General features: G+C 45.9%; 1 protein-coding gene across 1 annotated transcript; it reads right to left on the bottom strand.

Annotated features, from left to right (window-relative positions):
- Nucleotides 1-1,733: 1,733 nt before the first annotated feature.
- SYPL1 (synaptophysin like 1) lies at nucleotides 1,734-68,672 on the bottom strand. The gene is made up of 5 exons (XM_030215934.1): nucleotides 68,462-68,672; nucleotides 51,044-51,165; nucleotides 31,412-31,610; nucleotides 8,636-8,821; nucleotides 1,734-3,329 (listed from the first exon to the last, which is right to left on the bottom strand). Exons 1-5 carry the CDS (start codon nucleotides 68,528-68,530, stop codon nucleotides 3,198-3,200), a joined length of 708 nt encoding a protein of 235 aa, XP_030071794.1. The 5' UTR covers nucleotides 68,531-68,672; the 3' UTR covers nucleotides 1,734-3,197.
- Nucleotides 68,673-132,171: the final 63,499 nt, after the last annotated feature.

The raw sequence follows: 132,171 nt of genomic DNA on the forward strand, positions 1-132,171 counted from the left end.
AATACTGTGTTTAAAAACTTGATATAAAACAAAAGAAAAACTAAAACAGTGTGATATGAATAACTGATTAGCGTGTGTTGCTATACTCAATTGTACAATGGAGCAAAAAAGGTGAACACAAAGAAAATTAGTTGCTCAAATGTACATGTAATATCTAATGTCAAAATGGAGTATTCAAATTTAAAAGCAAGTGTTAACAGTATTATAATTGATAAAAGGCCAAAGCCTAGATCAACATCATGTTTAAAGAGACAATTATTTAGAAAAGAATCTAAGATCCAGAAGTGATCCTGTAATCAAACATTAAAAGATGACCCTGTAACCAAACTTCAAAAAGTGAACAGAACAATATGTAATGGATGCCGTGAGAAGCAATAATAAAGTAAGCACTGTATGAATCTGCAAATCATAACTAAAAGTGTGATGGTAAAAATGAACAAAGTGTACACTCAAAATTACCCAAACACCTCTCAGATGTTAGTGTTTCATATAACTCTGTATGTGCTTGGGACTAGATCAGCTCTAAAGTCTTCATTTGCCAATACTACATATATTCTATAAATCTTAAGGTAAAAGTTGCTACTATGTAATACTTTAAAAAAAAAACATGGGTTTGATTGTGGCATTACTAGCATGGGAACGTGCACGGTGATATAAAGAATACATGTAAAATAACCAATAATGTTTTTAAATATAACATTTAAAATCTGAGTAATTGAGGTTCACTAAAAATTCATATTAACCTGCTTTTAATAGTTACATGTTCGATGTCTAAACCTCTTGGCCAAGGCACTGTCCATTCTGGAGAAAGGAAAGAAAACACTGTTTAGGTTGAAACCTCAACTACTAGAAGCAAGAAGTGTGTATGAAGTGATTTGGGCAAACTGTTCACATCTCTGCCTACTAGTCCAGCTGTGCTACAGCAAGTCACTGTCACAGAAGATATATTTCTTTTATAGATATGATATTAGAACAAGTTTTACTAATATATAGCCACAAAAGGTAATAAAACATCATACAAAGAAGAATATATGTAAAAAAGCATTAGTATGGACACCAATAGAGAAAGTGTTAGCATTGGTGGACATATTAAAGCTTTTTATATATTTTTTTTGTATGATGTTTTCATCATCTTTTATGGATCTATGCATTCACAAGACCCTTTTACATTAATTTATTTAGTTTTTCCATTATATATATACTTTTTCTCTTTATTTGCTTTTACTCTCCTGCTGCAGCCTTGTAGACCAAAGCATGGCTCACGTTGAGTCTTGGATGCTAATAAATGCCTTTCACATCGTCTGGCTACTGTCTTTATTCACCTTTGCTGTGTTTGTGTTTATCTTGCAGACTGCGAGGGTTTGTTCTTCTATTTCTACACTGACACAAATCACAATAAACCAAGAAAGTTAAAAATAAAATACATATTTAAAAAAATGTTGTGTGATATGTGCTCAGAAAACAATGCATGACATATACCAATGTGAAAAACTTCACTTCCAGCCACTGTCATCTATCACTACACATCAGGCATCCAAATGTGTTGAAATACAGTGTCCATAAGTACTACAATCCACTTCTATTCACCAATACTGTATTCAAATAGTATTTACACTTATTTTATGAGATGCTTCCTTCTTCGAACTCATCCACCCACAATCAGAAGCCTTAACCTTTATGTGAAGTAGCTGCAGGGTTATAATTCAAATACAGAAAAATATACAAAGAACCAATAAAAACCAACCAATATATATTTTTAATAGTGTTCTCAAAGATACAGACACTTTAGAACTAATTCAAAAGCAATGCTTTAACAGTGTAGCAAAAAAATTAAGACAATCACAGAACCACAGGCAACTATTCAACAATGATGCTATACCCAATACAGACCTTGGGAAAAGCCTTCAGTGAATGAAGCCCCCGAGGTTTTATACCATCGAAAGCATTAAATTGTACCAGGAATCCTTAATTCCCCTTCCAGAAATATTTTTATACAACTATCACTATTGAACATTATGATAAAGAAAAATTACCTTTTCATTAAAAAAAAAAATTGTGTACATATCCTAGAGATGTCAATAAAATTTTGAATTTCAAGCATTATTTTTATTTTTGCTAAGTTGTAGTTGGTAATAAATCTAAAGCACTGGAAACAAAGGCACAAGTGGTATTGCATACTGTAACTTAAACAAAGCTCTTATTTAAAAGTTATACAAGATTCAATGGAAAAAGTGACAGTAGTATGGTAATCCAGAAATACAACCCCTTTAAACAAAAAGTACTTTACATGCAAAAGGCTGTAAAAAAAAAAAATTGCCCCAATACTTACAAGAATAGTATTTTCACTGCAAAGTATATTGTACATTTTTTGTATCAAATTTACAGATGAAAGTGTCACATTTTTGAATTTAAGGCACATTCTTACAAAGCAGTAGAACATTGTTTTATTCATCAGTAAAGAAACAGCCTCACCAACTGCTTAACATTTGCATTTTTTCAGGTTAGGTATCAAATATTGTGATTATATATATATATATATATATATATATATATATATATATATACACACACACCTTTTTGTTTTTTTAATTAAGTTAAAATCTAATATAGAAGATGGCCATCTTGGCTTCACTGAAGCCTAAACTCCCAGGATGCAGTGCAAATGACACTGCTGGCAGAGATACAAAAATGTCAGGCAAAACACACTGCTTTTATCAAGTGCTTAGGTGAGATAGAAAGGCTGAAATCTTGAACAGGTGTCTGATAAAAGAAATAGTCTGCATATATGAGGAAAGCTGCAATACAGAAGATTTTCTTCTGCTTTTTTTTTTTTTTTTTTTTTACAGACAGGAATGGCTTGGTATACATTCAAAAATAGTATCCCATCTATCTAAATACAACATCAAGCAGATTAAAATTACCACCCTCACACAGGGGTATAGGCAAGAGCTCTATTAATAAAGTCAAGTACAATTTAGGCGGTATCACTATACCAAAATGCAAAATGCAAACACCTAGGGTTTTGGGGAGAAGATATCAATTTCTGATCCCACTGAAGTAAAATACAAAACACAAAATGTGAGACCATCCCTTTGGCAAGTCATGGATGCTTTTATTAAATATATATATATATATAAACCAAGGTGATGCTAATCCGTTGGCAATAAGTTGCAACACAGATGGGCTTCATACATAATTCACTTTGCCATTTCTGGTGGAGATGGGCCTTGATCAGGAGATTCCCCTGGGGGTGGCGTGTGTAAATTGGTCTCCTTATATGCAAACCAAGCATTTCCTCCCCATAGAATCAGATTTAGGAATCCAAAAACCTACAATTCATAAAACACAAATTAGTTTTCATTAGAATTCAATAAATGTATGCATATTTAAAGATCACACACAAATGAGGGGCATAAAATATTCCAATGTAGGAGAAAAACTTCAAAGACTCAAAGCAAATACTCCCCAGCACAAAATTTTATCCCTTTCTTTTCAAATTATATATTCATATTATTCATATATTCAATTTATCTTCAAAAGGTAGAACTATTAGATGTCTAAAACCCAGTTACTTCACCGCATATCCTCAGTCTGTTTTAAACAAAATATTTCCATTTTCAGTGCCCAATTTATAACATTAACAAGACTTTAAAGGTCTGCAAAACTTAGCTGAAATAGTTGAAGATATTTATCAGGGGACCACTGCCAACATGAGCCATGTATCAAGCCTGCAAAAGGGAGAATGGCTTGTTGATACATGGCTCATGTCTGCAATGGTCCCCTGATAAACAGCTGAAATAGTTGAAGATAAGTTTTGCAGACCTTTAAAGTTCTGTTAATGTTACCAGTTGGGCACTGAAAATGGAAATATTTTGTTTACATCTGACTGGTATATGACAGTTACCAAAAAGAGTCCCACCTTCTGAAGGTTGATTAAATGTGACACATGAACAGGATGGGAAATTTTGTACTGAGTACTATTTGCTTAAGTATTTTCAAAATATATACATAATGGAGTCACAAAGTAATACAAAGCCCAGATAGGGCAAACAAACCATCCAACAAACACACCTTCCCCTAGTGAAAATTCTGAGTTGATGCCACAAAACGTATTAGCAATTTTGTCTGATTCAAGACCAACATTGTAGCTCTGGTGGACACCACAGCAGATGACTCCACAAAAGTACAGATTTCACACTCTACCAGAGAAACCACTATATCCAAGGCCCCCTCAATCCACATCTCAAACACACCAGAAACATTCATTTTATAATCATAGAAGAAACCTGGAGCAATTAATGAAAATATACTTGAAGTTAATTCATATGGACAGTAATCTTGTTTTTGGAAAGTGTTTTTGTTTTGTTTTTTTGTTAAAGAGTAGTTTTATCAGTCATATCTAGTTGACAGTGGATTATTCAATCGTCTGATAGCTACATGTCCACTCCCTCAGAAAAACACATGACGTTGATAACCCTGCCATTTGCTCTAACAAAACGCCCCCATAGCTTAAAACGTTTTACAGGCTGAATTTTGCAAGCAGCTGCTTTAATATGACCATACAGCTGAACCACTTCTGCTTCTAATGCAGGGCTTCCCAAATCCGTCCTGTGGACCCAGCAACCAGTTGGGTTTTCAGGATATCCAAATGAATATATATGCATAAGATAAGTTAGCTTCTGTTGAGTTCTGATGTATGCAAATTTCTCTCATGCATATTTGGCTATCCTAAAAACCCAACTGGCTGTAAGTCCTCTATAAGAGCACAAACAATACTGCTTTCTGTGCTCGTGAATGTTTGGAAACCCGCCTAACCAATGTCAGTAAAGGGCTAAGATGTACAGAGCATTTTCCAATCCTGTTACTCATCAGAATGACCAAACCCTTAAGCATGACAATGATTAATTAGCCTGCCTCCTTCCCTCCTCTGCCCATATATATGGTCGGTCTGGCATATTTCATTTTCCTCCCAACTGAGTTTACCTTTTCAGTTAAGTCTTCGCCAAGCAGTGCCAGCTGTATTGAAAGGCTACCTGCACCAGGCCTTTCCCTCTGACCCATCCTGCCCCCTTCTGAAAACAGTAAATTGCATCAGAAAGGAGTGGGTTGGGAGGAAAGGGAATTGAGAGAAACGCAGGCAGGACCAAAAAAGGAGAGGAGAGAACCTGGGGTGGAGAGGTTGGAAGAGAGGGAAGACAGCTGAACCTGGAAGCAGAAGAAAGTAAGATCCGGGAAAATTATGTTATCTGATAATTTTCTTTCCTTTAATCATACCTGACCAGTCCAATGGGTTGTTGTCCATCCACCAGCGCAAGAAGACCAGAGAAAATAGTTCCAAGTACTTCTCCTCTTAAGGGTATCATGTAGCATGGAATGCTCAGTATTTCGAATAGCCAAGCAATGGTGCTCAACTGCTACAAACAAGGAAAACCAGGCAACAGAGTTCACCAGCACTCCAAGAATGACCAGATGAGAAACCTTCCTGGCTCCTGCATGACCAACAGCAGCCAAACCACCTACTGAAATGGAAGGAGGGGCACAACACCGACTGTCTGTCATGCCGACGCTGTTTTATAGCAGGAAGAGCAACTCATCATAGAAAGATAATTAAGAGTTGTCCAGAGCTGGCATCACAAAATGGCATGGAGAATAAGGGTAAATACAGTCATCCTGAAAAGTCGCCAGTTTTCAGATGTCAAAAATGGACCCAATCACAGACACTGAAGAGCCGAGCCCTAGAAGAAGCCACAAGGAAGTGAAGCAAACCAAGAAAAATACCAACAGAGTGTGTGTCTGGACTGGTCTGGTATGATTAAGGAAAATTATCAGGTAAGAATATAATTTTCCCTCCTTGTCATCAATACCAGACCAGTCCAGACCAATGGGATGTAGCAAAGCAATCGTAGCATTAGGGCAGGAAAAGAACATCAAGAACAGAAAACACACCAATGCCTCAAAAAGACACTGGAAGCATCGACGAAGACGTCGAACAGCATCCGAAAAGGACCAGTCTCATATGTAGACACCCAGAAGTCCCCAATCTGCAGGGAGAAAACAGAACCCTCGAAATAAGCAAGAGGTAGAAAGATCACAAAGGAAACCAGTGCCCAGAGACTCAGAGGAACTCAAGGAAGTAGCTTAAAGAGTTCTAAAGGCCTAGTACACAGAAGAGGAACCGCAACAATTGACTGTAGGACCAAGAGAACTATGTCTCACAAACAAGAACGCAGGAAGGCAACACAAGCGAGAGGTCCCCGAAAGAAAGGAAATTGAACTCGTAGAGGAGGGAAAGGCACAGAAATAGGGCTATGCTCAAGATCTGCCAACTGACCAACAGCCAGGGCCAGCTCCACAGTCGGAGGAGCTATGGTCGAAGGACAGACAGAAATATGGTCCCTGACCAGAGAGAACAAGACCACCACCACTACCTCCATGAAGAGATACTTCATCACCGGAGAAGAAACCAAGAAAATAGTCCCAAAGGGGAACAAAAGGAAATGAAGCAGACGTGGATCCAACAGCCCACTGCGCGAGAACCATGCAAGCTTGAAGGGAAGGGGTTAGCCAGACAAGGAGAGAGGTAGCTAGACTCAAAATTCAGGAACAGTACCAGGTGCAACACCAGAGATGGTACTATACTCACCCGCCACATAGCGAAGCACGCCCCTTAGTTATGGGCCTGAAAAGGTGCTCGGTTCACCCCGCAGCGACGGCGCCAGGCTCAACCGCCAGTCAAGGATCAAAGCTCGCCCTCCAGAAAGGGAACGAGGCTCATTTTGTGGAGACGGAGGAAAGCTCGCCATCGAGAAATTAATCAAAGCTCACCTTCCAGAAATGGAGCCAGACTTGTTATCCAAGGATGAAGCAAGAGTCACCATTCAGAAATGAAGCGAAGACTAGACATGCCAAGCAGGATTTTTTTATTTTTGTAATTTCAAATGGAAGAAAGAAGAACAGCTTACCTCACATGAAGCTAAAGGTACACAGCTGTCACAGCTCACATTGGAAGCTGAAAGGAGCCTATATACTTGTCCAGAAGCAGGAGGGGAGGGATCCAGTAACATTAAATATCCCCTAGCTGAAAAATGAGGGACCCAAGACCGCTCATCTAAACAGAACCCAATCCAGTGTTACCAGCAGACACTACTACTACTACTATTTAGCATTTCTATAGCGCTACAAGGCGTAGGCAGCGCACCTTGCTCAACTGCCCCCAGCCAAGCTGGGACAGGAGTGAGTCAGACATCCACCATCCACTAGGAGAGAGAAAATACTCAGCATTCCAGTCTGCATGATACCCTTAAGGGGCGAAGTACCTGAACTGAACTATTTTTATATTTCCTTCTGCTGGTGGATGGGCATAACCCATTGGTCTTGACTGGTCTGGTACTGATGACAACGAACAGGACTTTAATTAGAGGCATAGCCACAGAGGAGGGAGAGGTCTTGAAGACCCGGGCCCCTTATGTTGGGCTTAGGCCCCTCCAAAAGCTACAGTACCTGGTTCAATGGCTGGTGAGGTAGCAGAAGTCCCGCCGGCCAAAGAAATCTGCTGCCTGAGTCACCCTTCCCTCTTCGTACTGCCTCAGGAGTGAAATCAGAAGGGTGCCTCCAGCCACCAACGTTTGTACTCCCCAAGCATACTCAGTTCGTGCTTGAACCGAGTATGCTCGGGGAGAGCAGACAGTGGTGGGAAGCACCCAAACTTCCTCAATACTAAGGCAGCACAAGGAGGAGGGGGGGCACTTTGGCAGTGGATTTCTTCACCTGGGGGGGCTATGGCATCCCTACTAGCAAAAAGGTATGATATCTAACACTGGGGGGGGAGGAGAGAGAGAGGAATTGCATGCCTCTGTCCATCCTTGTGCCTTCCAATGGACTGTTGATTGTGCCCCACAATCATGAGATTAACATTTTTAATTGAAATGCAGCCCTACAAATAACCTGAAACTCTAACTAGGGTTACCAAGTGGGAAACCTTTAGACTTGAGGGCTGCACAGGAAGACTACTGTCGGCAGAAGTAGGGGGAGGAGGTAGAAATAAGGGTGGAGCAAGGAAGACTACCTGGGGGAGGGCCTGGGGAGTAGGAAGGGTCCTTCAGACAAAGGAGTAAACTGGTAGAAGTAGCCCCCCTGAGGTCTGACAACAATGTTGTTTCTATTCCCCAGATTCCACTTCCAGTTGAAAACGGCTACATTTATCGGCTGGATATTGTTTTCTCACCTCCATGGGCTACAAGAAAGCCTCCCACAAAATGGATGTTGCCCATATTTTGCTTACTATGATTTACAATGTTTCTTAATATATTTAGTATGCATCATCTTGAAGAAAAAGCTATAACCCTAAAATCAAAATCGACAGAATCTTGAAGGGCTCTCTCTTTACATATTTTGGTAATAGGTCATTTAAACAAATTAAAAGCAGAAACATTTTAGGTAGCCCTGCACTTATAAATCATAGTTTACTGAGGTATGCTAACCCCTTAGTAAAAGGACCCTTAAGTAACAAACACAGCCTTATATGAGAGTATTCACAAAAATCTCTCATCATAAGCACATAGCATGCTCTATATCAGGTAACAAATTACAAGTAACAAGTAAAGCAAAGCAATGATAGGAAAGTGAAAATACTTACCACAGAAACATTCAGACTGCCCATGCTGGTTACATCACCAGGGGTACAAGTAAAAAATGTTTTACATTCATCAGTAGTACCATAGAAACTTGGGTCTACAGACTGTTTTACATCCGAAAGTCCTTTAGCCCAGGCTGAAGCGCTGACCAACCATAGAAAGGCAAAAATGATTGTAATAATGAAGTCCTAAAACAAAGGTACAACATATGTAACAAGCAGTGAATGTAAAATGCAATAGTTTAAAAGAAATTCTAAAACAAAAATAACCCTTACTGTAATCAGTACAGAAGAATGGTATATGTGTATCAACTTTGAAACTAGATTCTGTAATTCACTCACCTCATGCTCACTGTAGGGATCTGACCAGATAACAGTACAGGGAATACTAGCTCTCAGCATTTTAAAATGAGTTCACGGTGGGATTTCAAAATTAATATGAGAATGGAGTTTACCAAAGGTGGCGACAGCCTAGGAACAAGGGAACGGGAGGTTGGAGGTATGTGGAAAACCAGTTTATGTATTTCTCACTGCAGGTAAAGTGAATGATACATACCTGTAGCAGGTGTTCTCCGAGGACAGCAGGCTGATTGTTCTCACGACTGGGTGACGTCCGCGGCAGCCCCCACCAACCGGAAAAAAGCTTCGCGGGACGGTCGGCACGCAGGGCACGCCCACCGCGCATGCGCGGCCGTCTTCCCGCCCGTGCGCGACCGCTCCCGCCAGTTGAATGACTAGCAAAAGATGAAACACACAACTCCAAAGGGGAGGAGGGAGGGTAGGTGAGAACAATCAGCCTGCTGTCCTCGGAGAACACCTGCTACAGGTATGTATCATTCACTTTCTCCGAGGACAAGCAGGCTGCTTGTTCTCACGACTGGGGTATCCCTAGCTCTCAGGCTCACTCAAAACAAGAACCCAGGTCAATTGAACCTCGCAACGGCGAGGGTACAACAGAAATTGACCTACGAAGAACAACTAACAGAGTGCAGCCTGACCAGAATAAATTCGGGTCCTGGAGGGTGGAGTTGGATTTACACCCCAAACAGAGTCTGCAGCACCGACTGCCCGAACCGACTGTCGCGTCGGGTATCCTGCTGGAGGCAGTAATGAGATGTGAATGTGTGGACAGATGACCACGTCGCAGCCTTGCAGATCTCTTCAATAGTGGCTGACTTCAAGTGGGCCACCGACGCTGCCATGGCTCTGACACTATGAGCCGTGACATGACCCTCAAGAGTCAGCCCAGCCTGGGCGTAAGTGAAGGAAATGCAATCTGCTAGCCAATTGGAGATGGTGCGTTTCCCGACAGCGACCCCTAGCCTGTTAGGGTCGAAAGAAATAAACAATTGGGCGGACTGTCTGTTGGGCTGTGTCCGCTCCAAGTAGAAGGCCAATGCTCTCTTGCAGTCCAATGTGTGCAACTGACGTTCAGCAGGGCGGGTATGCGGCCTGGGAAAGAATGTTGGCAAGACAATTGACTGGTTAAGATGGAACTCCGACACCACCTTCGGCAGGAACTTTGGGTGGGTACGGAGCACTACTCTGTTGTGATGAAATTTGGTATATGGAGCATGAGCTACTAGGGCTTGAAGCTCACTGACCCTACGAGCGGAAGTAACTGCCACCAAGAAAATGACCTTCCAGGTCAAGTACTTCAGATGGCAGGTATTCAGTGGCTCAAAAGGAGGTTTCATCAGCTGGGTGAGGACGACGTTGAGATCCCATGACACAGTAGGAGGCTTGATAGGGGGCTTTGACAAAAGCAAGCCTCTCATGAATCGAACGACTAAAGGCTCTCCAGAGATGGCTTTACCTTCCACACGATAATGGTAAGCACTAATCGCACTAAGGTGATTCCTTACTGAGTTGGTCTTGAGGCCAGACTCTGATAAGTGCAGAAGGTATTCAAGCAGGTTCTGTGCAGGGCAAGAACGAGGTTCTAGGGCCTTGCTCTCACACCACACGACAAACCTCCTCCACTTGAAAAAGTAACTCTTTTTAGTGGAATCCTTCCTAGAGGCAAGCAAGACCCGGGAGACACCCTCAGACAGACCCAACGCAGTGAAGTCTACGCCCTCAACATCCAGGCCGTGAGAGCCAGGGACTGAAGGTTGGGGTGCAGCAACGCTCCGTCGTTCTGCGAGATGAGAGTCGGAAAACACTCCAATCTCCATGGTTCTTCTGAGGACAACTCCAGAAGAAGAGGGAACCAGATCTGACGGGGCCAAAAGGGCGCTATCAGAATCATGGTGCCGCGGTCTTGCTTGAGCTTCAGTAAGGTCTTCCCCACCAAAGGTATGGGAGGATAAGCATACAGGAGGCCGGTCCCCCAATGGAGGAGAAAAGCGTCCGACGCTAGCCTGCCGTGTGCCTGAAGTCTGGAACAGAACAGAGGCAGCTTGTGGTTGGTCTGAGAGGCGAAAAGGTCCACCGAGGGGGTGCCCCACTCTCGGAAGATCTTGCGTACCACTCTGGCGTGGAGCGACCACTCGTGCGGTTGCATGACTCTGCTCAGTCTGTCGGCCAGACTGTTGTTTACGCCTGCCAGGTACGTGGCTTGGAGGAGCATGCCGAACCGACACGCCCAACGCCACATCCCGACGGCCTCCTGACACAGGGGGCGAGATCCGGTGTCCCCCTGCTTGTTGACGTAATACATTGCAACCTGATTGTCTGTCCGAATTTGGATAATTTGGCAGGACAGCCGATCTCTGAAAGCCTTCAGTGCGTTCCAGATCGCTCGGAGCTCCAGGAGGTTGATCTGCAGATCCTTTTCCTGGAGGGACCACAGACCCTGGGTGTGAAGCCCATCGACATGAGCTCCCCACCCCAGGCGAGACGCATCCGTCGTCAACACTTTCGTGGGCTGTGGAATTTGAAATGGACGTCCCAGTGTCAAATTGGTCCGGATGGTCCACCAGAGCAGTGAAGTGCGGCAACTGGTGGAGAGGCGGATGACATCTTCTAGATTCCCGGTGGCTTGGAACCACTGGGAAGCTAGGGTCCATTGAACAGATCTCATGTGAAGACGAGCCATGGGAGTCACATGGACTGTGGAGGCCATATGACCCAGAAGTCTCAACATCTGCCGAGCTGTGATCTGCTGAGACGCTCTGGTCTGCGAAGCCAGGGCCAGGAGATTGGTGGCCCTCGCTTCGGGAAGGTAGGCCTGAGCCATCTGGGTATTCAGCAGAGCTCCTATGAATTCCAGAGACTGGGTTGGCTGGAGATGGGACTTTGGGTAATTTATCACAAACCCCAGCAGCTCCAAAAGCTGAATAGTGCACTGCATGGACCGGAGGGCTCCTGCCTCCGAGGTGTTCTTGACCAGCCAATCGTCGAGATATGGGAACACGTGCACTCCCAGCTTGCGTAGGTAGGCCGCTACCACCACGAGGCACTTGGTAAACACTCGTGGGGCAGAGGCGAGCCCAAAGGGCAGCACACAATACTGAAAGTGCCGTGCGCCCAGGCGGAATCTGAGATACTGTCTGTGAGCTGGCAGTATCGGTATGTGAGTATATGCGTCCTTTAAATCCAGGGAACATAGCCAATCGTTTTTCTGAACCATTGGCAGAAGGGTGCCCAAGGAAAGCATCCTGAACTTTTCTGTGACCAGGAATTTGTTCAGGCCTCTCAGGTCTAGGATGGGACGCATCCCCCCTGTTTTCTTTTCCACAAGGAAGTACCTGGAATAGAATCCCTGCCCTTCCTGCCCGGGTGGTACGGGCTCGACCGCATTGGCGCTGAGAAGGGCGGAGAGTTCCTCTGCAAGTACCTGCTTGTGATGGGAGCTGAAAGACTGAGCTCCCGGAGGACAATTTGGAGGCAGGGAGGCCAAATTCAGGGCGTATCCGCACCGCACTATTTGGAGAACCCACTGGTCGGAGGTTATGAGAGGCCACCTTTGGTGAAAAAATTTTAACCTCCCTCCGACCGGCAGATCGTCCGGTACGGACACTTGTAGGGCGGCTATGTTCCCGTGGATCCAGTCAAAAGCCCGTCCCCGGCTTTTGCTGTGGAGGCGCAGGGGGCTGCTTAGGCGCACGCTGTTGACGAGAACGAGCGCGCTGGGGCTGTCCCTGTGCCTGACGAGGCCTTCGGGCCGGCTGGTTGTACCTACGCTTCGCAAAAGAATAGGGTGCAGCCTGCCGGGCCCGGGAAAAACGTCCACCTGTGGAGGTGGATGCTGAAGGCGCCCGGTGGGAGAGCTTGTCGAGAGCGGTTTCCCGCTGATGCAGTTGGTCCACCATCTGCTCGACCTTCTCACCAAAAATGTTATCCCCCCGGCAAGGGACGTCGGCCAGTCTCTGCTGGGTGCGGTTGTCCAGGTCAGAGGCACGCAGCCATGAGAGCCTGCGCATCACTATACCTTGGGCCGCAGCACGAGATGCCACGTCACAGGTGTCATAGATACCCCTGGACAGGAACTTTCTGCACGCCTTCAGCTGCCTGACCACCTCCTGATAAGGCCTGGACTGCTCCGGCGGGAGCTTCTCGACCAGGTCCGCCAGTTGCTGCACATAGGTCCGCATGTGAATGCTCATATAGAGCAGGTATGATTGGATGCGGGTCACGAGCATGGAGGATTGGTAGGCCTTCCTCCCAAACGAGTCCAGAGTGCGAGACTCCCGCCCCGGGGGCGCCGAGGCGGTATCCCTCGAACTCCGTGCCCTCTTGAGAGCAGAATCCACGACCGCTGAGTCATGGGGCAATTGTGGCCGCATTAGCTCTGGGTCGGAGTGGATCCTGTACTGGGACTCTGCTTTCTTGGGAATGGTGGGGTTAGTTAATGGTCGCACCCAGTTCCGAAGCAGCGTCTCCTTAAGGACATTGTGCAGCGGCACCGTGGAGGACTCTCTAGGTGGTGATGGATAGTCGAGGACCTCGAGCATCTCGGCCCTCGGCTCTTCCACAGAGACCACGGGGAAGGGAATGCTAATAGACATATCCCGCACAAAGGAGGCAAAGGAGAGACTCTCGGGAGGTGAGAGTTTCCTCTCCGGTGAAGGCGTGGGGTCCGAGGGAAGGCCCGTAGACTCCTCTGAGGAGAAATATCTAGGGTCCTCCTCTTCCCCCCACGAGTCCTCATCCTCGGTGTCGGACATAAGCTCATGTAGCTGAGTCCTGAACCGGGCCCAGCTCGACGTCGAGGCACCAAGGTCTCGGTGTCGTCGAGCGGTGGACTCCCGCGCCGGCGGGGACGGAGCTCCATCGACGTCGACGGGGACTCCACCTGCGTGGCGGTCGAGACCGGCACCGCAAGCGGCGGCGGTGTCGACGGCCCCGGCGCCGGGCTAGAGCTCGCCGGCGCCACAGTCATCGGCGCCGAGGGGCACAGCCTGGCGCATCAGCCCTTCCAGGATCCCCGGAAGGATGGCTCTGAGGCACTCGTCCAGGCCCGCTGCCGGGAAAGGCGGTGGGGCCGGTAGGGGTGTCGGCGCCAGAAGCTGCTGGGGGCCAGGAGATGGCACCGAGGTGCCGGAACCCCGACGCGTCGGTACCTCCACAACCGACGGAGACCTCTCCTCTCGATGGTGACGCTTCGGCGTCTCCTCCTCTCCGATATCCGGATGCACCGAGGGCGACCGGTGACGACGCTTCTTATCTTTCTTACGATGCCCGTCACCGGCGCCGGAAGGCATGGAGGAGGAGGAGGAGGTCGATCCCCCTCGGTCTCGAGGTACCGGGTCAGACAGGGTTCGGTCCCGTGGCCCACGAGCTGAGGGAGTGACCGGGGCCGACTGCCCACACGGCCTCTCACCCCCACTCTCACCGGAGGACCGGCGGGCCGACGGGACCTGTTCTCCTGGGGTCGCTGCCATCGGTGCCGATGTCTCGGGCATCGATACCGGTACCGAAGGGCCAGGCGTCGATACCGATGCCTTCGAGGTCGACGTCGAGGGGCCGGCGCAAGTTCCAAAAAGACGGTCCCGCAGAACTTGCCTCGCAACCTGAGTCCGTTTCCGGAGACCGAGACACAGAGAACACGACTTGATATTGTGCTCCGGCCCGAGGCACTGGAGGCACCAAGCGTGGGTGTCCGTCTGCGAGATCGGCCGGCCGCAGCGACCACACTTTTTAAATCCACTCGGGACCTTCGAGGACATCGACGGAAAAATCACGTCAGCGAAGTCAAAGTCGTCAATGGTGGCTGAAATCACACCACGAAAAGGAAAACGACCGTGCGGCCACTAGGCCGCAACGCAGCGTCCCCGCTGGAAGCGAGGGAAAAAAGGGAGCGCGTGCTCCACACGCGCAGGGTTTCTTTTTTTTTTTTTTTTTTTTCAAAAAGAAACCGGACGGTAACTAAACCTAAATAAACAAAGAAAAAGCACGATCGGCGTAAACGCGATCGAAAATCCGGCGGCTGAATCAGAGAGAGCGGCGGGGCACGACTCTCTCCAGACGCGGAAAAAAAGGAACTGGCGGGAGCGGTCGCGCACGGGCGGGAAGACGGCCGCGCATGCGCGGTGGGCGTGCCCTGCGTGCCGACCGTCCCGCGAAGCTTTTTTCCGGTTGGTGGGGGCTGCCGCGGACGTCACCCAGTCGTGAGAACAAGCAGCCTGCTTGTCCTCGGAGAACTGAATTTTTAGTGTTTATGAAGACAGGCAATGGTCAGTAGCTAAGTTTGAAGCGTTCACGGTTGAACCTTGTGAGCAAATATGCCACACACCCTGTTTCAGTCATTTTTTACATGTTATTGTATGCCCTACTTCTGTGATTATACATCAATATTTAGTTTCAAAGTTCTAAGGAACTGTCAAGGGAAAAGAATGGGAGGGGGGGGGGTTCTTTCACTGGAAAGACAGCAAGATTTTGTACTCTGCTCTACAGTTTACCTGGGAATTCTATCAGCATCTGTAGCTCATGCTGCATGCATCAAATAGAGAACAACCTATACTTCCCAAAATGTATTAAGTTAGGCCAATTGGGGTGATTTGGGGAGGGGGGACGATTCACCTACAACATACGGCCCAGAATACAGCTGCCTGGCTCGTCTATGGGAAATCCAGATTTGAAAGCTTGAGACCATTGCATGAGCGGCTGCACTGGCTTCCTGTGAAGGACCGCATCGCATTCAAGACCTGTGCATTGGTGCACAAAATTATCTATGGAGATGCCCCTTCCTATATGGACCCTCTTGTTAACCTACCGCCCAGTAACGCCCGCAGATCGGCCCGCTCGTACCTCACTCTCCATTACCCTGCTTCCCGTGGCCTCAAATATAAGGCCATCTATGGCTCCTCTTTTCCTTATCTCAGCACTTAACTGTGGAACGGGCTGCCTCGTGAGATCAAAATCACTTCGGGTCACCCGACCTTTAAGAAGCGTCTCAAGACCTTCCTTTTTGGCAGAGAGTTTGCCACGAGTCCTGCAGGGGCCGCAGCCTTTTAGCCGACAGCTCACTCTGTGATACCCAATCACCCACCCTCTCTTCCTCTCCCCTCATCAGTCATCTCTTTCTCCCTCCTGTGACCCTGTCCACTGTACTTTGTGCTATTGTGTTATGGTTTGCTTATTAACTACTGTACGCCACACTGAGCCTGCCCATGGGCGGGAATATTGTGGGATATAAATGTTATAAATAAATAAATACTGGCTGACCTTGTTTTCTTTTGGGCTCCATTTGAAGCAACTTGATTGTATATTATCCTTTATCTTCAAAATATAACCAGTTATCTTTGGATAGATACTAGCCATACTTAGCTGGCTAATTGTGTGGCTGAATATCTGACTAGCCTACTTGATCAAAATTTAAGTATGTTGCTTTAAGCACATTTGTGCAGTACAGGTTACCAGGAGTACTGGAGGGGAACATCAACTCCCAAAGCAACTGGTTTTTCAATACTGAATCCTGAAATTCTAGTTCTAGAATGCACTCTAAGAATGTCATAAAAGTGACAGCAATTAAAACAATGGCTTTATTTGCATTCTTCACAAGGCAATTTTATTACAAGCAGGTCTCCAAACAGACAGCATTTGATAGTATAGGAATGAAACAGAAGAAAAGCCATGCTGAGTCAAACCAACGTCCACTCAGCCCAGCATCCTGTCTCTGGCAATGGCCATTCTGGGTCACAAGTACCCAAGCAGATCCCAAAGAGTAAATACAGCCACTAAGCACAGACTAGACTCCCAGCACCAATTTTACCACTGAAGGTGTAGAAATGGACAGTAAAGCATGCTGTAAAGAAAAGGTTCTACCAGGTATATAAGGTACATTGTAGATCCCATATGCTAGTGCGTGAGATATTTGACGTTTCATGGGGTCTACATGTATGTAATAATAAAACAGGGTGCAACTCTTGACCACACTATACACGATCCCATATTATACCCAACCATTTGGAATCTAGAACGTACCACTAATATTTCTAATACAGCTGACCTGGCTTGACTGAGGCATTTGAAGACAACTGATATTTTAGATTTGATTTGTTATCAGGAACAAACATGGTTCCTCCAAACAGGGGTGATTTAAATCAAACTGTCTTTACTGAAAAATATCTGCAATGAAACAGCTTAGAATCAGAGCAGGTCCAGATTCTAGATGATTTACAGGCTTAACTGAAATAAAGCCTGACAAAATTGATTTATATGAAGAAGAATATAGGCTTTTTTATCTATCATTTTAGGGTATGATACATACCTGTAGCAGTTGTTCTCCGAGGACAGCAGGCTGATTGTTCTCACGACTGGGTGACGTCCGCGGCAGCCCCCACCAACCGGAAATAAGCTTCGCGGGACGGTCGACACGCAGGGCACGCCCACCGCGCATGCGCGGCCGTCTTCCCGCCCGTGCGCGACCGCTCCCGCCAGTTGAATGACTAGCAAAAAATATGAAATACACAACTCCAAAGGGGAGGAGGGAGGGAAGGTGAGAACAATCAGCCTGCTGTCCTCGGAGAACAACTGCTACAGGTATGTATCATACCCTTTCTCCGAGGACAAGCAGGCTGCTTGTTCTCACGACTGGGGTATCCCTAGCTCTCAGGCTCACTCAAAACAAGAACCCAGGTCAATTGAACCTCGCAACGGCGAGGAAACAACAGAAATTGACCTACGAAGAACAACTAACTGAGAGTGCAGCCTGACCAGAATAAATTCGGGTCCTGGAGGGTGGAGTTGGATTTACACCCCAAACAGATTCTGCAGCACCGACTGCCCGAACCGACTGTCGCGTCGGGTATCCTGCTGGAGGCAGTAATGTGATGTGAATGTGTGGACAGATGACCACGTCGCAGCCTTGCAAATCTCTTCAATAGTGGCTGACTTCAAGTGGGCCACTGACGCTGCCATGGCTCTAACACTATGAGCCGTGACATGACCCTCAAGAGTCAGCCCAGCCTGGGCGTAAGTGAAGGAAATGCAATCTGCTAGCCAATTGGAGATGGTGCGTTTCCCGACAGCGACCCCTAGCCTGTTAGGGTCGAAAGAAACAAACAATTGGGCGGACTGTCTGTGGGGCTGTGTCCGCTCCAAGTAGAAGGCCAATGCTCTCTTGCAGTCCAATGTGTGCAACTGACGTTCAGCAGGGCGGGTATGCGGCCTGGGGAAGAATGTTGGCAAGACAATTGACTGGTTAAGATGGAACTCCGACACCACCTTCGGCAGGAACTTTGGGTGGGTGCGGAGCACTACTCTGTTGTGATGAAATTTGGTATATGGAGCATGAGCTACTAGGGCTTGAAGCTCACTGACCCTACGAGCTGAAGTAACTGCCACCAAGAAAATGACCTTCCAGGTCAAGTACTTCAGATGGCAGGTATTCAGTGGCTCAAAAGGAGGTTTCATCAGCTGGGTGAGGACGACGTTGAGATCCCATGACACAGTAGGAGGCTTGACAGGGGGCTTTGACAAAAGCAAGCCTCTCATGAATCGAACGACTAAAGGCTCTCCAGAGATGGCTTTTCCTTCCACACGATAATGGTAAGCACTAATCGCACTAAGGTGATTCCTTACAGAGTTGGTCTTGAGGCCAGACTCTGATAAGTGCAGAAGGTATTCAAGCAGGTTCTGTGCAGGGCAAGAACGAGGTTCTAGGGCCATGCTCTCACACCACACGACAAACCTCCTCCACTTGAAAAAGTAACTCTTTTTAGTGGAATCCTTCCTAGAGGCAAGCAAGACCCGGGAGACACCCTCAGACAGACCCAACGCAGTGAAGTCTACGCCCTCAACATCCAGGCCGTGAGAGCCAGAGACTGGAGGTTGGGGTGCAGCAACGCTCCGTCGTTCTGCGAAATGAGAGTCGGAAAACACTCCAATCTCCACGGTTCTTCGGAGGACAACTCCAGAAGAAGAGGGAACCAGATCTGACGGGGCCAAAAGGGCGCGATCAGAATCATGGTGCCGCGGTCTTGCTTGAGCTTCAGTAAGGTCTTCCCCACCAAAGGTATGGGAGGATAAGCATACAGGAGGCCGGTCCCCCAATGGAGGAGAAAGGCATCCGACGCTAGCCTGCCGTGTGCCTGAAGTCTGGAACAGAACAGAGGCAGCTTGTGGTTGGTCTGAGAGGCGAAAAGGTCCACCGAGGGGGTGCCCCACGCTCGGAAGATCTTGCGTACCACTCTGGCATGGAGCGACCACTCGTGCGGTTGCATGACTCTGCTCAGTCTGTCGGCCAGACTGTTGTTTACGCCTGCCAGGTACGTGGCTTGGAGGAGCATGCCGAACCGACACGCCCAACGCCACATCCCGACGGCCTCCTGGCACAGGGGGCGAGATCCGGTGCCCCCCTGCTTGTTGACGTAATACATTGCAACCTGATTGTCTGTCCGAATTTGGATAATTTGACAGGACAGCCGATCTCTGAAAGCCTTCAGTGCGTTCCAGATCGCTCGGAGCTCCAGGAGGTTGATCTGCAGATCCTTTTCCTGGAGGGACCACAGACCCTGAGTGTGGAGCCCATCGACATGGGCTCCCCACCCCAGGCGAGATGCATCCGTCGTCAGCACTTTCGTGGGCTGCGGAATTTGGAATGGACGTCCCAGGGTCAAATTGGTCCGGATGGTCCACCAGAGCAGTGAAGTGCGGCAACTGGTGGAGAGGCGGATGACATCTTCTAGATTCCCGGTGGCTTGAAACCACTGGGAAGCTAGGGTCCATTGAGCAGATCTCATGTGAAGACGAGCCATGGGAGTCACATGAACTATGGAGGCCATATGACCCAGAAGTCTCAACATCTGCCGAGCTGTGATCTGCTGAGACGCTCTGGTCTGCGAAGCCAGGGCCAAGAGATTGGTAGCCCTCGCTTCGGGAAGGTAGGCCTGAGCCGTCTGGGTATTCAGCAGCGCTCCTATGAATTCCAGAGACTGAGTAGGCTGGAGATGGGACTTTGGGTAATTTATCACAAACCCCAGCAGCTCCAGAAGTTGAATAGTGCACTGCATGGACCGGAGGGCTCCTGCCTCCGAGGTGCTCTTGACCAGCCAATCGTCGAGATATGGGAACACGTGCACTCCCAGCTTGCGGAGATACGCCGCCACCACCACGAGGCACTTTGTGAACACTCGTGGGGCAGAGGCGAGCCCAAAGGGCAGCACACAATACTGAAAGTGCCGTGCGCCCAGGCGGAATCTGAGATACTGTCTGTGAGCTGGCAGTATCGGGATGTGAGTGTATGCGTCCTTTAAATCCAGGGAACATAGCCAATCGTTTTTCTGAATCATTGGCAGAAGGGTGCCCAAGGAAAGCATCCTGAACTTTTCTTTGACCAGGAATTTGTTCAGGCCTCTCAGGTCTAGGATGGGACGCATCCCCCCTGTTTTCTTTTCCACAAGGAAGTACCTGGAATAGAATCCCTGCCCTTCCTGCCCGGGTGGTACGGGCTCGACCGCATTGGCGCTGAGAAGGGCGGAGAGTTCCTCTGCAAGTACCTGCTTGTGAAGGGAGCTGAAAGACTGAGCTCCCGAAGGACAATTTGGAGGCAGGGAGGCCAAATTCAGGGCGTATCCGCACCGCACTATTTGGAGAACCCACTGGTCGGAGGTTATGAGAGGCCACCTTTGGTGAAAAAATTTTAACCTCCCTCCGACCGGCAGATCGTCCGGTACGGACACTTGTAGGGCGGCTATGTTCCCGTGGATCCAGTCAAAAGCCCGTCCCCGGCTTTTGCTGTGGAGGCGCAGGGGGCTGCTTAGGCGCACGCTGTTGACGAGAACGAGCGCGCTGGGGCTGTCCCTGTGCCTGACGAGGCCTTCGGGCCGGCTGGTTGTACCTACGCTTCGCAAAAGAATAGGGTGCAGCCTGCCGTGCCCGGGAAAAACGCCCACCCGTGGGGGCGGGTGCTGAAGGCGCCCGGTGGGAGAGCTTGTCGAGAGCGGTTTCCCGCTGATGCAGTTGGTCCACCATCTGCTCGACCTTCTCACCGAAAATGTTATCCCCCCGGCAAGGGACGTCAGCCAGTCTCTGCTGGGTGCGGTTGTCCAGGTCAGAGGCACGCAGCCATGAGAGCCTGCGCATCACTATACCTTGGGCCGCAGCACGAGATGCCACGTCACAGGTGTCAAAAATCCCCCTGGACAGGAACTTTCTGCACGCCTTCAGCTGCCTGACCACCTCCTGATAAGGCCTGGACTGCTCCGGCGGGAGCTTATCGACCAGGTCCGCCAGCTGTTGCACATTGGTCCGCATGTGGATGCTCATATAGAGCAGGTAAGATTGGATGCGGGTCACGAGCATGGAGGATTGGTAGGCCTTCCTCCCAAATGAGTCCAGAGTGCGAGACTCCCGCCCCGGGGGCGCCGAGGCGGTATCCCTCGAACTCCGTGCCCTCTTGAGAGCAGAATCCACGACCGCTGAGTCATGGGGCAACTGGGGCCGCATGAGCTCTGGGTCAGAGTGGATCCTGTACTGGGACTCTGCTTTCTTGGGAATGGTGGGATTAGTTAGTGGTCGCACCCAGTTCCGGAGCAGCGTCTCCTTCAGGACATTGTGCAGCGGTACCGTGGAGGACTCTCTAGGTGGTGATGGATAGTCGAGGACCTCGAGCATCTCGGCCCTCGGCTCTTCCACAGAGACCACGGGAAAGGGAATGCTTATAGACATATCCCGCACAAAGGAGGCAAAGGAGAGACTCTCAGGAGGTGAGAGCTTCCTCTCCGGTGACGGCGTGGGGTCCGAGGGAAGGCCCGTAGACTCCTCTGAGGAGAAATATCTCGGGTCCTCCTCTTCCCCCCACGAGTCCTCATCCTCGGTATCGGACATTAGCTCATGTAGCTGCGTCCGGTACCGGGCCCGGCTCGACGTCGAGGCACCGAGGTCTCGGTGTCGTCGAGCGGTGGACTCCCGCGCCGGCGGGGACGGAGCTCCCTCCATCGACGTCGACGGGGACTCCACCTGCGTGGCTGTCGAGACCGGCACCGCAAGCGGCGGCGGTGTCGACTGCCCCGGCGCCGGGCTAGAGCTCGCCGGTGCCACAGTCATCGGCGCCGAGGGCGCAAGCACCCCCGGCGCCGGCACAGCCTGGCGCATCAGCCCTTCCAGGATCCCCGGAAGGATGGCTCTGAGGCACTCGTCCAGGCCCGCTGCCGGGAAAGGCGGTGGGGCCGGTAAGGGTGTCGGTGCCGGAAGCTGCTGGGGGCCAGGAGACGGCACCGAGGTGCCGGAACCCCGACGCGTCGGTACCTCCACCACCGACGGAGATCTCTCCTCTCTACGATGACGCTTCGGCGTCGACTCCCCTTCAGGGTGCACCGAGGGCTCCCGGTGACGGCGCTTCTTGTCCTTTTTCCGGTGCACGTCACCGGCGCCGGAGGGCATGGAGGAGGAGGAGGTCGATCCCCCTCGGTCTCGAGGTACCGGGTCCGACAGGGTTCGGTCCCGTGGCTCACGAGTTGAGGGAGTGACCGGGGCCGACTGCCCACGCGGTCTCTCTACCCCACTCTCGCCGGCGGACCGGCGGGCCGACGGGACCTGTTCTCCTGGGGTCGCTGCCATCGGTGCCGATGTCTCGGGCATCGATACCGGTACCGAAGAACCGGTCTTCGATACCGATGCCGTCGAGGTCGACGTCGAGGGGCCGGCGCAAGTTCCAAAAAGACGGTCCCGCAGAACTTGCCTCGCAACCTGAGTCCGTTTCCGGAGACCGAGACACAAAACGCACGACTTGAGATTGTGCTCCGGCCCGAGGCACTGGAGGCACCAAGCGTGGGTGTCGGTCTGCGAGATCGGCCGGCCGCAGCGACCACACTTTTTAAATCCACTCGGGACCTTCGAGGACATCGACGGAAAAATCGCGTCGGCGAAGTCAAAGTCGGCAATGGTGGCTAAAATCACACCACGAAAACTGAAACCGACCGAGCGGCCACTAGGCCGCAACGAGGCGTCCCCGCTAGAAAGCGAGGGAAAAGAAGGAGCGCGTGCTCCACACGCGCAAAATTCTCTCTTTTTTTTTTTTTTTTTTAATAAAAGAGAAAGAAGAAGAAGAAGAGGCCGAACAGGCCAAAAGCGACGATCCGCGTAAACGCGGTCGAAAAAATCCGGCGGCTGAAACGAGAGAGAGGGGAAAACACAACTCTCTCAGTCGCGGAAAAAAAGTAACTGGCGGGAGCGGTCGCGCACGGGCGGGAAGACGGCCGCGCATGCGCGGTGGGCGTGCCCTGCGTGTCGACCGTCCCGCGAAGCTTATTTCCGGTTGGTGGGGGCTGCCGCGGACGTCACCCAGTCGTGAGAACAAGCAGCCTGCTTGTCCTCGGAGAAACTTAATTACATTCACATTTATCACATAAATGTAAGGAAATACAGAAATTAATATAAAAAGAAAAACATTTTCTCTCAACAATATATATTTACATAATTGTCCACAATTGGAAGATCCAAGATCAGGAAAACAATCTTAAAGAAAATAAGAAAAGAATATAGGCTTTAAGCCGGTTTGCCCTCCTTCCCATTCTGGTTCTTAGTTGATCTGTGATAAGAGTGCTCAATAATGTGGCTCTTAAGATTTATCTATCACTAGTGAAAAAGGCCCGTTTCCGACAGAAATGAAACGGGACTAGCAAGGTTTTCCTCAGAGTGTGTATGTTTGAGAGAGAGTGTGTGAGATTGACTGTGTGAGAGAGAGTGAATGTGCGAGTGTGCGTGTGACAGAGAGAGAGAGAGTGAGACTGGGTGCGAGTGTGTCCATGAGAGTGTGTGTGTGTGAGAATCAGAGTGTGTGCCAGGGGCCCCTCCCTCCTCCATCCCAGTTCCAGGGTCCCCCCCTCCAAGTTCCAGGGTCATCCTCCCCTCCCTCCGAGTTCCAGGGTCCCTTCCAGTTTCAGGGTGCCCCCCACTCTGAGTTTCAGGGTCCCCACACTCCCTCCCAGTTCCATAGTACCCCTACCAGTTCAAGGGTCCCTCCCCTCCCTCCCAGTTCCACAGTCCTGTCCCCTACCTTCCTCCCTCCCTCCGAGGTGCTTGGTGGGGGGGGGAGGTTGCTATTTGCTGTCAACCTAAGGAGACACTGCTTCTGGCGGCCAGCAGCTAAGTCCTGTCCTGACCCACAGGCAGCTGGAGCTCCCTCATACTCTTTCAGTGACACACATTGACAGGCAACGGCGGGGCTGACGCAGCCACAGGCACCCTGGATAAACTTTGTATTGTTGACAAATGATGTGAAAATACAGAGTTTAAAATTGCTGTTTCTACCAGGTAGAATAATTTTTAAAGCTGTTTTAGTGATATTTAATTTAGATTTCATGATATTCATATGTACAGATGGGTAGCTTTCAAATAAATTAAAAAAGGTGTGAAGTAAGAAACCAAAAACAAAAACCTTTTGTCCTTTACCTGTTAAGGCACAGTTTATCCAGTAGAAACAGCTTTAGACGTGTTTCAGATGTAAGAAGAAAAAAAAATGACAATGTGGATCAGCAGCTCCTAGGTGTGCTTGGTTTTGAGTGTATGGGAATGACGGCTGTGTTGGGGAGTGGAAACAGAGATTAACCAATGGGCTTCCTTGATTCGTTGAGTGTCTGTGCTCCACCCTAACGTCATCACGTTTGACGAGAGGGCGGGGCAGACACTCATGGGATCTACACAACTACAAATTTAGAACGTTGAAATGTTGGAGGCTTCATTAGAACGTTGGGGTTGTGAATTATGTCTAGATGGGGCGTGGCTGAGGGCGGGTCTATGAGTGAGAGTGAGTGGTGCTGACAGCCTAGCCTACCAACAGTAAAGGGCTTCAGTGTTTCCCTGCCACAGAGTGAGCTTCAGAACGTTGGAGGTGAGAATTATTTATATAGATATCTGACTGAGGAAAAGAAAACAGTGGATAGTAAGCAACTCTGCAGTATACCACAAGTGAGCCAGTAAAGTAGAACCACTTGCTAGCCTATTTAACACGATGGACTTCTCCCTCTGAGGAAAAGATCTGAAGCATAGAGCAGCTCTTACTAATGCCAACCGTTCAAGTAACAGGTTATGATCCAAGGTATTGAAAAAGATATACAAGTCTAGTAATACCGGATAGTAACCCTTCCCTTGGCTGGCTGCCTTCAGATATGATCAGTCAGGGTTAGCAATATTTCATGGTCATAGGACTAGCGTACAAGATTCTTCCAAGTAGCTCATTAATTGGCAATGGATCACTATTTCTACTACCTTGAGGTATGGCAGTGGTTAGTAGACCCACAGCATTAAGACCCTCCCTTCCTCTATTTTAAATAAAGATCAGCCTAATAACTACTTCCTTTAGTTTTAAGGTGAACATTTACCCTGCAGGATGCTATGTACTGTGCTTACTAGCCCATTCATACTCAGCTACTTTAATCAAATCAGAAGGAAGTGTGTCAAGTCAACACCAAAAGGTGCATGAAAGTTTAAAAAGGCAAACAGTTTGACAGGCACAGTTTTGCAGTGATTTGCCACATAGGTGATAGAACACAGCAAGCGTGAATCAGCAAAGAATGTTTGACCCGGTGGTCACTAATGGGAGTTGAAGGTTCTGGTCTTTAAATATTTACAGCCACTGGATCTGCTCCTGTACATGCTTGGCAAGCCACTTCAATTTTATTGTTTAATTCAGAGCAATGGACTTACAGCACTGCAACAGATTTAGTCACAAATGAGTGAAGTGTGGGAAGTGGATCAACAACTATAGCCTTATTTTGAATACTGCAAAGACCAAGCTGCAGACACAAACATGAAGGCAGATAACCATATGGCCTATCCGGTCTGCCCATGCATGCCAATTAGGATCCCTTCTTCTCCCTTAGAGATCTATGTACTTGTTCCAAACTTTCTCGAATTCAGATAAAGTTCACCACCACCTCCAAAGGGAGGCTGTTCCACAAATTCACCACTCTTTCCATGCAGAGGTTATTTTCTCAGGTTATTTCTGAGTCTTACCCACTTTTACCTTCATCCTATGCCCTCTCACTGACCATTTTAGTAGCCACTTTCTGGATCGACTCGGTTTCTCTTTTTACAAGTGCCGTCTCCAGAACTGTACACAATATTCTAAATGAGGTCTCACCAGAACCTTATACAGGTGCCATCACCACCTCCTTTTACCTACAGGCCATTCTTCTCCCTATGCACCCAAGCACCCTTCTAGCTTTCCTACTTGTTTGGCCACCTTAAGATCATATACAATCATACTAAGTCCCCTCCTTTTCATGCACAAAACTTCTTCACCCCCTAACTCTATCATTCCCTTGGGATTTTGCAGCCCAAACGTATTTCAGAAAGGCAGAATACAAGTTTAAAACAAACAAAAAACCCTTACCAATAATGGATTGGTTTAATTCACTCAAAGCACTTCCACTACCTGCTCCCTTACTCCAGACCACTGTGAATTGTATTGTGTTGACCACGCTTAGAAGGATTGGTCTTGTGAAGGGCTACTGCTTGGTGGTGGGGGGCAATATGGACACTATTTTTACAAACAAGACCAGACCTTCTAGCCCAGGAGTTTTAGTCGAACCAGCTGATGAACCAGGAACAAACAGAAAGGACCCTTTTACGGAGAGCCATTTATCCAGCTCAGAGGCATCAGATGCATGTTTGAGCTAGGATCCTCAGTTTCTGCCACTTTTCCTCTCAAAGGATATAGAAGTGTTCTCCCCAGAACCTTTTAAATGGGCACAAAACACAGTTAATTTAAAAGTTTTATAATACTGCACAGTACTCCTTCCGCCCCACCCCCAAGTTACTTCATTTTACTCAGCTGTCAAAAAGACTGTATAGGGTTTGCTGAATGTTACCTACAGTTGGTAGGTTATTAGACCCGCCCTGATGGTGACAGCTTACAGGTTTCTGTAAATTCTGTTCAAATTATTCTGAAGACATTTAACAAAATAATGCCTGAAGTGAGACATTAAAATGGGATGCAGACAAAGTTTACTAACTGAAATAGGATTTTAAGGCAATTAATGCTAACCTGAGTTTCAGGAGACCTGGCTGAATACTGTTTTTCTGCTGGTTTACCCCCATTGTTTTAAGAGCAGGCACGATTTAATGTGGACAAATGCAAAGTGATGCACATTGGGAAGAATAATCCAAGTCATAGTTACTTGATGTTAAGATCCACCTTAAGAGCTTCTCCTCTTTCCCCCTAAACCTGCCTCTCCTCTCCCCCCATTCTCTATTTCGGTAGATAACACTCTCATCCTCCCTGTCCCGTCTGCGCGCAACCTTGGAGTCATCTTTGACTCCGCTCTCTCCTTCTCTGCTCATATTCAGCAGATTGCCAAAACCTGTCGTTTCTTTCTCTATAATATTAACAAAATTCGCCCTTTCCTCTCCGAGGACGCTACCAAAACCCTTACCCACACCCTTATCACCTCTCGCCTAGACTACTGCAATTTGCTTCTCGCTGGTCTCCCGCTCAGCCATCTATCTCCTCTTCAATCTGTCCAAAACTCTGCTGCACGTCTTATATTCCGCCAGAGTCGCTATACTCACGTTAGCCCTCTCAAGTCGCTTCACTGGCTCCCTATCCGCTTCCGCATACGGTTCAAACTTCTCCTTTTGACCTACAAGTGCATCCACTCCGCAGCTCCTCAGTACCTTTCCGCTCTCATCTCTGCCTACACTCCTCCCCGTGAACTCCGTTCGCTGGGTAAATGTCTCCTGTCGTCCCCCTTCTCCCCCACTGCTAACTCCCGGCTCCGTTCCTTCCATCTCGCTGCTCCCTATGCCTGGAATAGACTCCCTGAGCCAGTACATCAGGCTCAGTCTCTGGCTGTCTTCAAGTCTAGGCTTAAAGCCCACCCTCTTTGCTACTGCTTTCGACTCCTAACCCTGACTCTCTTACTCAACACCCTCACTTATCACCCCTACCACTGCAATTTCCCCACCCCTAGCTGTCTGTTCGTCTGTCCAATTTAGATTGTAAGCTCTGTTGAGCAGGGACTGTCTTTTCATGTTAATTTGTACAGCGCTGCATAAGTCTAGTAGCGCTATAGAAATGTTTAATAGCAGTAGTAGTAATAAACTGAAATCTTCCGCCCAGTGTGTGGTGGTGGCCAAAAAGCCAACAGGATGCTAGGAATTATTAGGAAAGGGATGGAAAATAAGACAAAGAATATTATGCCTCTATCACTCCATGTTGTGACCACACCTTGAGTAATGTGTGCAATTCTGGTCACTGTATCTTAAGGTATGGCAGAATTAGAAGGTTCAAACAAGGGCAACCAAAATGATTAAGAAGATGGAACTCCTCTCATATGAGGAAAGGCTTAAGAGATTAGGACTCTTCAGCCTGGAAAAAAAAAAAAAAAAAAACACAGCCAAGGGAGGACATGATAGAGGTCTACAAAATAAATACTTAGTGGTATAGAAAAGGTAAAAGTAAATCTATTTTCTACTCTTTCAAAAAGTACAATGACTAGGTGACACTCATGGAAATTACATGGTACTGGTTTAACAGGAGGAAATATTTTTCACTCAACCAATAGGAAGCTCTAGTACTCATTGCCAGAAGATGTAGTAAAAATGGTTAGTGTATCTGGGTTTTAAAAGGTTTGTTCCTGGAGGAAAAGTCCATAGACTGCTATTAAGATATACACGGGGAAAGCCACTGCTTGCCCCTGGGATCAGAAGCATGAATCTTGCTACTATTTGGAAATGTCATGTATTTGTGGCCTGAATTGACCACTGCTGGAAGCAGAATACTGGGCTAGATGGACCACTGGTTTGACCCAGTATGGTTGTTCTTATGTAAATGATTTCATCAATTAAATGTTAACTGGAAGAAATATGCTCCTAAAACCAAAGGACCCATGCAGAAGTGAAAACTCGGAACTGAAATTTCAGAATTGACAAAGAGACACTGCTGCCTAAAACTGTGGAACCCTCTTCAGAGGCTTCATACACCACATGCAGGAAGGCACACCCCAAAGCAGTATTTAAAAGATAGATTCACAGCCATGAGAAGTAACCCAGCACGCCACTAAAGTTGAGAAATATAATTGTTCGAGAGCTAAGTTAAAGGCTTCATTCACTTACTGCAAAAGAGAGAAACCTGAAGCCAGAAACCTTGACCTCAACTGGCAAAAAAGAGCCCCAGGCTAGAAACCCAACTCAACGAAGGAGGTTATGTGGACAGAGTATGAGAGAATGTTCAACATACACTACCTCTGGTGCTTGTGGAGGCTGATAGTTAGTTTTGCCTAGTGTTCTTGTTCCTAACTATACTTTGAGAATAAGCTACAGACTAGAGACTTAACACAAGGATCAAGTTTGTTCCCATCCCCACAACAGTAAAAAAACTCTCACTCATACAAAAAGCAAGCGATTGACTATCAAAAGTAATGAACTAGTGCAGTTGAATCCAAGTTTTTTGGGGACAGGGCCAAACTCCGTCCACCTCTCATTCCCTACTACACACTGAATTTCAAGAAAGTACAAAAATAACTGTTACGTTAACACACCTACTACTTAATGCCTTCATTTTGAAACTGCTTATGAACACAAATTCTTTGCCCCAGTAGTTTCTTCCTGCAGCTTTGTACTTTGTTTAGTAAGAACTAGAGCTAGGTAATGATTTATTACTAGTTTATTCAATTTGCTATACTGCTTAACCTTAAATAAGAACAAAAATAGTGTACAACAAACAGAAAATCATAAAATCATAGAAAAGAAGGATTCCAATACCATAAGACTTCATTCACAACTACCCAGAAATTATGTCCATCATTTTATATCCTCTCCTAGTTTATGTTTAACCAGTCAATGCTGCAACAGTTCTCACCTGGAGGCAACAGACCAAGGCTCTTTCTGGAACTTTACAATCATGGACTACGAATACAGCCATTAGGTGTCACTTTGAACTAATGACAATGGCTTCCTCCCTCTGCCATATCTTCAGCCTACCAGGAGAGTACTGACCTAACTCAGAGTCAAACAGGGGACTTTAGGCAAGGCAGTGCACAGCACTTTCAACAGCTCTCCACATACATTTATCCAGGTACCAGCCTGATATTCAAAATACATTTATGTAGCGCTGAACATTCTGAATATTAGGTTGTCTTCTGCAGGTTTAGAAGTACATAAATACATTCAGTTTTGCAAGCTACTGAGTATTTGCCTTCCCAACACATTAACTGCTGCTTCTCATGTGGGCCAGGCACTACACTTGCATTATACTACAGTTATCTTTCAATTGAAGTGAGCAATGTCAAAGTATCCTTTCAAAAACTGACTGTAGTGTCAGACTTTCTTCTCTATTCTCTTCCAACTAGACTCAGCATATTTCCTAGATCAAAAATCTAGTACATGCATGAGTCAATTCAATTTAAACATATATAAACATGCTAACAGTAACTATTTCACTTCTGGTACATAAAGTAAATCTGAAAATACATGTTTTTGTCTGTGTATGTAATCATCCATTCTCACATACTAGCAATAAGTAATTTAATTAAAATTACATACTAGCATATTATAACATGAATAACAAAAATCAAGTAGCTGCTTCACACTTACCACTACAATTTACTTGCTTAAAATCCATGCAGCCAATTAAAGGGGGGAAAAAAACATGCTGTTGAAAACTTTGCACATCATTCTTGTTATAAAACGTCTTCCTTTGCAATCACTTTTTCTGCAATCAGATAGTTCTTTTGAAGCATTGCCCTATATATTATTCCACCTCTTCCACTTCTTTAACACCACACAGGCCTCACTCCCTGCAGCCTCTGTTTATCATATATTTGTAAACTAAATATAATTAATACTAGGACAAGCCTTGAATGCTCTCAAGACTTGCAGAGTTTGAACACACCACAAGAGGGCTGTCACTACTCTAGTAAGCCCTACTAACCATGAGATGGCACAGAGGCACATCTCTGATCAGCAAGGTTTTCCTAAAACCATCTCTCAGTGTGCTTTCTGGAAGGAAACGTTCAAAGAGGGTGAAAGAGGGCAGGAGAGGAAAAGATGAAAATATAACCCTTATATGCTATTTTTTTTAAATTACCTGAAATTTCCTCTTCTAGAAGCTACCAGAAAGTCCCAGGGGGAACCAGACAAGTCTAGATCAGTCAGCTGGACCCGACTTTCTTGGTCAAAAGTCTATTTCCTCTACTATCAGTGATGGGAAGAGACATGAAATACACATCCTATGTTGCAGCTGTTTTGTGATATGAAACTTTAGCTAACTTGAGATGGATCATATAGCATCAATTGCTGTTCTCATTAAAATAGATAGATAGAAGTCATTATCTGCCAGCATGCTATTCATATACTGCATTGCATCAGAACCAGTTTATTATACAGCTGATTTAACCAAGATTATTAAAAATAACTTTAAAAAGGAAATCTTGCATGAACAGAACTTACAATCATTGGTAGTTTTCGAGATTCCCGGTACATGTGCATGTAGCCAATATACATAACAAGTGCCCCAATGCAGTAAAGAAATGCAAAGACTGCGACACAGACAAAGAATTGGGATGAAGAAGAGTAATCCCCTCGCAAATGCCATGGCGTCCATTCCTGCACACAAAATGCACTGGGTCCAAAAGTCTGATCATTCAACCTGAAATGCGAGGGAGAGAAAACTAAAATGTGTTTCCCGTACAGACAACCCCTACTTAAATTGCTTTTCTATAAATTAGAACTACAAGGCTATTTACTATACTGAACACTGAGCTGCATGCAGACAAATCACCACTGCCAAGTTCAGTCATAAACATGGTGTTAGTACATTGGTTCTGAAATCCAAACATAAAATACCAAAACAGGTTCAATTATGAGGGTAACCAAATAATGCGAACTTAGATGAGATGCTGGATTCACTAAGGCTGAGTCTGTAAAGTATTGATAAATCTGTCCCTAAACATATGCAACTCTCTCTCTCTCAGCTGAACTCTTTGCCATTTGTTCTCCAGAAGACAATTTTACCTTGCAGTTTTCATATTTGTGAACCCCCAACTGGAAGAATTAGCAATTCTGCAGTGAATTTTTCTTTCAGTGGACACAGTCTCAATGTGGGACGATCCTCTATTCAAAGGTCCAGGGTAACAAGCTCTGGATCTCCTGCTCTGAGTTCCAGCTCTAGTTTTGTCTCCCCAAATGTTGAACTTCGTTCAATGTGATCTCCACTTTAGTACCATGCTGTTTGAGCTACTTGCTCTGTTTATGAAGTCTCCCCAAGTTTATTATTAATTATTTGAAACCGAGTAGACAGTGGCGTAGCCACAGGTGGGCCTGGGCCCACCCACTTAGGGCTCAGGCCCACCCAACAGTAGCACATGTTTAGCAGTAGCTGATGGGGATTCCAAGCTCTACCAGCTGAAGACTTCCCCCTGATGGTAATGAAAATGGTGTGCTCCACGTTACTGGCATCTGTGTATGCTCAGTTTTCAGCGCATGTCTGCTGCAGACTGCCAAGGTAGAGCGAAGCATTGGTGCCCACCCACTTCTTGCCTAGGCCCACCCAAAATCTGCTGTCTGGCTACGCCCCTGCGAGTCGAGAGAGTTCCAAAAGTGACAAACCCTCCCAGATTGTCTCAAAAGTAAATGAAGTAGGTCTTACTAGGGTGGTCTTTGCCTCTGTATCCAAAGAAGTTGAGGGTGTTAAGAAATCCTCTGTATATCAGCGTCAGCAATTGAAAGGAATAAAAACTTTCTGCAACCTCAGGATTCCAAGCTTCCCCCCCCCCCCCCCCCCCCAAACAACTCAGATTTTTTTTAAACCCCTCTAAGCACATGCAATAGATGCCCCTACTGGGCGAGTCTGGGTGACCCCACTTCCTGCCTCAGTCCATCCCTAGCTAGGGACGGATCCTCCAAGGGGAGGTGCATGGGTTGTGTGGCTGGTTTATCCTGCTGTCCACAGAGAACTTCCATTACAGGTAAGCAACTTCGTTGCACATATAGGTGCCTGCCGAGCTAAGAGGCGCAAAGAGGGTTAGGTGTCACCAGTGAATTTTTGGTCCTAACGGCCCTTGACGTGCTGAGGTAGGAGGGTCTGACCCAATCCAGAGATGTAGGAAGTGAAACTGAGTTAGAAGAGACTAAGTTTCTTGGCCGTGAAGGGTCAATAGGATCGCTGTACAAAACACTTGTATGTGCCCTGACAAGCCTATGGATCCGTGATCACTAGAACTCAGTATGAGTATGGTTACTGTTGGTGTAACATGCCAATAATAGAAAACACAGCCAAAGTACAGGCTCCAAGTCTGTATAGTGCCCCCAGGTACAGGCAACACTCCAGTTCCTTCCCCTGCAGGGTAATGGGACCAGAGTCTGTACATCTTCTGGATCCAGCAAAAAGATTTCTGCATCTTGACCTCACAACCCTCTGGGCTCAAAGTGAGCTCCAGATCTGGCAGGGGCAGTAAGCCTCCTTGCACTCCCAAACCCTATAGTAGAGTGTTTTCTATCTTTTAATCAGGTCTTCATCCACAATAGGACATTGCCTCCTATCCCATGAATTTTTAAAATTTCCTCAGGCACCTCATGAGGCATTTTGACGAAGTGATTGGAATTCACACTATAAAAAGAGTTTGCTTATCAAAGGGGTTAAGAGGGTGAGGGCTGATATTTGTATGGTGGAGGAGACTCTCTTTGAGAGAAGAGATGACTGTCTTCTGCATAGTATGGATTACCCCCAAGTGGCATTAGCTCAAATGGAAAGGGTAGAAAACAGGGAGGGGTGGGTATAATGTTTTCTAGGTAACTGCAGGTTCACATGGAGTGAGTTATTAGGATGAAGAGAAATTTGATTGTGAACACCATTATCAATAGGAAGGGGTATATGTTCATAGACTTGTATGCTCCTAATACAGGGCAGGGGGAGATTTTCTGCAGTTGTTGGGGGGAAATATCAAGTTAAAGAAGGGTATTTGGTGGTAGTGGAGCACTAATATGAAGGAGAAACCAAAGGAAGATAATTTTTTTTTTTTTTGGGGGGGGGGGGGGGAGAAGTAGGACAGGAGGAAATGTAAGGAGTTTTAGGGAGATCTTAAAAACTTAGTGGATGAGTAGAGATGGGAAAATTAGGTTCTTACCTTGGTAATTTTCTTTCCTTTAGTCTTAGCAGATGAATCCATTACGAATGGGTTGTGTCCATCAACCAGCAGGGGGAGACAGAGAGCACTGAAAAACCATAGTTCCTCATGGCCAGCTAGCTCCATCTGCCTCTTCAGTATTTGAAGCTTCCAAAGCAATGTTACACCGCAAAGCATAACATGAACTTTCCTCACAGCAGATGAACACCCCAAAACTGGAGCTATAATTCAAAGGAGGGAATGAACTCATCCTCCTGGAGGGAATGAACTCATCCTCTTGTAACTGAACAGAAATCCTGAAGACTATTTTCCAACTTCTCCCAATGAGGGAACATATCTACAGGAAAAACTGAACATAACAGTAACATAAATCACATAATGAACCACTGAGGGAGGACTCATGGATTCATCTGCTATGACCAAAAGAAAGAAAATTACCAAAGTAAGAACCTAATTTTCCCATCCTTGTCATCAAGCAGATGAATCCATTACGAGTGGGATGTATCAAAGCAATCCCTAGATAGGGTGGGAACAAGCCACACCACGCGCCAGCACTTGTGCTCCAAAATACGCCTCTCTCCTGGCAGCCACATCCAGCCTGTAATGTCGGGCAAACGAGAGCTTAGAAGCCCAAGTAGCTGCACTACATATCTCTTGAAGAAAGACTGCTCCAGTTTCAGCCCAAGAAGAGGAAATCGCTCTTGTGGAATGTGCCTTAAAGGCTTCAGGCGGAGGCTGGCCAGATAGCAGATATGCTGAAAAGATAGCTTCTTTGAGCCAACGGGCTATAGTGGCCTTAGACACTGGAGACCCTCTGCGCGGACCTGACAAAAAGAACAAAAAGATGGTCAGAGGTCCTGAAGGCATTTGACATGCGCAGATATTGCAACAGAGCCCTTCACACATTCAGAAGGTGCAACTGCCCATAGGCTTCTGGAAACTCCTCTTTAGAAAAGGAGGGCAGGAAAATAGGCTGGTTTAGGTGAAACGCTGAAACCACCTTAGGCATGAAGGAAGGCACCGTACGTACCATTACTCCGGACTGTGAAAATTGCAGAAATGGCTCTCGACAGGACAGCGCCTGGAGCTCAGATATCCGTCTCGCCGATGTCACGGCCACCAAAAAGGCCGTCTTTAAGGTCACATCCTTCTCCAAAGCTCGCCTAAGCGGCTCGAAGGGCGAACACTGAAGGGCCTTTAAAACTAACCCCAGGTTCCAGGCCGGACACGGAGACCGCACGGGAGGACGGAACCGAAGCACCCCTCTAAGAAATCGTGTCGCATCCAGGCAAGCAGCCAGAGGCCAGCGACATTCCCTCGAAAACATGCTAAGGCTGCCACTTGAACACGCAGGAAATTATAGGCCAAGCCTTTTTGTAAACCATCCTGCAAAAGTCAAGTATCGGCACGACAGAAGCCCGCATGGGTGTAATCGCTTTAGAAGCACACCAAGCCTCAAATTGGCGCCAAACCCTGGCATAAGCCACAGAAGTGGAACGCTTGCGGGCCTGTAGGAGAGTGGAAATGACCTTACTGGAATATCCCTTGTCTCTCAATTGTGCCCTCTCAATAGCCATGCCGTAAGACCAAAGCGGCAGGTGTCCTCCATGGTCACCGGGCCCTGTGACAACAGGTTCGGTACCAGAGGTAACGGCAGGGGATCTTCTACCAGCATCCTCCGGAGGTCCGCATACCACGGCCTCCTGGGCCAATCCAGGGCAATGAGAACAACCTCTCCTTGGAGGAGCCGAATCTGCAGGAGTACTCGCCCTATCAAGGGCCACGGAGGGAACACATACAGGAGGCCCTGAGGCCAGGGTTGAGCCAAGGCATCCAACCCTGCCGAGCGAGGATCTCTCCGTCTGCTGTAGAAGCACGGGACTTTGGCATTTGTGCTCGACGCCATAAGATCCATTACGGGCTTTCCCCATTTGGCACATATCTGCAGGAATACTTCGTCTGCAAGTTCCCACTCCGCTGGGTCAATCTGATTCCTGCTCAGATAATTGGCTTGCACGTTGCTCTGACCTGCAATATGAGCTGCTGACAGAAACTGCAGATGAAGCTCGGCCCAGTGGTAAATCTGCGCGGTCTGCGTTGCTAGTGCTATGTACTGAGTGCCTCCTTGGCGATTTATGTAGGCCATTGCTGTCGTGTTGTCCGACAGAACTCTGACAGCCAATCCTTCCAGGGTCAATTGAAAGGCCAGAAGCGCCTGGAAAATCGCTTTCAACTCCAAGCGATTCATGGACCACTCCGACTCCTCGGGTGTCCAAAGACCCTGGGCATGCCTTCCCCAGCAATGTGCACCCCAGCCCTTCAGGCTGGCATCTGTTACCACCAGGCACCAATCGGGGAGTGCTAGCGGCATTCTTCGCTGCAGCATGCTGTCTGAGAGCCACCACTCCATACTGAGCCGGGCCCGCAGGGAGCCACACGAGTCTGCATTGATAATCCTGAGATATTGGAGACCACCATTGAAGCAGGGAACACTGCAGAGGTCTCAGGTGCGCTCTCGCCCAAGGCACCACTTCCAAAGAGGCCGTCATCGACCCCAACAGCTGGACTATGTCCCAAGCTCCCGAGCGAGGCATCCTCAAGAGCAAACAGACCTGGTTCTGAAGCTTGCACCGCCTTTGCTCGGGTAGGAAGACCATCTCAGAGGCTGTCTCGAACCGGACCCCCAAATATTCTAGAGATTGAGAGGGGGTCAGGTGACTTTTGGCTATATTGACGACCCAGCCCAGAGATTGCAGTACTGAGATCACTCTGGCTGTAACCTGATGACTCTCTTCTACAGAGTCTGCTCTGATGAGCCAGTCGTCTAGGTACGGGTGAACCCGGATACCCTCTCGCCTGAGAAAAGCAGCTACTACCACCATTACCTTGGAAAAGGTTCGGGGAGCTGTGGCGAGGCCAAAAGGCAAGGCCCGAATCTGGAAATGTTTTCCCATCACCGCAAAACGCAGAAACCTCTGGTGCGGGGGCCAAATTGGTACGTGCAAGTAAGCTTCTTTCAGGTCCAGAGACGTGAGAAACTCTCCTGGCTGTACCGCCACTATGACGGAGCACAGGGTTTCTATGTGAAAATGTCGCACGTTCAGAGACTTGTTGACTTCTTTTAAAGTCTAGGATAGGCTGAAAAGACCCTCCTTTTCGCGGCACCACGAAGTAAATGGAGTAACGGCCAGAGCCACGTTCGGCGGGAGGCACGGGGGAAACCATCCCTATATAAATCAAGCCTTGAAAGGTCTCCTCTACCGCTGCCCGTTTGGCGGCAGAACCGCATCGGGACTCCACAAACACGTCTCTTATCGGGGCACTGAATTCTATTCTGTAGCCTTCTCTGATCAGATCCAAGACCCACTGATCTGAAGTAATCTTGGCCCACTCCTCAAGAGGGAAAGTCACCCTCCTATTACAGGAATCGAGGAGGGGGCCGGCGCACCATCATTGAGAGGGTCGCCCTTGAACTCCAGGTCTTGAGCCTGCTGCTGCGGAACGTTTGTCTGAGCGAAAGGAGTTCCTCTGCTGAAAACGGGCACGCGAAGTGAATCCAGCAGAACGCCCCGGGTGGTACCTTCTAGCTTCACGGAAGAGAGGTCTGTAAGAGGAGGGAACCACCTGACCCTTGGAAGAAGGCCACGGCCTATCCTCAGGTAAGCGCTGGGGTTTGGCATCCCACAGACCTTTCACAATATTCTCCAACTCCTCACCAAACAGGAGAAGGCCTTGAAAGGGCAACTTCACCAACCTTTGCTTAGAGGCCATGTCAGCTGCCCAATGCCGTAGCCACAGAAGACGGCGAGCCGCCACCACTACAGCCATCTGTTTAGCCGAAGCTCTGACCAGATCATAAAGGGAGTCAGCCAAAACTGACAAGGCCGACTCCATCCGCGGTGCCACCTCCGAAAGGGGCTCCGCTGCATCTCCAGGCTGTTCCACTGCCTTTTGTAACCAAGCGAGGCAGGCTCAGGCAGCGTAGCAGCTGCATGCAGACACCCATAAGGATAGGCCTGAAATTTCAAAGGACCGTTTCATAGCTGCCTCCAGGCGACAGTCCTGCATGTCCTTCAGGGCAACTCCTCCTTCCACTGGGAGGGTAGTTTTCTTGGCATCCACTTTAGGCACTGCTAGGCGCGTCAAATGCTCCTCACTTAGAGGGTATAATTGCCCGTTAGTCCTGGCGACTTTCAAAGGCCCCTCGGATGGAGTCATGCAAAGGAAAGGCTCGAGCAGGCTTCTTAGTACTTGCCATCCTCGGATTACCGGAGGAGGTCTCAGTACTCCCAGGGTCTTCTATAGAGAGGACCTGTAAGGCATCAGTAATAAGCGCTTGGCAGCTCATCGCAGTGGAAAATCCTCACCACGGAAGGATCATCTGTATCCGGTGGCAATCCTGCACCTTCTTCTGGCTCTCCAGACTCCTCACATCCCGACCATGGGGGGTGGGGGGGGGTGGAGGGGTGCGCCACCCTTCTGCGCTTGTCTTTCGGCCATCTGTCAGGGGAAAACACGCCTGACGGTAATCCAAGGCCAGACTCCACTGGAGGGGATACAGAAAGCAGGGCCGCAGAGGACCCCTGTGGAAGAGCTCTTTAACAGGTATGCATTATGCAGCAATAAAACAAATTCAGGGGAAAATGGCTCACCCTGGCCTCCCGGTTCCAGACCGGGGGAAACAGCTCTTATCAGCCTCCACACGAGGCGCCGCTCCAGGCTCAAACCCCTCCGCCTCAGCGGGGGTCGCGCCATGCTTTTCCAAAATGGCGCCCGCTGCCAGCTCCATGGCGCGGGAAGGAACATCGCTCGCCATGCTCGGGCTGGCTCTACCGTCTGAAAAGCACGCCTTACAGAGCCCCGCTGCAGATTTGCGTTTGCCACAAACGGAACAGCTCTTAACTTTCTCAGCAGCCATCGCCAAAAGCGGCGGAAATTCAAAATGGCGGATTTGCGCCAAAATCGTCCCAAACGCGGGCCATCCCCGGAGGAGCTATAAAATGCTCTTACCTCACCAGACCGAGTCTCCGAGCTCCAGTCACGCTGCACAATCAGAAGAAAACCTCTTTTCTGGGATCGCAGCACCAAAGTGCGACACGACTATTTTTTTTTTTTTAATGCTGCGAGGAAAGTTTGAGGCAACAGCGAAAGAGGCAAATTTCCAATTCCGGAGGATCAGTAGCGTGGGAAAGGCAGGGAAAGGGCAAACTTATGTGCCTGCATCCACAGCATGGGCAAAGACAGGAACAGAGCTTGCCTATTTGCCTTTAAAGTGGGCACCATCGGCCACAACACCCCTGCTACAACTGGCAAAAGCACAGGAGCCACCCCAGGCAGATTTTCTGAAGGAGCTTGAACAAGCTGCAACCAACCTGCTGGGGAGATACAGAATACTAAGAGGCAGATGGAGCTAGCTGGCCACGAGGCACTATGGTTTTTCAGTGCTCTCTATCTCCCCCTACTGGTTGATGGACACAACCCACTCGTAATGGATTCATCTGCTTGATGACAAGGAATAAATCTCTCTCTGGATGATTAATACGTTCTACTCACAAGTGCACAGTTCTTCTGTACATGCTCAAGAACAGAATCTAGTTGGAGAAAGGGTTGATAAGGAGATTATGGAGGAGTGAACAGAAGCAATTACATATTTGGACCATGCACCAATGTGGGTTAAACAAGGGACACGGGCCTTATGCTCCAGTATCCAATACTGGATGTTGAATGTCCCTCTTCCTGACCAGGGGTGGTAAAGCAGATTAAGAGACACAGGATAATGTGTACCTCAAGCATTCTGGGAAATTTACAACTTTGGCTATTCACAGGACAAGGGGGAAATTTAAAAAAAAAACCCTGGAGAAAAAGCTCTGGTGTCTTATAGCAAAAGCTGAAGCAACTTCATAAAAAAAAGAGGGACAAAATGCAATCAACAGCTCCTCTAGGCTAGAAAAGGCTTAGCAAGAACCTCAACTGAGCAGCTCCATTTTAACCTACGTAGGCTTGAACAAAATATTTTGAATTTAATAATATAGTCAATAACTATTGGTACAAAGGTTGTGAGTACAGGAAACCCATAATACTATCCTACAAATCTAGGATCTATTGGTGGAGGGGAGGGGAGGGGAGGGCTGGAAGCCCTAGCTAAGAATAAGTTTACTAGGGCTTGATTTATGGAGTACTAAGAGTTGTACACATTTGGAAGATTTGGGAGAGGAGATGCTGGGAATACTTAGGGGGTGTGAACATATATAACCTCAGTGTGAATAGGCCAGCAAGTGTGAATGAAGCAGAGGAGGTCATAGCCCATATGAAAACTAGGTTAATGAGAGTTTTGACTTATGAGGTAGATATCAGAAGTAGTTTAAGGAACAATTGGGTTTTGTAATGGTAGACACGCCAGCCTCAGATAAGGTAAGGAGGGTGTTTTATGTGATATGGTGGAGCACAGATGGACAAGTGTTGTTGAGAAGGTGAGTTGAGGCCTTAGTTTATTGACTATCACCCAAATCCAATCAGCCTCTTGCAAATGTGAAGATCCAACGGTGAGTACTCTATAGAGCTTTCGAGTAGTGGCACCCAGCAGGGGATGCTTGTCGTCTCTATTATTGGCCTAAAGGATAAAAAGATAGCAATCAGATAAGGGACCTCAATGTATGGGGTAGTTAATTCAAAATCTCACTGTGGATGATCATCTGCTTACAATAACCAACCCTATGTGTACATTGCCAGGGCTGGGTAGCGATTTTAAAACTGCGTGCAATATGAGATTAAGATCAGTATGATAAAATTTGAAATTTTAAACATAAGTGTATGGAGAAAAGTGGAGAAGCTGAAACAGCACTTCTCATAAGTGGATAATGCCAGCAAAGAAGTACCTATGAGGTGCACTTAACAGGGGAAAGGAGCAGACTGGTAGATTTAAATTATATAGTTTTGATGCACAGTAACACTCTGGAGCTGAAGCAGTGGATGGTACTGGGTCTGTCATGGATAGGTAGAATTCAAATATTAGGATGATGGCCCTCCCAATACTTTTGTATCTGTTTCAGACATTACCAGTGGAAGAGCTCTTTGCAAGCTCTTGAGATAGCGATTTGCTAACAATACTGTTCCAGACATCAATTCAAGCTCTTATACTATGTCCGTGATAGTGCTTTACAAATGACTTAATAAAGGACCCCCAATGAAGGCTGAACTGCCAAAAACACAGTCTGTCTTGGTTCAACATGTCAATTTGCTTCTGCTTGTTTGGACAAATTTTCACACTGCTCCAGAGGACATCGTATGTGGCTTCTCCCACTTGTGTTGTTGCTTTGTTTTGTGGAAGATTTTTTCCTTCCTTCTTTAGGACTACTTTGTTCTGGGCCAAAAAGAAAGGGGAATTTCAGTACTGAATCTTGAGTGATACTTTTAGGCTGCATGGTTGTGGGCTATATGTGATTAGCAGGTAGGGGGCCAGAAACGATGGGTTGACCTGGAGCAACTGATAAGCAGATACCACTGATCCAATCTGCCCTACGTGGTCAAGGGAGAAGTGTGCTCATGAAGACCACCCTATATGAAGTTTAACACTACAAGTATGGCTGCACTTTAAGGAGGAAATATTCCTTGTTTACCCCAATCAGATATAACTGGAATTTAACCTGGGAGAACATGAAGATCTTCTAGAGATGGAGGAATTTAGCTTTAGATGTACTGACAGATGTAGGTGGAACAAGATTATGAATTTGGACAGCTATAAGTAAAGATATCAGTTGAGGGTAGGCAATATACTCCTACTTACAACATAAAACATTGTTATGGGGAGTGAGATTTGTAAAGACCTGCTGGCAGAGCAATCACTCTGAATTGTTGATTGAGGGCAAAGTCTAGAAGGCAGTGGTGACAACTTATGCACTACTCAAGTATAAGGTGTTGAGGGCAGGATTCAGTAAGAGAACTTGAAGATAAGCAGTAGTGGGCAATAGCTATAGTCCTCCCACTTTTATTTCATTTCTTCTTGTTGTCCGTGGGGCGTCTAGAGTTCTCCGCCTTCTGGCGGATATTTTTTCTCAATAGCTATAGTAACCCAGGTGGTGGGACAATGGTTTCAAAATGTTGAGGTGGTATTATACTCCAGGATGTTTAAACAGAACACTATCCCCACTGCAGTGCAGATTGTTGAGGCAGTGTGGTGGGTAAGGGACATTTAAAACACAAAATATTTTGTCCAAGCCTATGTAGGTTAAACACAACCGTGTTGGCAAGCAGTCTTCTGACTTATGGGGAAGGCCTTGCATAAAAGAATTAAAGGTGGATGTGGCTACCACTCTACTAAATCTTAGTGGTAGGTTTGGAGAAGGTAGGAGATCAGCTGCAGGTATTCGACATGACCACAGCAAGGACACTTAGTAGAGCACTGGAAACAAAGTCACAGGTGTCTCTGATATCTGCAGTAGAGGAGAAGCTGGCTTACATGTGTGAAATATATAAGCTGACAGTGCTGTGGACTAAGATGACAGCAATTTGAAGAAAGGTGGACATTTTATTTGCAGTGAATAGCAAAGGGCGCATACTTGAGTGAGAAGGGTAGTGAGCATAGGTTTCAGGAGCTAACATCAGCAAGCAGTTTATTTACTGGTGTGTCTATTTAAGTATGTGTTTGTCAAAGCTGTTAATATTTAAATGAGAGTAGTTTTGCTGTATGAGAATCAGTGGGATTATACAGCAAGGATGACAGAAGGAATTAAGGAAGGATAGGGCTTATGGAAGGGGAATAGACATGGGAACTTTGAAAAGTGTATTATTCAATTTTTGATGCTAAAGCACTGAAGGGACCACTATACCACAGACCTGTTATGCAAATAAAAAAAAAGACCTATGCATTATTTATAGAGAGATACAAAGACATTTATACTAGTTCAACAACCTATTTCATTCAAACAAGGGTTGATGTCAACAGATCTTAAGGAGTCACCACATCTATTTAAAAGTTTTGTTTTAGTTTGTTTTAATTGTAATGGTGCATTCAAATTACGAGTTTCATTTTTAGGCAAGGCCCTACAGACTGCTTACTTTTGATTATAACTCCCTCTATCTTTTTAGATACTTTTACTTGAAATAAATCAAAATTAGAATATTTGGCACTATAGAAGTAGTTATAAAGAGATTTTTTTTCAGGCTTATTTGCATGTGTACACTGCTGACAAGGTCTTGCACATTACCTCATGCACAAATATATATGATGCAATTAGACACACACTTGTATGTGACTTTAAAGTAGGCATGTTCAAAGGAGGAGTTTAGGCAGCCTGAAGGCGAAGCTGCAATTTACATATGCATTTTATAAGAATCACATGCATGTGCATACTTTGAAACCTGTTTACTAAAGTGAGCTGAGCATTTAGAACAGCATAGCCCAACCAACCATTAAAAACATAGGCCCACAGTAACAGCTACTGCATGTTAACAGCCAACGAACTAAAAATTCCATGCTAGCAGCAAGAAACTGGGCAGCTTATTGGGGGGTGGGGGATGAGTATGGAATGCCCACTGCAGTTAGCACACAGTACTTACTGTGGGCTATATCACTTCTGCAGTTAGCAAGGCACATTCTCCACACAGTTAGTGCACAGTCTCTGGCGCTTACTGCACTTTTAATATCAAAAACTAATGCATAGTAAGGTGACAAAAAAAATAATAATAATCTTACAGAACTTTAGCAAACAGATCTTTATGCATTAAACATTTATGCCTGCTCTTGGAGCAGACAAATGCCCATGGTCTATCTAGCTTTCTGAATAATCTGTATATTTTATAAAAACATATAGGCACTTATGAGTCTTTACAATGTAGCCTTAAAACAGGCACTCAAGCTCACACACACAGGTGATCTGCTAAAATATAATTAACTTCTACACTGGGACTATCCACACAAGATTTTTTCTTTTATTTGAAGCAGACAAGATGAACATGGCTTTATAGCGTTACCACCTTTGTGTATATGTAGCAATACATGCATGCAAAATGGCTCTTATAAAACAGCTATAACTCAAGTGCAAATGTGTTGACAAGCAAAACAAAACCTTCAAGCAAAAGCTCTTTTGGTTTTTATTTTTAGAGGACAAAAGACCTCAGAGATATTTGCCAAGTTAGGCTGCATGCACAAGCTCCTGTTTTTACTTATTTCGATTAAATGACGTTCCATCTTATTTAAAAGAATGCTGGAACGGGGCCATCGTTTCACTCCCATTCTGAACTTCATCAGGGGCTGTACCGATTGCTGTAACATCCTTACATACTACAGGTACTCCCCTCCCATCCTGTAGTAAATGGAGAAATTAGGCCTTACCTACTAATTTGCTTTCCTTTCTTTTAGTCCCTCCGGACCAGCCCAGATTGAGGCTGATGGGCTGTGCTCGCCATCCAGCAGGTGGAGACTGAGAACTGTGACTCTTCAGTGAGAGGCAATAAGAGCCCTTGCCTGACAGAGAAAGCTCCAGTAAACTGTAACAAAACAGAGCAGAAAAAACCCAGTCTGTGCATCTGGAACCTGAGCACCCATGTGCACCAAACCTACGTGCAACTTGCCCTCTGTGCCTTCTGGCATAGGCACACCAAAACCGCAAGAATGCGAGAGGACTGAAATTGAAATAAATGTTTTGGGGGGTTTTTAAACCACAAAATTTCAAAACTGAGAACACAGTTTTCTTAACAAAGAACACCACCACACTCTGTAGAAGTCACAGGAGGGTTCTGGGCCAGTACGGAGGGACTAAAGGAAAGCAAATTAGCAGGTAAGGCATGTCGTCTCCTTCCTTAGCGTCCCTCCGGACCGGCCCAGATGAGAAGTAACAAAACAGTAACTTTAGGGGCAGGACCCCAACAAACTCTGTGAGGACACGCGCTCCGAAAATTGCATCCTGCCGACACTGCACATCCAATCTGTAATGTTTCGAAAAGGAATGCAAAGAAGACCAAGTGGCCGCCTTACAAATCTCTAAAGGCGGAACCAAAAAACGCTCAGCCCAAGAAGCAGCCTGAGTTCTGGTAGAATGAGCCTTCACTCCCTCCAGAATGGGCTTGCCCACCAGAAGCGGAAGCTATCATTTCCTTCAACCATCTACACAGAGTGGGCTTGGAAGCCGCCAAACCTTCCTGAGATCCCCCAATCAAAGCAGACGATCCATCTCACTGAAGTCTTCCTAACCTGCAGGTAATGCCTGAGCGTCGCTTAACATTCAAACACTTGAGACAACGCTGTTCCTACGACCCAGAAGAAACCAGAACCGGTAAAATGACAGACTGAGAAATATGAAAACGGGACAAAACCTTGGGGATGAACGAAGGCACAGGATGCAACATGACTCGATCCTTAGCAAATTCCAAAAAATGGAGACAGGACAGGGCCTGTAATTCAGACACTCTTCTAGCTGAGGCAACAGCCACTAGGAAAGCCGCCTTAAGCGTCAAATCCTTCAAAGTACAGGATGTCAAAGGTTCAAAGGGAGGCTGTGACAGAGAAGAGAACACCAGATTAAGGTCCCACAAAGGAAAAATTGCCCGAACGGGAGGCCGCTCCTCGCAAAAAATGGACACCCAAATGTACTGCCAAAGACTTTCCCTGCACTTGCCCTCAACAAGAGAGAGCTGCCACCTGAACCTTAAGATAGGGATAGACCCTTCTCCAGGCCCTGCTGTAAAAACTCTAAGACATGGGCCACCGAAGCTCTAAAGTAAGAGACACCGGATTCCTCACACCGCGCCTCAAACACTCGTCACGTTCTCACATAATTAAGAGAAGTAGAGCAACACCAGGAACGAAGCATAGTGGAAACTACATTCGCCAAATAACCTCTCCTACTTAACCGCACCCACTCAATAGCCAGGCTGTAAGACAAAATCGAGCCGGATCCGGATGAAACACTGGCCCCTGAACCAGCAATCTGGGTTGCCTCGGAAACCTGAGAGGTGGCCCAACTAGGAGATGCAGGTCGGCGTACCAAGGTCTGCGGGGCCAATCTGGTACTAGTAAGATCACTCGTCCCTGATGTTCCTCTATCCTGTGAGAGGCCACGGCAGAAAGGCATAGAGAAGGCCCACTGGCCAGGGCTGCACAAGCGCATCTACCTCCTGCGCTGTCGGTTCCTTCCTGTGACTGAAGAAGCTCGGGACTTTTGCGTTGCATGCCGAGGTGAGGAGATCCATGACAGGAAGCCCCCAGCAATCCACTACAATCCAAAAAATGTGCCTTCGCTGAGAGACCACTCTCCTGGATCCAGAGTGGTGCAGCTGAGGAAGTCCACCTGGACATTCTCTACTCCAGCTACATAAGCCGCTGAGATGGCCAACCCATGAGACTCTGCCCAGGCCATGAGAAGTGCCGCCTCCCGTTCCAACTGGAAACTTCTTGTTCCTCCTTGACAACTGACATAGGCCACCACCATGGCGTTGTCCGACATGACGCGACACGCCTTGCAGTAGAGGGCTAAACGCCTAGAGCGCCAAACAGATTGCCCTCAACTACAAGAAGTTTATCAGAAAGGAGGACTCCTCCAGTAACCAAAGTCCCTGAGTATACTGCTCCTGACAGTGGGCTCCCCAATCCTGCAGACTGGCATCCATCATGAGTACTACCCACTGAGAAGATTCCAGTGGCATCCCTCTGGACAGATTGGACACCCGGAGCCACCAACGAAGGTTGCCCCTCACGTGCGCAGGCAGTGGCAATTTCTGGAACAGGAAGCCCATTTGCAGTGACCACCTGGAGAGAAGTGACCTCTGTAGGGACCTCATGTGTGCTCAGGCCCATGGCACCGCCTCTATTATAGCAGCCATGGACCCCAGTACTTGAAGGTAGTCAGTCCCTCGCATAGGGGGAAATCGTGTGCAGAAATTCAAGAAGCAGGGACTGCAGCTTTAGAATTCGGGCTTTTGTCAGAAACACCTGACCTCTAAGTGTCGAGACACACTCCCAGATAGTCCAGGGACTGAGATGGCTGAAGACGACTCTTCTGCGAGTTGACCACCCATCCCAACGACTGCAAGAACTGAATCACTCAGTCCGTGACCTGGAGGCTCTCCTAGTACGATTTCGCTCGATGAGCCAGTCATCGAGGAAAGGATGAACCAAAATCCCTTCTCTCCTGAGAGCCGCAGCTACAACCACCATTACTTTGGTAAAGGTGCAAGGGGCCATCGCTAGACCAAAGGGCAACGCTCGAAACTGGTAATGCTTGCCTAGAATTGCAAAGCACAAAAAACACTGTTGAAGCAGCCGAATAGGAATGTGAAGATAGGCTTCAGTAAAGTCAAGGGCCATTAGAAATTTCCCCGGTCCTAACCGCTACTATAACTGAGCGAAGGGTCTCCATGCGACAAGAGACTTTGCGAGACCTGTTGACAGTCTTCAGATCCAGAATCAATCTGAAGGAGCCCTCCTTCTTGTTAACTACGAAGTAGATAGAGTAGCGACCCTGCCGGAGTTCCTCTGCAGGTACCGGGCAAACAGCTTGGAAGAGGATAACATGCTCCAGTGTCCCCGATGATGATCGCCTTGCCCTGAGATCAACAAGGAGACTCCAGGAATGCGTTGGAAAGAGGACGCATGAATTCTAAGGCGTACCTGATCTGGGCCCACCTCTGGTAAAAATGTGCCACACCCCAACCGGAACCAGAAGCTGGGCCCGGGCACCTTCATTGCGACGGACTAGCAAGAGACTGAAAGGAGGCTCCTGAAAGGACCGATTCCTCTGGAAAAATCTGGGACGTTGAGCCGGAGTCACCTTACCTGACCAAAAACGCCGAAAGTCATGGAAGACATATCACACCCAGTGGTCTTAGGTCTATCCTCGGGAAGCCGCAGAACCTTAAGACTCCCCTAAACTGCAGACCAGCTTGTCCAATTCGTCATCAAACAACAAGGATCCCCTGAAAGGAATCTTACTGAGCTTAGACTTAGAAGCCGCATCTGCCGACCATCCTCTAAGCCAACAGGAACACCTAGCCGCTACACTCAAAGCCATAGACTTGGCCAATGCTCGCAGCAAGTCATACAAAGCGTCTGCCAAAAAGGCTGAACCCATTTCTAGCTTGGACACCTCCAAATCTATAATAGAAAAATCATCTGAAGACCTATCCAACACCCTCTGACCACCGATAACAAGCTCTGACTACTAAGGACCCACAGACAGCCACCTGTACCGCCAATGCCGACACATCGAAGCTACTCTTCAAAAGGGACTCCATTCAGCGGTCCTGAACATCCTTGAGGGCAGTGCCCCAACCTACTGGCACCGTATTCCGTTTAGTGACTGCAGAGACTACTGTGTCCATTACAGGGGGCTTTAACAGAGATTTGTCTACCTCAGGGACTGGATAAAGAAGAACCATAGCCTTAGCAGGCTGAAAAACGGAATCAGGAACATCCCACTGAGCCCGGATGACGTCCCCGATATCCTATGCATAGGGAACGTCTTACCTGGTTTGCGGACCCCTTTAATAAGAAGATCCACCTTGCGCGACAGTCTCAGAAGATTCCTCCTCCTCAAAATGGAGAGTGAAGGAAACCAAGGAAATCAGATCCTGCAGATCCTCTTTGTGAAAAATCCTTCAGTACTGAAGAGTCCTCCCCAGGAATGAAGGGCTCCACTTCTGAATCACCCAGACCAGAGCCCTCCTCCTCATTGTCCCCTTGAGAAAAGACCTGTTCCTCTAGGGAGGGCATTTCTAGATCTGGATCAAGCTCAGGTTCCTCTAACATATTAAAGGACTCTCTGGGCCGCTTGGCAGACCCCAGTTGCCCTTCAGAGATTCTTTTCCCTGAAGCCATCTGGAGAGGATGAGATTGCTGCAGCAAAAACACCTTATACATCTGGACAACAAATTCTGGAGGGAACCCCCTCGTAGCGCCTGAGGAGGAAGTGGATGCCTGCTCTGTAGAAGCCTGCTGAGAAAAGGGCAGGGCAACAGATCTCTCCCCCGAATCGGCCAAGACATCCAAAATGGTGGTGGTTGCCACCAAAACCAGGACCGCCAATTTCCCTGAACTGGGCGCTAAATCTTTATCCCCCCCCCCCCAAGCAGGAACCAGCGCTGACGAAGTCGAGGGACTCCACCCTTGGAGGAACCCTCCACAGCGGTGCAATATTTGCAAGCACCGCTAGCACCCATGCCGCGACACTGACACACTGTACAGCGTCTGAGTTTCTCTGCCATGCTGCCTACTGTAAACAGCGCCACTTTATTTTCACAAAAACCGCCTGTTAGTCTCCTGAACACACAGAGGAAAGAGAGAGGACAGCAGTCAACAAGTCACTACAGATCACTCCAAGAACAGTGCTGAAAGCTGTGCAAACTGGGGGGTTTTTTTTTTGGTTACATTTGTACCCCGCGCTTTCCCACTCATGGCAGGCTCAATACGGCTTACATGGGGCAATGGAGGGTTAAGTGACTTGCCCAGAGTCACAAGGAGCTCCCTGTGGCTGGTGGGACTCTAACTCAGTTCCTTAGTTCCCCAGGACCAAAGTCCACCACCCTAACTAAAGGCTGCCTCTCCCAGCCTAGCTGCTCTTCCTCTGAAGAGTCCTAGGCCTAGCAACTCAGCAAAAAACACCGGAACTGGGAGGATGGGGGGGGGGGGGGGAGGACCCGGACACCCGGGTGTAGCACCCCCAAGGCTGCAAACAGACCCCCATGGACCTTAGCCTCTAACAAGCAGGATAAAAACCAGATGCAGAGGGAAGAAATACCTGAAATTCCACAAAATGGTAAGCAAGAAGGAAAGACTAAGTAAAGAGACTGAAGGGCTCACCACCTTCCACCTGCTGGAGACAGATTACTGGAGCTTTCTCTCTCAGGCAAGGGCTCTTATTGGCTCTCACTGTTCTCAGTCTCCACCTGATGGGAGGCGAGCACAACCCATCAGTCTCAATCTGGGCCGGTCCGGAGGGACACTAAGGAAAAGGGACTTTACAGCAATCAGTACAGCCCCTGACAAAGCTCAGAACGGGAGTGAAACGGTGGCCCCATCGGGCTTTTTCTTTTTTTAAAGATAAGTGCTGTATAGTCCCAGCATCCTTTAACGTAAGACGGAATGTCATTCAACTGAAATAAGTAAAAACAGGAGATTTTGCAGCCAATGATTAAAAGGTAGCTGCATAAGAGAACGCAACCGTGCTGCCAATGTGCAAGAAACCTAACTTGGCAAATATCTGAGGCCTTTTCTCCTCTAAAAAAAAAAACCACAAAGAAAATAAGAAGTTGAGCATTTGCTTAAATGTTCTGTTTTCCTTGGCAACACATTTGCGCTTAAGAGTTATAGTTGTTACTAGTATTGAAGCACTTGGTTTAGCTGCATACTGATTTTGGTGGTTCTTAAAAAAAACACCACCAAGCTTAAATGTGCAATGGCACGAACATGTGTAATTTACTGGAGGCACCACCAGGGGCATGGTTTGACAGCACATGGGTGCAGTTCGTTAAAGTACAAACATTTATTATACACTGGATGTGCATACTTGCCAACTTTATACACAAGTATTAACACCCGCTCTCAAGTAGGTATAATCAGCTCCTGCATTCAAGTGCAATTTCTGTCACACGGGTATTGGTGCCTATGTGTCTTTGTAAACCAGCACCGAAACTGGCACCTACTTAGCCTCTCATCTGGGCACCCCAGTGCCACTGCTCAATGGAAACAGTGGCAAAGACTGCCGCGGGAAGTTTCGGTCGCCATTTCCATTGAGCAGCGGCGCGGGAGCAAAATGAGTGAGCCACTAGACCACAAGTGCATGTTAAGGTAGGGCCTATGGGTGGTCAGGTAGCACGGGGGAAGGCCGGGGCAGCAGCGGCAACCCAGAGAGACCCATTTTCCGCAGGCAGGCATGACATTTTCATATCAAACTCCATTTCTGACCATTTCAGTCAGCCTCTGCTAGAAACTCACATACATACATTATAAAAGGCAGAAAACACTCACCTGAATGGGTATTTAAAGGACGCTGTAACATTGATTTTTGAACTTGTATTTGAGCATTCAAGCTGCACCGTAGTTTGGCCACTATAACCTCCACAAGTGGCAAATGCAAATATGGAAAAAATCTATGTAAAAAAAAAACAAAAAACCCTTTTATAATAAGATGTTGAACTTAGCCTTATAAAATCAGTGACAGATCCAATCTATTTTTGATGGCTAAACAGGCATGCATCTCCTATCCTCTGTTCCAGTTAGTTTTAATTTCTTTTTAATCATGGTACAACTATATCCACTGGATATTATGAAGTTTCTGAAAAGGTCTGCTGTGCAAGAGCCACACACGCCTTGTAAACCTCAGACTTAGTACTACTAACCTATATTATATAGGCAAAGATGTGCACTCAAAGCATGCATTCAATTATTTTAGATCATTAAAACATTTAATTCAGCCTTATCAAACCTGTAACTTTTAATACACAGCTTTACCCTCAGGAAAAAGAATGTGAATGTTTCTTCCCATTATTTGACATTTCTGCTAATCCCCAAAGTTTGGACAAATTCTGCTTAACCTACTGAATACCCTAAATATAAGACCATACACACATCATAAATCAAAACTCTGCTGCTGAAAGATCAATCCTCACACTAACAAGCGAGATCCATCCCAGACATATGTTGGCTTTGCACAAAAACTTGCTCTTTCCATGCAGAGAACAGATCACCATCAACACTGAAGATTGCTATCACTCTTTGGTATTTTCTTTTTTTTTTAAAGCTTGAAAAAGTACATAAGAACATAAAGAGTAGCCATACTGGGTCAGACCAATGGTCCATCTAGCCCAGTATCCTGTTTTCCAAACAGTGGCCAAGCCATGTCACACGTACCTGGCAGAAACCCAAAATCATGGCAACACTCCATACTCCCAGGGCAAGCAGTTGCTTCCTATGTCTGTCTCAATAGCAGACTATGGACTTTTCCTCCAGAATTCATCCAAACCTTTTTTTAAACCCAGATAAGCTAACCGCAGTTACCACATCCTCTGGCAAAAAGTTCAAGAGCTTAACTATTCATTGAATGAAAAAATACTTCCTCCTATTTGTTTTAAAAGTATTTCCATGTAACTTCCTCGAGTGTCCCTTAGTCTGTACTTTTGGAACAAGGGGAAAAAAAAAAAAGAGAAAAAAATCGATTTACTTCTACACCACTCAGGATTTTGAACACCTCAATCATATCTCCCCTCATCCGTCTCTTTCCCAAGCTGAAGAGCCTTAACCTCTTTAGCCTTTCCTCATATGAGAGAAGTTCCATCCCCTTCATCATTTTGGTCACTCTTCTTTGAACCTTTTCTAATTCCGCTATATCTTTTTTGAGATATGGCAAACAGAACTGAAAACAATACTCAAGATACAGTCGCACCATGGAGTGTGTACTTTCGGTCTTATTCACCAACTCTTTCCTAATAATTCCTAGCATCCTGTTTGCATTTTTGGCCACCACCACACACTAAACAGAAGATTTCAGCGTATTATCTACACCACCTAGTTCTTTTTCTACCATGTTTCAACACTGACATTCTAGGGCATCTTTGTATGAATCCCACATTAAGTCTTACATCAAGATTTCGTTATGTTTTTATTAGGTTGGGACTTTCATCTGGCTCATCCTAAATACAAAATCTCTTTCAGTTACACTCTAGCCAGTTTAACGCTTGTATTATTATAGAACCTATTAAGGAAAAATTGTCTCTTACTTGCTAATTTTAGTCTCAGATCAGTCTAGAACTTGTGGGTGTTGTGTCCACCCAATGCAGATGGAGCCAGAAATCAATATAGTTCCATGTAATTCACCCCTTATAGGCACTGTACAGGCAGATAAATTCAGTATTTCAGTGCATCATTACTTCCAGTTGAGTCGTTAAACACTGTAAAAGCTAATGCTTTACAGTTCAAGAACTGCAGAAAGCCCACCTATTGCCTAATAATGTAGCAAAGTCAACATATTTGAATTAAAGGATTATAGAATACTAGTATAAAAAGCCCGTTTCGGTAGGCAATGAAACGGGCGCTAGCAATGTAATCCCCCCCCCCCCCCCCCGCAGCGTCCTTCCTGTCTCCCCTGCAGCCACCCATCTGGTCTCAGGACCCCCTCCCCACCAACCCTCCTCTGCCCCTGCAGCCACGCATGTGCAGTGGCCCTCCTCTCTCCCCTGCAGCCACCCATGTCCAGCGACCCTCCACTCCCCTGCCTCCCTGCAGCCACCCATGTCCAACGACCCTCCTCTCCTTTCCCCTTGCCCCCCTGCAGCCACCCATGTCCAGCAACCCTCCTCTCCCCCTGCCCTCCCTGCAGCATCCCTTCTGTCTCCCCTGCAGCCACCCATCTGGTCTCAGGACCTCCCCTCCCCTCCCTCTTCCCTGCCGCCATCCATGTCCTGTGACCCTCCTCACCCCCTGCAGCCACCCATGTCCAGCGACCCTCCCCTCCCCCCTCGGCGCATCACCCAAACCCCTACCCCCCCAGCGCATCACCCAAGCCCCTACCCCCCCCCCCCTCGGGCACATCAACCTCCTCGCCACCCGCAGCCGCCAATACTAACGCTGTCCGGCCGGTACAAAAAGAAAAAAGCCAAAAAAAGATTTTAAACCTGAAACACGGCTCCGTAGACAGCCATCTGGCATTGGTTGTCATCTCTGCAGCCGCTCCTCCTCTCCCCTCTGACGTCGCTGCGCTCCTCCGAGGTCTTCCTGCAGGGGCAGTGACGTGGAGGGGAGAGGAGGAGCGGCTGCAGGGACGACAGCCAATGCCAGATGGCTGTCTACAGAGCCGCGTTTCAGGTTAAAAATCTTTTTTTGGCTTTTTTCTTTTTGTACTGGCCGCTGCTGCTCCACAGAAGCAGCAGCGGCCGGACAGCGTTAGTATTGGCGGCTGCAGGTGGCGAGGGAGTTGATGTGCCCGAAAGGGGGGGGGGGTACTGAGAGCTGATTGGTAGGCAGGTTTCCCTACTCCTCCCCCTGCCTGGCTCGCGGTTTTGCAGGGTAGGGGCTTGGGTGTTGCGCCAAGGGGGGGGGGGCACTGACAGCTGTTTCCCAGGCAGGGGACTCCTCCCCTTGCCTTGGAATCAGCTGTCAGTGACATCACTGACGTCAGTGCATTCTAAACTACCTAGCAGACCACCTCCAAGGGAGCCACAGTCCCAGGCACATTAGAATGTTGGCGGTGAGAATTATTATATAGGATCAACCTAACCAGCTGAAAAAAAACTAATATTTTAAGATGAAAACTATAACGAGGTCAAGGTGCTGGCTGAAAACCATGTAGGAAGTTTGAATATTATGATGAAATATGGAGGAGGAAAACATGTATTTGCTGACAAAAAATATGTAGCAAAGCTGGCATGCAACAGTGAAATCAATGAAGATCAACATGTTGACTGAAAATAATGTAGCAAAGCCAATATTCTACAAACAAATGAATAAAGATAAACCTGACAGATAAAAGTTTGTACCTACCCAAAATAATCAAAGAACATAGCAACAGAAGGAAAGGGAAAGAGGAAAGGCTAGAAGTTAAGAATAGCTAAATAACTGGAGAAGTGCCAGGGTAGGTTTCTGAACTGGTCTGATGAGACCAGGGCTTTTTTTTTTTTTGTGCCGGTACAGCATATCAGCACCTTTTTTTCCCCCCCAGAGAGTTGCTGGCCTGCACCCTTCCTCTCGCTCCCCTCTTCCCCACGACCCTCCTTACCCTCGGCAGTGCGGTGCAGCGATTGAGAAGCTGCCGGCATCAGGGCCTTCCCTTTGCATATCCCGCCTACTTTGTTTCAACTTCCTGTTTCTGAATAGGCAGGACTCGCAGGGGGAAAGCCCTGACGTCGGCAGCCTCTTTTAATCGCTGTACTGGCTGATGCTGGGGGCCTGGACTCTCAAGCAGGCAGCAGGAGGAGGATGGGCAGGGAGAGGGAGAATTGCTGGACACGGATGAAAGGGGAGGACCGGGGGGAGGGGGAGAATCACTGGACAAGGATGGCAGGGGAGAGGGGAGACATGCTGGACATGGATGGGAGGGGAGAGTAGGGAAGAGAGGAGAAATGCTGGAAATGGATGGACAGGAGAGCAGGAAAAGAATTGCTGGACATGGATAGATGGAGGGGTGGACAGGGGTCAGGAGAAATACTGGACTTGGAGGAGAGGAAATAGAGAATTATTGGTGGATATGGATACAGAGGAGGGAAGAGGAGAAATGCTGGACATGAATGGATGGGTGGAGAAAGGAGAAATGCTGGGCATGGATGGAGGGGAGCAAAGAGAAAAGAAGAAGATGCACATGGATGGAGATGAGGGAAATGGAAGAGGAGAAAAAAAACTGCACATGGCTAGAGAAAATAGGCTACAGCTGGATCCACATTATACCTCCTCCAATCAATTCAATGGAGGACCCAGCTTTTACTTATGGATGTAGAGCAAGAAATGAAGAAGAAAGAAGGAAAGTAAAGAAATAAATGGAAAGGAAGCCCTGGAAACAGAGTTAAAAGAACAGAGAGAGCGGCAGAATCAGAGACTGGGACCAACATGATCAGAAAAACGTCACCAGACAACAAAGGTAGAAAATTTTCATTTTAGTGTTTGGAATATGTCCAATTTGAGTTATTTTTTTTCTCCTACACTGGTATATTTTCAATGATGCCTGTTTATATGCACCATGGCTGGTATAAGGGGTGTGGCTATCACAGGGGCAGAGCCATAGGTGGTGACCCCACCCATAATGAGTACCGGTACCTTTTTTTTCCTACCCAAAAAAAAAAAAAAAAAAAGCACTGGATGAGACTAAAGATAATTTTTCCTACTTTTCCCAAACCAGTCCAGAACTTGTGGGATGTAGAAAACACTTTAGAACAAGGGAATGACCATGAAAGGTCTGCCAGAAATATATTGTTCCAAGAACTGACATAGAAAGTAGCAGAAAACAGGAGAATCATGTGTTTTTCATGAAAAAAAAAAAAAAAAAAACATGCTACATGGCTGGTCCACTCTTCTGAGGGATAGCTAAGACTCAGCCTCCAACCCAGTCTATAATCTTCCAGAGGAAGCCAATGTAATTCTTCTAGTCAGAATAACTAGAGGTATCAGCTACTTAGCCAAGTCAGCAAAAGCAGCACAAGGAGCCTTCAAGATAGGGAAGGAGGGCAAGCGTCAAATGAAAGTTTTATTAAAGACTTGACAGTCCATGTGTCAGCCTGCGCCAGGGGTCTTGTGCAAAAACAAACAATCTTCAGGTGTATAGCAGTCAATCAATGGAGAAAAACAATTTTGCTAAGGTGAACAGAACGCCTTCAAATGCAAGGAGTAAATTGCCAAATAGTAATGCTGTTAAAAAAAAAAAAAAAAAAAAAAAACACGCTGCTGCGCAGCCCTTATTCCTTCCGGCAACTAACCCAGAAAATTAAGATAAAGTAGTAAGGAAATAAGATGCCTTTTAAAGTTAAAGAACCTTAAGCAGAAAGGAACAGCTCAATAACTCTTACCAAAAAAAAAAAAAAAAAAAAAGACCAGAAGCTCTGAAGATCCAGTCTTTCAAAAGAAAAGTCTGCTGTCTGTGGAGAATCAGAACTTAATCCATGAACATGGAAAAAAATCAGACTGCAGACTTGCTGCAGTTATAGAATGTACTAGAGCCAGAAAAAATACTGAAGAACTGAAAAGGTGAACAAAGTCTCCCCACAGTCCAGATGAGTACATACTGGAAGCAAGCAAATTGACAATTTCCAGACGACTTCAGCAACAGATGAGAAGATTGCTGCATATCATCATAAAAGCAGCTTGCCTAGGCAAGGGATTTAAGGACATAAAAGAAACTAGATTGATGTCTGCAAGGAGGAAGGAAATGGGATATCTACCCCTGATATCTCACCTTGCATCCAAACCAAAGTATCAGCGTGCTTATCTGACATTGCTGTCTGGATGTCTCACCACCACCTGAAATTAAACATGACCAAAACCAAGCTTCTCATTTTTCCCCCCAAACCCACCTCCCCGCTCCCCCCATTTTCTATTTCTGTTGATGGCTCTCTCATTCTCCCTGTCTCTTCAGCTCATCTTTGACTCCTCTCTCTCCTTCTCTACTCATATCCAGCAGATTGCCAAGACCTGTCGTTTCTTTCTTTATAACATCCGTAAAATCCGCCCCTTTCTTTCTGACCACTCTACCAGAACCCTTGTCTACACCATTGTCACCTCCCGTTAAGACTACTGCAATCTGCTTCTTGCTGGCCTCCCACTTAGTCACCTCTCCCCTCTCCAGTCGGTTCAAAACTCTGCTGCCCGTCTCGTCTTACGCCAGGGTCGCTTTACTCATACTACCCCTCTCCTCAGGTCGCTTCACTGGCTCCCTATCCGTTTTCGCATCCTGTTTAAACTTCTTCTACTAACCTATAAATGGAGTGGCCTAGTGGTTAGGGTGGTAGACTTTGGTCCTGGGGAACTGAGTTCAATTCCCACTTCAGGCACAGGCAGCTCCTTGTGACTCTGGGCAAGTCACTTAACCCTCCATTGCCCCATGTAAGCCGCATTGAACCTGCCATGAGTGGGAAAGCGCGGGGTACAAATGTAACAAAAACAAACAAAACATTCACTCTGCTGCTCCCCACACTCGTCCTTCCCTACTCCCCTTCCCGTGCACTCCGATCCATGGATAAATCTTATCTGTTCCCTTCTCCACTACTGCCAACTCCAGACTTTGCGCCTTCTGTCTCGCTGCACCCTACGCCTGGAATAAACTTCCTGAGCCCCTACGTCTTGCCCCATCCTTGACCACCTTTAAATCTAGACTGAAAGCCCACCTCTTTAACATTGCTTTTGACTTGTAACCTCTCGTTTCCACCTACCCTCCTCTCCTCTTTCCTCTACTCATTAATTGATTTGCTTGCTTTATTTTTTGTCTATTACATTGTAAGCTCTTTGAGCTGGGACTGTCTTTCTTCTATGTTTGTGCAGCGCTGCGTACGCTTTGTAGCGCTATAGAAATGCTAAATAGTAGTAGTAGTAGGGATACTTTAATTACATTGATATTACTGAACGTTTCATATTGCCCTTGTTCTTATATACCTGTTGTGAATTATTTACTTCTAATTAACTTGATATTTTATCTTTAACATCTAATTCTTCTATACCTTAATTGTAATTCTTTTCTATATTATCATTCCGTTAACGGTCATCGCCATTGTGGCAAAATGTAAGCCACATTGAGCCTGCCAATGTGTGGGAAAATGTGGGATACAAATGCAACAAGTAAATAAATAGTAAGGAATATAATCACAAAAAATGGCAACTATCTTGTATGAGAACATGAGCAGGCCACTGCTAGTGTGAAGGATTTCATAGAGAAGAACTAGATCAAAAAGGCTGGAAGGGTGTGACTGGCAATGACTAAATACTCATTGGTTACCAATAAATCAGGTTTTGCTTTTTTTTTTTTTATTCCAGTACTAAAAGATAACAGGCACATGCCAGTCAAACGTGTGGAAGGCAGCTGTCTCCTAGCCCAAGGGTCATGCTACCTCTTACAAGAAATAGAGAAATCTGCAGACAGGGTGCAATCTTTGGATGCAGTTCCAGTAGGAACAGAATGGGCAAGTTCTTTGCAGGAGCTGCAACCCAAATAGCATCCATAAGGAGATAATAGAAGTGTAACCAGTACTGGGGACTTTTAATCAAGAGTAGCAAACAGATTATGTGAAATGGAATCATCATTGGAAATAAAGAGTTAGGTTTTAAGAGCCAGGCTACTATGCAACAGACGCTAGAGGGGATGGACCTGCTGCAACTGCCCCCACTGTTGGGTGTCCTACATGCAGGAAAAAATGCAGTGAGGTGAGAGCTCTCTTGGTGGACAGACACAAAGATATGGTGGTTGAATGAAACTAAACAAAAGTGGCTGAACTCTCAGGCTGAAGCCTTCTCCCAAGCCTTAAACAGGCTTGCTAACCAAAGTTTCTAACCTCAGGGGACCAGAGCAAGAGATGGCAAAAGAGAACTCTCCTGCTGTAGTAGTACTGTGTTTACATGGTCCTCATTTAGTCTCCTCTCTCATTTCCCTGGATAAACTTATTACTTACTTCTGCAACTAAGACCACATTCCTTCTTGACCCAATTTCTTCACCCTGGCTGAAGATTCTCACCCATGGAGGCATATTTTCAAAGCACTTAGCCTTCCAAAGTTCCATAGAAACCTATGGAACTTTGGAAGGCTAAGTGCTTTGAAAATGGTCTTCTCCCTCTGATTCTGGGGATGATATACAGTTTTAATCAGGGTTTGCTCCCCATTGAATGGAAACCTGCTATTGAAACCATTCTTAAAAAGCATTCCTTAATCCCAATGATCTAGCCAGTTACTGACCAGTACCTTTACTCAATGATTTACAACTCTGCCTTTAAGCAAGGCAAGGCAACACTTCTTATTTCCTTTGACTTAACAGTCACATTTGATCTAGTCAGCCACAGTTTCCTACTCTGCCTCCAATGCTGGTGTATCCAACATAGTCCATACTTGGTTCACTTCTTTCTTGTTGATCCCTCAAAGTGTCCCTCCCTTCCGCCTTTCCTGCGGTGTTCCTCAGGGTTCCGTGTTGTCATCCCTCCTTTTCAACATATTTGAGCCCTTAGGCAGAGGATATTCTTCTGGTCTTGATCCAGGACCCCTTTAAACCAGATCTGGTCCCAGTTCAGTCTACTCCGGATGCTACTGATGACTGGCCTTCTTCTCACCACTTGCTATTGGTGAGAAATATACCTGGAACCTTTTATGTGAGGTTCACTGCAATGCTCCAAGGGTGCCCCAATGTTCTGCTGATATGTCTGTGTCGCTTGTCTACTATGAATGCTGGCCCCACATACATCCCAATGGCTTGTTTTTGTGCTTTTTTCCTTTGGACTTTTTTTTTTTCAGAAAGGGTCCTAAAAGATAGACTCACTGAGCACCAAAACAAAGGCCATTTTTGAAACAAAATGTTGGATGTTTTTCTGGTTTGAAAATGGCCACATTCATTACTGAATTTTTGGTCATTTTTTGCAATACATCCAAAATTGGGTTTAGATGTTATATTGAAAATTGCCTCAATTAATATTTTGAGCATTATTACAAAATTTTAAAAAGCAGTAGTAATGACTCAACTGAAGGGTGTCCAAACTGTTCTTTATTATAGAAGCTGTCCAAATCCGTTTGTTAGACAGTTGTCCATCATATCTAATGGCAGATCCTCCAAATCAGATAATAGAATGGCTTACTTTTTTCAGAATGCCTTTTTATAAGCTGGTCACTTTCCATTTACATTAGGTGGTATTATTTTAACACCACTTCTTAAGAATACAAATTTGGATGCCAGTCAACCGGCAAGTATTCCTTTACTCACCTAGATACTTATGGTGCTGAATTATCAATCCATCAGTGAGTGTATGGTACAATTCCTCAATATTTTAATGATCATGTATCGACCAAATTAAGCTCTTGTTCAGAAATGGCAAACCTTTTCTGGAGATGGGAAGATGGTAGAATGAGAGGACATGAAATGAGATTGAAGGGGGGCAGACTCAAGAAAAATGTCAGGAAGTATTTTTTCACGGAGAGAGTAGTGGATGCTTGGAATGCCCTCCCGCAGGAGGTGGTGGAAATGAAAACGGTAACGGAATTCAAACATGCGTGGGATAAGCATAAAGGAATCCTGTGCCGAAGGAATGGATCCTCAGCTTAGTCAAGATCGGGAGGCGGGGCTGGTGGTTGGGAGGCGGGGATAGTGCTGGGCAGACTTATACAGTCTGTGCCATAGCCGATGGTGGGAAGTGGGACTGGTGGTTGGGAGGCGGGGATTGTGCTGGACAGACTTGTACGGTCTGTGCCAGAGCCGGTGGTTGGGAGGAGGGGCTGGTGGTTGGGAGGCGGGGATAGTGCTGGCCAGACTTATAAGGTCTGTGCCCTGAAGAGCACAGGTACTGTTAATATGCGACTACTACCTGGCAATCCAGACACTCAATTGCCGGACCAATACTCAGTATATTGGGATATCTTACAGACTATTGTAAGTTCTCTGTCCTCAATTCCACAGGCTATTTCGGACAGAAGAGGGGATAGTGATGCCGATAGATCCCTCCCTTACAAAGTGGGTGATCTGGTGCACCGGCGTTATTATACGCACAAGACCTGGCGAGATCCCATCTACATTGGGCCCTTCAAGATAGAGGCTTTGTCAGCTACAGCTGCCAAGCTAGAGGACCACACATCCTGGGTCCATCTAAAAGATATAAGAGCCTATCCAAATACCGAATCAGGCCTCCTTGATGTTTCCAGTTCAGCAGCCACTGGAGATACCTGCCCCACCGCGGACCCCATCTCCACCGCCACTGAGCCCAAGACCACCGACACCGCACCCAGCATCACTGTGTAATCACTTGGATCAACTAGACCAGAGACTTAATCAACTAGTCACACAAGACCAACCATCTCCCGAATCGCACCTATTAGATCTTGCTGATATCACCATCCAAACGATTGCTGAGTCACCTGAGTCACCACCTGAACAACCACCAGTACTTGAACCTGCCTTTGAGTGGCCATCCTCACCGCCACCTTCCTGTGTCCCTGAATTTCCACTTCCCTACGTTGATCTTCGTATCCGTCTCATCCGAATCCGCAACTTTGCAGGAGATTTGGATCTGGGTGAACCAGAATCTGAGCACTTTTTAACTCTGCAGAATTTGTACAGCAACATCAGTGAGCTGCTCGACATTTTACACTTGTATTTCCCGAATCAGGCCAGATAAATGCCACGCCAAGTCCGGTCACAGTCCACTCCAGAAGAAACCATCCCCTTACAGACTATTCCCCTACAGAAAGTTCCAATCCCCTTACCACCTTCTTCAGCCACTCCAGTTGCTATACTACTCCGCAGGGAATCAACCCTCCGCAGGGAACCAACCTCAGAGAACCTTTCTGCCCTTGACGACATCAAAGAACCAGATCCACAAAAAACTGAACTTTACCCTGTTGACAAGTGTGACTCTGAGCAGTTATCTGAAACCAATACCCATTGGTCCAACGACTTTGACGACACTTATCCGGAAGACGACACCATTCCAGACGACACGGACGCAAACAGCACCGTGGCAAGTGTTTCAGCAGCAGTTACGGTGTTACATCAGTACACCCTCTTCTTCTGCTTTCCATCTGCTCGATTGTTTGCTGTTGGACTTGTGTGCTTGATCCTACTTTGTATAGGTTTGGTGTTGTTTCTCACTACCCTGTTTACCTATACTGCTGACAGAAACCTCTTTGATCTTTGGATCACACTCACTGCCTTTCCCACTGGCAACGTTACTTTGCCCGTTGGAAACGCCACGGTACTTGCAACTACTTCTGTACTTGCAACTACCCCTGCAGTACTTGCAACTACTTCTGTATTTGCAACTACTCCGGTTCCACCACCTACTACAGCAGCCTATTCAGAGCCCCAACAGTACACCACATTCACACGCTTGTTTGGACACACATCCCTCCAAACGATCAAAAAGATCAGTCCCCTTGCCACCAGTTATCCCACCTCCTGGGCAGACACATCTGCCACAACAGACTTTTCAACTGGCAATCCTACAGTGCCTATTGAAAACGCTGCGACTACTCCTGTCCTTACTGATACTCCTGTTTTGCATTCTACAAGTGTTTCCGATACTAACAGTAGCTCGGACAATATTGTCCCCACTATTACAAATACTTTTGAGGATAATATTACCTTGTCTGAATTGCGAACCACCCCTCCTCCTTATCCTTTGGTGCCTAATACTGACGTTCCTCCTCCCACGAATACTTCCTTAACTACTCCAAATATCAGAGTCCCAGCTACACGCCCTCCCAGATAGCCCAACACCCCCATTAACTGTTACACCCGTTACATAATATATGTCCCATAGCAGACTAAACAATCAGCCTTCACCGCCGCAAACAGTTCCTTCCCTTGAATCTCCACTACCGTCGCCTCATTTAGATGATCAAGTAATCCCAGAGTACCTTTTAGATCCTCGAGAATTAAGATTTCCCCATTGGGACCCAGCTCCAGAAGACGATCCCAATTGGGATCCCCTCACTCGATATCAGACACTGTGTGAACCCTTACTTGAGAGTTGGACACTCGGTCCCAGTCGAACAGTTACTCATACTCTGGCATTATTTGGAGGAAGCTTGGGTTTACAGGTTGAACAGACTGATGAGCTCCTAATAAGACCAGAAACTGGTGACGTGGTGGATTTTTGGTTATTCACATACGCCATACTTGGCACTGACTGGATACCTTTTTTGTTTCTCATAGAGGTTGGATTGGGACCTTTGGAAATATATAGTCTTTTCGAAGTACCCGATCCCACTGAGAAAGGGGCTATCAGAGTTTACCCCCCTTACCCAAGTCATACCTAAATGATATATCAAGTCTTGGTATATTTTGGGATATTGATTATTGTCATTGCAGCTCTTGCTAAAACCCTAGGGGTGATTCTGTTACTCACTTTTATTCTTAGTCGCCAATTGCCTTTTGTACAGTCCAGATCTAACATCTAATCATGAAAACTACCAACATGAAGTGCCTGGCCCTTTTCTTATGTGTGCTCACTATGCCCATTGTACATGGAGCACAGGACTTAGAAAAATTTCTGCAAAAATTCACGACCACTTACGAAATAACATTACCCACTACTAAAGACACAACCACAATAACCCTTGATGTGTGTGCTTACACAATGTGTGGGGAACATCCTGTGCAGCAATATTTGTCAGCTTTTGAAATATACCTGTGTCCCTTCTCCAATTGCGGAAGTTGGGCGCAAGTATGGTGGTACACAGGTTCATGGGTTCCCTACTCAGGTAGCGAAATTCCAGATCTCAAAAAGAGCATTTCCATTATGAAATTGCGAGTGACTGGCTTTTGTTCAATGACCAAATGTAATCAAGTGGCTATCACTTTCAGAGGAGTAACGGCTGTTACATACAGAACTTATTCCTTAGGAATTGATGCCACAGGTAGAGACCCCATTGGCAAATTTAAGATTGTTCCACCCCCAGCACAACCAGAAAAGAATCCTTTGATGCCAACAAAGATCCCAGAAGTAAAGATTCCTTACCAGATCGTGCCAATTAATAATTCCAAAGATTTAATGGCACTAGAAACAGGATTTGGAGAGACCAACTTGTGGCTCGAATGGGCGCATTATACTACAAAGAGTTTGAATGTCTCTAATTGTTATTTTTGTTCCCATGCAAGAGCAGAACCAACAGTAGTCCCCTTTCCTTTGGATCTCCACAATGACCCAGATGGTTTTTGGTGTATGCTAGAGTTACTTCAGGTAACAACTGAAGTGAATCAGTCTTGTCAACATCTTGACGAACACCACCCCTACTTACCTCCTCGGATGAGGGTCCCACCTGCATTCAGGATTCCAGATCCTGCTACCAGATATCATACATGTCTGGAACGATATGGGGTGAAAAATACATGGTTTCTGGGAAATTTGACCAATTGTAACACAACCCTAGAAAAAGGGACTCTGCAAAATCTGAATCTCACAGAGTTTTCACAGGCTAGAGCAGACATATGGTGGTACTGTGGAACCCATACTATCCACCATACACTTCACAAAAGTTGGACAGGAAGATGTGCCCTGGTCAAATTGGTAATTCCAGTCATTATAGCATCCTTGCTCCCTCCTCATAGCAGCTCTTCCTCACGAGTGAAGAGAGATGCTATGCCTGGATCCTTTGATGATCGGGTCTATATAGATGCAATTGGAGTTCTAAGAGGGGTTCCTGATGAGTTCAAAGCCAGAAACCAGATAGCCGCAGGGTTCGAATCAGTTTTCTTTTGGTGGGCTACTATAAATAAAAATTTAGACTGGATCAACTATATATATTACAACCAGCAGAGATTTGTGAACTACACTAGAGATGCGGTTCAAGGAATTGCAACACAATTAGATGCCACCAGCAGAATGACGTTAGAAAATAGATTAGTGCTTGATCAGATTTTGGCAGCGGATGGCGGAGTGTGCCGTAAGATAGGTACACAGTGTTGCACTTTTATCCCCAACAATACTGCTCCAGATGGATCGATCACCAGAGCTTTACAAGGCTTAACCTCACTGTCACAAGAATTGGCAGAGAACTCTGGTGTTGACACATCTTGGACTGGTTGGATGGATAAAGTTTTTGGTAAATGGAAGACATTTATCATTTCTGCAGCCACTACCATAATCATAGTGGTAGCAATTTTTGTACTAGTAGGATGTTGCATAATCCCTTGTTCTAGAGGCTTAGTAGAACGCTTGATTGAAATTGCAATAACAAAAAAGACAACAGCAGGACAATATGTCCTGTATGAAAATCTCCTTCCCAACACCACTGGAGATAACACATTGGACTATCTCCCTTTGAGACGGACCAATCGCTATGCGAATGCTAGAGACACTATAGAAATGTCTGCAACTGTATAATCATGTAATAGCACACGGGGATGCAATATAATAGTGTTAAGCCTGAAGAAATGATGTAATCAATAATCAGCTCTATGTAATCTATGCGAATGTATACTCAAGATATAATCAGTATATAACCAAAGAATTTATGATTGTGAACCATATATACAATATATACACATATAGGTAAGAGTAAGATAGAACTTGCATATTAATGGGTAAAGAAAAATATTTTATAATTATAGTATGTTGCCTAACTGTAAAAATGGATAAGAAGGATTGAAATAATAGAAGTGGTGCCAACATGGTAATCTCAAACCAAACAAATCTGACAGTACCAGGTTAGTTACATTTAGACTCTCAAAAATCGAAAGCTTTATAGAATACCTTCTGGAATGGATGGTACCATGGTACGTTAACCCTGGTGTCACCCTATGGGATAGGGTGAAGAGGAGAATGTTAATATGTGTTGTAGCTTGAGGCCTATCCACTGGAATGGTGGCGGGCCAAGTTACTGGGCTTTGGCCAGCTGAGCAGCCCTGACTAGGCCTGATAACCCACTGATGGCCTTATAGTTGAGAACCTGCAAAAGCAGGATTGCAGGAGGAGTCTTAATGAAACCTGGTACAATTTACAAATTGAATGTAGCACATATGATGATTGAATAATGGACTAAAATGGATAAAATCTGGTTTTTAAAATGAAGTTTGTGGTACTCAGATCATAAGAGCATATGAAAGTAGATATGAAACTGAGATGTCAATAATAGGATATTTTTGTATCAAGAAGAGAAAAATAAGATGTTTACAAAAGCGGAAATGTCACAAACAGGTGCAGATATTTTTGTAACAGGAAAAAACATGTTATTGACAATAGCGGAAATCTTGCAATAGCTAAAACGGAAAGAAGAGGGTACAGATGGACATCTGCCGGAAAAGGAAAAAAAATGATTCAGAGGTTGTGAAATATTAAGAAAAAAAAAGGCCCTTGCCATTGACTTGTATTAAGACCTGTGCCTATAAAAGAGAGAAGATTTTGCCAGATAGTTGGAACATTTCTCCAACTCTTCTTGGAAGGCACAACTCTGTGCAATTGAACCCAGAATCTGTCTGATGATGAATGTACCAAGTTGAAGATTTAATCTTGGTAAGAATAAATTGAACCTTCTTTCTGAAAACCAACTGTGTCTTTATTTCTACTTATTCTTTATCTGTCATTTATTCTACAAAGAAAACCATACACAAGAGATTCTCACTCCCTGAATTAACTAGGATAGATCTTTATATGTGGGAACATAAATGGCCAAAGATCTCCTTAGACCCTATTAGACAGAAAGCTGTGGTCATGGGAATAAGGTGTGAACTCCGCCTTCTGATGGCTCCCCAGAACAGACCCCCATGGGACTGGGTAACCCTGGAGGTCAGGAAAACAATTCAAACCCTTTTGGATGAACTAACGTTGTTTATCCCTCCGTGTAGAGGGGTCAAGAAGGGGTCTAAAAGGGGGGGCATTTAAAACAGTACAAATCAAAGTAGGGTATACACAAAAAGCAGCAAATATGAGTTATCTTGTTGGGCAGACTGGATGGACCGTGCAGGTCTTTTTCTGCCGTCATCTACTATGTTACTATTAAAGGGGATAGTAACATACATAGTAGATGACGGCAGAAAAAGACCTGCACGGTCCATCTAGTCTGCCCAACAAGATAAACTCATATGTGCTACTTCTTGTGTATACCTTACCTGGGATAAGAGGATGAAATTATGCCCAAGAGACCTGGAGGAAGAAAGGGGAATCTTGAGTGTGACCCGGGGGGGGGGGGGGGGGGGGGGGGGGTTGGGCTCCTGAAGCAGCAACCAAAGTGTGAGAGCTACAGGTAGGCAGAGAAGAGACCCAACCCAGGAGCAGGAGATTAGAGCAGGTGAGAGATTGGTCTCAAGATCGGGGGGGGGGGGGTCACACCTGAGAAGCGTCTGAGCCTGCAGGAAATTGAGCCAGTACTGGGAGAAGGAGAAACAGCCAATAAGAACAACAGTATATACATACATATTCCATAACTGAAGCCTACCCAATGTAAATGAAGTGGTACAAGAGCTCTCCTGAGGAACAGCAGAAGGACTGAAATCCAAGTCTGTAGCTGGAGGGCTGAAACTGTTTGAACGTTGCTACCGTGCTTTTTTGAAAAAAAAGGGGGGGGGGGGTCGAGAGAACTGATTCCCCAGAAAGTGAGTGTTTCCCAAAACCTCAATTCTGGAGCTCTAACCCACTCCCAGCTCGTCACGAGTGTGGTCTACTACTAAGGGCAGAGTGGAGCGACTATAAGTGGTGGGAATTGTCCCTGTGAGCCCGTGTCGGGGAACGGAAAGTAGTCCGGGGGCCCGAGGCCTAGGCTACACGTCAACAGCAACTTAAAAGAGAAAAACACTCTAAATATTAAATTTAAAAAAAAAACTTCAGTAAGCTAAACAAATGCGGACAGAAGTAGATAGATTAATGCCCCTTCCCAACGCATCCACAAATCGGCCGAGGCTACAACACCACACAAGTGAAGTAACAGACAGCAGCAGCAGCGCGTAGAGAAACCTGTTCTATGATCCCACTCGGGGCGCTGCTCACGGAGGAGGGAGTGGCAGGGGCCGAGCCGCTCCCTCCCTCCTCCCGCCAGGGCTCGTGATCCAGTAGGCCCCAGTCTCAGACCTAACCTCCTGCTTCAGCTCACGGCCCCCTCCCCCGGAAATCTCTGCAGCCTCGGCCTCTCCTTACCGAGTCCCTCCCTCTGCATATACTGTAATCCCCGAGTGCTCGTGCCGTCCAGGTCTACTCCCCTCTCCTCCACCAGACCAGGACACGGCACGCCGAGGCGGATGAGGGCGCCTGTCTCGGCCTTGCCAATGCCTTCCCCTCCCTCACTCACTCACTCACCCACTGAAGCACTTTGATGAAACCCAGCGGCTCCTTGAGCGGAGTGAAGTTCAGCTGCAGGCCGGTCATTCTGTACACGGAAGGGAGACACAACAACAAAAAAAAGGCCGAAGGGCAGCTAACAGAACACGACAGGCGAGGCGACGTCCAGGTGCTCCTCCCTCCTTCCCGCCGTACCTGCTCGTGCGCGCACAAGGCAAGCCTAGGACATTCCGCCCGCGGGGCTGGGGATAGGCTGTGGCGCTCCTGAAAACTCCGCCCCCTGGCTCTATAGCTCCTCCCCCTCCCGGACTGCCTCGGCCAAACCCCGCCTCTAATTCTGGAAATGAGAGGTCACGCCCCGGGAGCAGGACGGGTGGGCTCCAGCAGGATCTGCGGCGCGCGGTTACGCTTCCGTTAACTTCTCTCTTTTTCGCGCTCTGTCTGTCACAGTCCGGCAGTTTCTTCCTCCCTTCGAGTGCTTTGCTGTCACATTTCCAACTAATTCCTCCTTCCACTGCACAGTACTGCTGTCACACTTCAGGTAAGTCTTCCCTTCTTTCCGGCAGGTTCCTGCTTCTTCCACTCGAGGGCTGAGCTGTCATCACACCTCGGGTAACTGCTCTGAGACTGTGCTGTGATTCTAATTCCTCCCTCCACTGAAGATGAAGAACTGGCCTCCCTGTCACTATCAAGGTAACGCCCCTCGGCTGTCACATTTCGGGTAACTTCTCCCTCGTGCTCTGAGGTTCTGCTCTTACGTGCCAAAGTTCCTACTACTTACTCTCTCCACTGCAAAGCATGGCTGTCACACTCAAAGTAATGCCTGCCTTTGCTGTCACATTTCGGGTAACACCTACCTCTGCTTTCACTTTTCACTTCTGTCTGTCTCGGAGCCGGACTACATGCCAGGTTACACTTCCCTCTGCTCTGAGGCTCAGCTGTCACGTTTCACTTAACTGTTCTGGCCAGCAGGGATATTTTTGTTAACGAGAATAATAAGAAAGAAAATTTTAGGTCTTTACTTTATGGTTATTTAGGGGCTTAATATGCCTCCATTCAAAATATATCAAAGAGGTTTACAGAATTAGAAAGGAAATGAAAATGAACTGCAAAACCATCATAGGAAAGAGGACAAAGGGCAGGTATGAAAGCAGTCAAGAATAGAGCGGAAGCCTGCATCGCTATACCATCATAAGCCCACTAGGTCCCTCCAAGGACAGGCCAGGGAGAAAAATGGGCCTTCACCCAAGCCCGGAGAGAAGGCTAGCAAAGCTCCACAGATATCTTCTGGCAAAGCATTCCAGGCCAGCAGGGTTGCATAGAAGAAAACTGATTGGCCTGTAGATTCCAATCTGGAGCACAAAACAAGGGAAATAGAGAGACTGTGTTCTGACTTGGAGTGTAAGGTGCACAATAAAAGTGAGATCATGGAAGAAATATAAGGCGGTAACCCATGGTGAAGAGACTTAAAGGTGAGGACTTTATGAAGGACATGGTACCTAATAGGGAGCCAGTGGTAAAATCTCAACAACAGAAGGGTGACATGGTTATAGCAATGAGCCTGTGAAAGTAGACGAACAGAAGCATTTTGAATTGTTTGGAATTTTTTCAACAGGGTGTTAGTAAGACCTGTGTAAGCTACATTACAGTAGTCTAATTTTGAGGCCACTAAGGCTTAAAGAAGATCGACATAAGAGTCAAAGTCAAGACAGTGGCATATTGAGTGGATAGTTCTTGAGAACTATAATGAAAAATATAATTCTTTGTCAGAATGAAAATTGAATAAGAATAAACAATTTACAGACCTGAACAGAACAAGAACTAAAATTATTAATTTCCCTTAATGAAAATTCCTTACAGTAAAACGAAAATTATCAGGGTGCTATGCTATCCAGAGCTGCCTGCTGATGCTGAAAATCAATGCTCATTAGCTCTGCAGTCAGCTGCATCTCCCTGAGACCGCCAACGCCTGCAACCACACACACGCTCCATTAATGGTGTTGGTGTATGTCTTGGAAACACAGCAGAGCTGATGAGCAGCTAACAAGTATTGCCGTGCCAGTCAGGGACCTTAACCCCAAGTGCATGTGTCCTACCCGGGCCCACCAAAGGCTATGTCAAGCTGAAGAAGAATTGAAAGAACAGCCTTTTTTCCAGTGCTTGCAGCTTGAGCGACTTGAGAATAGATCCCCCTGCGTCAACATTTGGCTACACCAAATTGTGATCTGACTGCATACCTGCTGACCCACCCAATCTGCCGACTGTGTGTCTGCCAGTCCTGAGCTGTAGAAGAGCAGTGTTTCAGTGCCAGATCACAAGGCAAGTGTTTTTCAGTGATAGCTTGAGATCCCTGACCCCGTTGACTGCGTGCCTGCTGGCCTATCCAGATCTACACAGTCTGCGAAAACTGAGTTTGTGAACTGAATATGAACTAAAGTTTTTGGGAGAGAAATTATTTGCCATGAGATTCTGAGCTAAATAATAACTAAAATTTTGGGGAGAGGACTGAATAAAAACTAAAATTATCATTGTTTGACAGAACTAGAATAAAATAAGAATAAAAGTTACTTGTTTTGCACATGAATAAAAACTAGAACTAAAAACTTTTTCCGGACTAAAAAATATTCACACCATGCAGAGATTTCAAAGTTGTGTGTTTTGGGTAGGCTTGGGCAGGACTAAAATCTATGAGATAGATGTTCAACTGACAGCGGTGAGCGTTTTTTTTTAGCCACCACCAGCATTATTCCTGGATAGTCAATGTTGGGCCATGTCTGGGCATCAGCATTGAATATCCGAGTTTATACAGCCGGCTATCTCTTACGTGGTTAAGTGATATTCAGCTAAATTTAGGTGGTTAAGTGCTGAATATTGGCACTTACCTGCATAAGTGCTGACTTCACCACCCCCCTTCAACCCGGGTCACCCACAAAATAGCCAGCTTTGAGTTTAACAGTCTGTGGTGATATTCATACATAGTAACTGAGTGATGGCAGAAAAAGGCCTGAATGGTCCATTCGGTCTGCCCAACAGTCACATTCATTATCAGTTCAGGATTAAATCAACAATGAACATGATATTATATACTTGATCATGGTCTTTCTTTGTTATTTCTGGGACATAGACCGTGGAAGTTTGCCCGACTCTATCCTTATGTTCAAACTACTGGAGTTGCCGTCAAAGCCCAATCCAGCCTATCTGAATCCGTCTTGTCATTTGCAGGACACAGACAGTAAAAGTCTGCCCGGCACTGTCCTCAAGTTCCAGTTTACTGGAGTTTCCGTCAATGCCCTAAACCGGATTGCTATATGCAGGACTCATACCTTACAAGCCAGCTCAGAACCTGCCTTAGTTGATGCAGCCAGTCGCCATCTAAGCACCACATGACATGCAAAGACATATGCAACCCTTTAAGTTCATCCCATGCCATCTTGAATTCAGCCACATGTTTTTTTTCTCCACCACCTCCCTTAGGAGGGCATTCCAGACATCAACCACCCTCTCCTTGAAAAAGAATTTTCTGACATTACTCCTACATCTACCACCCCACAACCTCAATTCATGTCTTCTAGTTTTACCATTTTCCCTTCACTGGAAAGTATTTGTTTCTATATTAATACCTTTCAAGTATTTAAACATCTGTATAATATCTCTCCTGTTCCTTCTGTCCTCTAGGGTATACGTATTCAGGTCTTCCAGTCTCTTCTCAATGGCTTTGGCACTGCTGAATATCAGTAGATGGCCCCAAACAAAAGATTTATCTGACCAGAAGCAGTTTCTGGCCGATTAAATCATTTTGAATATCGACCTCTACGTGTTTATGGGGAAAAATTTCCACGTCAGGTTTTACACCAGTTAAAGACATGCATAAGTTTTTAAAAAGTGCTCGTTTTGGCTCAGTTTTTTTTACATAAGGGATTAAGGTTCTGATGGTTTCATTTTGGAGGTGGAAATGAACTAAATTAAAACTGCGGCCTTACAACTTAATTTGCAGTATTTATATGTGTAGGATTGTAAATTGAGGCAGCTAGAAGTGGAAGTGACACCACGTACACATGGAAGTTGTGACATTGTCCACTCCCCTGTGTAAGTGCCGAGTATGTTTCTGTTTTCCAAGCCTTCCAGGTCCCTGCTTCATATCTGTAGCATTCGTGGCAGCAGAGGTAGACTGTGGATTTTGATTGATGAAAGAGATTTGTTTTTATCCTACTGAATTCAGCCTAAAACTGAGTAATCTCTACTTTCAACTGAATTATTAAGAAAAGGATAGAAAATAAGAAAGAATATTATAATGGCTCTGTATCGCTCCATGGTGCGACCACACTTTGAGTATTGTGTGCAATTCTGGTCATCGTATCTTAAAATAAATATATAGCAGAATTAGAAAAGGTTCAAAGAAGGGTGACCAAAATGATTAAGGGGATGGAACTCCCCTTATACAAGAAGGATTAAGAGGTTAGGACTCTTCCGCTTGGAAAAGAGATTACTGAGGGGGGATATGAGAGAGGTCTACAAAATACTGAGTGGTGCAGAATGGGTACATATAAATCGATTTTTCACTCTTTCAAAAAGTACAAAGACTAGGGGACACTCAAGGAAGTTATTCAGGTGTTCAGCGCTGCGTGCGTCTGGTAGCGCTATACAAATGCTAATAATAATATAGTACAATACAGTCTTGGGGTGCCATTGATAAAAGTCACCAGAATTACTGTTTTCTCTAGGCCCCCCGCAGTCCAGCATCTTCCCTTCCTGCCCTCACCCTGCTTTTCAGTCTGGCATCCCCCCTTTCTCAACCTCCTTCCCTTCCCAGTGTCTCTAAACTTGTCTTTACTCCTAGAGGTCGCTGACAGCGGCAGTGATTCACACATGCTGCTGCTTGCAACTGGCCCAGATCCTTTCCTCTGCTGCACCTGCATCCTGCTTCTGTGATACAACTTCCTGTTTCTGGGGGGGGGGGGGGGGGGGCTATACACAGCAGATGACAGGCTCTGGGGCTGGTCACAAGCAGCATGTGTAAATTGCTACTGCTGTCAACAACTTCTAGGAGAAAAGAGAAGTTTGAAGACAGACCAAAGTGTGTTTGTGTATGTGTGTGGGGGGGGGGGGGGTTGATAGAGAAGGGGAGATACTGGATCCTGGGTGAAGGGAGTGGGGGGAAACGTATTGGACTACAGACGGGCAGAGTGGGGGGCACCGATGCATAAGTTGGCTCAAGGTGCCATTGGCCCTTGAGCCAGGCCTGGCTGTAGATAAAGTTGGCTCAAGTTGTAGGTTGACATTCTATTGATTAGCCTTTTCAATTCAGGGGGACTCTGATGAATGTGTGGGCATTTAAATCTTCAGTTCTTTCAAAGTTCTTGAATACAAATTCAAATTCAAAAACAGCCATGAAGCAATTGGAAAATAAAAATTTTAAAAACATGAAAACTGGGCTTCACAGTGAATGGCAATTCCAGTGTACCCATAGTTCCTCGATTTACTTGTTGATGTAGAATTGTTTACTCAGTGACCGAGCAGAAGAATTTAAGCACTTCGCAATGAGCAAGAAACCGAGAAGCTCTCAGAATGGCCAAATAAGGAATCCACAGTAGCTAGCTAAGCTGTTCAAGTGTAAAAAGCAAGTTTATATTTTTCAGCATCTTCTGACCTGCCTCCTGTTCCCGACTGGAGATTTATTTATGTTCTGCTGGCTTAACAATGCTGACCCTCCAGTAGCTGACACATCAGCTCCAGCTGGTAGTTTGTAAAGAAATTCACTAGCTGGGAGAAAGGTAGAGGGGGCCACTTTAAAGAGAAGAGCACTGGAAGTCGTGAGGACTAAGGAAAGTAATTGCACACTATTTTGAGCATTTGGACAGTAATTTTATAACAGGACATCTAGGTTAATACTGCAGAAAGGCACCTACTTTATAAAAACACACCCCTATGAGGCATATTTTCAAAGTACATTTAGACTTACAAAGTTCCATAGTTTACTATTGTAACTTTGTAAGTCTAAGTGCTTTAAAAATACGTCTCTATGTAACTTTGTAAGTCTAAGCGCTTTGAAAACGAGCCCCTATTGGGCTCATTTTCGAAAGAGAAGGGCGCCCATCTTTCAAAACAAATCGGGAGATGGTCGTCCTTCTCCCAGGGTCGCCCAAATCGGCATAATCGAAAACCAATTTTGGGCGCCCTCAACTGCTTTCCGTCACGGGGACGACCAAAGTTCCCAGGGGCATAGCAAAGGCGGGACTTGGGCGTGCTTAACACATGGGTGTCCTTGGCCGATAATGGAAAAAGAAGAGCGTCCCTGACGAACACTTGGCTGACTTTACTGGGTCCTTTTATTTTTATAACCAAGCCACAAAAATGTGCCCTAAATGACCAGATGACCAATGGAGGGAATCGGGGATGACCTCCCCCTACTCCCCCAGTGGTCACTAACCCCCTCCCACCCTAAAAAAAAATGTTAAAATATTTTTCCAGCCTCTATGCCAGCCTCAAATATCATACCCAGCTCCATGACAGTGGTATGCAGGTCCCTGGTGCAGTTTTAGTGGGTACTGCAGTGCACTTCAGGCAGGCGGACCCAGGCCATCCCCCCTACCTGCTAAACGTGGTGGTAAATGTGAGCCCTCCAAAACCCACCACAAACCCACTGTACCCACATCTAGGTGCCCCCCTTCATCCCTAAGGGCTATGGTAATGGTGTACAGTTGTGGGGAGTGGGTTTTGGGGGCTCAGCACACAAGGTAAGGGAGCTATGCACCTGGGAGCTTTTTCTGAAGTCCACTGCAGTGCCCCCTAGGGTGCCCGGTTGGTGTCCTGGCATGTGAGGGGGACCAGTGCACTACGAATGCTGGCTCCTCCCATGACTGAAGGGCTTGGATTTAGTCATTTCTGAGATGGACATCCTCGGGTTCCATTATCGCCGAAAATCGGGGACGACCATCTCTAGGGACGACCATCTCTAAGGTCGATCTAAATGTGGAGATTTGGGTGTCCCCGACCATATTATCGAAACGAAAGATGGCCGTCCATCTTGTTTCGATAATACGGGTTTTCTCGCCCCTTAGCGCGGACGCCCTGCGAGGACGCCCTCAGGAAAACTTGGGTGCCCTATTCGATTATGCCCCTCCACGCTTCTTTAAAAACAATCCTAGCATAGATCCTGCAAAAATACTGCCTAGATTGTGGGCAAATGTCATTCAAACCTCTTAAGAGCAGGTGTAAATATTAGTATGTAACGTATATGCATTTTGCATAAATATTTTCTATACATCTTATAAATTATGCACATAAATTGCAACTCCACCCAACCCCCTGCCCTGAACACATTTACCCTACAAATAGACTCCTACTTGAACCATGTATTTTTACACATATCATAAAAATCCGATCAGTTTGCAACCCTCATGGGCTTGCATACCAGTGCACTAGGGGTCAGGGAAGGGTTGCACACAGTGGGCTGCCAGAAAAGATTAAACTGAAGGGTGTGGTCCCTTGCACAGAGCTTGAAAACTGAGCTTTCTTAATTTAAGGAATGCAGGGTGAGTATCAGAAGTAGCCCCTGGCTGGAATGCATATTGAAAGCCCTACAGAGGAGAAAGGTATTTCTGTGTGTTTAAATTGTCTTTAAAACAGTTACAGATCCAGTCTCAGGTGATCTTGACAAAAATTCTATTTTTCAAATCAATTCTGATATTTAGGCCAGTGTTTCCCCAAGTCGGTCCTTGAGTACCCCCTTGCCAGTCAGGATTTCAGGATATCCACAATGAATACGCATGTAAGATTTGCATACAATGGAGGCAGTGTATGCAAATCAATCTCATGCATATTCATTGCAGATATCCAAAAGACCTGACTGGGAAGGGGGTCCTCCAGGACCAACTTGGGAAACAGTTATTTAGGCCAACTCATTTGCAAGGACACTCCAGGCAGCCGTGGAAAAACTAATTAATCTGTGTAAGGGATGTGTATTCATTTGAAATGTCAACATTGCCTATGTCATTTAATGTCTTTTTATTTTTTTTTGCCTGGAATGACTCACAATGAATGGAGTGGAACGGGTAGACGTGAATCGCTTGTTTATTCTTTCCAAAAATACTAGGACTAGGGGGCTCGCAATGAAGCTACAAAGTAGTAAATTTAAAAGAAATTGGAGAAAATATTTCTTTACTCGACGTGTAATTAAACTCTGCAATTCGTTGCCAGAGAATGTGGTAAAAGCAGTTAGCGGGGTTTAAAAAAGGTTTGGATATCTTCCTAAAAGAAAAGTCCATAAGCCATTATTAAGATGAACTTAGAAAAATCCACTGCTTATTTCTAAGATAAGCAGCATAAAATGTATTATACTGTTTTGGGATCTTGCCAGGAACTTGTGACCTGGATTGGCCACTGTTGGAAACAGGATACCGGGCTTGATGGACCTTCGGTCTGTCCCAGTATGGCACCGCTTATGTTATTAGTTCTATTCTTAGTGCTGGGCCATGTCTAAGCACCAGAATATCTGAGTATGTGTGGCTGGCCGGCTGTTATCCAGTTAAGCCCAATCTTCAGTCTTAATAGGATAAGTGAAACTGGACAAAGGTCACGATCACCGCCATCTCTGGACTCACCTCCCGTGGCAGAGAAGACCACGGCCCAGTCTCAGAGCCGACCAAAGCTGAAGCCTTTGTTCAGGGCCTGCAAGGTGGCACAGGAACAAACGCCCTCTGGCGCACCCTTGTGGCAGTGTGCCTTAGACCCATGGCCCATGTGTTCCTTTGTGGAGAAGTCATCTCCCGCACTCCCACCAAAGTGGGAAAGTCTCCCACTGAGACACCAGGTCAGGGGATAATTTTTTCCCACACTAGCACCACCACTGCTGTTTCTTCCGATCATCATCAGCAGCAACAAAACAGCATGCACGAGGCTGCAGCAGCCTTCAGGTATGCGCTGTCGGGTCTGCCAGTCCTCTGCCCCTGGAATGGAAAATTGACATCAGCGGAGGGGGGGGGGGGGGGCGAGAACCAGCAGACCCGACAGTGCATGCCTGAAGGCTGCTGCGGTCCCATGCTTGGATTTTTTTGTTGTTGTGGCCACTGCTGCTTATTCGGGAGAAGCAGCAGTGGCCAGGAAACAGATACCAAGGGGAAGGAGGAGTGGAAGGCAGGAGGTGCTGAATGGAGAGAACAGAGGGGAGGAAATTATAGTAGAGTGGAGAAGCTGGATGGAAGAGGGGTACACAGAGAGAGAGAGATAAGTAGAAAGATGGGGACATGGAAAAGGGCTGAAAAGAGAAGCTGCTGGGGAGAAAGGGGGAAACCCTGGCTGGATAGGTGGAGAGAAAAAGAGGGGAGATGCTGGATGAAAGGAGGGAGAGAAAGAGAGAAGACGCTGGAGGGACGACACTGGATGGAATGGTAGGGAGAGCAACAGGAGAGACACTGGAGGGATGGGGAAAGAGAGAGGGGACTTGATGAATGGGAAAGGGTAGAGAGACAAAGAGACACCTGATAGAAGGAAGGGTAGAGAGAGACACTAGATGGAAGGATCAGGAGAGAGGTAGCAAGAGAAACACTGGATGAAAGGAAGGGGAGAGAGAGACACTGGATGGAAATATCGGGAGAGAGGGTAGATGGTGGATGGAAGGATGGTGAGAGAAAGAGGAAGATGCTGGATGGAAGGATACAGAGAGAAAGGGGGAGACACTGGAAGGATGGGGAGAGAGCGAGGGGACACGCTGAACAGAAAAGGGTAGAGAGACACTGGATAGAAGGAAGGGGAGAGAGAGACACTGGATGGAAGGATCAGGAGAGAGGGTAGATGGGTGGGTGGAAGGAAGGATGGGTAGAAAAAGAGGTAATATGCTAGTTGGAAGGGTAGGGAGAGAAAGAGGGGAGCTGCTGGATGGAAAGGGGAAAAGGATAGAGTTAGTGAAAGACTGGAGAATAAGAGGAAAGGGCATGAGGAGAACAAGGGTGAGGAAAAGAGAAAAAGCCATAGGTAGATGAAGTAAAAAGAGGGAAATTAAAGATTGGATAGTAAGAATGAATTAAATCTGGACAGAGAGGCAGAAAAATAAATTGAAGAAAACAATGAAAAAGGAGAGAGAAAATGACAAATGGAAAGGAAACCCTGGCAAGAGAGTTAAGAGACGACAAAGGAAAGCAGAATCAAGAGACTGGGACCAACACAATAAGGTACAGAAAATAATTTTATTTTTAATTTAGGATAAAGTAATGTGGTAGCTGTCTTAATAAAAGTTAATAAATGCAAATAAAACACCAAATATGAAAATAAGTTGATATGTTGGACCGATTTTAATACGTTTTTGATTAGTCTTCAGAGACCAACACTTCCTGCCTCAGGTCAGGAGAGGACATTTTAACAGCAGTATACTGTCATGATCTGACCTGAGGCAGGAGGTTTTGGCCTCTGATAGGTAGCTGAAAAAGATATTAGGCTAGTCCCATAAAATGGTACCATTTTCAAGTGCCTGAACTGAGCATATGCAGGAGGGCCAGCATCGGCGGCTGAAGCACGCTGCCAACTGCTATACTGCTCAACTAGCATGGAAGGGGGCTCATGCAGTGGACCTCTTCAGCTAGTGGGGCTTGGGCATCTCCGCCAGCGATTCAACGAGTGCCACATTTTGGACTGCACTTAAACCCTGTGGGGAATAGATGCTGGACAGGGGGTGTAATAGAGTGAACTGAAACACTCCCTCTTGCCCATCCTTGCTGTCACTGGTGTAAATAAAATATTTTCTGGAATGGCCATGGGATTGAGTTGTGCCAGGGGGCAGAGCCATGATGTACAGTGGGGCAGGGCTGGGGTGTGTACTAAAATCTCCCTCTAAAAAAATCAGGACTCCTTGGCAGCTCTGAGTCAGAAACAGGAGCCTCCGGATGACATCACTTCTGGGCCCTACATTATCCAGCCAGTAGCGTTCCTTGTCACTGTCACAATGTTTGTTAGCATGCCTGCTATGTCGTGCCCGGGCCATCCCCTGCCTTCTTCCTGCTCAGCCTCAGTCCTGCCAAACTTCAGTCTAGTCCTGTTTCTGCCAAGCCGCGTCCTGCCATGTTCCAGCTGTTCCCAGTCCAGGTCCAGTTAAACCCACTGTGCTGCCTGTCAACAGTTGCTCCCACTCTAGTATCAGCCAAGTTCGATACTGTCTCTTGTGGAGGAGTGGCCTAGTGGTTAGGGTGGTGGACTTTGGAACTGAGTTCAATTCCCGGCACAGGCAGCTCCTTGTGACTCTGGGCAAGTCACTTAACCCTCCATTGCCCCATGTTAACCCTCCATTGCGGCATTGAGCCTGCCATGAGTGGGAAAGCGCGGGGTACAAATGTAACAACAACATTGTTGTGGCTGGTGTGCCTACAAGCCTTGCTCCAGCTCAACCCTTCTCTGGCTTCTCTGTGACTCATCCGCCCTCGCTATATAATACAGTGGGCTGCACAGCATTTAGCAAGCCCTACCCTAATCATTAGCACCATAATAAAAGGACATCTTTGAATATGGACCCCAGTAGTGTCTTATTCTGATAGCCAGGACTCATTAGACTGTGGCTCTAATTTTTCACTAGCAAGTGAAAACATTGTTGAGCAGCTTGCTGAAAGAGAGGGAGGGTTTTTTGTGGACTTCCCCTTGATCACAAGTCTTAAGACTTGTCATGAACTGACTTAAACCCTCTTGTGAGGCTGTAAGAGATCATTGCATTTAACAATTTTCAAAGTGATTTACAAGTATGGCCCATCACTAAAGTTCCCTGCTTTGTTTATGTATTTATTTATTAGGATTTATTTACTGCCTTTTTGAAGTAATTCACCCAAAGTGGTATACAGCATTAACAAACTGAACATAGCCTATAGACAACTGCAGCAGTAAATGCATGCTTCAGGGACTCATTCAACCTCTGCTGGCCCTTTATTTATTAATGGCTTCAAGGATTTCGCTGCTCCCTGGCTTTGGCCACTGTTGGAAACAGGATACTGGGCTAGATGGACCATTGGTCTGACCCAGTATGGCTATTCATATGTTCTTATTACTACTACTACTACTATTTGGCATTTCTATAGTGCTACAAGGCGTACGCAGCGCTGCACAAACATAGAAGAAAGATAGGCCCTGCTCAAAGAGCTTACAATCTAATAGACAAAAAATAAAAATAAAGTAAGCAAAACAAATCAATTATGGAAGCTGTAAAATGGGAGTCTTTATATAAAATGTCTTCCTCATTAGGAATATGGGAGGGGATATACAGGTTTATTGGTGAGGTCATTTGTGGTATAAAAACCCCTGATGGAAGGGACTCTTTTTGTCTTTGCTTACTGTATCTTTCCTGCTGCACTATCAGAGTGTTGGATAAGCAAGTGTGCCTTGACTTCTGGGAGCTGGGTCCTACGTACCAAACTAGTCATAGCCTATACCTAACTCAATACTGCCTCTGCTTCAGAAAGCAGGTGAAAGCCTGGCTCTTCTCCCTAGCCTTTAATACATGTGGCCACTGGCTATCCATTCACTCTGCAACTGGACTAGATTGCTAAACACCATGGGCCAGATTCAGTTAATGGCACCCAAATTTAGGCACTCTCCCCCAAATTTTATAACAGTTGCTATATATTGCATACACCAATTTGAGTAAATGCCCAATAATGAGCCAAGTAGCACCGATAATTGGCTTCTTAACAATTATTGGTGCTAATTGGATTTAATTAAAATTTATATGCATAAATTTTACGCACAAGTCCAAAAGGGGGCACGGCCTTGGGATGGTCATGGGCAGATCGGGGGCATTCCCACAACTTATAGCGTAGCTATAGAATAACGGGGATCCACGCCTAAAGTAGGCGTTGGGGTTTTATACCACGGTTTTGTTGGTGTATATGGTCACGCCTAAATTTAGTTCTGGTTCCCAGCACTAAGCACTATTCCTAGGAATACCGTATTTTCTGCAGCAAGAAAGAGGTCACAAACTAAAATGCAGGCCTCGTCCTCACCACACCCCCTACCTCACTCCTGCCACACCCCTACCTGCCCCGCCACACCCCTGCGCCACACAGTCATCTTGACCTCCCAAGAAAGCTATAACCAGTGAAAATACTGGTAAAGTAAGAGAAATATATTTTCTTCTGTACTTCACAAAACTAAATACAAAATGAAAAGATGTACATTTCCAAAAAAGCAAACAACCATGAGCATGTCCCCCTTTCCTTTCCCTCCTATCCATAAGCAGATTTCCCTCTCCTCTCTATTCTCTTCTAGCCATATGCTGTATTTCCCCCATGTACGTCCCCCTCCCCAATCTTTTTTCCAGCTTCCCTCCACTCGCTTTTTTTTTTACAGCTCCCTCCCTCCCTTCCTGTGCCTAACTTTGGGCATGAGCACTTATGCCTGCCATAAGCTCACACCCAACTGATCAGTGGTGTATTTAAACCAGGTGTGTCAGTGGTGTACGCATCCCCTGTCAGACGCGGCCTCCTCACCTTAAAATCCTCCCTCCAGGACTTCCTCCTTGAACCATTCCACCCCTTCACACAACAGGAAATTACATAAGAAGGGGTGGGACGGTTCTGCCAATGCCACTGCCAGGATAAAGACTAAAGCTGGGAAGATTTTAAGGGGGGGGGGGGCGGAGTGGAGATGGGCAGCACAGGAGGCAGGGGAGACGCACCCCCTATAAAAAAATTCCTGGCTAGTCTACTGCAACTGATGGCAGAAAATCCAAGTATTTTATAATATCGCACCTAATTTCTGGGAGCACCCCAGATCCGCCAGTGCTCCTCCCATGTATGATTACCATATGTCCAGTTTTACCTTGACATGTCTTCTTTCTGAGGGACATTCGGATGGGTTTTTCCAGCCTGCCCATTTGTCCGGGTTTGCGGACAAGTGGGCAGGCTGGCGTTGGCAGGCCTCAGGGTGTCCTCCCCTCCCCTACCTTATTGTGCCCTGGTGGTCTAGTGGCCTCTTCGGGGCAAGAAAGGAGTCCAATCTTTCCTGCCCGGTGATGCTGCTGCCCGTTCGCTGCCAGTGCCATTTCAAAATGGCTGCCCAGACTTCAAGCGGCAGCCTCGCGAGCCTTCCACAGAAATCTTTCAAGGTCACTGCTTGAAGTCTGGGCAGCCATTTTGAAGTGGCACCAGGCATCACCAGGCAGGAAAGAGTGGGCTCCTTTCCTGCCCTGAAAAACCACTAGACCAGGGCACAATAAGGTAGGGGAAGGGAGTGGATCATGGATGGAATGTGGGTAGGGGGTAGGGAGGTTTTCTTTGTGGGGGATCAAGGTGATTGTGTGTCATGGGGGTAGGGAGGGGGCATGCTACTAACAATAAAGGATGACAACGTGGATGCACAGCTCATAGGTTTGCTTGCTTTGTTTTAATGTACTGGATGATGGCTGCCCTGGGGAGTGGAAACAGAGATTAACTTTCAAGGTGTTGACGTCACTTGGGGGACCTTTTACTAAGGCATGTAGGTGCCTACACACATCCAACGCACATCAATTTGGAACTACTGTGTGCCCTGGATGGTAATTCCATTTTTTATGTGCAGCAGAAAATATTTTTTATTTTCTATCGCGTGCCGCTAACCAGGTGGTAATCGGCAGTGTATGCAGGCCAACGATTACCACCCGGTTAATGTGTGAGACCTCACTGCTGAGGCAATGGGTGGCGGTAAGGTCTCAGGCCCAAAATGGACATGCGCCAATTTTTATTTTGCCGCAAGTCCATTTTCAGTCCAAAAAAAAGGCCTTTTTTGCAGGCGTGCTGAAAAATGGACCTGTGAGCATCCAACACACACACCTACAACAGCGCAGGCCATTTTCAGCGCACCTTAGTAAAAGGACCCCTTGGTCTCCTGTCTATCAAACCTCCTTGTACAAGACAATGCATTATGGTATGACTCTCTTATTTATTTATTTAGTTACATAGATTTATTTACCACCTTTTTGAAGTGTACAACAAAATCAATCTGGATAAAAGCAATAGACAATATCAACTGAAAAAAAATATTTAAAAAATGGTGTAAATTATGGCATAGTATGCTACTTCCAATGTCTGCACAATATACAGTAAAACATCGTAATAGACAAAATAGGACAGTTTTCTTCAGTGTAGGGCCGGCCTATGGTGGCCACTGGAAACCTCTGGTTTCCCATGCTGTTTTTCTTTTCTGCTACTCTTTGCCCCCCCCCCCCCCCCCCCCCAAGCTTATTACAGAAAGGAGGAAGTAGATGAGGGAAGAGAAGAGCCATATGGAAAACACAACCAAGAAGATGTTCCACTCAATGTGGAAACTAAAAAGAGTAAGACCTTTATTCCCAAGGACTGTTTTCCGTAACCTGGTACAATCACTGGTGCTCAGTCATCTAGACTACTGCAACGCTACGCCGGTTGTAAAGAGCAAATAATCAAGAAACTTCAGACAGCCCAGAACACTGCAGCTAGACTCATATTCGGTAAAACAAAATATGAAAGTGCTAAACCCCTACGAGAAAACCTACACTGGCTCCCACTTAAAGAACGCATCACGTTCAAAATATGCTCCCTAGTTCACAAAATCATTCACAGAGATGCGCCAGCCTACATGTCAGATTTGATAGACTTACCACTCAGGAATGCCAAAAGATCCCGCACATTCCTCAATCTGCACTTCCCTAATTGCAAAGGTCTAAAATACAAACTAATGCACGCGTCAAGCTTTACCTACTTGAGTACACAGTTATGGAACGCATTGCCACGCAATTTAAAAACGATCCACGAACTAACGAGCTTCCGCAAACTACTGAAGACGCATCTCTTTAACAAGGCATACCACAAAGATCAACCAATGTGAATACACACAACTCTTCACATATATTCAGGACTATCTTACAATATCTGCTTGTAACACTACTATCATGTTTTATCATTATCATGCTGACCGAGATCCTTCTGCAACACAAAATGTTTAATTTCTAATATATTTCCACCATTCATGTATTGTAAGCCACATTGAGCCTGCAAAGAGGTGGGGAAATGTGGGATACAAATGCAATAAATAAATAAATAAATAAAATATACTTGAAGGACAAGGCATTTCTGCATACAAAAAAGCAGTGCTGCCAAGGGGGCCGATCCACTCAGCCGGAGATTTAGGGTCCACCCACAGCCCACCCCAGCTCTGCCCCTCCCCACCCATTGCTCCACCTAACACCTACAACTCTGGCCTATAGGCTGAAGAGGAGGAGCTTTTAGATCTTGTGGGGTTGTGGTCCCAAATCGTCTAGTGACCCCATTTCCATATTGCCCCAGAGGTAAAGGAGGTGAATGGAAAACCCTTTTCCCACACTCATGGTCCTGCATAAAAGAGGTATCCAGGAACAGGATAAGTATGTTTGTAGATATTTATGGTTATAGTTGCCCCCTACCCTTACTCCAACCTCTCCCTGTGAGACTGTCATTGGAATGCTTTTATGTTTCACCAGTGCAAATTTTCTAGCAAAAAAGGTGCCGGTACTCAAATGGCAGGCCACCCTTCAGGGGTGGGAGTGATCACTGAGGGACCTACCCCACAATAGCCAGGCCCCCTGCAACCAGAAACAGAATCTATGATAAGGCAGAATTGTTGTATAGAGCCTGAGCTCTTTCATTAAAACTTGGAGACCATGGGTCAATTTTTGCAGACAATGGAAAAGGTGCCGGTACTCAGTACCCCCAAGTACCCCCCTCAAAAAAAGCCCTGTGTTTCACGTATATATTCAGATATTTGTCAACATTTGATCATTTCTGATCTAAAGAATCAGGCAATGCCTTCAAAAGCTATTCAAAACATTTATTAAGGCGCCCTTTTACTAAGGTGAGCTGAAAATGGCCTGCAGTAGTGTAGATGTGTGTTTTGGATGCACGCAGACGCATTTTTCAGCGCACCTGTAAAAAAGGCCTTTTTAAAATTTTTGCTGAAAATGGACGTGCGGCAAAATGAAAATTGCCACACATCCATTTTGGGTCTGAGACCTTACCACCAGCCATTGACCTAGCTGTAAGGTCTCATGCGGTAACCGGGTGTTAATGGTCTACGATGTAAAATGCCGATTACCGCGTACGTGCCAGAAAATAAAAATATTTTCCGGCGTGCATAGTGGGTGCATATAAAAAAATGGAATTACCACACAGGCCACGCGGTAGCCGGGCGGTAACTCGGAACTGCCCCGCATTGGGCGCACGTAGGTGCTTACGCGGCTTGGTAAAAGGGCCCCTAAGACAGTCCAATCAAAAAGGTATCATTTTCTTTTGTTTTATTTCTATTTATGGCCCACATGAAATGTAAATGTACTGACTTTTACTTGTGAAAGTTTCAGAGCAGCTAAAAAGCACACATGATCTTTGTCCAGGTCTGAACAGTTGAAAATTGTTCCTCAGGCACGCAGCTTGGGATTCTCCCATTATTTTAGCAGAACATGCCAGTGGTTCATTAACTTAAAAGGAAAGGTTAGTGCTGCCATCTAGTGGAAGCTACCAAGAGTGCCATATTTGTTAGAAGACTAAAGTGTAATTTTTGCTTTGTTATTTCATTCTTTTTAAGGGAGTCTTTTACAAAGGTGCAGTAGCGTTTTTAGCATGCGCTAAACACTAGAGACACACAGGTACAGAGTAGGGTGATCAAAATGATAAAGGATATGGAACAATTCCCCTCTGAAGACAGCTTGAAGAAGAGACAACTGAATGAAGATGCATTAGAGGTTTATAAAATCCTGAGTGGAGTGAATGGGTAAATACTAATAGATTGTTAAATGTTTCAAGAAATACAAAGACTAGGGCCATTCCGTGAATTACCTAAGTAGTACAACAAATTTGAAAAAAAAATTGTTTTCACTCGACACCTAATTAAATTTTGGAATTCATTGCAGGTAGAGATGGTAAAAACAGTTAGTGTTGCTGGGTTTAAAAAAGGGTTTGAGCAAACTTCTGGAGGAAAAGTCCATAAAATATTATTGAAGAACTCCACTGCTTATCCCTGGGGCTAAGTTGCATGGAGTGTTGCTACTTTCTGGGATCCTGCAAGGTACTTGTGATCTGGATAGGCCATTGTTAGTAGCAAGATACCCAGCTTGATGGACAGTTGGTCTGACCTAGAATGGCAAATCTTATGTTCTAATATAGGATTGCCAAATAGCAACCTACAAGTTGTACCAGTGTTATACAATGTCCAGATTACCGTATTTTTCGGACTATAAGACGCACCGGACCATAAGACGCACCTAGGTTTTAGAGGAGGGAAATAGGAAAAAAAAAATTTTCCTCTTTCCCTCCTCTAAAACCTAGGTGCTCCGGTGCGTCTTGTCTGGGTTTTGGACCTCCGTCCCGTACTTACAGGATTCCGTGTTCCCTGGTGGTCTAGTGACGTCGGGGCAGGAAAGAGCCCCCTCTTTCCTGCCCATCGCGCTGCTCTCCGTGCTTCTCAATGCTTTCCGACGGTCTCGGCGAGATTCAAAATGGCCGCCGAGAATCTCGGCGGCCATTTTGAATCTCGCCGAGACCGTCGGAAAGCATTGAGAAGCACGGAGAGCAGCGCGATGGGCAGGAAAGAGGGGGCTCTTTCCTGCCCCGACGTCACTAGACCACAGGGAACATGGAATCCTGTAAGTATGGAACGGAGGTCAAAAAACGCTACCTTCGGACTATAAGACGCACCCCCCATTTTCCTCCCAAATTTTGGGGGAAAAAAGTGCGTCTTATAGTCCGAAAAATACGGTATATATTAATATTTTATAGACCTCAGCGGTGTAGCTCTCTGGATTTGAAACTTCAACTGGAGAGACAACACCTTAATCGTCACATGTCATATATCTCATAGTATATTTCAAATTTTTATCTTCAAGAGTTTTTACAATTTAATAGTAGAGAGGTGTGGTAGCCATGTTAATCCACTTTAAAGGTAATCAATAGAAATAAAACATGGAAAAGAAAATAAGATGATACCTTTTTATTGGACATAATACATTTCTTGATTAGCTTTCGAAGGTTGCCCTTCTTCGTCAGATCGGAAATAAGCAAATGTTGGTAGATGACAGTATATATATAAGTGAAACATCAAGGCATTTCAGTGACAGTCTGGGGCTGGATAGGTGAGAGACCGGGAGATATGCATGGGAACATCAAAGCATTTCAGTGACAGTCTAACAGGTTGGGGGTGGATAGGTGAGATATGCATGGAGACAGGAGGGTGACAAACAGAGCAGTACAACTTTATGATTTATAATGAGCTAGAAAATCCAGATCTTTGTTAAGTCCTGTCTGGTGGGTGTCAAAATATTAATCATTCTGACTTCAAAGGTCTTAAGTTCCTGTATTGTTTTAAAGTTACCTTTCAGGATTCTTACTATGAAATCACTGGTACAGTGTTCTGGTTTTGTAAAGTGCTGCCCCACAGGCGTGGCATCCTGGCTGGCACTGGCATTTTTCATGTGATGTCTATGTAAATTAAATCTTGTCTTTAGCATCTGGCTTGTTTCTCCAATATAGCATCCTCCGTCACATTTTTTACACTGAATGATGTACACCACTGATGTGTGCCATTCTCTTCTTTTTGAGTCTGTGTTGGGAGCTTACTTCTGATTAGCTTGTGTTTTAATTTGGGTGGCTGTCAGAAAGCCAGCACTGGTGGGGATGGGAATATCTCTTTCAGTAATTCATCCTCCTGGAGTAGAGGCTGAAGATCTTTTATGATTTTTCTTAATTTTTCCAGCTCTGGGTTGTATGCCACTATAAGGGGGATTCTGTCTGTGGCTTTTTGTTCTTTGGACTGTAGCAGATTTTCCCTGACCCAGTGTGTGGGGGGGGGGGGGGGGGGCAGCATCTTGCCTTGGGCCACCCCCTGTGCAAATACACATATTCATGGTGGTAATCCTGAAACCAGATAGCTAGGTGTGCCTCCTGGAAAGGGAGAGAAACACAACTCCATCTTGTGGTTTTGGGTTACTGGTCTTGTCCACCCAGGTGTGAAACATTCTGTTTCTATGCTTTGATCACAGGTCTCAGTGAAAACCATTTTATTTTTTCAACTCAAGACTTCCATCATTTCTCTTTAGAGAAGACATAAATAATAGGCAAGCACACATTAAAAAAAAAAAGAAGAAAAGACATCCCACATTATAAAGACAAAACAGCTACAGCCAGCCAGGAAAGCAAGAACAATGACCAGTAAAAACACAAATGAGACAAATTAAGAACAACGGGAGCAAAAGAAAATTGATACCACATAAAAAATAAGCACTGAAATTTACTAAGATTAAAACACCATACTGGTAAATCAATCCTAAACTGGGATACTGTTATATGAATGGGGACCTGTCTTGGAATGTCCAAGGAGTGGCAGACGGAGCATTCAGTTCTCTGACAGCTTCCACCAATCCTGGAAGGCAGAGGAGCTCTCTTGGCATGCACCGAGTCCCAAAGCACAGAACAAACAAAATCATTTTAATTAAAGGTTATATTTTTCCTCTTGGCAGCATACTGTGAAGTTATTGGAATGTAAAGGCATTCAAGTGAAAAGGATACACTAAACCATTCCAAGTTTTAACTCACACCCTTACTCCACTCTCTGGCCATACTCAGTGGCACTTCTGGGTGTCAGGAAACACCCATGAGATGAAGAATCCTTTCTTCACAGGGTGGAAGGCTATTTTTCAAACCCAGGCTCTCTCCCCGGTCCACCTCTGCGCCCCTTGTCCACCTTTGCACCCCCCCCCCCCCCCCCCCCCACACACACACACACAAATTGCAGAGCTGGCTATAGCCGGGGAGAGAGCCTGGGGGTGGGCAATACATTACTCCAGGAAAAAAAATGATCCCAGGTTCCAATCTAATCCATGTTTAATGTGGGATAAAATGCCATAAATAAGTAAATAAATATAAACTTTTAATGTTGATTCTCAAAGTGGACATATTCCAAACACTATAATGAAAATAAAATGATTTTTTTTCTACCTTTGTTGTCTGGTGACTTTGTTTTTCTGATCATGCTGGCCCAGTATCCGATTCTGCTGCTATCTGTCCTCTTAACTCCGTTTCCAGGGCTTCCTTTCCATTTATTTCTTTACTTTTCGCCTTTCTTCATTTCTTCCCTACATCCATAAGTAAAAGCTGGGTCCTATGCAGACTTGACTGTCCAGTGGATCCAGCTTCTGCTTATTTTCTTCATCCATGTGTAGTTTTTCTCCTCTCTTCCTTTTCCCTCATCTCATCTTCCGCACTCTTCCCTCCCCTCCATCCATGTCCAGCAACCCTCCTCTCCCCCCTGCCCTCCCCTCCATCCACCCATGTCCAGCAACTCTCCTCTCCCCTGCCCTCCCCTCCATCCACCCATGTCCAGCAACCCTCCTGTCCCCCCTGCCATCCCTCCATCCACCCATGTCCAGTAACTCTCCTCTACCCTGCCCTCCCCTCCATCCACCCATGTCCAGCAACTCTCCTCTCCCCTGCCCTCCCCTCCATCCACCCATGTCCAGCAACCCTCCTCTCCCCCTGCCCTCCACTCCATCCACCCATGTCCAGCACTTCTCCTCTCCCCTGTCATCCCCTCCATCCACCCATGCCCAGCAACTCTCCCCTGCCCTCCCTCCATCCATCCATATCAACAATTCTCTTCTCTCTCCTGCCCCCCTCTATCCATCCATACCCATAGATTCTCTTCTCCCCTGTCCCCCCTCCAGCCATCTATACCCATCGATTCTCTTCTCTTACTTGCCCCCCCTCCAGACACCCATACCCAGCAATTCTCTTCTCTCCCCTGCCCCCCTCCAGACACCCATACCCAGCGATTGTCTCCCCTACCCCCCTCTAGCCACCCATACCCAGCAATTCTCTTCTCTCCCCTGCCCCCTCCAGCCACCCATACCCAGCGATTCTCTTCTTTCCCCTGCTCCCCCTCCAGCCACCCATACCCAGCGATTCTCTTCTCTCCCCTGCCCCCTCCAGCCACCCATACACAGCGATTCTCTTCTCTCCCCTGCCCCCCCTCCAGCCACCCATACCCAGCGATTCTCTTCTCTCCCCTGCCCCCCCTCCAGCCACCTATACCCAGCGATTCTCTTCTCTCCCCTGCCCCCCCTCCAGCCACCCATACCAGCGATTCTCTTCTCCTCCCCTGTCCCCCCTGCAGCCACCCATACCCAGTGATTCTCCTTGCCTCCCCTGATTACCTCCGTCGAAGCGGTCGCGTTATTGAAAGCCCTGCCCGTCTCTAGCCTACCCTTCAAGTTCGTTCCCTCAGAGTCCCGCCTCGCGGAAGTGGAAATGACATCAGAGGGCAGGACTCTGAGGAACGAACTCACGAAGAGAAGGCTAGAGATGGGCAGGTCTTTCAATGACGCGGCTGGATGGAGGTAATAAAAAAATTACCCCCCCCCTCCCCCAGGGCGGCGCAGGCAAATGAGGGCAGTGGTGGGAGGTGAGGTAAACTGGGTAAACATGGCTTGTGGTGCACTGCTGTCATGCTTACCTCGTTACCGGAGCCGGCTTCGCCCTGCAGAACAACCGGCTCGCAAGATGTTAAAAAATTAACAACCGGCTCTTGCGAGCTGGCGTGAGCCGGCTATAGCACATCCACTAGTGATTCATAGGGAAACCAAAAGCCAAAGTAAACCGCTGTGACCTGTATACAAAAATATATCAAATTGTTAATAAATATAAACACAAGTGGCGCTGTTCAGCAAAGTTTACTGAAGCATTTGATGAATGTGTATAATCTGACAGGTAGAACACTTTCTTCTAGTAGAATCCATACAGAAATAAAAATGTAAAGAACATAGAAACAGTCATAAATAAATCTACTGCACTGGGAACATTTTCTCCCTGTTTCCTGACAGCGTGCTCTATAAAGTTACTCCTCACTGGGACATACCTACTTGATAGGTTGCAGTTTCCTCCTTCTGTGCACATATAGATGAGCTTCTGCTGGTCGGTGGCAAGTTATACCAGCCTGCAAGTCTTCCGTCTAACTCCAGCCAATGGCTTCTACTTTTACTTAGATTTGACAGTTCACTTCTGCTCCTGTTTCTTCCAGCTCAAGGAATTCCAGTCTGAAAACTGCTGTCATTTAATTTTTATTTAATTTCTTATATACTGCCTGCAAGCCCAGAAACGATCAAAGCGGGTACAATAGGTATTTTTCTGTTGAAGAAGTCCTTCCAATTATAGTTCACCATTGCATGCTGGAAATGTGTCAGTAATTTCCCTTTGAGCGATTCTCGAATGCCCTTTACAAGTTTGTCATGCGAATCTTGTCCATTGCAAATCAGCCCTTTCCAGTCCATAATATACATTTTTTGGCCCAGCAACACACAGTACTCACAGCAGTGGCGTAGCTAGGTGGGGCCATGGGGCCGGGCCCCCCAAAAGTTGCTCTGGGCCCCTGGTTGGAGCTCAACGCCACAGCATTCACTGCCCTGCTCTCTCTTCCCCTCATGTTGGGCATGCTCCTTTTCGTGAAATTGAGCGTGCTTAGTTTCACTAAAAGGAGCATGCCGGACATGAGGAGAAGAGAGAGCAGGGTAGGCAATGCGGCAGCACTGGAGACCAGCACTGGACGAAATCTTCAGCTGGCGGGGCTGGGGACCCCCCGCCAGCCAAGGTATTTGCGATGGCGGTGGACAGTGGGTGGTGGAGAGGGGTCAGTGAGGCGGGTAGAGGGGGGGCGGCGGCAAGGCAGTGCCCCCCCCCCCACTTTGGCCTATGGCCCCCCTCCCACCTTGAGATCTGGCTATGCCCCTGCAACACAGTCATCACCATAAACAACCTGCACATGATTATGAATTTCAGTTGGGGGGGGGACTCCTTTAACAGTCAGAAATTCCCACTTAGTCACCTCTCCCCTCTCCAATCGGTTCAAACTCTACTGCCCGTCTGTCTTCTGCCAGGGTCACTTTACTCATACTACCCTCTCCTCAAGTCGCTTCACTGGCTCCCTATCCGTTTTCGCATTTCTGTTCAACTTCTTCTACTAACCTATAAATGTACTCACTCTGCTGCTCCCCAGTATATCTCCACACTCGTCCTTCCCTACACCCCTTCCCGTGCACTCCGCTCCTGGATAAATCCTTCTTATCTGTTCCCTTCTCCACTACTGCCAACTCCAGACTTCGCGCCTTCTGTCTCGCTGCACCAACGCCTGGAATAAACTTCCTGAGCCCCTACGTCTTGCCCCATCCTTGGCCACCTTTAAATCTAGACTGAAAGCCCACCTCTTTAACATTGCTTTTGACTCGTAAACCACTCGCCTCCACCTACCTTCCTCTCCTCCTTCCTGTACACATTAATTGATTTGATTACTTTATTTTTTGTCTATTAGATTGTAAGCTCTTTGAGCAGGGACTGTCTTTCTTCTATGTTTGTGCAGCGCTGCGTACGCCTTGTAGCGCTATAGAAATGCTAAATAGTAGTAGTAGTAGTACTATTACGGCACATGCTTAAATCGCACTGACAAATGCTCACTGCATGCTTCCATTTCACAAAACAATAGCAAGCAGCGTCTTCACAGACACTTCTTGCCAAATGAGGTGAAGAAAGAGATTTTAAAAGAACCAATGAACATGTGAAGTGTGCCAAGTGCTGTCATCTGTTCATGAAATATGGAGGTGGAGACATTACTTTTAACCCTCATACATCAAAAATACCATAAAGAATCATTATAAAAATACAAAAAACCTATACTTATCTCAAAAAATAGCGACTGCTAATTGCTGACACAATGATGTTTCGAGCAACTGCTCTGCATCAGGGCCTGCTATTTCAATTGTGGCTTTTCCTGTAAAGCAACTTACTCTTCATGAGCATGAGTGACTAGGGATCAGTCCTGTCCCATCTGGGCTCAAGGAGGGGTAAGATGAAGTTAGGAGTGATTAGTTAGAAGGGGGTTTATTAAAAGTTTGGGAGGCAAAGTTTAATTGCAAGGCCAGAACTGGTTGCTACCTTTAGTGCCTGCTATCTTCCAACAGAACTGAATAAAACATTTTAGTGTACACTATTGACAAAAAAACATGCAGAAAAAAAAGCAACAAAAGCAAAACACACACACACAAAAAAATACTATATAATATATTATTGTAACCGGGCCCGCTGCTCCAGTATGGGGGAGGAAGCTGCCTCCCCTGAATAGCCAGAACTTCACAAAACTGCCACCCGGAAATACTTCAAAAACGTTCCTTTATTTTCCAGATTCATAAACAAAACTTCACTCCAGAGTAGAGACTTGCTTCTCAGGCAGGGCTGTTCTGCCTTGCTTAGTACATCAACCAATTACACAAGACTTTGCCCCCCTTCCCGGAGGGGAATGCAATAGTCCTTTGGAAAATCCCTGCTTTTTTTTGGTCCCAGTCAGTAGCAAACAAATAGTCTTGTCCCACAAGCAGGATTTCTCCTCAAGACAATGTTAATCACCAAGCAGCCTTTACTTCAGGAGGTTCAATACTTGTGGGACTTCCTTCCACCCAAGGTATTTCAGCCTGCTTCAGTCTTTAGGGACCTGTCTTGCCCAAGGATTTTCAGCCTGCACTGCTCCTCTCCTCCTGAACTGAACCCCTCTTCCCAACCAGGCAGCCCTCCTTCATAACAAGCCTTCCAACTTCAGAGGTTCTCACAATAATCAGATTTCAAAACAGGTAGTAATTCCCCCCACCACTCAGGGTTTCCCCAAAAGAAACCAGGCTTCTCTACTTAAGCAGGGTTTTAAACCAAAATAAATTCCCAAAACCATGTAGGTTCTCCAAACCTTCAGGGGATGCCTTCCTCAGCTCTCAAGCTCCATTCCGTTCTCCCTTCTTCCCTGCTCAGGCTGATTAATTCCCTCTTCCATCCAATCCTCCTCCTGCTTCTCAACCACCCTCCCTATTACAGGTGGGCAGCATGATATACAGATTGCTGGTCCGGGAACTGGCTCCTTCATTCACCCTCCCTCTTGTGGTCAGAGACGGTATATGGCCAGCTTGCCTATCCCCTGGGATCTCACTGCTAGGACTGGAAATGCATTCTGGGATATGTAGTTCATGGTTCTGCTGCTTCACTTTATAATCTGGGATATAGCCTTGTCACAATCTATCTATATATATATATTTCTGTAGTGCTATTGTAGCATGATATGAGTTTAATTGTCAGAGTCAGAGTTATTGATTCTGCTGGATCAGATACAAATGTAAAATATACAGCTGCAAAGACCTATTGGAACAGTATCAGATAAATTGTTCTGACCATCACCCTCCCACACTAGCTGGGTGGATACCTAAGTCCATCAACACATCTCCAAAGAACAAAAATCTGAAGATGGTCAGCAATCACAGAGACTGGAGTTAACAAAAAACAGTGAAACTCCACCTATTCTCAGATACTGAAAGCCCATCTACCCCACCTAATCTGACAAAAGAAGCCCACCTACTCTCAGACAAAGACTCTTTTAATCCTGTCAGATGCCTTCTGGATGTATATCACAGCAGGTGTCCAGACAGAAAGTCTTATGTCATTAAAACATGTGACCAGTTGCCATGCTCCATCTCAAAACTAGATGAAACTAGTTTTAAGCTATCCCTGAGTTTTCATTGGATTGAGTGCACCCCACCTGACTTCAGCCTATGGTGCAACAATCAAACATATAAACGGCGAGTGACCGAACTCACTCGCAAATGCGCAGTAAAGACCCTCTCTGTCCCGCCCTCATGTCAATACGTGATGACGGGAGCGGGACAGAGAGGGTCTCTACTGCGCAAGGGGAGGGACGAAACCGCCATCGCTACCGCTTCCCCCCCTCTCCCCCGGAGTCGCCGCCACCCCTCCACCCAGACCGGGCCCTCGCTCCGCTATAGAAACAGCGCAGGAATGCAGCACACAGCTCAGCTGAGCTGCCATCAGTCTTCCTTCCCTGCCTGTGTCCCGCCCTCCACGAGGACGGGACACAGGAGAGAAGAAGGACAGCAGCTCATCTGAGCTGTGTGCTGCATTTCCCGCGCTGTTTCAATAGCGAAGCGAGGGCCCGGCCCGGGTGGCGGTGACTCCGGGGGGGCCGTAGCAGTGACTCGGAGGGGCAGCGGTGAGCTTGGCAGCGGGGGGGCCTTGCAGCGGCGAGGAGAAGGGGCCTTTCAACCCCCCCCCCCCCCCCCCGTCCTATACTAGCCCCTTTTTACGGGTTCAACGGCTAGTAGATTATAAAAAGCCTGGAACACTTTCAGTTTGCTCTCTTGGCTCTGCCTCTTGCCTCTCTGCTCTTCCTGATATGCACTTCCCATGGACCTTGCTAGACTTCACACACATCCAGGATAAGACTCTCTCCAGGCTCCAGCAACAACTCTGCAACAAAAAGACTTCTTTTTCAGCAAGGATCTCCTTCATCACTCCAACCAGCAGCCTCCATCATCATAGTGAGTTACCATTAATCCAGCCTCATTTATAATTCAGACTTGCTATTTTGAAAAGCACATTCCCCTTGTGAAAGATTCCTAAAAAAAATACCTCTCTCTCTTGTAACATTATTACATTACCTGTTTTGTAAATAAACATTTTCAAGTTAAATATATGGTCTTTATGTCTGAGCACATGTCCTTAAACCTTACAGTGCAGGTTAATGTAATTCAACACAAATATATTCATTCCCCTTTTCTTAGATCTTAATAATATTATTCAGAACACAGCAGCTAGACTCATATTCGGTAAAACACAAATATGAAAGTGCTAAACCCCTACGAGAAAAGTTACACTGGCTACCACTTACAAGAACACATCACGTTCAAAAATATGTACCCTGGCTAGTTCACTAAATCATTCACGGAGATGCCCCGGCCTACATGTCAGACCTGATAGACCTACCACCCAGGAACGCTAAAAAATCATCCCGCACATTCCTTAATCTTAACTTCCCCAACTGCAAAGGTCTAAAATACAAACTAACGCATGTGTCAACCTTCTCTTACTTGAGCACACAATTCTGGAACGCGCTGCCGCGCAACTTAAAAACGATCTACAAACTAACTACTTCCGCAAACTACTGAAGACCCATCTCTTTAACAAGGCATACACCAAGATCAACCAAATGTGAACTTCTACACATACATCCAGGAATTGCCTTACGATATTTGTTATTATACTACTTTCCTGCTTTATCATTATCATGTTACCCAAGATCCTTATGCAATACTAAATATCTATTTTCTAATGTATTTCCACTATTCATGATGTAATGTAAGCCACATTGAGCCTGCAAAGAGGTGGGAAACATGTGGGATACAAATTCAATAAATAAATAAAAATATTATATTTTTATCATATTACATTATATTTAATCGGTGGAGAATATATATTAGTTATCTTACACTATGATGATCAAACTTCAAGTTTCGTGGAAAAAAATTGTATGCCTAAGCTAGCCCAAGAATGTTTTTCAAACATGAAAAAATATTAAGCTTAAGTCCCCTCCTCCCTACATGACTGTGAACAACACTGACACAGAACCACTGGCCTCGGCCTTCATTTTCTGTTTCTAATGCTGAAACATACTTTTTTGAACAATCTCAATGGTATCTGTGTTACAGAGTTCAGAAGAAGTTCTGGAACTCACTGCCGGAGGATGTGGCAACAGCGTTTAACATATCTGAGTTTTTTAAAAAGTTTGGACAAGTTCCTGGAGGAAAAGTCCATAGTCTGTTATTGAGATGGATATGAGGGAAACCACTGCTTACCCTGGGTTTGGTATGGAATGTTGCTACTAATTGGGTTGTTGTGACCTTGATTGACCACTGTTGGAAGCAGGATACTGGGCTAGATGGCCATTGGTCTGACCCAGGATGGCTATTCTTAGGATGTAGCACAATATTGAACTGCCTGCTACGATAATCTAGACTGGAGAAGAAAATAGCTTGGAGCAGTGAGTGAGGAATGGATATTGTGAAGCTGGACTTGAAGAGTAGAAAGATTTGGAAATGTCAGTGGTGATTTTCTGCCAATTCATTGACCAAGAACCTTTTTTTTTTTTTTTTCACTGTTCTGTACTTTTATTTATTTTTTTTTTTTAACTCATGTTTATTAACATAAAGCACAGTAACAGGACACAAGCAATATATGAAACTTTACAATACAGATCTAAACCAGTCCTCTCTCATGCAAGTACCAATTTTTCAAAGTTTTCCCCCCTCCCTCCCCCTCCCATTTTCACACCTCCCTCCCATTCGAACTAACACCACCCTCCCCCCCCCCCCCCCCCCCCATCCTCAGGAATTCAAGATTCTACTGCAGGCTACTGAAGTCAATGTGTCCCAAAAAGGTGCCCAGGCTGTACAAAAAAGGTCTCCCTTAATCCCTGCCAAATCAGCAATACCACTGCGTTCAAGTGAGCACATGTAAATCATGAGCGAACGCCATTGAGCTAAAGTGGGGGAGTTTGTGGTCATCCAATGTTGTAAAATTGCTTTTTTCCCCATCAGTAAGGTTCTGTGTAAAAAGGTACGCAAGCCTGGCTTAATCTGTCCCTGTATAGAGTAGTCACCAAATAGTTGTTTGGGAGTGTGTCGCCATCTCACTCTCCACATGGATGAAACGTGCAACGCCAAGGCCTTCCAAAATTGCTGGATAACAGGGCAGGACCAAAACATGTGACTCAAATGGGCATTTTCTTTTCCACACTTACGGCAGCAGTCAGAGTCACATAAAGTGGCCCGGTGTGCTCTCCTGGGTGAGATGTGCAGGCGAAAGAGAAACTTGTACTGTATTCCCACCAGCTTACATTTGCAGTCAATTTGTAGGTACCAGCCAAAATGGACTGGAGGCCTCCGGGGTTATTTGTTTAGACAGTTCCAATGTCCACTGCTGTGCCACCCGTTCAAAATCAGAAGAGTGCAGATGGTCTCTCAAATGCGCATGAAAATACTTCAAGGGGATCCTGAGTTGCGCATCAAGGCCAAACATTGAGTTAAAACATTCGTACACCTCCATAGATAAGTCTTTCTTAGATAAGGAATGCACATAGTGCTGGAGCTGCAGAAATGCAAATGGGTCTTTCCTGTGCAAATGGAATTCTCTGTTTATTTCTGGGAGCAATTTAATCTCACCCTGATCTGTTACCACCTGACTCAAAAAGGAAATTCCCTTGGCCTCCCATTCCTGGAATGTTCTAGAGGTGTCTCCCACTGGGAACTCTGGATTACCCCGTAGTGATAGCAAAGGTGAGACCGATTTGTTTAAGCCAAAAAACTTGCATAGCCACCTCCAAGTGTGGCGTAATGGACAAAGCACAGGGGCCGCCATTCCTAGATTTGGAGATGGTCTCTTACCCTGATGTAGCCAATTAGAAAAATGTAAGGGCCCTAGCCAGCTAGTTTCCGCTGTTGTGAGGGAGAAGTGGTTAGTGGACCGAAACCAATCCGATATATGGCGCATGCCACTTGCCACTGAGAACAAGCGAAGGTCCAGCAACCCCAGCCCCCCTGACTCTTGGGAGAATGGCTCTATTTATAGTCATACGCGCCCGTTTCCCTTGCCACAAAAATAGATTTAATTTTGCCTTCAACCATTTTTCATCCCCAGCAGTCAAGAACATGGGTAGAGTTGGAAAGCGTATATCCAAACGGGAATAAAACCATGTTATAAAGTGCTACTCTACCCATCAATGAAATTGGGAGGGCTTGCCAGCACTGAAGGGACCGGGCTACCCGCCCCTTCAGGTGTACCATATTTCGTGAATATAATGAGTGCAAATCAATAGGGATTTTCACTCCCAGGTAAGTCACCTCTTCCTGCGCCCACTGTAAGGGAAAGGGACCCTCCCAATTCAACTGAATTTCTGCTTTAGATGGAAGTGCTGTAGATTTCTGTAAGTTCAAACTGAGCCCTGAGTACAATCCAAATTCATCAATGGTGGCCAGGACCCTGGGGAGGGACTGTTGAGGATGAGTCAAAGTTAAGAAAATATCATCCGCAAAAGATAAGACCTTTACCCGTTGGCCCGGGAGAGATACCCCACAGATATCCGGATCTGTCTCCAAAGTGCGCAACAAAGGCTCTACGTATAATAAAAATAATAAAGGAGAGAGGGGGCACCCTTGTCTAGTACCAGCTCTGATCTGTAGTGAGGGGGACTTTGTCTCATTAATTAGGAGTTTGGCAACGGGCTCTCTATACAACACTTTAATTGCTTCTAAAAACCAGCCTCCTATTCCCACGTATGATAGTACTTGGAACAAATATTCCCACCGCACTCTATCGAACGTCTTCTCGGCGTCTAGACTAACCAACAGCAGATCAGCATCCTTGGCATGACAGTGTGCAATTGCCAATAGTACTTTGCGGACATTACGCACTGAGTTCCTATCTCTCATAAACCCCACTTGGTGCTCCCCGATCAGTGTATTCATACAGGGGGCTAGCCGATCTGCTAAGACCCGGCTAGGATTTTGAGGTCCACATTAATAAGGGAAATAGGCCGATACGATTCCACTCTATCACTAGGTTTACCCGGTTTTGGGATCAGGGTGATTAAAGCCTCATTGCTCCCCAGAGGCAGACTCCCTCGTTCTATCACTTCTTCAAAATATTCAATGAAGGGGCCTATGAACTGTGGGGGCAGAGCTTTATAGTATTCAGCTGAAAAACCATCGGGGCCTGGTGCAGAACCCAGTGGGAGAGACTTCAGCACTTTCTGAATTTCCTGCGCCTGTAGCGGATTCGCGAGCACTCTCTGGGCTGAAGGGGGGAGGCGGGGAAGCCCCGCATCCACCAGATAATCCTCCACCGCCATATCTATAAATTCTCCTTTCCTGAATATAATTTAGAAAAATAGGCATGAAACACCTGAGCAATCCCCTCTGAAGACTGAATCCTGGCCCCCTCGGGAGTCAATATTGAAGCAACCAATTTTCTCTGACTACGTGCTCTCACCATTTGTGCTAACAGTTTTCCGGGTTTATTCCCATATTTACGATAATTTAATCCTCTTACGGTTAGTCTCCTTTGAGTTTGTTCGTGAATTAAGGAATTAAGGGCAACTCTAGTGGAGGACAATAAATCACTCGCCTCCGGGGAGGGGTTCTGCAAGTACTGCGCTTTTGCTGAACGTAAGGTACGTTCTAACCGAATTATTCCCGCAGCCAGTCTCTTTACTCTAGCACTCGTATATGCAATGATGGCCCCCCGCAAAACTGCTTTCGAGGCTTCCCACAGAATTACTGGGGAATCGCAGGAATCCTGATTGTTTATGAGATATTGCTCCCACTGGACTTTTATGTATTCTTTAAATTTTTTGTCTTTATGCAAATAAGCAGGATATCTCCAAAAGTATCTCTGTTCCCCCGGGGCAGTGAACTGCAACTCTGTCCAGATCAAGGAATGATCGGTAATTTCCATAGGGCCTATCTCAGCTTGAGTAATTTGAGAGAACAAGGAATGCTGCACCAATATATAATCTAACCTCGACCAAGATTGATGGACTCTAGACTGGTGAGTGAAATCTATTGTTGAAGGATGGAGCAGTCTCCACGGATCTACCAAATCTAGAGACTGACACAGAGCTGATAACCCCCTCTCTCCCCGTCTCTCATTTCGCAGAGTTCCTGCGGATCTATCCACCTCTGGGTCCAGTACTTGATTGAAATCTCCCGCCCACACCCAGGGGGCGTCAGAATATCGCAGACCCAGAGAAATTAAAGATTGAAAAAAAAGGGGGGAATATGAATTTGGTCCGTACACCGCACACAAATATAACTGCTGTCCATACAAGGTCAATCGGATTAAGACCACTCTACCCTCCCGATCCCTGTATATCAGCTTAGGCTGGCATAGGATACCCTTCCTAATTAATATCGCTACACCACTTCTTTTAGACCCAGAAGATGAGTAAAAACACTCTCCCACCCATTGCTGTTTTAGTTTCTCATGTTCCTGATCGCTCAACTTCGTCTCCTGGAGACATGCAATGGAGACTTTATGCCGCTTCAGCTGGGCTAATATCTTGGTCCGTTTAATCGGGGAAGAAATCCCCGATAAATTCCAAGACATCAGTCGCACTGGGACCTTGTGGGATCAAGTTAAATCAGTGAAGTTTGTTGACGTTTCACCACTGTGGGAACCCCAGGAGGCCCAGCCCCTCCCCCCGGGGGATTTTATACTCCAATGACTATAAATGCTGACTCCAGCCCGCCCTTCTATTCTACCTTGGGAACATCCTGAAGAGAAACCCACCCATCCCTCCCTCCCTCTTTCCCTACTCCCCTCCCTCCTCCCCCCCCCCCCCCCCTTCCCTTTTGCCCTTCCAAAAAGCATACTCTCCTGTCTAGCAACGGGATAGAGGTCACTTCCATGCTAGAGGCCCCCCCCCCCCCCCCGTCCCTCCCCACCAACAGTCACAATATCCCAGTCCTTATAGTGTCACAGTTCTCACATTTTACCGATACCTTCTCTTTATGTATGTTACACACGTGGATTAAATTTCAGGTCTCTGTCGCATCAGCCATCCCACTATCTGGAGTGTTGCCTAGGTGCTGAACGAAATTATGTGCTTCTTCCGCGTCATTAAATGCTTTCAACACCGCAGGGTAAAGAAGCATGAATTTAATTTTCTGTCCATACAATCTCTGACAAATGGGATTAAATTGCTTTCTTCGTTCCTGCAATGCAGTGGAGTAATCCTGAAATATACGGATCAGCTTTCCATCATACTTAGTTGAGTCCCGCTTCTGACGGTATACACGGAGAATTTCCTCCTTGTGGAGGTAGTTATGAATTTTAATGAGAACTACTCGCGGGGCCTGGCGGCCATCTTGTAGGCGCCCCACACGATGAGCCCTTTCAAGGCACAATGGGCCCATACTATCCGAGAGCGCGAACTCTCTCTTCAACCACTGTTCTAGCTCCGTGGCCAAGATTCTATCACCAACCGATTCTGGGAGCCCTACGATTCGGAGATTTGCTCGGCGCAATCTGTTCTCTAGATCGTCGATTTCGCCAACAGTTGTTCAATCGTGCCATTTTGTTTCTTCATCTGTGCCGCAGCAGAAATACACGTGTCTTCTAACTCCGAGACACGGCGCTCGAGTTCTCCTGTACGATTTGTGGTGTCCGTCAGGGAAGATGTAAGAGTAGCGATCTGAGACGCCAGCTGTTCAAATTTCGGTGCCAGTGCTAGCCCTACCGCTTCCGTAAGTTGTTTTAATTGCTTCGGGGTAAAAGTAGGGCTGTCGCACTTTGCGTGTTCTTCGTCGCCACTCGGTGCTTTTGATTTTTCTTTTTCCTTTTTTGCGCTTCTAGAGGGCAAACTTTTAAGTTGCGGTTCCACAAATTTATCCATTAGGTGTTCCTAGTGTTCCGCTATCAATTCCAGGACTGGGGTCCAAGGTTTTAAGCAGTTAATTGGTGTAGGTTGACGGGGGAACCTCAGAGAGCACAGAAACGCGTCTTGAGCCCTCTAGCGCATCACATGACCCCCTGACCAAGAACCTTTTAGAACTATTTTTCTTTTCCCCATTGCAGCTGGAGTATAAAATGGAGGGAGCTGTCCCCAACCTGGTTATATTTAATTAATTAAATTATTTATTAAAGAACATGACTATTGCATAGGGTCTAGTAACATACCATGGTGTTTTGCAGAGTCAAAAAATGAAAATGGTAAATCAGTGCAGAGGAAACTTGAAGAACAAACACATAGATATAGTGTGGGGTTGGCATGGGGAGTGCTCTTCCCCAAATACTATGGGTGCTAATGCTGAATTGAGCCCCTTTTTCCACTCCTACCAATATGGACTTCCTTACCCCTTGCATCCCAAATAAGCAGGCAAGACATACTTATGAACAAATGTAAGTAGATATGGGGCAAATATTAGAACTTTGTATTTTGCTCAGAGTGGGGCTAATACTGAAAACTGTTAGCAGGGAGAAAATGATTATTCCACAGTTGTAGAAAATATAGTGCTTAGGTTTTAGTTCTGTGCAGTGCTTGCAGAGCAAACAGGAGCTCCTGATCAACGCTGAGGTCAACCAGATGGTTCTCTAATTGACTGTTTGCCAAAGCAGAAAGGAAACTGACTGAGGGAAAGGGTCTGAAAAGTATTTTATGTTATGTAGGAGACTCTATATTAGTTGGTTGAAGCCAGTGGCATAGCCATGAGGGAGCCTCGGGAGCCTGGGCCACCCAATGTGTTGCTGGCGGGGATGTTGAAGCCCCAACAGCCAAAATGATTTACTGCTGGAGCCACCATCCATGCTGTCTGAGTAGCAGGAAGTCAACAAGGTGCTCCAGCCTCTGATACCAACAATTCCACACATTCTCAGTTCATTGAATTGAGCATGCACAGAAGTGCTGGTATCAGAGGCTGGAGCAGCCTGTTTGCTTCTTTGCTTCTCAGCATGGTCCTGGATTCCAGCAAAGAATGCCTTTGGCTGATGGGGCTTGAGCATCCCCACCAAGAAAGGTATGATGGGGGTACTGAGAGGAAATGCTTGGGCTCCCCTCCCAGTCTTCATATGCCCCCCCCCCCCCCAAAAAAAAAAAAAAAAAAAAGTTCTGGCTGAACCTCTGGTTGGACCTGAATGTGGGAAAGGAAGGTGCTGAATGTCTGAAAGTCCCTCAGGTAGGATTTTTGGAGAGAAAAGCAGATTTCTGAGAGCTAAAAGTGTACCTGAGAGTACATGTGTGTTGAATAAAAGATTTGCTATGCCCATCCTAGGAGATGTGTTGAAAGAAACTGTGTGCTGATGTGGTAGCTGAGGAAAAAAATATATTCAACCTTTAGTGGCTTTCCCTTGATAATTCCTGACTGTAAGAAAAGAGGGAAGGCAGAGGAATTATTTTATAACTTACTGTGAATTAATCTTAAGAGAGAGAGTGTTTGTGAAAGATGTTTATTGCATTATAAAGATAAAGAATAATTCATACAGTACCAGGTGTGCTCCACGAAAATAACGTATTGGTTGTAATTGCTATAGCTTGTTATTTTTCTGGACATAAATTAGCGTTATACTGGAATTGAGCGAATGCTTAAGGTTGAATGTTTGAGCATAAGAAAGAAGCAACCTGCAAGTTTTGTGTGTATGTTTGACAAGCTTTGGGACTGCCATCTAAGCACGTTTGAGCTTATTTACAATAAATATAACATAGGAAAAACTCAGACCCAAGTACAAGGAACCTGAGCTAATTCTGAAAAGGAATTCCAATTGACTGAACGGCATAACTTACAGAAATCCAGAAAAAAATGAATGACTGACTAAGGTCCTTCTCTGTTATGGTGCACTGAAACAGATTTGGTGCCATGCTAATCACCACTGCTACTCCAGCATTTAAAACCTATAAATAGAGAAATATGACATAAACCTGAGGCGTATTTTCAAATGGAAATTTGTAAGTCTAAGCACTTAGACTTACAAATTTCCATAGTAACCTCTGGAAATTTGTAAGTCTAAGTGCTTTGAAAATGAGCCCCTGAGTCACATATAAATATAACTTAACAAGCATATTAAAGTGAGGAGGCCTGAGTGGGACACAGTAAAATAAGAGCAACAGAGGAATTAAAAGGAAGGGATTAGACATGATATCTCAATTATCATTTTGTTTGTTGCATAATTAAGCAACACAAAGTTTAGGTTCCAGAAGTAGGCAGAAATGCTAGCATAAGTACATCCACATATAAGTTAGGAAGATAGAGTTTTGCCTTTTTGGTGTAGCAACAGTTTTAGACTACAGGAAAAAAGAAGACATACCCATCAGAGTCCAGGATCTGAAATCCAGTCCTGCAAACTGGCCAATGCACAAAAACACCTGGGAAGATAAAAGTAAAGATAAGTGATTGACTTGCACTTAAACACATAATATCGGTGTACACTCTGAGTAAAAGGCAAATAGTCCTATTTCAGTACTCAAACATAAAGCGCAATTCCAATGCTTACATTAGTTGGTCTAATCCAGAGGCCCCAGAAAAGGAAACCCTGTTTCTATATTTCTAGAAAAGAAAAAAAAAACATTTTTAAGGAGGAGTTTATTTATTTATTGCACTTGTATCCCACATTTTCCCACCTATTTGCAGGCTCAATGTGGCTTACAAAGACCTGTTATGGTATCGCCATTCCAGGGTAGAAGATACAATTGTTATTACAAAGAGGACGAGGATGACATGAAAGATCTAAGCAAATTGTAATAGAATTTTGATTTTCAGAGTAAGGGTGGAGTTGTGAAGTGTATAATTATTCTATGGGTTCTCGTGATAGGCCTTGCTGAAGAGGTAGGTTTTCAGAGTCTTGCGGAAGTTGGTTATGTCGTTGATTGTTTTCACATTAGTTGGTAGTGCATTCCACATCTGTGTGCCAATGTAGGAGAAGCTGGTCGCATGTGTTAGTTTGTATTTTACTCCTTTACAGCTGGGGAAGTGTAGATTGAGAAATTTGCGGGCAGATCTTTTAGCATTTCTAGGAGGCAGGTCTACGAGGTCTAGCATGTAGGTTGTGGCGTCTCCATGAATTATTTTATGTACAATCGTGCAAAACTTAAACGCGGCACGTTCTTTAAGTGGGAGCCAGTGAAGCTTCTCTCTTAGGGGTTTTGCACTTTCATATTTTATTTTTCCGAATATAAGTCTGGCTGCTATATTTTGGGCTATTTGGAGTTTCTTGATAACCTGTTCTTTGCAGCCAGCGTAGAGTGCATTACAGTAGTCTAGGTGGCTTAGCACCATTGATTGTACCAGGCTGCGAAAAATGGATCTCGGGAAGAAGAGTTTTACTCTTTTGAGCTTCCACATGGAATGGAACATCTTCTTAGTTGTGTTCTTCACGTGTGTTTCGAGTGTGAAATTTCGATCAATGGTAACTCCAAGAATTTTCAGGTTGTTTGATACGGGGAGGGAGACGTTTGGTGTGGTTATAGTGGTGAATTTACTTATGTTATGTTGTGATAAGACATTGTGTTTTTTCTGCGTTAAGTTTTAGCTGGAATGCATCCACCCAAGAATGCATGGTTTGAAAGCTTTTGTTGATCTCGTTGGTGATTTCATTTAGATCATGTTTGAACGGGATATAGTTTCAATCAAAGAAAGGAAAGCTAAAGTGGTTTACAAATACTTTGGGAGCTTATGTTATTTATCTGAAAGTTGTTCTTTTACTGAGGTGTTATCACTGTTGAATTTTGATTGAAACATGGAACTGAAGTCTTTGGCTAGTGATTTTTTTACCATACTTTGATAATTAATGCTCCAAGTGTTAACGCACCAAGTATTATTTCAAACATGTAATATATTGTTGCCTATATTCTATCTTCTTGTACAATAAAATTTATAAATAGCAATATTACACTGAAATTGTAAATTAGTTCTCACATCACCTCATGTGAGTTTATATATCTGATGACATGTGCTATAAAATAAACAAAATCAAACATTTTTATTTGTTCTTTATATGCTCCCAGTTTAGGGATATTTTACTAAGCAGTGGTAGCATTTTTAGTTCGCAGTAGAAATCAGCTGGTGTTTACCGCCAGCTGATTTCTACTGCGAACTAAAAATGCTACCACTGCTTAGTAAAAGACCCCCTTGATAAGGTATAACACTTAGGGAACCACTGTTTAGCTAATGTGACATAGTTAACATCATTTGAACAAAAAAGGGGTATGATACCTCCAGTGGCCATTGGGGGCATTACAAGAGCATGCATCTAGACTAGAGTCCGCCAGTCAATAACAGACAGGAAGATAGATGGAAAGAAACTGAAAGGGAAGGGCAGGAGATGAGAAATGGATCATTAAGAAAAGGGGGAAATTTGAGTCCCTAGGGGCATTGGGAATAGATAAGATTATTGGACTTGGGACTGAGCCTAGAGGTATAGCCTCTATGAGTATAGTAAAAAAAAAACAAAAAAAAACCTAAAGTTGGCATTCAAAAGAAAATATCCAGGTAACAGCTGCTGCTATCCATGGATATTCAGTGGCACTATCCAGATATCACCACTGAATACCGTTATAGACTGTCTTAGGACTCTCTGGATAGTACCATGGGCAGAGTGGCAAGTTAACTCTATCCGCTATCCAATAACTGTCTAGATGAAGTTAGGACAGAGAAATTGCTGTCCTAACTTTATGCAGAGAGCATTCCGAGTTGCAGTTTGAATATCACCAGTATTTGGATAGCAGCAGCATACCCTGCTCTGCATGGATATTCAGCACTGCTCACTATCCGGATAGCGGCATTAAATATCCATGACTAAATGCCACAGCCAGTATTTAAACAAACGATGACCATGGAGTATAAATATAATTCCAATGCTTTTAGACCCCTAGTGGTGGGTCCAAGGGATATCTGACCATGTGAAAAGTACTCTCTATGCCCAGGTTTACCTACAGACGGAGGATCTTGTCAGTTTGCTAACAGCTTGGGAAGATGATGAGATCTTTGAATTGAACTTCTTGTTCAGAATATCTAGAATAGGAAGCACAATGGGACATTTCCTTGCTAGACCAAGGGTTAGTTTTGTGCTCCTAAATTAGCTTCTGTTGAAATATCTGTTGAAGTATCCCCCTGTTGCCAGTAGCAGCCTCCATCTTCCACTCCAGTTTTGGTGTGGAAAAGAAAAACATTTGCAGCAGTTCAAACATATTCCAGGTTGGCAACCTGGCACAAAATCAGCACTAAGATTATAAAAATAGCTTATGCAAAAATTGATTATTGAAAACGTATTAGTTACGTGAAGTGCAGCCTGTGTGAACGTTGCTCAAGAATAGATTAGATCAGGCGATGTTATATGGGATTTAAGAATCTATTTAGGCTTTCCTAAAGCGAAGCATCACTCAGGGATTACTACCAGGCATACTTCATCCAATTTAAATAGCCACCTGATGTCCAAGTCTGGAATTTTTGAACAAAAAGTCATCCACTGTCCCCTCTCCTCCTCCTTCCTAAGAGAGTAGGCTGCTGAGGGATTGTGAAGTGGTGAAGTCTTCAGGATTGGAACACTGAGAGCAATTCTATAAAGAGGCACCTAAATTTAGGTGCCAAGAATGCTTTTATCTATTGTATGAAGGAAAGTAGGTGCCAACTTGTCAAGACCCATGACTCGCCCCCCAACCCACCTGTGGATGGGCAGGATGTCAGGGTTGTCGAACTTGGCTCCTTGGTTGCCCGGGGTCTAGGATCCAGGTTGGGGCATCGGTCTAGTGGTGTTCTGATGTTCCACTGCAGGGGACGCTCCCTTGTGACTTGCGGTGCCGGCAGACATCGGTTTCCTGGTGCACACATGCCAGAAGCACCTTTGAGACCCTGCTTCAGGCAGGGCAGTGGGATGCCTTCCAATGACATCAGGGTTCCCAGGCCATTTAGGACAGTCTGCCTCCTTTCCCGGCGCCATCACAGCTGCTGCTCTTGAGCCCAGCCTGGCCTCCAGCTTCAAGTCCTGCCTCGTCTCCAGCTTCCAGTTCTGCCCTGCCTCCACCTCCTAGTCCTGTCTCATCTCCAGCCTCCAGCTCTGCCCTGTCTGTGACCCTAGACCCACTTCATCTCCTGCTTCCAGCTCTGTCCTGTCTCCAGTTCCAACGTCCAGTTCTCAGCCTCACTGTTCCTGCCTCTGGTTCCAGTATCCTGTCTCTAACTCCGCTGTTCCTGCCTCTGATTCCAGTATCCTAATTCCAATTCCAGTATCCTGCCTTCAGCTCTGCAGTTCCCGCCTCTGGTTCCAGATCCTATCTCCAGCTTATGTGTCCCGATCCAGTTCCTGTGTTCCAGTTCCCAGCTCCGCTGGTCCAATCTTCAGTTCCAGCGTCCGCTTGATTCCTCTATTCCTGAGTGACTCATCTGCCATCTATCAGAATCCTCCTGACCTCCGGGGGTTGGGAACTCAGTGACAGCACAAGGGCTCACCATCCAGTTCTGTGACACAACTTTTCTTTATAAAATACTAGCGTAACAGGTCAGATACACACATATAATTTAGGTATGACCACTTAAACCAGACATAGAGCTGGTGTAAATGCTCCTGCTTAGATTGCAAAATTTGCACATAAGTTGTAGTATTCTATAATTTCTCCGAGGACAAGCAGGCTGCTTGTTCTCACTGATGGGGTGACGTCCACGGCAGCCCCTCCAATCGGAAACTTCACTAGCAAAGTCCTTTGCTAGCCCTCGCGCGCCCGCGCGCACCGCGCATGCGCGGCCGTCTTCCCGCCCGAAACCGGCTCGAGCCGGCCAGTCTTCTTTTGTCCGCACTCGGTACGGTCGTGTTTTCGCCGTGTCGAGCCCCGGAAAGTCGACCTCGCGCGTCCAATTTGTTTTGAACGTGTTTTTTTCCTTCGGGAAAGCTTTGTCCTAGTCGGGAAGTGCTCCGGAAACCCCTCGCCGGGTTTCGTGTAAATCCTCCCCGTACTTCTAGCTTTTTTGCCCCGGTAAGTTTTCTTTCGTCGTCGGGGTAGGCCTCTTTTCGGCCTCGGTCGAGATTTTTTTCTCCCTCTAAATTTTGGTGCTCCAAATTTCGCCATTTCGGCTTTTGATTTCGCCGGCGTGATTTTTCCGCCCATGACATCGAAGCCTTCCAGCGGCTTCAAGAAGTGCACCCAGTGCGCCCGGGTTATCTCGCTCACTGATCGACACTCGTCGTGTCTTCAGTGTCTGGGGGCCGAGCACCGCCCTCAGAACTGTAGTCTGTGCTCCCTGCTTCAAAGGCGGACTCAGGTAGCGAGACTAGCCCAGTGGAACGTGTTGTTCTCGGGCTCTTCGTCGGCATCGGCACCGGGATCTTCGAGTGCATCGACGTCGTCAGCGTCCAGACCATCTTCCTCGGCCGCCCCTGCATCGAGTGCATCGAGGCATCGGGCCTCTGCATCGGCGCCGAGACATCGGATAGCTGCATCGACGTCGGTGGTACCAGGACCTCGTCTGCTGATGTCGTCGGACGGTGGTGCATCGGGTGGAGTGCAGGTGAGGGCTGTCCATTCCCCTGCTGGTGGCGGTGAGCCCTCGGGTGGGTCTCCTCCTACCCCGAGGGCTCCTGCGGTACAGCCCCCCCGAGATCGACCTTCTTCAGTCTCGGCCCCGAGGAAGCGACGGATGGATTCGACGTCCTCCTCGTCGGTGCCGGGGAGCTCCGGTGACATGCTTCGGAAGAAATCGAAGAAGCATCGACACCGGTCTCCTCCCCGTGTCGGCACCGAGAGCTCTGGGTCGCCGAGGGATTCGGCACCCAGCAGGCATCGGCACCGAGAGGACCGCTCACCCTCTGTTCAGGAGGTGTCGATGCGCTCCGCTCTGGACAGCCCGGAACAGCCTCCACGCCCGGAACAGGTTCTGACGTCGACGCCTGCATCGACCTCTCAGCCTTTCTCCGCAGCCACTCTAAACGAGAGCCTCCGGGCCGTTCTCCCAGAGATTCTGGGAGAGCTGTTGCGCCCTACCCCTCCGGTACCGGCGGTGCTTGCGCCTCCGGTACCGTCGAGCGTGGCGCCGGCTGGCCCATCGCCCAGGTTGAGGTCCCCGACGTCGGTACCGCGTGCGGTGCCGACCGCGGCCACCTCCCAGGAAGGCTCCCCGACTACGTCGGCGGAGGGAGCTTCGCCGATGCGGGCCAGGGAGTCTACCTCTCGACGCCCCCATCGTGGACGTGGCTCCACAGAGTCGAGCAGGGCGAGGTTGCAGACACAGGTCCGTGAACTTGTGTCTGACACCGAGGGTGAGGCCTCGTGGGAGGAAGAGGAAGATCCCAGATATTTCTCTGACGAGGAGTCTGAGGGTCTTCCGTCTGATCCCACTCCCTCTCCTGAGAGACAGCTTTCTCCTCCCGAGAGTCTGTCTTTTGCCTCCTTTGTCCGGGAGATGTCTACGGCCATCCCCTTCCCGGTGGTTGTGGAGGACGAGCCCAGGGCTGAAATGTTTGAGCTCCTGGACTATCCTTCTCCACCTAAGGAAGCGTCCACTGTTCCCTTGCACCATGTCCTGAAAAAGACATTGCTTGCGAACTGGACCAAGCCATTAAGTAATCCCCACATCCCCAAGAAGATCGAGTCCCAGTACCGGATCCATGGGGACCCAGAGCTGATGCGCACGCAGTTGCCTCATGATTCTGGAGTTGTGGATCTGGCCCTAAAGAAGGCTAAGAGTTCTAGGGAACATGCTTCGGCGCCCCCGGGCAAAGACGCTAGAACCTTAGACTCCTTTGGGAGGAAGGCCTACCATTCCTCTATGCTCGTGTCCAAGATCCAGTCTTACCAGCTCTACACGAGCATCCACATGCGGAACAATGTGCGGCAGTTGGCGGGCTTGGTTGATGCTCTTCCCCCCGAGCAAGCCAAGCCTTTTCAGGAGGTGGTCAGGCAGCTGAAGGCGTGCAGAAAATTCCTGGCCAGAGGAGTTTATGACACTTTTGATGTTGCGTCCAGGGCCGCTGCTCAAGGTGTGGTGATGCGCAGGCTCTCATGGCTGCGTGCCGCCGACATGGAGAATAGACTCCAGCAGCGGATTGCGGACTCGCCTTGCCGTGCGGACAACATTTTTGGCGAAAAAGTCGAACAGGTGGTAGAGTCTCTCCACCAGCGGGACACCGCATTCGACAAGTTCGCCCGCCGGCAGCCTTCAGCTTCTACCTCTACAGGTAGACGATTTTTCGGGGGAAGGAAGACTGTTCCCTATACTTCTGGCAAGCGTAGGTACAATCCTCCTTCCCGACAGCCTGTGGCCCAGGCTAAGCCCCAGCGCGCTCGCTCTCATCAGCAGCGTGCGCCTCAGCAAGGCCCCGCGGCTCCCCAGCAAAAGCAAGGGGCGAGCTTTTGACTGGCTCCAGCAGAGCATAGCCGACATCCAAGTGTCCGTGCCGGGCGACCTGCCAGTCGGGGGGAGGTTGAAAGCTTTTCACCAAAGGTGGCCTCTCATAACCTCCGATCAGTGGGTTCTGCAAATAGTCCGGCAGGGATACACCCTCAATTTGGCCTCAAAACCTCCAAATTGTCCACCGGGAGCTCAATCTTACAGCTTCCAGCACAAGAAGGTACTTGCAGAGGAACTCTCCGCCCTTCTCAGCGCCAATGCGGTCGAGCCCGTGCCATCCGGGCAAGAAGGGCTGGGATTCTATTCCAGGTACTTCCTTGTGGAAAAGAAAACAGGGGGGATGCGTCCCATCCTAGACCTAAGGGCCCTGAACAAATATCTCGTAAAAGAAAAGTTCAGGATGCTTTCCCTGGGCACCCTTCTCCCCATGATTCAGCAAAACGATTGGCTATGCTCTCTGGACTTGAAGGATGCCTACACACACATCCCGATACTGCCAGCTCACAGACAGTATCTGCGATTTCAGCTGGGCACACGCCACTTCCAGTACTGTGTGCTACCCTTTGGGCTCGCCTCTGCGCCCAGGGTGTTCACAAAGTGCCTAGCTGTGGTAGCAGCGGCGCTTCGCAGGCTGGGGGTGCACGTGTTCCCATATCTCGACGATTGGCTGGTGAAGAACACATCCGAGGCAGGAGCCCTGCAGTCCATGCAGATGACTATTCGCCTCCTGGAGCTACTGGGGTTTGTGATAAATTACCCAAAGTCCCATCTTCTCCCAGTGCAGAAACTCGAATTCATCGGAGCCCTGCTGGATTCTCGGACGGCTCGCGCCTATCTCCCAGAGGCGAGAGCCAACAACTTGTTGTCCCTCGTCTCGCGGGTGCGAGCGTCCCAGCAGATCACAGCTCGGCAGATGTTGAGATTGCTGGGCCACATGGCCTCCACAGTTCATGTGACTCCCATGGCCCGCCTTCACATGAGATCTGCTCAATGGACCCTAGCCTCCCAGTGGTATCAGGCCGCTGGGGGTCTAGAGGACGTGATCCACCTGTCCACGAGTTTTCTCGAATCCCTGTATTGGTGGACGATTTGCTCCAATTTGACCTCTGGGACGTCCCTTCCAAATTCCTCAGCCACAAAAAGTGCTGACCACGGATGCGTCCCTCCTGGGATGGGGAGCTCATGTCGATGGGCTTCACACCCAAGGAAGGTGGTCCCTCCAAGAAAGCGATCTACAGATCAATCTTCTGGAGTTGCGAGCGATCTGGAACGCTCTGAAGGCTTTCAGAGATCGGCTGTCCCACCAAATTATCCAAATTCAGACAGACAATCAGGTTGCCATGTACTATGTCAACAAGCAGGGGGGCACCGGATCTCGCCCCCTATGTCAGGAAGCCGTCAGCATGTGGCTCTGGGCTCGCCGTCAAGGCATGTTGCTCCAAGCCACATATCTGGCAGGCGTAAACAACAGTCTGGCCGACAGGTTGAGCAGGATTATGCAACCTCACGAGTGGTCGCTCAATTCCCGTGTGATGCGGCAGATCTTCCAGGCGTGGGGCACCCCCTGGTGGATCTCTTCGCATCTCAAGTGAACCACAAGGTCCCTCAGTTCTGTTCCAGGCTTCAGGGCCCACGGCAGACTGGCGTCGGATGCCTTCCTCCTGGATTGGGGGGAAGGTCTGCTGTATGCTTATCCTCCCATACCTCTGGTGGGGAAGACTTTGTTGAAACTCAAGCAAGACCGAGGCACCATGATTCTGATTGCTCCCTTTTGGCCGCGTCAGATCTGGTTCCCTCTTCTTCTGGAGTTATCCTCCGAAGAACCGTGGAGATTGGAGTGTTTTCCGACCCTCATCACGCAGGACGAAGGGGCTCTTCTGCATCCCAACCTCCAGTCCCTGGCTCTCACGGCCTGGATGTTGAGGGCGTAGACTTTGCCTCTTTGGGTCTGCCAGAGGGTGTCTCCCGCATCTTGCTTGCTTCCAGGAAAGACTCCACTAAGAGAAGTTACTTCTTTAATTGGAGGAGGTTTGCCGTCTGGTGTGACAGCAAGGCCCTAGATCCTCGCTCTTGTCCTACACAGACCCTGCTTGAATACCTTCTGCACTTGTCTGAGTCTGGTCTGAAGACCAAATCGTAAGGGTTCACCTTAGTGCAATCAGTGCATACCATTACCAAGTGGAAGGTAAGCCGATCTCAGGACAGCCTTTAGTTGTTCGCTTCATGAGAGGTTTGCTTTTGTCAAAGCCCCCTGTCAAGCCTCCTACAGTGTCATGGGGATCTCAATGTCGTTCTCACCCAGCTGATGAAACCTCCTTTCGAGCCACTGAATTCCTGCCATCCGAAGTACTTGACCTGGAAGGTCATTTTCTTGGTGGCAGTTACCTCGGCTCGTAGAGTCAGTGAGCTTCAGGCCCTGGTAGCCCAGGCCCCTTACACCAAATTTCATCACAACAGAGTAGTCCTCCGCACTCACCCTAAGTTTCTGCCAAAGGTTGTGTCGGAGTTCCATCTGAACCAGTCAATTGTCTTGCCAACATTCTTTCCCCGTCCTCATTCCTGCCCTGCTGAACGTCAGCTGCACACATTGGACTGCAAGAGAGCATTGGCCTTCTATCTGGAGCGGACACAGCCCCACAGACAGTCCGCCCAATTGTTTGTTTCTTTTGATCCCAACAAGAGGGGAGTGGCTGTAGGGAAACGCACCATATCCAATTGGCTAGCAGATTGCATTTCCTTCACTTACGCCCAGGCTGGGCTGGCTCTTGAGGGTCATGTCACGGCTCATAATGTTAGAGCCATGGCTGCGTCGGTAGCCCACTTGAAGTCAGCCACCATGGAGGAAATTTTCAAAGCTGCGACGTGGTCATCTGTCCACACATTCACATCTCATTACTGCCTGCAGCAGGATACCCGACGTGACAGTCGGTTCGGGCAGTCAGTTCTTCAGAACCTGTTTGGGCTTTAGGATCCAACTCCACCCCCCGAGGGCCCTGTTTGTTCTGTTCCAGGCTACACTCTCAGTTAGTTGGTAAATTTTTTTAGGTTAATCTCAGTTATGTCCTCGCCGTTGCGAGGCCCAATTGACCAATGTTGTTGTTTTGAGTGAGCCTGGGGGCTAGGGATACCCCATCAGTGAGAACAAGCAGCCTGCTTGTCCTCGGAGAAAGCGAATGCTACATACCTGTAGAAGGTATTCTCCGAGGACAGCAGGCTGATTGTTCTCACAAACCCGCCCGCCTCCCCTTTGGAGTTGTGTCTTCCCTTGAAGTGTATTGTCTTGCTACATACTGGACTGGCCGGCTCGAGCCGGTTTCGGGCGGGCGCGCGAGGGCTAGCAAAGGACTTTGCTAGTGAAGTTTCCGATTGGAGGGGCTGCCGTGGACGTCACCCCATCAGTGAGAACAATCAGCCTGCTGTCCTCGGAGAATACCTTCTACAGGTATGTAGCATTCGCTTTATATGCAGGGTTGAGCACTCTTCCTATGCTCCACCTAGACTCCACATTCAAATTATGCACCATTATATTTAGGCACTAGTTTATATAGTTCGTAGTTGGGGTATTAGCATTTGTGCAAGTATGTTCACACAGTTGCACGTATATGCCGGTATTCTGGTCATTTACGCCCCACTCATGGTGCCTAAATATTGGTGTCCTCTTTATAGATTTATCAACACTATAACCATTAGATTTGGAATTTTAGCTGACACCTTTTCAGTAGCAGTTAAAGTTGAGTTACAGTCAGGTACAATAGATATTAGGGCTATGCTGTCTTCATGTGAGAAAGAACCAAAGCCATAATTCTGTATCTGATCAAGTGCTTCCTATTGTGGGGACGTTATTTACAATTAACAGGCTCAACTTTAGTATTTATATGGCTTGCTCGGGTTGACTTTGAGGAAACAGTCATCAAGAGCATGAAGCATTTTCACTTCAAAACCACAGCGGCTTTTATTACACTTCTGCATAATGAGTGACTGGACATGTCATGTTCCTATATATAAATTAGCAAACTTAATCCTGCAGGATACATTGACCTTTCAGTAAATGAAGAGGGGGAGGGGAGAATTCCGTGTGTGTGTGTGTGTGTGTGTGAGTGAGTGTGTGTGTACTTGCACAATATTTTTATAACCTTCAGGATGTTGCAGTACTACAGGCACTCAAATATGTAAGAACAGTTGGTATCATGGGTTTGCTCCGAAACAATTAGTTGTGTGATCTCAGTGTAAACTAATTGAAGAAAAGAGTCCAGTTTCTAATCAGTAATAAGATCCAGCAGGTGTTATTGTATAGAACAGAAACAGAAGGGAGGCAACAGGCACCTGCAAATAATAAAACTCAAAACTACTACTACTACTACTACTACTTAGCATTTCTATAGCGCTGCTAGGGTTACGCAGCGCTGTACAAGTTTAAACATGAGGAAGGACAGTCCCTGCTCAAGAGAGCTTACAATCTAAAGGTAACAAACTATGTAGTGAGTGTAGTATCATGAGTGGGGAAGGTGGTTTTCGTAGCCTCTATCGCGTAACCGCTTGCTGCTTGCCTTGCCGTCTGTACGGCCTTTGCACAAGTTTTGATGCTGTCTTGGGCGTACTTTTGATGGATGTCGAATAGGTCATGGCGCTCTGATCTTGCAAGAGGCCTGTTGCTCTGCTCATCCATGACAGCGTACATTTTGGCTGCTTTGTCACGTCGTCCTTCAAGGTGCACTTCGGTCAAGCATGTCTTGGTGCGGCATCTACCTTCACAGTTTCCTTCACACACCTTCATGCATCTCAGAGTGGCTTGGAATGTTGGTGCCTTCTCCTCCTCCGTCTCCCCGCCATGATTCGATGCGGGGTTAGAACTCGGTTCGGCATCATCTGGGTGTACGGCATAGATGCTCTGGTCGTTGCCATGTTCTGTACCCTTGATAGGTACTCTGCCATTTTTGGCAGGATGATCTGAATTCAATTCTTCTACACATGCAGCTGTTTCCTTTCTCAGCCCGTGCAGCATCGTGTGCTTCTCTTGCTTAGGAGTAAGCTTCATACTTGCTATGGCATAAAACTCAAAAACAGAAGTGACAGAAAGTAAACAAGGATCAATCTATTAAAAAAAATAATAATAAACCCCACAAAAGGGCTAATACAATAAGAAAGACACAACAGAAATATCATACATGTTCATAATAATAACTTAAGGAAATCTGTGAGCATTGCATTTGCACAGCAATCCGAATGACCTAGTACGAGTTGATGGTCATGGTGATATTTCACTTGATTCCTTGATGGGTGCAGGAAAGAAAGAAAGAACATTAATTATAGGACTTCTGCTCAGGACAGCTTAACTGAGATCCCTCCCATATCCACCCACCCCAGCTCAGCATTTTTACAGATTGTTTTTGGGCAGTGCTGAGTCCTTGCAGCTTTAACCAATTAGTTTACATGATCCCTATCTGAAAAGCAGTCACCCTGCTGCTGAAATCAGACTCTCTTACTTGTTTCTTGGTGTATGCCATGTCTATTTGCATGGCCTAGAAGACTGTAAACTGCAAGGAGTAGGAATTAATTGTGTATGTTACATATACCTGGTAGCGCTGTACAAATCATGATTGCAAAATAAAGAAACCAGACTCAGTTCTAACAAATGTGTGTTTGAATTGGCTCGGCAGAGTAAATATATTTTGCATCCTAGCCATTTTTTATGCATTATGTATTTATTATATTTTTATACCTCTGCTTTTGTTCAATGTATTTGTGCAGTGAGGTTGGCCTCTTTGGGTTCTTAGCAAGTGTGCTTTCTATTTGAAGTACTAGAAGCCAGAACATCAGATATTCATATTTGAAATTACTTTGTTTCTGAAACTAAACCTATGATTGCAATTTTCATATATTCATACTCCTGCAATAAAACAAAAACCACAACAACAAAAAAAGCTTACCACACTTTAGTACTACTACTACTACTTAACATTTCTAGAGCGCTACTAGGGTTACGCAGCACTGTACAAATTAACAATTAAGGACGGTCCCTGCTCGGAAGAGCTTACAATCTAAAGGACGAAATGTCAAGTTGGGGTAGATAAGTTTTCCTGAGAAGAGGTGTAGTGGTTAGGTGCCGAAGGCGACATTGAAGAGGTGGGCTTTGAGCATTGATTTGAAGATGGGTAGGGAGGGGGCACGGCGTATGGGCTCAGGAGTTTGTTCAGGCGTGGGGTGAGGCGAGACAAAAGGGGCGGAGCCTGGAGTTGGAGGTGGTGGAGAAGGGTATGAAAGGAGGGATTGTCTTGAGAGCAGAGGTTACGGGTAGGGACGTAAGGGGAGATGAGGGTACAGAGGTACGGAGGGGGCCGGCAGATCGAGTTGCATTTGTAGGTGAGTAAGAGAAGCTGAACTGTATGCGGTATCTGATGGGAGCCAGTGAAGTGACTTGAGGAGAGGGGTGATATGAGTATATCGGTTAAGGCGGAAGATAAGACGTGCAGCAGAGTTCTGGATGGACTGAAGGGGAGATAGATGGCTACGTGGGAGGCCGGTCAGGAGTAGGTTACAGTAGTCAAGGCGAGAGGTAATGAGAGAGTGGATGAGAGTTCGGGTGGTGTGCTCGGAGAGGAAGGGGCGAATTTTGCTAATGTTAGTAAAAAGGACCCTTAATGATTTACAGTTTATGGTGCTGGTGAGGTACCAAATCCCTTTCCAGGAAAGACTTGACGGACCAAGGGCACAAGCCTGAGAGAAATATCAAGCACTGTAGCATGTAAACCAGAAATTGGTCTGTGATAATCACCTTGGCCTTAATATGTGTGTGTAAGGGCATGTAGGGTGCCTCTCTTTACTGGGAAGGGACTCCATGTTTTGCTGGAGTCATAAAATGGGAATACAATTCTCTTAGGGGTCCTTTTACTAAGCCACAAAAGTGTCTATGTGCACCCAACACATGCCAAAATGGAGTTACCACCTGACTACCATGTGGCTCTTGCAGTAATTTCATTTTTGGTGTGCGTCTGCAAAATATTTTTTTACTTTCTGGCGCGCACAGCGGACACGTGCCAAGTGGCATCTGAAGCGCATAGGTCATTACCGCCTAAATTCTTTACCGCTAGGTCTATGGCTGGCGGTAAGGTCTCAGACCCAAAATGGACGCACGTCCATTTTCGGCAAAAAGAAAAAGGGCCTTTCTTACAGGCAATTTCGACTGCAGTTCTTTTCTTCTCAAACTTACCAAATGGTTAGTGCAGCAGACTTTGATGCTGGGGAAACTGGGTTCGATTCGCACTGCAGCTCCTTGTGACCTTGGGCAAGTCACTTAACCCTCCAAAACTTACATTATGAGCCTTCTAGGGACACAGAAAGTACCTGCATATAATGTGTACAGCGCTGCGTACATCTAGTTGTGCTATAGAAATGATTAGTAGTAGTAGAATTAAAAAGATGACACCATTTGGTGAGTTTTATAAGAGAAAAATAACAAACTAATATATCTAAGTTTGTATGTACATCTATGAAATGGAGTAATCATAACTCTACAACAAGCAGCGATCGAAAAAATTGCTTCAAAAATAAATAGATTTGTTGAGCAAATCAGCTGACGTAGATCATGTTTCACCCTCACATGGGCTGCTTCAGGGATATAATACTAAAGACAGAAAATATACAATAAACATAGCAAAATACAATTAAAATAGCAACAACATATAAAGTGTGGGGGATCCCAGGCAGTATATGTGGAATAGCAGGCATCTTCAATTGCTCTAAAAACACGAATAAATAAATAAATAAATAAACACAAATTAAAACTCAATGATCAATATGTGTACAAGTCTGTACAAACTATAGAATCAATAAGTAACACTTGTGTATGAGAGATTCAGTGATGCCAACCAGCAACTTACTCCTATTAGCAAACAAATGTCTGTAGTGAATCTAATACATAACCAAACAAAAGTAAATAAATAGTGCAATGTTTAAAAATATATAAATAATATGACAACATACCAATGCTGGAAGTGCCAAAGAACTAAAAATTCCAGCTGGACTATGCAAGAAAGCTCAGAACTGAAAGAACAAAACAATGTCATGGACACTAGATGTTGAGCCCTTGGACAGCAGCCAGAGTCCCCTGGGCTGGCACAAGGCAGGCGTCAAGGCAAAGTGAGCCAAGGCAGGAACCGAAGCAAGGCTGGAACCTTGGCAAGAACTGAAGCCAGACAGGAACTTGGACTGGAACTGAGGCTAGGCAGGAACCACAGCAGGAACTGAGGCAAGCCTGGAACTGTGGCAAGGATAAGACTAGGCCAGACCAGACAGACAGAACTAGACAGAACAAGAACTGGATCTGGACAAGGCAAGACAGGAACCGGATCCAGGCGAGGCAACAGGGCTAGTACTGAACCCAGACAGGACAAAACAAGACAAGGAAACAAGGCAAGAACTGGATCCAGACATGATAAAGCATCACACAAGACAAGGAAAGCCTAGGACTAGACAAGGCAAGGTAAAACAGGGCTATCAAATTGATTAACAATCACTTTACTTACCAAGCCCTCAGCGAATGCACAAGTAGAAATCGTAAGATTTAAATCTCATGAGTTATTAGATTTTTTTAAACAATGTAGACACTACGGTAAATAACTCTTTAGAACCTGAAGGAGCTGCCTCAATGACTTTATCATTGCTGAGTGGCCTGTTAGGTACAGCAAAGGCCACACTCATTCGGTTCTTTACTGTTAGACTGTTAGATAAACCCAGCTACATAATTGTAGATTATGTGGAGTGGAGGAGCAGTACATTAGGCTGAGAACCTGGGAGCTGGGTTCAATTCCCACAGTGGCTCCTTCTGACCTTATGCTCTCTGGGGACAAGGATATACCTACCTGTATAGGTTTTGCTCATTGCTGTTTCTGATTGTTACTGCTCTGAGGCACAAGCACTTTGATTCAGTCACGTCCACAAGAAATGTCTGTAAGCATTTCTCTGCTGTCAGTGAGGATAATGACTCATTTGTCCTTGCTCCCTTGCAACTGTGTCCTCTGTCAGTTTCACACATTGTTCCAATGCACCCTGATAGGTGTTCTGGAAAATGTCTATTCCATATGTTAACCCCACTTTGTGCCTTTATTCAGTTGATGGGAATGCACCCCCGCCCCAATCTAATCTCGGTCATATTTTAATGTTTTATACATCCACTTGCTTCCTGTCAGAGACCTTACCCAGCAGAATCTAACTTCCCTAGAAGTTAATACCAGGGGTTCCCCAGAGGTTTTCTGGGATGTTTGTTTCAGCTCAGAAGGCACTAGTGACTACAGATCCATTCATACTTCAACCCACCTGAACGGCAGTGGTTCTGTTTCAGTGAAATTGTTTCTACGCTGAACATACTGAAATAAATTTATTTAAGAAGAAATGGGAGAGATACCAAGCGATTTTTCAAACTTCTTAGGATTCTTGATATATTTTTGATTACGTTTGAAATTCCCTATCTGGTTCTAGAGTAACTCTTAACTATTATAATGTTCAAGTGAAGGTGCTCAGATGCTCCAACTACTAGAGCCATCAACAAGCTGAAATAGAGATCGGGTTTGAGTTTTTCAAGCACTTTATGATTCACAGGGATCAGAGTAACACATTTTGGCTCCACTGGACTCAGCATTACTGATGGCAGCCCAGCCTTCATTACAATAACAATCAACTAAACAAACTAAGTGCAGAATGTTTACTCTCTGAGTTTAGAAGTTTTTTTTTTTATTATTATTAAAGTCTCTAGGCTGCCTGGTGCAATAATTGATATCTGCATAAATTCAAGTTTGTTGCTTACTCTAGTTGGAGCATCTGAGCACCTTCACTTAAATATAATAATAGTTAAGAGTATAATTTCTTCTTTAATAAATTTATTGCTGTATATTGTATATGGTGTCTAAACCAGATTTTACCTGAGGTTCTTAGGTATCTAAGGATAAAAGTGTTATTTATTGGGTTCTTACTGCCTAACAAGAGTACACTCAAGGTGGTTTACAGACTAAAATGAAAAGGAAAGGAACACTATTAATAGGAAAGGAAGAAAGAAAGGAAAAGATATTTTTTTTAAACCCTCAACTTTAAAAGTACATTAACAAGTAGATCTGTGCTTGACCAGGCCCCCTAGGCCATCCACCACAATGGACTCAAACCACTATTCCGAAGGACCTCTGAAAAGGCAAGTTTTAAGGCTAGACCTGAATCTTATGTAGGAGGGCTTTAAGCATAGAATCTAAGGTTAGTTAGTTATTTTAAACATTTCTAACCCGCCTATTTACTAAGCAGCTTCCATAAAAACATACATATTAAAATAAAAACAACTAAAATACATCTTTTTATTTTTATGTATGTTAATAAAGATGTATTTTAGTTGTTTTTATTTTTATGTATGTTAATAAACAACTAAAATACATCTTTATTAACACTCAAAATTACACCTTGTTTTGTGCACAATCTCTTCAATTTAATACTTTAATGACACTGTAGTGCAATATGAACATCCACACAGCTTTCTTTAATAATGTAATATTAAAAGATAAATTAGACTTCAGTTCCCTGCTTCTGTTATAGCTTTTTTTTTAACAGTACTGCTCCGCTATATCACTGGGTATATATCTCCCCTTGCATTTTCTAGCGGGAATCCTCATTAGTCTTAAATATCTTTATTTTACAATTTTATCTCATTTAACATACAAAAAGGACAACTTCAAGGGGAGGTGGGCGGGATTGTGAGAATGTGAAGACTGCTGTCCTCGGAGAATACCGGCTACAGGTAAGTATCTTCACTTTCTCTAAGGACAAGCAGGCTTACCATTCTCACAAGTGGGGAATCCCTAGCATCCAGGCTCACCTAAAACAACAAACATTGGTCAATTGGGCCTTTCAACGGTGAGGACTTAACGCAGATTAACCTGAACTATATACAACTAGATGAGGGTGCAGCCTGGACCAGAACAAAATGGGCCTAGGAGGGTGAAGTTGGATCCTAGATCCCAAACAGATTCTGCAACACTGACTGCCCGAACCGACTGTCGCGTCGGGTATCTTGCTCAAGTCAGTAGTGGGATATGAACATGTGGCCTGAAGACCATGTTGCAGCCTTGCAAATCTCTTCAATGGAGGCTGACTTCAGGTGGGCTACTGACACAGCCATGGCTCTAACATTATGAGCTGTGACATGACCCTCCAAAGTCAGCCCAGCTTGGGCATAAGCAAAGGAGATGCAATTTGCTAGCCAATTGGATATGGTGCATTTCCCAATGGCGACCCCCCATCCTGTTGGGATTAAAAAATAAAAAAAAACAACAACTGGACGGACTGTCTGTGGGGCTTCGTCCACTCCGTTGTAAAAGGCCAACTCTCTCTTGCAGTCCCTAGTTTGCAAGCTGCTTTCAGCAGAACGGGCATGAGGTCAGGGAAAGAATGTTGGCAAGACAAGTAATGTAGAGTTGGGCTGCTGCCATCACAGACTCTCCAACTCTACATTACCCATCAGAAAAAAGCTTGAACAAAAAGCTGTGTTTTTAACATTTTCTTAAATTGCTGAAAACTGGTAGTTATACACAACTGACCAGGCAAAGCATTCCACATAAGCAGGAATTGAAAAAGCTGATGCTTGGGTAGTAGCATAATGCACAGAAGATACCAAATGCAGATAAAACATTTAGTAAAATCAGATCATAAAGAACTTCCAGATGAAAACCTGACCAAAACACCATGGCATTTTATCATGAACCACTTGGTGTCACGGTTGTGCCCATGTTTCGTGCTCTCCTTCCTCTCGCCACCTGGTGGCTGCAATAGACTGTCTGGTTATTGTCACCCGTTCCAGATTTCAGCCTAGTCCGGTCCGGATCTTCCGGGCTGCCAGACTTGCTTGCTTTGGTTGAACCTACACAGCACCCTGTAGTTGCCTGGTGATTGCTGCAGCTGAGTACAGCGCTGCGTAACCTAGTAGCGCTTTAGAAATGTTAAATAGTAGTAGTAGCCTCATGCTGGCTTATTAGTCAGTTGGAACTTCTCTGCTTTTGCATCGCCTAAGGCCCTGAGGTTTGTTGGGGTGCTGTTTGCACTTCTGCTCAGTCTGGTTCCTTGCCTTGATTCTTGTCTGTTTTAGTTAGTCAGTGGGTAGTTAATTAGGTTGTTTATTGTTTGCTAGTCCTGTCTCTGGGTTATAGTTTTGTGTTTAATCTTTGTCTGTTTGTGTCTTTGTGGCTGCTATGCAGCTTTCAGTTCTGTGTCTTATCATCAGTGTTTTGTTCCCTGTTTTAGTGGCTGCTTGCAGCTTTCAGTCCTGCCCTTTAGCTTTCCCTTCCTTGCCATGCTGCCCCTATATGTTCCTTTCCCCTCTGACCCTCAGTCCTGGTTCAGCCTAGTGGGTATCTAGTCCTGCCAGCCACCTGCAGCCAGGGGCTCAACTCCTGGTGAAAAGCAGCCAAGTGCAGGTGAAGTTTAAGTGTGCCTGCTCTGCTTATTCCTGCTTGTTTGCCTCTGCTGCAACTCCAGTCTGGGGTTCCAGTCCTGTTCTGCCTAGTCTCCGGTGTGGGGTGGTTTTGCCTGCCACTGCCGCTCCTCGGCAGTGGCCCAAGGGCTCACAAACCTAGTTTCAGCTTTGAAAACCTAACACTTGGTAAATAAGAGTCAAAACTTTATACTGGACTCTATGTTTCACAGGCAACCAGTGAAGTTGTTTCAAGACTGGTATTATATGTTCAATTTTAGAAATGCCAGGAACCGATCAAGGAGTTGCATTCTGTACTATTTGTAACACTTTAAGCCTATACTCTGGAACACACAAAGAGAGTTGCAGTAATCTATTTTTGACAAAACCATTGCCTGAATAACAGTCCTAAACTCAAATGGACATAACAGATTTTAAATGAAAACAACATCTACAGTTGATGAAAGGCTGACTGGACTACATGCACAATTTGATCTTTCATCAAAAACTGACAATCCAAAATCACACCCAATAACTATCTCCTTTTGCACTGGTACATCAGTTTCACCCACACGAATAGCCAAAGGCCAACAATTATCTATCACTCTTCCTAAAATAAGAATTTCAGTTTTTTTCCCCACATTTAAAGTCAACTCCACAGGGTTCGGGCAATAGAGAAGGCGGCAGAAGGCCTGGTAGACTCAAAACTGTGACCACTAGAATGAATAGTTAGTTGTGATTCAAAGGCAGAATGAAGAAGATGAGGGGTGGTGGGGGGTAACAAGGGAGGAAAGATAAGCAGGGGTTGTCAAGAGAATTTTGTGTCAGTATAAGAATCTTAAATCAGATTCTGAATCGAATAGGGAATCAATGGTGCTGAATCAAGAGGTGTAACCCACCCAAATGTTTTGGAATGTAAATATATACGGATAACTGGTTGTGATTCAACTGAAGACGCTAAAGTAGGGCATTGGAAAGACCCTGGTAGACAGCATTACAATAGTCTAGGCATAAGAGAACATAAGCATATATAGCAAAGTCATGCAAATGGAGCAATCAAAATATTTTCAAACTGAACAGAAATGGTGGAAGGCAAAGAAACAAGATTTGATAACTGATGCCACTTGGATGTCAAAAGTTGTTGATCAAAATGATAGACACCTAGACAGCAAAAAGATGTGATAAGCGGCAAAGTAGTACTAAGAATAGTTGGTGAAACAGTAGAGCAGGAAAGATGATCAGTTATCCAACATGCAGTTATTTTAGAGGGACTAAGACAGTGGTCTTAATCCAATGCACGGTACCCGCTGTCCATTCTTGCAACCCTCATATAACTTATCATTTCTATAGCTAGACATATATACTAGACATACGCAGCGCTGTACACTGAACATATAAGAGACAGTCCCTGCTCGACAGAGCTTCCAATCTAATCAAGGCAAACAGGACAAATAAGGGAATTACTTAAAGTGGGAATTATAAAAGACATGGGTACTGAACAAGCGAACAGAAGTTAGGAGTTAAAAGCAGCCTCAAAAGGGTGGGCTTTTAACCTAGATTTGAAGAAGGCCACAGCTAGATTCAGGAAGTCTATTCCAGGCATATGATGCAGCAAGATATTATACAATTAGTTCCATACATTGCATGGTGTACATAGGTGTTCCCATTTACACCAGCCACTGATCTGTGGAAGTAAGGTGCATCTAATTTTTGTGTGGCTTTGCGCTAATACTCTATAACAGAATAGGTGCACCTTTAAGCCCTTAAAGAAGTTATTTATTTAGATTTTGCTCACACCTTTTTCAGTAGTAACTCAAGGTGAGTTACATTCAGGTACTCTGGATATTTCTCTGTCCCAGGAGGGCTCACAATCTAACTTTGTACCTGAGGCAATGGAGGATTAAGTGACTTGCCCAAGATCACAAGGAGCAGCAGTGGGATTTGAACTGACCACCTCTGAATTACAAGACAGATGCTCTAACCACTAGGCTACTCCTCCACTAGCAATGTTCTATGCAGAAGCCTGCCCTTGCAGATCAGCAACGCGGCCACACAGGCTTCTGTTTCTGTGAGTCTGACGTCCTGCACGTATGTGCAGGACGTCAGACTCACAGAAACAGAAGCCTGTGCGGCCACGTTGCTGATCTGCAAGGGCAGGCTTCTACGTGGAATGTTGCTAGTGGAATAGCAACATTCATTCCATGTAGAATCTCAACTAGTAGCAACATTCCAGAATCTCCAATAGTAGCAACAGCAACATTCCATGTAGAATCTCAAATAGTACCAACATTCCATGTAGAATCTCAAATATTTATTTAGATTTTGCTCACACATTTTTCAGTAGTAGCTCAAGGTGGATATTTCTCTGTCCCTGGAGGGCTCACGATCTAAGTTTGTATTGTACCTGAGGCCATGGAGGGTTACGTGACTTGCCCAAGATCACAAGGAGCAGCAGTGGGATTTCAAGACCGGTGCTCTAACCACTAGGCCACTCCTCCACTCCCTTGTTGCAAGTATACCTTTTAGAGGCACCTAAAAGGAGGTGACAAGTTACAGTATTGCTACCATAATTTATTAATTTAGTTAGTTGGATTTATTTACTGCCTTTTTGAAGGAATTAATTCAAGGCAGCATACAGCACGATTTAACTTTTAAAAGCTGATGTCCAATTATGTCTTTTTACAATTGGTGGCCTTATCTTGCTAAGGATGTAAAAAGACTTGAAGCGGTTCAAAGAAAAGCAATGAAAATGGTATGGCGTTTGCATAACAAGACATACACAGAGAAACTTGCTGACCTAAACATGTACACCCTGGAGAAAAGGAGAACCAGGGGTGATGTGATACCAACATTCAAATATTTAAAAGGTATTAATCTGCAAACATTTTCCAGAGACAGGAAGGCAGTAGAACTAGAGGACATGAATTGAAGTTCAAAGGGGGCTTAATCAGGAATAATGTCAAGAAGCATTTTTTTTTTTTTTTTTTACTGAGAGGGTGGTAGATACCTGGAATGTCCTCATGCAAGAGGTGGTGGAGATGCAAACGGTTAACGGAATTAAAAAATGCATGGGACATCTCAATTTATGGACTTAAGTGTCATTTTTCCTAGAGAAATTTCTTTTAATTTCTTTTGTTATTATAACTATTATATGTGATTTCTTGATGGACGCTTTCCAAACAAGATGTTTCTTGTATAATATGTTTAAATGAATAAATAAAATAAAAAATGCATGGGACAAACACAAAGAAATCCTGTACAGAAGAAATGGATCCAAAGCAGCTTAGCGGAGATTAGGTAGGAAAGCCAGTGCTGGGCAGACTTCTACCGTCTGTACCCTGATCGAGGCTGAATAGATTTGGATGAACTGGAGTGGAGCTTTTCAGGAGCTTTGACAACTACAGAAATTTTAGAACAAGGCCAGTACTGCCAGGCAGACTTCTATGGTCTATGCCTTCAAAATGGCAAGAACAAGATCAGGTATACATATGATGTATTACATCATATGTAATCAGTTTATCTTGTTGGGCTGACTGGATGGACTGTACAGATCTTTATCCGCCGTCATCTGCTACGTTACAAGTTTGTTCTGGGAGGTGTGGTGTTGGGATAATTACAATTGTTCAGTTTTACTATCAAGTTCTTAGGGGGTTCAGTAGCCTGAAAATTAATTGAAGGGGCACAAAGGTAGGGGGGGTGCTAGATACCCTTGCACTGGCTTTGTATGACTGCCCAAATAGCTTTAAAAGGCCTACTGTGTGGTGTAGAATGGGTAAATGTAAATCGATTTTGTACTTTAAAATATACCAATACTAAGGGACACTCAAGGAATTTACATGGTACTACTTTTAAAATGAACAGGAGGAAATATTTTTTCACTCAATGAATAGTTAAGTTCTGGAACTCGTTGCCAGATGAGGTGGTATCAGCGGTTAGTGTATCTGGGTTTAGGTTTGGACAAGTTCCTGGAGAAGTCCATAGTCTACTATCGAGATAGACGTGGAGAAAACCACTGCTTGTCCCTGGGAGCAGTAACATAAATCTTGCTATTTGGGATGTCAGGTACTTGGCCACTGTCAGAAGCAGGATACTGGGCTAGACCATTGGTCTGACCCAGTATGGCTATTCTTATGTTCTTACTATTAATTGTTGCTTTTAACACAAAAGGTATCTCTAATGGAACTTAAGTAACCTTTGCTAGGATATATCAAGGACTATTGTATGATCTGATAACACTTCTTCAATAGATTAAATAAAACAATAAGCTGATTTCTTTTGTTTTTTTATTGTTAATTCCTTCTTCTATGAGAAGTTTTTATTGATTGTAATCAACTCTGTAGCCTTGGGGTTAAAAGCAGAATAGAAATCCATCAATACTCTTCTCCCTTGGTTATCTGCATCAATAAGATTATATCTTCCATTTTGTTGCTGTAATAAACCCAATAAGCACAGCATCTTTTGAATAACAAATGGTTTTTACAGGGCGAGTAGCTGGACTGCTCTTGCTTAGCTACAAATCATCTTGCTGGCTTGTTCTCCACTCACAAATATGCAAGTTTGGAAAGACTTAGAAACTCATATCTTTGTATAAATGTAATTTATTATGAAGAGCATCAAGTATTACAGGTAGAGAGGATAAAACAAATCCCTAATGTTGGATTAACATTTCTCTTACCCACTTCATAAAAGGGGAATCAGACAAATATTAAGTGATATTTGTTCTTGTGTATACTGTTTTGGGGTGCTTTCCCATTATTAATGTTTTTGTTAGAATCCAAATAAAAATGGTGCACAGATGGAGGGCTTAGATTAAATATTACTACTACTACTAATCATTTCTAAAGCGCTATTAGACATTCGCAGCGCTGTACACTTGAACATGAAGAGACAGTCCCTGCTCGACAGAGCTTACAATCTAATCCCTGCTCGACAGAGCTTACAATCTAATTAGGACAGACAAACAGGACAAACAAGAGCTAAGGGAATATTAAAGTGAGGATAATAAAATAAGGGTTCGGAGTTAAAAGCAGCATCAAGAAGGTGGGCTTTTAGCTTAGATTTGAAGACGGCCAGAGATGGAGCTTGATGTACCGGCTCAAGAAGTCTATTCCAAGCATATGGTGCAGCAAGATAAAAGGAACGGAGTCTGGAGTTAGCAGTGGAGGAGAAGGGTGCAGATAAGAGAGATTTACTCAGTGAACGGAGTTCCTGGGGAGGAGTGTAGGGAGAGATGAGAGTGGAGAGGTACTGAGGAGCTGCAGAGTGAATGCACTTATAGGTCATTAAGAGGAGTTTGAACTGTATGCGGAAACGGATAGGAAGCCAGTGAAGTGACATTTTTACACTGTTCAGTTGATCCTTAATTTGTGGGTGGATCCCTTAAGGGCCTTTTTACTAAAGCTTAGTGCACGCTAAAGGCGAAGTCCATAGATATAAAATGGGCTTCTTAGCCTTCAGCATGCACTAAGCTTTAGTAAAAGGGCCACTTAATGTCAGATTGTGGTGGTCGACCAATGTTTTGGTAAATATAATTAAAAATAAAACAGACAAGACACTTTATGGGGCATGTGCCATAAAACTTTAAATGTGCACGCTAAGGTGCTGTTCTGTACAATAAATGTAGTATGCTATTCGATAAGGTGTTAACATGTTTGTTTGAGTTATCTTCAAACAAAAACAAAACAAAACAAAAAAGACAGAGGCATGAGTAAGCCTGGGCATGTAAACTAACTAATGTCATAGTTAACCTGACTCTAGTGAAAGCAGAGTAAATGTGGTATGTTGTTTCCATATACTATTTAGGGAGTGTCTGCTAATGTCTCAAAAGTAATATCTACCTCAGGCTAGGGATTAACTTGAATGTGCAGTGTCACAGGATGATCTGAGTCAGCGTTTTTAGATACTGACTCAGCATTCATCCCCTTTTCTAGGTCAGGATGTGCAGGTATTTTACATCCTTTTGTTTAGTTACAAATACATACTTCCTCACTGTCTTCCCATTACGGTGCTTGGTAATTATAGACACTGCTCATGGCTTAATAAAAGCAGGGCATTTAAGCAGGAAGACAAGATTTTCAGCTGTTCTGAATTTTACATCGGAAAACTCAGTCTCTGCAGTTGGCAGCCTCTCAACAGCTGACTGCCCCTGATGATCAAGTTAAAGACCTCATCCTTCCTGCTGTCCCAAACCCCTTTCTGCCTCCTCCTGTCTCTCCAAGAGCAGTTTGCCTTTTTACCCAAGCTGAAGCTTCTCCATTGCCTCATGATTACCCAAGTCTGCCCAAACTCCTTAAGAACTACATCTCCCAGAAGGCTTTTCTCAAATGTGACCAACTCCTGTCAACTCAGAACACTCAGACTACACCTCTCCGGCAGCTTCTTTTAAATGAGTTCACTTCCAGTTTAGTCTCTGGTATGCTTCCAAGTGGCAAACTATTATAAGTCCAGTGACAGGCAGTTCAGTCTGGCACAATATACTATTAATAAGAAGAATAATTTCACCACAAAGGGACTGAAACACAAAGCCATGTACTGGATAACACAAACTGTAGCCTTAGGCCCAAGAGAATAAATAATTTCATGATAAAAACAAGAAGAAAGCGAGGAAAACAGCACTGAAACGGGGGGGGGGGGGGGGGGGGGGGGGGGGGGTACAAAAGTGTGCTAAAATATGAGATTAGCATGTTTTAATGTGGGATTCATGTGCTAAAGCCATATTTTATGCGGTATTACGATTTTTTTTTTGTAAATCCTGTGTTTTTTCCATTAGTGCACAGGAATTGCAAAAAATAAATAAAGTTAACACGGAAGCACATACCACTTCCAAATAAGGAGGTGCTAATTGCTCCTGTGTTAAGTCCCCCATTATCTAGGTGATGCACACCCAGAACGTGCTAGCTGGATGCTTCCACACCTATTCCCCACCCATGGCACGCACCCTCCTGAAAACAAATTACAAATTATGTGCGATTAGCATGTGCAGACAAGCAAGTTCCTGCATTAATGCATTTTGCGATAAGCCTTTTATGGTGTGCTAACCATGTGTTAGGGCTTAACACCCTTTAGTAAAAGGGCCCTAAAGATGGTAGAGGGTGTAAGAGACAAGATTTTAATCTTAAGAACTGTGACAAGCCTACAGTAGAGCCATTACACCATTTCCCAGGAATTTTTATGCAAGCATTCACACCGCTGATAGGCCTTCTTACACAAGACAGACTGCCAATGCGTTGTGCCACTCCTCACAACATGCAAGGCACAGAGGCTTCAACTAGTGTGTATAAACAGTTTCCAAGACAGTGGCATGACTGGGACGCACACTGTTGCCCCTTGGGGTCGATCAGTTTAAGATAAACTACAGTTGTTTCAAGGTTCGACATGATCAGCATTTTTTCTTTGGGGGAGGGGTGGAGCTTCTCTCTTAGTTTCACTCAATTACTAGACAAATATAGGGGCTTGTGAACTCCTACGGAGGGCTCCCTACATTGTATTCTCTCCCCCACCCCCTCCACCTTATGGAAGTGTTTTTTTCACAGAGAAGATATGGAGGCGAGGTACACCTATACATGGCGAGCACTTCAGAAACAAAATCCA

This window comes from Microcaecilia unicolor, chromosome 10 (genome assembly GCF_901765095.1).
Source record: "Microcaecilia unicolor chromosome 10, aMicUni1.1, whole genome shotgun sequence".
Taxonomy (NCBI): Eukaryota; Metazoa; Chordata; class Amphibia; order Gymnophiona; family Siphonopidae; genus Microcaecilia; species Microcaecilia unicolor.

What these genes read in the sequence shown, in the direction of transcription:
- SYPL1 (XM_030215934.1), bottom strand. Translation starts at nt 68,530, where the DNA reads ATGACCGGCCTGCAGCTGAACTTCACTCCGCTCAAGGAGCCGCTGGGT. An exon ending in CTCGAAAACTACCAATGATT is followed by an intron (nt 8,822 to 31,411) that starts GTAAGTTCTGTT and finishes CCTTTGTTTTAG; the next exon opens with GACTTCATTATTACAATCAT. An exon ending in GCAGTCTGAATGTTTCTGTG is followed by an intron (nt 3,330 to 8,635) that starts GTAAGTATTTTC and finishes TATGAATTGTAG; the next exon opens with GTTTTTGGATTCCTAAATCT.